General features: G+C 42.8%; 2 protein-coding genes, 1 non-coding gene and 1 pseudogene across 5 annotated transcripts; 2 read left to right on the forward strand and 2 right to left on the reverse strand.

The window, feature by feature from the left end:
• LEPROTL1 (leptin receptor overlapping transcript-like 1) lies at window positions 9,751-21,787 on the reverse strand. Its single transcript, XM_018041951.1, has 4 exons — window positions 21,247-21,787; window positions 15,389-15,464; window positions 13,007-13,193; window positions 9,751-12,019 (listed from the first exon to the last, which is right to left on the reverse strand). The coding sequence occupies exons 1-4, from the start codon at window positions 21,260-21,262 to the stop codon at window positions 11,903-11,905; spliced, it is 396 nt and encodes a 131-aa protein (XP_017897440.1). The 5' UTR covers window positions 21,263-21,787; the 3' UTR covers window positions 9,751-11,902.
• Window positions 27,980-50,749, forward strand: SARAF (store-operated calcium entry associated regulatory factor). 2 transcript variants are annotated; one of them, XM_013975441.2, is made up of 6 exons: window positions 27,980-28,264; window positions 41,181-41,359; window positions 44,973-45,390; window positions 47,427-47,556; window positions 48,586-48,737; window positions 49,948-50,749. In XM_013975441.2, exons 1-6 carry the CDS (start codon window positions 28,162-28,164, stop codon window positions 49,971-49,973), a joined length of 1,008 nt encoding a protein of 335 aa, XP_013830895.2. In that variant the 5' UTR covers window positions 27,980-28,161; the 3' UTR covers window positions 49,974-50,749. The 2 variants fall into 2 exon arrangements, with proteins under 2 accessions (XP_013830895.2, XP_017897439.1); XM_018041950.1 differs by lacking the exon at window positions 27,980-28,264 and adding an exon at window positions 39,182-39,278.
• Window positions 61,656-61,727, forward strand: TRNAQ-CUG. The gene has a single exon. It is a non-coding gene; the product is annotated as a tRNA-Gln (tRNA).
• Window positions 87,772-89,139, reverse strand: LOC102177494 (annotated as a pseudogene). Its single transcript, XR_001297366.2, has 2 exons — window positions 89,045-89,139; window positions 87,772-88,999 (listed from the first exon to the last, which is right to left on the reverse strand). The product of XR_001297366.2 is annotated as a heterogeneous nuclear ribonucleoprotein C pseudogene (transcript).

Here is a 144,179-nt window from a genome sequence, read left to right on the forward strand (position 1 = left end):
TGGCCTCCCACCTTTTGTGTGTGTGTGTGTTAGTCGTTCAGTCATGTCTGACACTTTGTGACCCCATGGACTATAGCTGGATAGGTTCCTCTGTCCATGGGATTCTCCAGGCAAGAATTCTGGAGTGGGTTACCATTCCCTTCTCCAGGGGATGTTCTTGACCCAGCGATCAAACCCAGGTCTCTGCATTGGCAGGTGGATTGTTTACCGTCTGAGCTTTACCAGGGAAGCTTTGGCCTCCTACCTTGGTATCCGCCAAATTACTCTAAAGGGTCTGGGAGGAGCCCTCACAGATCCTCCCCACAGCCCTCCACAGGGGACCTCATCTTGTTTGAAATCCCTAAAAAGGGGATAAGCCATAACTGAAAAGCTCAGAATTCTCGTGTTGACACAATCAATAAACAATCTGTAACAATGAGTAGGAGAGGGTTTTATTTGAACCAGGCTGAGGACTAGCTCAGGAGGGCAGTCTCCAGTAAGGAAGAAAGTGGTCTGGAGAAGCATGGTTTTCCCTATAGTTTTTTTTTTTCCTATAGTTTTATATTGTGTCAAAACGTAGAGTCTATGTCAAACATGACCTTTCTTCAAGGTTTCAACAGATGGTTACAGATTAGCACATACACAGTGAGTCAGCAGGACCCTGGCTCTGGGAAGGCAAGCTTATCTTCAAAGGAGTGGAATGCTGGCATCACAGGAAGGGGAGTTTATAACGGCAAAAACCACAAGGTTACAGTTAGATGGACTTTTTATTAAGAATTACAGTTGGAACTGGCAAAAATTAAGGATACTTGTTGAGTAAGAACTGATTAGGGCCCTAGTGACAAGGGGAAGAACTTGAGACCACAATTTTACAGCCAGCAGGTTTTGTTCTGAAGACAGCTGGTGGAGTCCTTGGGTTGGAACAGTTTAAAGAAAGTTCATGTTCTCAGAGAGGCAGAGAGGTGTCCGAGATCAGATCCTCAGTGGCCACCATTTTTATACACCCAAATTGTGATTACTCAATTATAATTTCAATTTGTCATCACAAAGAATATTTTTAAGAAATACTTTAAGAAAATATTTAACAAAAATAAGCTACAAATTTTGCCTTCCTAAGAGGACCAAGGAACTATAGACGCCATTATTTGTCTGCTGAAATAACACTGCCTTAGTAAATATTCCATGAAAACTTGAGGCCACCTCTCGCCCTATTGTTTTGGATCCTCTAGGCTCACAGGGCAGTCCCATTCCCCTGACGCATGTGGGGCCATGCACTCGTGCTGGCATTCTTTTAATCTGTTGGCAGATGCCATGACCAAAAGGCAGCCAGTGGCTCTAAATGGGCAACCAGGTTTCGTGATCCACCTCAACTGTTCAGTGCCTCCAAAGGTGATGATCCAATCCTGCTCTTCTCTATCCATGTAGTTTTATAAAGCAAACTGTAGGATTCACACATACACGTCCAGCCTGTTGATCTGTCATTTTTGACTCATCAATTCCTTGAGAATTATGGAAAAGGAGGATGGAAAGTGTTGAGGAATATGTCCTGGCAAGAATTTGGAGATCTTGAAAGTCGAGTTCTACCTCTGCCCAAAGGATGCAACTCAGCCCATGTGACCGACATTCTGCAGGCAATGAGTTCTTCTCCTGGTTACCTGAGAGACCCTGGCAGCCAACCTGCCAACCCTGGGTGAAGGGGAGGGGATCAAACAGTGAGGAACAGGTTGATGGTGAAGCAGGTTCAATGGCTGTGAAAGAACAGATTTGACAATCATATTCATGGGAGCATGGTAGAGACCAACAGATTATGGGCATGGGCATTGCAACGACCAATTGCTAGAAAAGAATAAATGGCTATCATGAGTAATTATCCTGAGTAAAATAGCAACTATTAGCCTATCAGATTCAAGTCACTTCCAACAGATTCTTCTTTACATGTTTTTATAAATTAGCAGATGGTACAGACAACTTGGTTTCCTCTACTCTCTGGGTTCAGCACTGATAGGTGAAGGGGCAGTGATTATTTTTGATATGAACTTTCTCAACTGTCCCTATTCCAAAACAATAAAACTATGCAAAAAAATTGAACACGGGCTTCACCAAAGAACAGACACTTCATTTTTGGCTATTAGGTATCATGCTGTTATTCATAATAACACCAGATTCAGAGCACTTAAATCAAACAAGAAATTAAAGTATAGGATAAGAGGGTTAGGGACAGAAGAGAAATAAGGGACAAGTGGTCAAAAGAAGGGTGCTGGTCTGTGTTTCTGAATTTTACTTCCCCACTCTTGAGATTGGGCTTCCCTGGTAGCTCAGATGGTAAAGAATCCGTCTGCAATGTGGGAGACTGGGGTTCAATGCCTGGGTTGGGAAGATCCCCTGGAGGAGGGAATGGCTATTCACTCCATTCTGGTCTGGAGCATTCCATGGACAGAGAAGCCTGGCAGGCTACAGTCCACAGGGTCACAGTCAGACACGACTGAGTGAATTTCACCCACGCTCTTGAGATCAGGCTTGGCCACCCACTCCAGGCTCTGGTCAGTGGGTGGGTGGAGCAAGTGCCCCCAGGAAGAAGTTCTAAGAACCCCCATGTGGGTCTCCATGTTTGGTCTTTTCTGCCAAGAGCTGTCAGCTCAGGCTCCCAAGAGAAGATGCCAGAGGAGAGCCAGCTGTGATGGACATGTGTGTGTGAAAGTCATCCAGGCATATCCAACTCTTTGCAACCCCATGGACTGTAGCCCGCCAGGCTCCTCTGTCCATGGATTCCTCCAGGCAAGAATACCGGAGTAGGTAGCTGTTCCCTTCTCCAGGGGATCTTCCCAACCAAGGGATCAAACCTGGGTCTCTTGATTTGTAGGCAGATTCTTTACCATCTGAGCCACCAAGGAAGCCTGAGAATACTAGAGTGGGTAGCTTATCCCTTCTCCAGGGGATCTTTCTGACCCAGGAATCAAAATGGGGTCTTCATGCATTGCAGGCAGGTTCTTTACCAGCTGAGTTACCGGGAAAGCCTGTTATGGACACACAGTGAGTAAGAAATAAACCTTTGTTGTGTTTCACCCTGAGATTTGGGCAGTTGTTTCTTCTTGGAGCAAGTTGAACCTACCCTGACTGGTACAGGAGGATTTCCCAACACCTCTGGTCCCAGTTCGAAGATCAACTATTAGTTTCCCTAGTGGCTCAGATGGTAAAGAATTTGCCTGCAATGCATGAGACCTGGGTTCAGTCCCTGGCTTGGGAAGATCCCCTGGAGAAAGGAATGGCAACCCACTCCAGTATTCTTCCCTGGAGAATTCCATGGACAGAGGAGCCTGGTGGACTACAGTCCATGGGGTCACAAAGAGTTGGACATGACTGAACAACTAACGTGACCGCATAACATTAATGAATATGCCAATAGGCAAATCAAGGTTTTTCTGATGCAGAATGCATGATATTCTGATGATATCAAATCCTGACATTTTAGTACCTTCATGGACAGAAGTAGAGGAAACTGCTGTTTGACATTATCAATACATTTTAAATTCATTTTAACAGCACTTGTTCAGGGAGATGGAAGAAGCAACATTTTGATGAGCTTCTTGGAGACATGAAACAAAATCTTCCTTCTTGGATTAAAAGGGTTGAAAGGATCATGTGCTTAATTATGAGTAACCCTATCTTCTCTAGGGGCCAAGTTGCATTTGCACTGATTGTTGTGTTTTGGAGGTGGGGTCTGGACCCAGGCAAGGGGACCTTGTCCAAGAATCCCTCCCATCTAAGGGAGGAAAGATGGTGCTGGCAACTTGGGACAGGTCAGCGCCAGGGAGGTAGGACTCGGGGCAGCCTCCAAACAAGCCCATGGCCAATAGACTTTAGAAGCCAGAGTCCAATGCCCAGTTGTATGGTTGGTTTCTTTTTGTGGGGGGCAGGGGTGGGGGGGGGAGGGTATATAGTAATCCTCTCTTCTCTCTTCCTCAGGCCTTCAGTAAAAAATTATGTAAAGTTACAGCCAGGCTTTTGATGTGCTTGCAGGATCCTATCCATGGTTGTGAAAGCGAAAGTGAGTGAAACTTATTGTGTCCAACTCTTTCCAACTCCATGGACTACACAGTCCATGGAACTCTCCAGGCCAGAATACTGGAGTGGGCAGCCGTTCTCTTTTCCAGGGGATCTTCCCAACCGAGGGACAGAACCCAGGTCTTCTGCATTGCAGGCAGATTCTTCACCAGCTGAGCCACAAGAGAAGGGGACAAAAATCCATGGTTGGGGTACAGGATTTTGGGAGAAATTTGCAGCTTGTAAAGCAATTAGAAGATGGTAAAAGGTGGCTGCAGAGAAGTGGAAGCCAGCCCAGGGCTAGAGATCGGCTGAGGTATGAGTGACAACCAAGACTAGTTTATGTAACATAGAAGAATTCCTAGAATTTCCAGGAATACTTTGGAAGAGGAAAAACATAAAAGTAAGAATGTTAACTGTCACATAGGCTGGAGGCTTGAATGGTTACTTATGAACTTGTTTAGGATTCTCCAGCCTGGAAAATCCCATGGATGGAGGAGGCTGGTAGGCTGCAGTCCAGGGGGTCGCTAGGAGTTGGACACGACTGAGCGACTTCACTTTCACTTTTCACTTCCATGCATTGGAGAAGGAAATGGCAACCCACTCCAGTGTTCTTGCCTGGAGAATCCCAGGTATGGAGGGGCCTGGTGGGCTGCCGTCTATGGGGTTGCACAGAGTCAGACACGACTGAAGCGACTTAGCAGCAGCAGCCCGTTTCTGCCTACTTCCTCTATAATCACAGTCATTTTATAGATACAACGTAGTAGAGAACTTCAAGACATTTTCTTCTGTTTGTTGTCACTTCACCTTCCTTTTTTAACGGAGGATATACTTTTTAGGGCTCCCCTGGTTGCTCGGTGGTGAAGAACTCACCTGCCAGTGCAGGAGACCTGCAATCAATCCCTGGGTCAGTAAGATCCACTGGAGAAAGAAATGGCAACCCATTCCACCATTCTTGCCTGGGAAATCCCATGCACAGAGGAGCCTGGCAGGCTACAGTCCATGGGGTTGCAAAAGAGTGATTAACAATTTCTAAAAATTTATTTTTAAAAATTGATGTATGGTTGATTTATGGTGTTGTATTAATTAGTTTCAGGTGTACTGCTATATATATATATACTTTTTCAGATTCTTTTCCCATATAGGTTATTAAAAAATACTGAATATTGTTCCCTGTGCTACACAGTAGGATCATGTTGTTTATTTTATGTACAGTAGCATGTATATAGGAGAAGGCAATGGCATCCCACTCCAGTACTCTTGCCTGGAAACTCCCACGGACAGAGGAGCCTGGTAGGCTGCAGTCCATGGGGTCGCTAAGAGTTGGACACGACTGAGCGACTTCACTTTCACTTTTCACTTCCATGCACTGGAGAAGGAAATGGCAACCCACGCCAGTGTTCTTGCCTGGAGAATCTCAGGAACGAGGAGCCTGGTGGGCTGCCATCTGTGGGGTCGCACAGAGCCGGACACGACTGAAGTGACTTAGCAGCAGCAGCAGCATGTGTATGTTACTTCCAGTTTCCTATTCACCTTCCTTTTCATTTACTTTGTGGTTTTGATGTCTGGTTCCAAACATCTATGGAGTGCATAAGTGCTGATGGTGGCCATGTATTGTTCCAAGTGGAAATCTAAGCATCTCATGAGATGGGGTATGCTTCTCCCCTCCTTTCCATCCATGGAGACAGCAGGTTCTAGGTTCAGTCTCTGGACAGGATGCCATAGGGAGAGAACACATTGCAGAAAAAGGTTTGTCAATAATAAGCTTACTGTATTCATTGTTATCTTTGAGTTAAATCTACTGTTATAGGAAGAAGCGCCTTAATGAAAAACATAGTGTTTTCTCCAGGGTTCAGTCCTGGGGAATCCTAATTGGGTTTTGGTGTGAGAAATGTTCTGTGACTTGACTTCATCAACCCAATTTTGTATGACGCTTCGCAAGACCTTCTGGGCCAATGGATGGGTCCAGTACTCGGAACTGTAAGCACAGAGGTTTTTTTGTTCTGTCAACTGTTCCCCTGGAGGTAAATTCTGTGAATCTGTTTTCTTCCACTGGGCTCTCCTCAACTGCTCTGTTATCTCTGCCTGGGAGCGTCCCTTTGAGACCCCTGGGTGGAGCATCTACCGCTCTAGAGTGAGCATTCTGCCTAAGGATAGGTGTAGTGTATTCGCTGCCAAAACAGACGTGCTGCCAAGCGGGGTCTCTTGGTGGCTGGCCTCCTGGACTTAGACGTTCCCGTTCTCCCTACTGTAGGATACGGTTCTTCCCGCCCTGGAGGGTGTGAGACGGGGATGGGTGTGTGTCTGGTGCAGGTGGGCCTGCTGGCCCGGCTGCTTCTACTGCAGCACCCTGTGTAATCCCCTTGTGACTTTCCTCTCTGCATTGCCCAAGCCTGTCCTGGCCCCAGGTTCCACCACTTGCGGTGGGTCCAGGCCTCCCCAGCAGGACCGCCACCTATTAGGGTGGTGCTCACCCATGCACCTGCCACCAGTATTTCAGGCAGCAGCTTCTCTCTTCAACTCAATCCCCGATAGTTTCATTTTCTCAAGGATTTCTTAGCTTCACATCCACCGTGACTTCCCCTTCTTGCTTTAAAAACGTTTGGCAATGTATTTCTCTATTCTTTTTTTAAAAAATGTGTACCAATCTCAGTTCCAAGACAGGAGCGGAGGGGGCAGTAGGATCACATGTCCTCATCCACCGGAAGCACGTGTCACAGCAGCCGGCAGGTCTATTAGAGTCAACAGATCTCCTGATTTCCCCGAGGTACTGCGACACTGCAGGGAACAAGGAGGTACTATGAGGCTGACAGTGATGTGTCTGCAAATATATTATCTAAAGAGACTGGATTTTCAGTTTGTCTCCTTGTGTGAGAAGAAGGAACCGCTTCTCAGTACAGAGAACTGCTATGAGCAACAGCAAGAACGGCTAACGTTGAACAAGCACAACTGCTGTGAGCCCTCTGCATGTCATCCTTGAACCCCACAAGCACCCTATGAAGTAACTACTATGATTACCCTCCTTTTACGGATATGATGTGAGACCCAGAAAGGAGAAACACCACACTTGTGTGGCATATATCTAGTGTAAGGAAGAGCTTAGAGTCAGGCACTCTGACTCCAGAGCCCACAGTGTAACCTCAAGGACAAGACGTGTGCTACCTTGTCACCCCTCAAGGAACTGACAGAGCAGTTACAAGGTCAAAGGGTCAACAGTGCTGTCTTGCCTGGTAACAGTTTTAAACACGGCAGATGACAGTATCCCCAGGTTACACATGGATGTAATGAGCCAGTGGTTGGGACATGGTGTCCACCTCTGCCGTTTACTTTTCACACCCTCCCTCATTACCTCTCCTTGACCCCAACCCCGACATGCACGACTGACAACTGACTCTTCGTTCCCCCGCACAAATTCATCAGCGGATCTGCCTGATCATTTAAAATACACCTTGAATCTCACCACCTCTCACATCGCCATTGTATCTGGGACCCAGAGATCAGGGTCAGAATTAAGAAGCCCCTGCGATCATTGCTGCTCCTGCGCCTGCCGCCTCCTGTACCCCAGGGAGCCGAGGAACCACAGCCAGGATGCCTCCCTGGAGACCGGCTCCACGCCCCTGCCTGCAGCAGCAGACCGGACAGCGCAGGACAGGAAACTCCCTGCACCTCAGCTTTGCTTCCCTAATTGTTTCTGCCGGTGAAGCCACATACTTCTCATACTCTGGGATGCACAGGATCAGCTTCCTGTGGTCCATTCTTGCGTCTCAGCTCCCTAGACTTCTAGCTCCAAGAGGGAACCAGTGCCCTCATCTTTTTATGTTCCCCAATAGTATCTAGAATGAAGTCCTTTAGTACACAGGTTTCGCTGGGAACAAAGAACTTTTCCAGGCTGGAGCTTTTCTTGGGGGGGGCCACACAAATTGTCTTGTGGGATCTTAGTTCCCTGACCAGGGACTGAACTTGAACTCAGGCCCTGCAGTGAAAGTGCAGAGTACTCACTGCTGGACTGCCAGGGAATTCTCAAACCAAGCTTTTCTTAATCATTAGGAGACTAACATCCTTCTTCACTGCCATACTCATAACTTGGTTTTAGAGCTGATTCTTACCTATGTTTTGGAGCATGATGAAAATAAGGAAAAATCTATCCAACTTTGTTTTATTCCAAGAAATTGTTCAGCTGTGAACAGTTTTAGAAACAATCTTCAAATGTTCAGTGTAAGTATACCTAGCTTTCAGGAAAACATCTGCCCATTTTGGAGGTTCACAAGTCTACACAAGTTCATTGACACTTATTCCACACTATAGTTCAGTTCAGTTCAGTTCAGTCGCTCAGTCGTGTCCGACTTTTTGCTACCTCATGAATCACAGCACGCCAGGCCTCCCTGTCCATCACCAACTCCTGGAGTTCACTCAGACTCATGTCTATCGAGTCAGTGACGCCATCCAGCCATCTCATCCTCTGTCGTCCCCTTCTCCTCCTGTCCCCAATCCCTCCCAGCATCAGAGTCTTTTCCAATGAGTCAACTCTTCGCATGAGGTGGCCAAAGTACTGGAGTTTTGATTTGACAAGAGAAAAAAACACTTCTGATATTAAATGCCAAACCATAAATCTAAATTATAAAATACTGTTGTTTAGTCACTAAGTAGTGTACGACTCTGTGTGACCCCATGGACTGTAGCCCATCACACTCCTCTGTCCATGGGATTTCCAAGGCAAGAATACTAGAGTGGGGTGCCATTTCCTATTCCAGGGGATCTTCCTGACCAAGGCTTCGAACCCATGTCTCCTGCCTTGCAGGTGGATTCTTTACTGATGAGCCACTGGGGAACCTTATAAAGTACTGGACTGGCCCAAAAGTTCATTCATTTCTTTGGTAACATCTTACGGAAAATCCAGAACGAAACTTTTTGGCCAACCTAATATTAATGCTCTTACAAATACATATGGGAATACTTGTTTGTTCTATAAAATGTTATTCTATTTGATGGTTCCTATGGCTATAAACTGTGACAGTTTTTCTTTTATAGTATTAGCCATTCTACTGAAATAAAAAATTCATGAGTTCTCCTTTTAGTATTGCCTCTAAATACACAAAAGAAAACGGAACTATAATTGAAAGAGGAATGTTTTATGGTCTTCATTATTTGATTTCCCCCAAATCATATTAAAGCAGACTCTAAGATCCTATAATTTGAATTTTTTTAAACATATAATGAGATTATAAGTAGAACAAGATTCTAAGATTCATTTTTGATAAAAGAGAACACTACTTTTCTCTGTTCACACTGTACCGCACAGATCAATTTCTTTTTTAACATTTAGCTGTTTGAAATGTTTGCAAAAAGCAAAATGCTCTAATGACAAACAATAATAAATTATAATAAAATGTGAAGTCATAAAAAAGAGTTCTGAAAATTAAGAACAAGTACAACCTTGACATTAGATGGTCAGTAGCCTTGTTATGTCAACAAAACCTTCTATGGCTGTTTTTTTAAAAGGTTAGGTCAAAGTTCTACTCCACCAAATTACCAGTCCTTTGACTACAGCTCAATATCATATGGCTTCACTGTAGTATTTATTACTACAGTTTCACTTTTATTTTGGAAGTGAAACTTCTGCAAGATTAACGACTAATGTCCTCCCTGCTTTATAGCACATTCTTAAAATAGATAATGCATTTCAGCAACTGAAGTGTGTTGTACGTTTTCATTTCAAAAACACCCACAAACTAAAGCGGATATTTAAAATCTTTATTGTTTCATCATCAAAAGTTCTCTTTCCATAGAAGAATGGCAATGCAGGGTCAGTGCATATTCTATGGAAAATTCAGCCCTCAAGTAATTTTAGCCTAGAAATCAGAGACAGCACTATGTCAAGCTAGTGTGCAAGGTCGAAGACACAATGCTGCCGGGGCGATTATTATACAGAAGAAATCCGCAGCTGCCAGAAAAAGAGTCTACGGCCAAGTAAATAAGACAGTAGCAGTGCACCGCACTGACATTCTAGAACAGAAAACAGGGAAGGATCAGAGACTGTACTTTTGGCAAAAAGAAAAACTCGAGTAGATCACAGGCACTGAGCTCCCAACTCTTGCCTCCAGCTGCCTGCTCCACGAGCAGCTGTCCCTTCGTCTTTAGGCCTACCTCGTGACACCACAAGCCGCCTTCGGCTGTGTGCAGATGCGACAGCCACACGCGGGCATCTCGTCCTGCTGCCCATCTCACGGCTCAAAGTAACAACTTGGGTTGGGCAAAGAAGCCTTGAGGCATCTCTAGTAGAAAGTTGAACAAACCCACAATCTGCTCCTATTTTTTTTGAGAAATCAACTTTATAGAATGAGATAGTTGTCGTGATTACTGTTTCATCTGAAGGCAAAACAGATTTTTAAGTAAGTATACTGAATAAACATACAAATGTCCTTAACAAAATACTGTCAGACCTGGACTATTTTCAAAATTCCTGAAACAAACACTTATCATTGCGAGAGAGGCGAGTGACCACAACTTGACCATGCCTGGTTACTGGGAATCTGGGGGTCAGGTTTGCATCTGAAGCTGCCACACAGCTGGATTTGGCTGCTTTGCATGAATTCACACAATCAAGGCCATTTATAAAAGGAAACAGTATATCTCTGAGGGTGAAAGAAAAAAATGTTGAGAAGTACACAGGAAACTCGTCTTAAGTATTTTAAAAACATGTATGTACAACTTTAGGGAATAAGTACTACCACTCCCATGTTCTAGATCTTAAGTTGTTAATTATGACTGGCAAGACTAAGTCACTTGTTAATCACCTCAAGGCCTTCTGTGTGGGGCAGGGAGACTCTGAATGTATGGCAGAGCACTCACCTCTAATTTAAGGTGTTACTAAACTGTATGGGAAAATTTACTGAATATATACAATGTATAAAATAAGTCACAGGAGGAAGCAGGAAGAGGTATTCTAGTATGTAGGGTGCAAACATACACTTTCCAGTGTCAGAAGCAGTTCCACATGTGTCCCTTTACCCATGTAAAACATGAAAGCCTGAAAGAAGATCAAAATTTTCACTTATAAATAGAAACAGGATTTTTTAAAAAATGGAATTTCAACCTCGTTTCTTCCTGCCATGCAACTCACTCTAACTATAATAAACATAAATAAAAACCATGTCTCAAAAATCTGTTTTTACACCCTTACCTTTAACCCTAAGTTCTTCTAGCAACTGAGAATAAAAGCACTCCTTTGCAACAATTCCATAAAATAATTTTCAATTCACAAAACACCTGCTTTCTGGCAAAACCAGCAACTATTATGGAGGGCACGGCATTAACACTTGGCCCCTCTGAGGTATAAATGCAGCTAGATTTGCACTGAGTATATAGTCTATAAGGTATGCTAATGGTCTGCATGTTTGCATAAAATTGGGAGTGATGTCATCCTGACTGAATGAAAAATTTATTTTTATAACTATGTGTAGTAATGGAAGTTAAACAATTTTAAGGGGAAAAAAATGTATTTAGCCCAGTAATAGCCAGCAGAACTCTAATGCCTAACCAATGCAAATGGTTATTACATTTAAAAAATGTTTAACATTGCATATTGATTAAAAAAAAACTGAACAGGAAAAACACATAAATATTTTAAAATCAGCAGGACACCACAAAAAGCATACTAGAGATAAGTGTGAAATCAGTCAAGCTCCTCCAAAAGAGAAAATCCTTTTAATCCTTCAGCAAGTCTCTGTGAAAATAGTATGCTAACAATACAAGTGAGAAGGGAGCACCTGGAACACCCCCGAGAGGCTAGCTCCACTGCTCAGCATCACTGCCCTGTCTCCTATGTGCGTGGACGGCCGAGAAATGACAAGAAGTCCATGTGACAAGAGTTCAGTGATTCCTTTCACCACTGCTGCCAGCTGAAGTCATCATTGCTTCCAAAGACCAAGAAAAAGCCCAGGATAGTTGCAAAGATGACGGTGTTTCCTGTGAGGACGAGTGCACAAGCTCCCCACTGGATCTACGGATGTAAGACAGAAATGCTCAGTTAACAGACATGAAAAACAACAAGGGAACTAAAAGCGATCAAGGCTCCGGTTGTACGCCAACCACGATCCAAAACAAAGACGACGTGTAATGATGACTCTGACACTGCTGAACACGCAACGGCTGTTCCTGTAGACCTGGCTGTTCTTGTAGACCTGTGATTCCTTTAAAGAGACAGAAAGGCATGGAAGATAATCATTTTTGAAAAGCAAGCTTGACTTCTAGGTTATGAAGCGGCAGCACAGAATTCTACGATTTTCTGTTTTCAGAGAAGATTGCTTCAAATCTTCCTTAGTGAATCTAAAAGTTTTACCTAGAGAGCAGACTATATTAGAGCATCGGAGATGCACATGTGCTCGTGTATGGTCTATTAAAGAGGCAGGGGGAGTCACTGCCCTCTCTGTGTGGAAGGGTGGCCCGCCTGTCTTCTTTGCCGTCTCCATCTTCCCAGACACGGAGGAGCGAAACTGACTGGTGAGTCAGGGAGGTCTCTCCTATTCTTTGGTTCCTTCCCACCTGTAGAGATTTCCTCGGGTCGTCAATGTTTTAAGCTGTACAGGGCAGGCCTGGGGTTGTGTGGCACTGGGTGAGTCCATGCCCCCAGTTGTTACCTATCTATTTAAGTTCTTGGCTGCACCATGGGGCATGTGGGATCCTAGTTCCCTGACCAGGCATTGAACCTGGGCTCCTGTATTGGGAGCATGGAGTCTTAACCACTGGACCACCAGGCAAGTCCCTATGTGCCCAATTCTGAGAGTGAAGTACTGGCATGCCAAACGCTGCTGCCAATGCATTCTAGTATTTGTACCAATTAACAACAACAAAAGCAAGATTTTTCTCTCTCATCTTCTAGGTTCCTATGTCTCTCATCTCTTTTTCATGTTATTTAAGACTTTTTTCCCGAGAAAAACTGAACATAAGTCTACTGCAAAATCGTAAGTAGGAGAATGCTGTCACTTACCAAATTTGCTCTGGCAAATACGATAGGGAGGCCAAAAGCTGAGACCACAATGCCTGTTGTAAGAAATATGGCGAGTTCCTTACAGGCGTTACTCATAGCATCCGTATCGTCGACTAGTCTTCTTGCTATGCAGTATGGAATAGGTGAAAGGATATAGAAGAACAGAACGAAGAGGGGCCAGTATTGGCTAGAAAAGGAAAGATAAGTTAATGTAGTTTTTGCTGTCTTTGCAGAATATACTCTTTTTAAAAAATAAGGACCAAAGTATACTGCAAGATACAAATATGATATAGTTTAAATATAAGCTATAAGCTGAACACCCAAAAAGAGAAAACATTTTGAGTCACAGTATTCCTAAAGTCAACTATGATACAATGATTAAATATTTCTTAAATGAAAAGATAATGCTTTATGATTTGTAACAGTTGGAATTAAGGCCCAAAATTAAAAATATTTTTAGGTTATAAATAATAAGGCATATGAAAAATGGGATTGTTAACACAGTAATTTTTAAAATTCAAGATTCATAACCTTGACTTCTAAAATCCTGCTTTGGCATGAAGCTGGAACACCCCCAAACTTTCTTTAGTTCACTAGGAACGCCCAAAATACTGCATACAGAAAATGAACTGAAAGTAATACTGAAGACTTTCAATCAGAATGTCAACTTTATCACAATAAAAATCATCTAGCTATTGTATTGTGCCATGTCCTTCCTGGTTTGGATAATATAAAACACTTATGTAAGATATTACCACTGGGAGAAGATGGGTGAAGGGTGCCGGGAACTTCTCTGTGCTATTTTTGCAGCTTCTTGACAGTCCATCATCATTTCAAAATAAAATGTTAAAATGAAATAGATGACTTTTAAAACTGCCATAAAATACATATCATAATGGAGATTTGCTTGTACTTAGAAGCTCATGATAAGCGAAGATTTATCTATGTGTTTCTCCTAAAAATCTTTTGCTGAATATTTTGAGAACGACAACAAAAACTTACAAATGGGCATAAGTTTAAGGGAAAACACATGCAAAAAATACAAAAGGACAACAAATGAAAAATCAAGGTTACCCGTGTCTTCCCTGTCTTCTCTTTCCCAGTTCTACTGGTGTGGGTCTTTCCAGATTCCCATATGGATAAACTTTAGAGATACGAATGAATCACTGTACTTATAAATTTAACAAGATCGCCTGTTTAACAGATTAGCAATCACGGCTCTTTCTTGTCCCTTGTAAGACGACCTGGTATTTCCATCAGTGGATGTACTAATTTATCATTTTTCTTTTGACAGACCTTTAGGATGCTTCCAGTTTTCTTGTTGTTGGTATTATAGCCAAGGCCGCCATGAACATCCATACTCTCCCCTGACTACACATATCTTTGTAAACATCTGCAAGTAGATTTGAGTGAGTAATTCTAAGTGGAAGGATACATTTTGAGAGCTACAGGCAAACTGGTCACCCAGGAGACTTGCACCTGTTTGAACTTCCACCCAGAGTACATGACAACGCTTGTCTGTCATATCTTTTACCTTTGCCAATTGATTTCGTGTAATTTTAAAAAGTTTTTGTATTATTTATTTATGGCTGTGCTGGGCCTTCCCTGCTGTGCACAGGCTTTCCCCAGCTGTGGCAGTCAGGGACCACTCTCTAGTGCCACAGCTTCTCTTGCTGCGGAGCACAGGCTCAACAGTCGTGGCACGTGGGCTTAGCTGCTCTGCAGCATGTGGGATCTTCCTGGATCAGGGATCGATCTCCTGCATTGGCAGGAGGATTCTTTACCACTGAGCCACTAGGGAAGTCCTAATTTTGAGTGAGGTTGAGTATATTTTCATGTTCTTATTAGCAAACGGCAATCCTTTTTTACATATTTGTTGCTCGTTTTTCTATTGTGCTGTCTGTATTTTTCTAATTTATCCTATTAATTTAAAAAATTCTCTGTCCAGAGAGTAATTGTTTACATAACTTTTTTCTTTGTCAGTTGCTCTTGACTCTGCTTACAGTTTTTTGTGTTGAAAAAGACATTTTACATTTTCTTGTCTATAACTTAATCAATTGGTTCTCCAGATGAAGCAGTAGTGATGGGTTAGCATTTCGCTATCTGGCCATTAAAAACTCAGCAGTAGTCAAGGAACAACAGCCAAAGGCTTTTCTACATGCTGCTGTCCTAAAATATGTTCACACAAATTTTAAGTGAAGACTTAAAAGTTTATCCTTAACAAATGACCATTTCTCAGGTTTACTTCTATTGTAGTTAAAAAAAAAAGTGTTTTAACTTTAAAAGTAGAAAAATTTTACATTTAGGGCTTCCCTGGTGGCTCAGTGGGTAAAAGTAGAAAAATTCTACACTTAAACACAAAAAGACAAAAATGTTACATACTTGTATATTGGAAGGGCACATCCAAGCATTAAAAACATCAGCCCAATTGCTCCTCCAAAGGACAAGCTAATCAAAGCTGCAGAGTAAATAAAAAGTGAAACAGAAACAGCAATTAAATCAACATTTATTTTTATTAACATTACTATTAGCAGTCAGAATATTCCCTAAAATCCCAGAAGCAAAAAGCAAGACAAAACACAACAAAAAAGAAAATGTATTAGTGACTCATCTTCAAAAGCTGGAATTATTTTGTCTTGGAATAAGCTATTTGAGACATCTTCAAAGCAAAATATACTGATACTGATTTTCAAAGCCCTGACAGATGGCAGGCACATTACCACATTCCCAAATTAATGGTCCCATGTCAAAGGAGTCCCATCCCAGTCGCAAGATCAATGATCCTCCAGCCTTTAGTATGGTATTTGTTGTCTAGTCACTAAGTCGTGTCCAACTCTTTGTGACCCCATGGACTGTAGCCCGCCAGGCTCCTCTGTCCGTGGGATTCTCCAGGCAAGAACACTGGAGTGGGTTGCCATTCTCTACTCCAGGGGATCTTTCCCACCAAGGGATTGAACCCGAGTCTCCTGAATTGCAGGCAGACTCTTTACTGCTGAGGCGTGGGGGAAGCCCAGTGTGATGTGACATTTACTCCACACATCTCTACAGTTTCCAAAAGCAGTCTGTGGAGAAACTCTGCAGTCAGCTTTACTGGACTTTAGGGGCCTCATCTATGGGAAAAGCTCTCCTGATCAGCGACTGCTTCTTGCACATATGCCCCTGGTGTGTACAGATGAAAAGTGTTCCAGGGAACCTGTAGTCAATAATCTCAATTAATTTTGCTACAGATCTTTAAATAGCTTGCAAAGCTACAGCCAGATTTCTTTCCCTAAGCCGCTACACATCAGAAAATATTCAGGATCACAGGTACAATCCTTCAGTTGTATCACCATTTTAAGACGTTATCACAAGCCATAGATACATTCTGTAGGCGAAATACAGTTTCTGAGGTCACAAGCAAACAACACCCCCCCCATACAAAGCATATATTTGAGAAAGTGTTTTCACATATATAAGTGAGTAGAAACAATGTTCTTGAAAAAGTATAATCAACTGTCTAGAATTAAGCAAAGAAATAAATGATCAATGTGAGCTCCACATAACTTCTATTTCTGCAACTAATACTGGCTAAAAGAATAACTTTTTTTGTCCAATGATGCAGTCTATTAATATTAACAGAAATATTAAAATTCAAAAGAGCTGTCAAAAGTCTACAAGTTAGCAAGGCAAGAGTCAACATATATAAACCAAATTAACACTTAAGGGGTTAAATGCTGCTCAGAATTAGACATACTTCTCTGAATTAAAATGGTCATAATCAAGGACACCCACAGACATGGGAGCTGAGCAGATTTAGTTTTCATTCCGATCACTGATGTAGGTCATGTCAACCCTGAACACATTTACTTCGTCCTTAATGCCATTAGATTTTCAGTTGCACAAGGCAAATAAAAATAAAAATATCTGCACTTTAATTTGTGGCAAAGGAGGAGCTTTAAGTTTCCAAGGGAATGCGATGTCAACAGTGAGGTAAATACCGAGTTTACCATGTTTTGTTCAGTTCAAGACAGGTCCTCAGAAGCTGGTCTTGCTTGCTTGTGAGGACACGCATTCACCCCAGGCTGCACCCCTTGGCCTCTGCATCTGTACTGGCCTTCCTTCCCCTCCTGGAAGTCAGTGGCTCTCTCAACCACAGGCCCTTTGCATATGCTATCCTTTCTACCTCAGATACTTTTTCATTCACTCATTTCATTCAAGAAATGTCTACAGAGAGCCAAAAACCTAACAGGTGCTGGGTTGGTGTTAACGAATAAGGCAAGGCTGTGAACAACTTAGGAGCTTGCATTCTTATCCCAGCTCTGGCCTCTTTCCGCCACATGAGCTCCTGCTTTTCCTTTAGATCTCAGCCCAGTTACCTCTTCCTCAGTGAAGTTTTCAAAAGTCCCTGACTAGACCCATTCCCCCTATTATGTTTATTTATTCCTTCACTCTGCAAACATCTACTGAGTGCCTCCTGAGCGCTGCACACTGTTCTTGACGCTGCAGACAGAGCAATGAAAAGAAATTAAAACTCTTGCTCTCATGTCTATGTTCTGGTGGGAGAATAAAGTGATTTTTTTAAAAAAGTAAACAAATGTCAAATATTATTTAAAAAACAAAACAAAACAAAACCAAGGGCATAGGAGTGCTATTCTAGATATATCGTCCTGGAAGCCATCTCTGATGAGCAGACATCTGGGCAGAGATCTACGTGAAATGAAGAAGTGAATCAACCTTGCGGCTATGTGGGGGGACATTTCAGGCTGGGGCACACGTGCGGAGGCCCTCTTTGCTCTGGCGTGCCTCCCCTGTGCTCATTTATTTTTTTTTATTTTTATTTTTTTCTACTGGAAACGTTAATGATTTATTTCTTTCCCTGTGCTCATTTATCACAGCGGCCAGGTTTTTTGTTTGTTCTCAGAAAAAATATAATTTTATGTCATCAACTGACAATTTCTTTAAACTGAAGAGTAAAATACATGTTTGGTAAACAAAGATTAGTAGAGTAACTGATTTTGAATACATTTAAGCTACCGAATTACCATGACATTTGGACAACCAGACATGAAAATGGTTCAGTATAAATGTTTATGCAATGCTATACAGATTTGTCTTTCCTTCTAAGCTATTCACACCACGAGAGCAGAGAACAGAGGTTTTCTACGGATTCTCAGGCCTCAGCTCTTAACACTCCATAATAATTATGTGTGGAATGAACGAAAGGAGGCTGAAGGAAAAGAGAGAGGGTGGGGAGATGGAAAAAAGAAGTCATGAGAAGAGAGCCCAGTGCAGCTGAGCAGAAACAGTTGCAAGTGAGAGTCAAGAGGCACTGGGGCCCAGCGCCTATCAGCCACTTACTATCTGACTATGTGAGTCATCTGAGCATCAGTTCTTTCTTCTATAAAATAAGGGTTGGACTAGATCTAAAATGCAAATAATTCTCTGAACACTAAGATACTTGTTACAAAACATGCTGAAGAAGTAAAATAAATAAATAAATAAACAAAACCAACTCCGATTTTTGAAAGTAACTGCCTAACAGCTCAGTTCACCTTATTTATACAAAAGCCATTTATGCTGACTATAGCTTATAAACCTGGAGGAAACAGAGAGACCACACAGATGTCACAAAGCCCACATGTTAAAGCTAACATTCTCTACCCTCTTATTCAGAAGTTATTTATTTGATTTTTGTGACAGTTGTTGTATGTTGGAATGAAACCTTTTATTTTAAAGAATCACCTATGCTCACTTATACATATATATTTCAATAGGCAATTCATGCACCCAGAACAAAGTTAAGTGAAAAGTAACCTTCCTTTCCTGGAAGCAATTACTGTTATCTGTATCATTTGAGCACAAAATTTTGTAAGCTTATTTTGCTTCCCATATTGAAAATGATGAGAAACAGGAGGGAGAGCTGCAGACAAGAACTGCCCTCTGATTGGAGGGAAGAAACTGGAAAAAAAAAATCAGGCATAAAAAATCTCAAAAAGCATACCAGATTTGTGATAGTCTTGGCCAGGAGATTAGTAACCTTAGAACTTGGTTGCTGTGGTTAACACTGTTCTATGACAAGAGAAAAATTACTTATATTCTTATCATCAAAAAAGTCTAAATTCTTTTTAATATGCTCTTAAAAAGTTAATGATGTAGAAAAAACAAACACACAAGGAACTGAAAAGAGATAAGATTCAGGTATCAAAAGATTCCTTTGTGTGACATCTCACCTCCGGGTCATACTGGATAAGATAAATACCAATGCGGTTAGATAAACTGCTCAAAGAGTTCTCAAAAGTGTAAAGTTCCTCCAGTCTTATGAATCAACAACCAGGTTGATGTATATACAAATCTCACCATGTATGTATAAAGGGATGTCCTAGATGACAGATCAACAAGGCAAAATTTTACACTGTAATTAAGTGATGCAACATTCAGAAAGCAAAGCTTAGATGAGTCTGGTTTCTGCTCCCAAAGCCTCCAGGTTAGGGGTGGAACAGGCCAATTATCTAAACTCTCAAGACACTGGGTGTGGTTTCTGTGATTACAAAAAGATTGAAATAGGAAAAGGGACCTAAACTGGGAGTTACCAGAAAAATCCAATATGTAACAAATAGACAAATGACTTGAGAAGTCAGTCCAGGATTCAATTGGTAAAGTATCCATTTGCAATGTGGGAGACCTGGGTTGGGAAGATCCCCGGAGAAGTGGACGGCAAGCAACCCACTCCAGTACTGTGGCCTGGAGAATTCCATGGACTGTATAGTCCACGGGGTCACAAAGAGTTGGACACGAGACTGAGTGACTTTCATTAACATAAAGATAGGTCACCAGGAAGAAAACATCCTGATAACAACGACAACAATCAGAAAACTGTACTGAAACCAAAAGTCTAAGTACAATTCCGTCTGAGATACTTTCTGCTGATTAATACTCACCTACCCATAATTACAGTTAGTTTCTTGAGAGAGAGACTTAATTGACAGTACAGAAATGGGAAAGAACTGGGAAACTGGCAACATCCTAAAAATCACAACATTTCTACCATGACTACCTTTCACACAAGTATTTCAAAAGGTGTGTTATAGTTCAAAAGGAGACAGGAAAGCTATCCTAGCTGCTCAACTGACAAAGTTTTCTACCGGAAATGTTTCCAGACATTATAAATAAACAAGAAACAGTAAACGTGACTCTGGGGAAGCAGCTCAGCAAAAGCTGTCCTTGAAGAAAATAAAACAACAGAAAAAACACTGTTACTGAAGTTCTTCACTTCCTGCTTGCCTGCCCTTCAAACAAAGCCGCAGGTCAGGAAATCAATGTAATCGTTGTCAAGAATTAAGTTGAAAACATTGTTCCTGGTTATTTGCTTCTAACCTAACAAAACTACCAACCAACAGCTGGAGGAAAAAAACTGTAACATTCCTTTCTTTTTTTAAGGAAACAGACAAATAAAACGAGAACTTTTTCATTGAGTTTTAATTAAAAAAACTCTTTTACCTTAAAAAAAAAACACAAAGCTAACTTAATAAAAACAGTGAAATGTGAAAAAGCCTCAAGGTTCAACTGTGGAGAGGGGAGGGAAAAGGAGCCCTTTGGGGTCGCTCACGGGCTTTACCTAGTCGGACCAACACCACAAACCATAACGCATCCGTTTTAGGAGCGTGAAGCTCAGAGTCCGGGTCCTGACGCGGACGTGATCGCCGAGGTTTGGGAAAGAATCATCCCTAAAGCCCTTCCAGCGCATTCCTGGGGGCTCGGTTCGGCTCAGCATCCGAAAAGATCGCACTTGTGCCTTTAAATGGGAAATGACACCGATTTTCCATAACTGGCATCTCTGGCGGCCTCCTCAACCCCCTCAAAACCACACGGTGCCGCCTAGCCCTGGGCTGCAAACTCCTGCAAAACGCGTGTGTGTGGAGCCGAGCGGCTGCGGGACTCCGAACGCCCGGCGGAGCCACTTCAATTCTTCGCACCGGGGGGCGACGGGCGGGAGCTAGGCGGCCGAGCTCAGCACCGGGCGGGGGCTGACGCGGGAGCCGCCGACCCTGCCCAGTCCTTTCCGGAGGCCGCCGCGCCCACCGCGGCCCGGAGGCCGGAGGCGGGGGTCGCGGTCTGGGGGAGCCGGGAGTCAACCGCCAACGCAGGGAGCCCCGCGGCGCGCGCCGGGTCCCGGCAGACGGCGTGTGGGCCCCGCGTGGGCCCCCCGTCCCCTCTCTCGGGGCGGCGGCCCAGCCCGCCCGGGCTCAGCGCCCCAGGCCCACCTTTGATGCCGGCCATGGTGGTGACGTCGCTCCTGCCTCCGGGACCCGAGGCGGCGGCGGCGGCGGCCTGGAGACCGTAGACGCGCGGCGGTGGCGGCCAGACAACACCCGGAAGTGCGCGACGCAGCACTTCCGCCGGCGGCTCGCGCTCGCGCAGGGGCTCGGGGGGCGCGCCGGCCTGGGGGCAGTGGCTCCAGGCCCCTTCCTCCTCAGCTGCGCTGCTGTGGGATCACTGCTCTCCGAGGCTTTCCGCCTCCTGTCCCGGTTCAGGGGTCGGTGGAAACACCAGCTTCATCCTGAAGTCCCCAACGGGCATCCCGCAACCTCCCACATCCTTTGAGGAGAAGGGACGCGGCTGGAAGCCGTCCCCTTGGGACGCGTGGTGTGATGCCTTTGGGGGAATCTTTTAGCGTTCTTCACCCACTTCTCTCTCCGCTCCATCTGGTAATAAAGGAGTGTAAGGCCAGTTGCGTGGCCTGCACTTGGCTCCTCACTTTCTGACACAACCGGAGTTCTGGTGAGACCCACCTCCCGAAGTAGCGGCGGAACCCAGTGACAGGTGGGATTTAATACAATACAAACGGGATTTAATACAATACAAACGGGATTTAATACAAATCCGAGCTTTTGGGAGTCTGTGAGAGTCGGTTGTGTTTTTGTAACAGGGCTAGGAAAAAAGGAGAAAGCAGAGGTACAAATACATTTAGTTAAGTCGTCCTGCAAATCGATTGAACATTTACCATGGATGAAGTGATGAAAAACTAGATACAGTTTCTGTCCTCAAGGAACTTGCAGTTTAGTGACACGGAGACGAAAAGGTGTAAAATTACAAGGACAGTTGTTAGCAAAGTGGATAACTAGTCCAATGACAGTCTGATTTAGATCCATCAGATAACTATTTCCCTGAGGGACAACAGCAGGATGGACAGGTGGGTAAGTAGGAGAGAAAAGGGAAAAGCCATCCTGGGGAGAAGATACTGTTTGCAGGGGTGGGGAAGGGAAAGAGCACATTTGGGAATCCTTTTGGGGCACAAGCCCTGGTGGCTGAGTAAACTGCATCTTCCCTAATTTGCTTGTACAAATTGGGGCAAAAGGGTTGGGCATTGCAGACATTAGTTCTCCGTGACATTAGTGGGCAGCTGGGATTATTCTTCAGATTATCATTATTATTATTATTCAGATTCTTCTATTTCTTTTACATCCGTGGTCATGAAGAAATCCTAAGTGAATATGCTCTGATTTTTCCCAGGAGACCCAGTGTTTCCAGCTTTAAAAAAAAAAAAAAAGCGCCACCCTAAGGACTATTTTTGGAACAACAGATGTTGTTTAGAGTCAGTTGAGACCTTAAAAACAGTATTTCCAAGTGTTGTATTTCAAAGACCACTTACAACAGAATTCTTTGGGATGGTTCTTAAAAATGCACGTTCCTAAACTCCACTCCAGACATTCTGGCTGAGACTTTTTGTGGGTAGAGCCCAGAAATCTGAAATTTTAACCAGCATCCCAAAGGATTCCTATGCAAAGTAAAGCTTGAAAATAATTGTCTGAAGAAGGTGGAATGTCAGTTTTCCTGTCATGAGTTTTCTAAGCAAATCCTAAGCATTAATAGGGCTTCCCTGGTGGCTCAGATGGTAAAGAATCTGCCTGCAATGCGGGAGGCCTGGGTTCATCCCTGGGTGAGAATATCCCCTGGAGGAGGGAACGGCTACCCTCTCCAGTATTCCTGCCTGGAGAATTACATGGACACAGAGGGGCCTGGCATGCTACAGTCCATGGGGTCACAAAGAGTTGGACAGGACTAAGCAACTTTCACACTTCACTTCAAGCATTAATATTACATCCTTTGAATGTTCTCTAAATAGTCTTACATAAATTCCTAGTTCAAAAACTTTTCCTTCAGATAGCTTCCTATCTTCCAAAGTCAACTTGCAAAGATGGGGATGAGAGGAAGAGAGCTATTTTTTATTGAGCAGCTGCTATAAACATTTATCTGTTGCTTTAAACACTGATCTAATTTAATCCTCTCCACACTTTGGTAAACTTGGGATTCTTAACTCTTACAGATCAAGTCAGAGACATCTCAGAAGTTAAAAAATTTTTTTTATTATAGAAAAAATTTAATATATAAAAAGTAATCAGAAGTGTCTAATGAACTCCCATGTACCATCAGCTGCCTTCAACAATTAACACACAGTCAGTGTTGTTTTATCTATATTCACATCCACTTTCCTTTACCTCCTATAGTATTTTTCCCCATGTTATTTTGAAGAAAATTCCAGATATGATTTTAATAGCTCAGTATGTTCTGAAAATGATTCTTAACAAAAACATACAACATTTATCACACCTAAACAATAATTCTTTAATATTTTTATATATCTAGTCAGTGCTTACATTTCCATACCTCATAAGTGTCTCTTATAGTTTATTTGAATCAAGGTCCAAATCGATTTTATATATTGCTATTACTATGATTCAGAGATGTTTTTAAAACTGCTTTTTATCATATAGCTTTCAGCTTGAATGGTAACTCTTCAGAACCTTTCCTAGACATCTTCTTTATTTTAGCATTTCACATCATATTACCCTATTTTCTTCTTGAAGGCACTTATTATTTATCTGAACCATATTATTTGTTGGCTACCAGGGTCCAGCCCTGGTGGATCCAGGGAATTCGTAAGGGTGGACGGCGTTGGCGTGAGAAAAACTTATTTATTGATTAATATAAGATTAGATTAAGAAACAATAGTGTATTAGGAAAATTAAGTGGAGGAAGAGGGCTGAATAACTTGGATTACGCGGAAGACCAATAAAATTCCAGACAAGGAATTTGCACCATCTACGTTGGGCCACCGGCGCTCGCTTGAATATCTAAGGGTGCCTCACCTTAGGCTCCCTTTCACGCGGGTCTTAACAGCCAGGGGCAAGTAAGTGGACTTGGTGAGCCTCCGCGCCCCAGATGGGGAATTCAGCCTGAAATTAGAGTGAAGAGGAGAAGAAAGAGAGAGAGACACGGGGGAAACCAGTCCAGCAACTAGCTCCGTCCTCTATTGTTCAGAAGGCCTTTTATACTTTTGATAAAACATGGAGATCAATGCGTAACACAAAGTTACGCAGCGTTAGAGGTCCAGACTCTTATCAAAACCAGGCTTTTCTCTCTGCATACCTAATTGTATACACAAGTCTTAGGTAATTTACATCATCTTCCAGCCAAAAGGGCCAATTAACATTTTACAGCCTTTTTTCTGATAAGGGTTTGTCAACCAGAAGACTTATTTGTGTTGATCTTCCCAAGGTCTGGTGCCACTCTCAGAAAGCACTAAATAAAGTTACATTCTTACATAGCAAGGATACAAGAGGAGTGCAGTGAGATATAACAAAGAGAAAAGTAATTAACTCAAAAGTCTAGTGTTGCTAACATCAAAACTACTATTTATCCTTTTCCATATCCTATTCACATTGATTAACATCCTCCCAGGTGCCAAAAAGATAAAGAATATGGAGGCCTGGCGGCAGTCATTGGGTCAACAGTGAAAACCCATCACCAATATGATTTTTAACTCTTTAGAAAAGGCTCTGTATCTATAAGATGCTTTCAAGCTTTGTGCCTCTTGTGGTTGGGGGGCTGTAAGCAATTCACAAGCTGTAAGAGGTCTGGGGAACCTGTTAGGCAAGCTAGAGAGCTATCAGAGGGGTTTTAACTAAAACATCCCTTTCAAATGCAGAAGACTAAAGCCCTGATTTGACTTTTTCCAGAGAATATCAGAAGAGTGGAAGAGCAGGCAGATTCTTATTTTTTGGGGGGTGGATGCTCAGGAAATTCCAGGGGGAAAACCTGAGGTCTGATTAGCCTTGCCATCAGAGCTCTTGCTGCATGACCTTGTCACGGGTGGAATTCCTCATGCTGGCTCCCGGCAGTTGGCTGTCTCTCCCACGAGAATGTAAATTAGTACAGTCCTTTATGTTTTGTATACCACTGTCATAAGTGTACGTGGCCATTGATGGGACCTCAAATAACAGAAATTCTCTTAAGGTAATTAGTGGCCTCTACATTGCAAAATCCAAAGGTCACTTTCTGACCCAGCCTTTCAACAACAGTGGACGCTGGTGACCATTCTTTCTCTCAACTACCACACCATTACTCTCCTGTTTGTTTCTTATACCTCACCAGAGATTACTTTTCAGACTCTTTCCAGGATCTTATGCTAGAAGTTCAAATGTTAGTATTTTCTTAATTTGGTCCTGGGCCTGTGCCTTTGTTGGGCTTCCCTGGTGGCTCACACAGTTAATAATCTGCCTGCAATGTAGGAGACCTGGGTTCAATCTCTGGGCCAGGAAGATCCCCTGGACAAGGGAATGGCACTGCACTCCAGGATTCTTGCCTGGAAAATTCCATGGATAGAGGAGCCTGGCAGACTACAGTCCATGGGGTTGCAAAGAGTTGGACAGGACTGAGCGGCCAACACACTTTCACTGTCTTTTCTATATCAAAATGCTCTCCCTATGAATTGTATCCCTTCCTGTCACATTAAATACTGGTTTCATTTTGATAATATAAGTACAAAGTTCACCTTAGCTTGGAAATTTAGACTTGTCTGTCCAAGTGTCTATTTAACATGTCTACCTGGGTTCCTGACAGTCACCTCAAATCTACCATGAGGAGAGACACATGATTCTAAGGGCATGAACTCGCTGTGTCCCCCTTTTCTGACAAAGCAATAAAGCTGTCCTTTTCTACTTCACCCCCATCCCCCTAAAAAAAAGGCCTAATATGCAGAGACCAGAATTCTCTATTATCTTTACTCCAACCCTGCTTGGTCCTACTCCATGCTACCACTGTTATGCCTCCTCTTGTTCCTTTCTTTCCCAAACCTACTTTCCTTCAGTTGCATTTCCTTTGTTTGCCTCTCTGAACCTCCAAGTTTTGTTTTATTCACTGTATATCCCCAGTGCCTAGAACACTGCCTTGCAGGTACTGTTAGATACTCACTTCAGTTCAGTTCAGTTCAGTCACTCAGTCATGTTCGACTCTTTTTAACCCCATGAATCGCAGCACGCCAAGCCTCCATGTCCATCACCATCTCCTGGAGTTCACTGAAACTCATGTCCATCGAGTCAGTGATGCCATCCAGCCATCTCATCCTCTGTCGTCCCTTTCTCCTCCTGCCCCCAATATCTCCCAGCATCAGAGTCTTTTCCAATGAGTCAACTCTTCTCAGGAGGTGGCCAAAGTACTGGAGTTTCAGCTTCAGCATCATTCCTTCCAAAGAACACCCAGGGCTGATCTCCTTTAGAATGGACTGATTGGATTTCCTTGCAGTCCAAGGGACTCTCAGGAGTCTTCTCCAACACCACAGTTCAAAAGCATTAATTCTTCGGTGCTTAGCTTTCTTCACAGTCCAACTCTCACATCCATACATGACCACTGGAAAAACCATAGCCTTGACTAGACAGACCTTAGTCGGCAAAGTAATGTCTCTGCTTTTGAATACGCTATCTAGGTTGGTCATAACTTTTCTTCCAAGGAGTAAGTATTTTTTAATTTCATGGCTGCAGTCACCATCTGCAGTGAATTTGAAGCCCCCCAAAATAAAGTCTGACACTGTTTCCCCATCTATTTGCCATGAAGTGATGGGACCAGATGCCATGATCTTCGTTTTCTGAATGTTGAGCTTTAAGCCAACTTTTTCACTCTCCTCTTTCACTTTCATTAAGAGGCTTTTTAGTTCCTCTTCACTTTCTGCCCTAAGGGTGGTGTCATCTGCATATCTGAGGTTATCGATATTTCTCCCGCAATCTTGATTCCAGCTTGTGCTCCTTCCAGCCCAGCGTTTCTCATGATGTACTCTGCATATAAGTTAAATAAGCAGGGTGACAATATACAGCCTTGACGTACTCCTTTTCCTATTTGGAACCAGTCAGTTGTTCCATGTCCAGTTCTAACTGTTGTTTCCTGACTTGCATATAGGTTTCTCAAGAGGCAGGTCAGGTGGTCTGGCATTCCCATCTCTTTCAGAATTTTCCACAGTTAATGGAACACAAATCTTGTGCCAGATATCATGCTAGGGGCTGACGATATAAAGTTGAGTAAGGCACAGTAACGTTTGTCGAGAAAGTTATTGAGGTTTTATAAATACATAATTGACTACAGTTAGACTTTGCCTGGGGCTTCCCTAGTAGCCCAGCTGGTAAAAGTATCCGCCTGCCAGGCAGGAGACCCGGGTTCCATTCCCGAATAGGGAAGATATCCTGGAGAAGGGATAAGCTACCCACGCCAGTATTCTTGGGCTTCCCTGGTGGCTCAGACGGAAAAGAATCCGTCTCCTGTAATGCGGGATACCTGGGTTTGATCCCTGGGTTGGGAAGATCCCCTGGAGGAGGGCACGGCAACCCACTCCAGTATTCTTGCTTGAAGAATCCCCACGTACAGAGAAACCTAGCAGGCTACAGTCAAAACAGACTCGAAAAGAGTCGGACACGACTGAGCGACTAAGCATAGCAGAACCCAAAGACTTTGCCTAATAATGGTTTCATTTTTCAACCACAGCACCTTTGCGCTAAACCCTCAGGCTGCCGGCCCTCATCCCGGCTCACAGCCTGCGCGCCCCCCCTTGGTTCCGCCCCAACGACGGCGCCCCTCCCACGCCCCGCCCACACTATCTGTGCCCGCCCTTGGCTCCTCCCAACGGCGGCGCCCCGCCCACAGCGGCGGCCATTCGGGTCCCCACTCGCGGCGCAGCGGCAGTGACGTCAGAGTGGCGCACGGACCGTTCTTGCGGTAGCGACTCTGCAGCAGATCGGCGTTTCTCGGCGGCCCGAGCCACCGGCGTCAGTGCGTAGCGGCGCGTGGACACCTGCAGCCCCGGCTCTGGCCTGCTACTGCCCGGCTGCCGCGCGCCATCTTCGTCCAGCGCCATGGCGGCGGCCGGCGGGCCGGCAGCGGCCGGACGCTGCGCTCCGTCCTGCCTCCTTTTGCTCCTGCTGGTCGTGGGCACAGCCCAGTGCTGGGACGAACGCGGTGAGTGCCGCTCACACTCCCCCTTTCCCGCTGCCTTCAGCTAGCGGAGGACCATCTCCGCTCGCCGCCCTTTGAGTCCTCTGCCGTAGTTTCTCGTTTCCGTTCTCCTGCCTGTCCCGCGTGCGCTTCCCCCTCGTCCTCCCGGACGTGTGGACTGTGGGGAGTGGGCGGGACGGGAGGAACCTAGCGTGGTTACTATTCCCTACTCCTCTCCCTGGACTCCCGGAATTGGCCCACCTTCTCCTTTCTCGGCCAGCCCTTGTCCCCCGAGTCTGGCTGGCAAGCTCGACCCTCGCCTGCGCTTCCTGCTTTGTTGTCAAGACTGTCTGACGTCATCGTCGCTGGCTGTTGTCTTGGCTGCCTGTTGCTATACCTGGAGGTTGCCACAGCACGCACAGTGTCTGAGTCACACTTAGTGGACAGGCTGCAGACCTTGGAGGTAGAATGTTGTTGTTGTTCAGTCGCTCAGTAGTGTCTGACTCTTTGCGACCCCATGGACTGAAGCACTCCAGGCTTCCCTGTTCTTCCATCTCCCGGAGTTTGCTCAAGCTCATGTCCATTGAGTCGATGTTGCATTCAACCATCTCACCCTCTGTTGCCCCTTCTCCTCCTGCCTTCAGTCTTTCCCAGCATCAGGGTCTTTTTCATTGAGTCGATTCTTTGCATCAGGTGGCCAGAGTATTGGAGCTTCAGCTTCAGCGTCAGTCCTTCCAGTGAATATTCAGGGTTGATTTCCTTTAGGATGGACTGGTTTGATCTCCTTGCTGTCCAGGGGGCTCTCAAGGTTAGCAGAGACGTAAACTGTACTGTTTATGTGAGCACAACTCATGCTGCTGGTTCTATTACGGTGAAGTCTATTGCATTACATAAGCTTTTCTCATTGGATCAAAAAAAATACATTATATTTTGGTGATGGTACAAAATAAGTGATTTTTAAGAAAAACTTATTTTATATCACTGTGTTATTAGAATTTTCTAACGACATTTGATGGGAACGGTAATATCCCATATAATTAATATGTATGTGTGTATATATACACACAGACAGATTGGAGTGATGTAAAAAATGATTTTCAAACAATGAAAACAGCATTTTTGCTTTGTGGAGTAAAGATGTTAAAGCATGGAAAGTGTACCAGCATTGCAGTAGTGATTTGGTGATGAGAAATGAATGTGTTTTTGAACTTAAGCAACTGATTTTTTTTTTTAGCTTCTTATTTCTATTTTTAAATGCTAAAAAGAAAAGGTGTTATTTATAAGTACTTGACTTTGATTACTCCTTTGATGTTTTACTAAAAAGTCAAGTTGTATTTAAATGTCTGTACATTTTACATATGTATTTCTAGAAAGTTTTATATAGATAGGAGACTTTGATCAGAATTATAATTTATAAACTGGATTAAAACATTAGTTGAACCTTCAATCCTTTCTTGAATAAATAAGTGAGGTTTACAGATGAGTCAAGGGAATAAAAAAAGGAACCGAATTTAAATAAATGGTGAACTGCTTCCTGGTAGCTCTTAGTCTGCCTGCTGTATAAAACTATTGTTCTGGAACAAAAGGCACTAAAATATTTTCAGAGTAAACACAGTCTTAACTACTTGGGCTTAACTTTCTTTTGAGGAACTGTTTGTCTGTTGTTTGACTTTGCATGTACTTACTTTGTCCTTAGCTAACACAAAGCAATAATATGCCCAGAAAAGAAAAATTGTACCAGTTCTAAAGAGAGTACCTAAAAACTTTCAAAATTCTTTATTGAGCTACTTTGTATTTGTTATTCTTTTGGGTGTTGGATACATAGCAGTGAACAAACAGTGTTTTGCCCTGAGGGAGTTTACATCTGTTGAGAAATAGACAATAAACAAATTAGGTAAAAAAAAGTGTTGTATTGTAAATAGTGGTATGTGTTTGTGTACTCAGTTGCTCAGTCTGACTCTGCAGCCCCATGTACTGTAGACCCCCAGGCTCCTCTGTCCGTGGAATTTTCCAGGCAAGAATACTGGAGTGGGTTGCCACTTCCTTCTCCAGGGAACTTCCTGACCCAGGGCATCAAACTTGCATCTCCTGCATTGGCAGGCAGGTTCTTTACCACTAGCACCACCGGGGAAGCCTGAATAGTGGTGTGGATGTTGATAAAAATAGGATAAGGCGGACAGAGTGTGTAGGTAGAAGCAGGGAGTTTGAAAATATACATTTATCAGGGAAGAAGGCACATTTAAGGTGATAGTTGATGAGAAATCTGAATGGATGGGTGTGCTATGACCTGTATTATATTTTATTCTACTCTATCTAGTCGTGTCAGGAGGATCCCTTGGAGAAGGGTTAGGCTACCCACTCCATTATTTATGGGCTTCCTGGTGTCTCAGACGATAAAGAATCTTCCTGCAGTGTGGAAGACCTAGGTTCCATCCCTGGATTGGGAAGATCCCCTGGAGGAGGGCATGGCAATCCACTTCAGTATTCTTACCTGGAGAATCCCCATGAACAGAGGAGCCTGGCAGGCTACAACCATGGGGTCACAAAGAATAGGACACGACTGAGCAACTAAGCACAGGACACACAACACACATATGTGTGTGTGTATTTACATGTCTATCTAACATGACCTGTATGTTAGAGGCTCATTCTGCCTGCTCCTTGGAAAACAGACCATAGCGGGTGAGGGTGTAGGGGAAGCTGGGAGGCCAGTGAAGTTTCAAGAGAGGTGATGGTTTGGGCCATGGAGAAGCAGTAGAGTTGATGAGAGTGGTTGGCTTCTCACTTGTTTTGAATGTAGAAATGACAAGGTGATTCTGCTGGATTAGACATAGGGGTGGAAGGAAGAGAAAAGACAAAGATGACTTCATGGGTTTGGGTCTGAGGCTAGAAGGATGGAATTACCATTTCCTGAGATGGGGGATTGTGGGAGAATCAGGTTTGGGGAGTTTGGTTTTGTTCACCTTAAGCTTGAGACCTCCTATGAGTAAATTTCGATTTGTGAGTCTGGATTTCAGGGAACTCTGTGTGACCCTTGACTGATGTGGAGTAAAGTTGTGAGCATTTTGTTCTTAGACCTTGTGTTAGTTCAAGCTTCTGTAACAAAAAAGCATAGACTGGGAGCAGCATTTATTTCTCGATTTCTGGAGGCTGAGAAGTCCAAGATCAGGTGCCAGCATATTTGGTGTCTGGTGAAGCCCCTCTTCCTGCTCTGCAGATGGCTGTCTTGTTAACATTCTCACATTACAGAGTGAGGGTGGGGAGATAGGAGCCCTGGTCTCTTCCTGTTCTTACAAGGGCACTGATCCCATCATTGGGGCTCAATACTCATGACCTCATATAAAACTAATTGCCCCTCAAAGGCCCTGTCTCCAAATGCCATCTGTTGGGGATTAGGGCTTCACATACAAATTTTGGGGGACACAAAACGTAGCAACATTTAGGATCTCTAGGAGGAAAGATGCTGTGGAGTTATGGTAATGAAAACCCATAGGTATGCATGTGCGTGCTAAGTTGCTTTAGTCATGTCGACTCTGTGCCACCCTATGGACTGCAGCTGGCCAGGCTCCTCTGTTCATGGGGGTTTTCCAGGCATGAATGCTGGAGTGGGTTGCCGTGCCCTCCACCAGGGGATCCTCCCAACCTAGGGAACGAACCTGCTGCATTTCTTACGTCTCCTGCATTGGCAGGAGAGGTGTTTTTTTGTTTTTTGTTTTTTGTTTTTTACCACTAGTGCCACCTGTGGAGAAGGCAGTGGCACCCCACTCCAGTACTCTTGCCTGGAAAATCCCATGGACTGAGGAGCCTGGTAGGCCGCAGTCCATGGGGTCGCACAGAGTCGGACACGACTGAAGTGACTTAGCAGCAGCAGCAGCAGCGCCACTTGGGAAGGCTAATATTTTTCATACTTGATCTCCTATTATGTATCAAGCACTCTGCTAGATAATTTTAGTAAATCATATCTAAGCTTCACAACCAGTTTTTTGGTGAATCACATCTTAACTTTACTAGTAATTTCTTTTTTTTTTTTAATTATATAGACAAGATTTATTTATACCATAAATATTTCAACAAATTCCACTTTCTACGATGAGTTCAATCTTCACAAAAGTAGGATGAACAGCACCTGTTTCCACTAGGATCCATAGCATTGCACAAGGTGACAGTGAGCGTGAAAATCTTAATGATGACCACCAGAAAGAAGGTCAGCACGGTTGATATCACAGATTTTTCAGTGTTCCAATACAAGTTCTACCCAAATCCATAAAGAAAGACATACGCATAGGAAACTACAAATTGAAAGCAAGTCTATTGAGATAAATATTGGACATCAATTGTATGAATCTTTAAGGCATAACTGCAGACATTCTTCAGACATTCTTCAAATTCATAGAATGACAACAAAGTATGGCTACGTACAATCCATTCGGTTTTATAAACCACTCATGAATAACCTCACAAGCCATTGAAAACCAGATGACACTTTCAAATAGCTTTGATCTACAAACAAGGCTGTAAGACAGAAAGTTAAAATCAAAATACATGAACTAAATCCTCAATAGATATGAAAACATCCCATGGTAGTGAAGTCAATTAGCATTAGTTATTAGGGCCTTCATGCACAGACTCATCTCTGATCGATGTGATCCCAATTCATATTTGGCAAAAAATATGAAAGCTGATCTTAACAGTCATATTATTTTTCTTTGTACCCTTAAAAAGAAAAATGAACATGAAAAACTAAATTAAGCTTGGAGGCTCACATTTCCCAATCGGTATACAAAGCAACAGCATGTCAAACTTTCTAATTCACATATGCATTTCAATGAAATTGGATGAAATACCCCTAAATAAACACATACTTCTATGCCCAATGTTTCCCAAGGCAGAAAACACTCAATGAATGAAACTGAGAGGGTAACAGCCAGGAAGGCCAGGGGTCTCCAAAGGGAGGAAATGGGGTGCAAGTGTCAGACAGTTGTTATCTGTCACTTCCGAGGCAGGAGGAAACAAGCTGTTTTCTTTTTTCCCCTTCTTGATACAAATTTAAAAAGAGGTTTTCTCTTACAATTCTGTGTTGCTATAATGACACCTGGTTCCGCCTGAACTTCACTTTTCTCATACTTTGAGCTGACCAAGGCATTTTTCTCATGGAAAGGTTTGCCTTAAGCTATGTGAATGTACTATGTATTTACCCTAGACTGTATCTTCAAGTAGGTTCTGCCTAAAGGCTCAGAACTGACTTGACAAACCAATATGCTTTACTCATACATGGTTCTCCTGATCTATGTGAATGAAGCTATCCATTTGCTCATATCAATCGTTTTATGGCCCAGGATGACTCACCTGGTGCCACGGTCATCTCCATATATCTTGTGGGTGAGGGGTCTGCTGCCATTCCTTTCTCTAATGAGTAGACTGCTAGTAGCTAGATAACATCCAGCCAAAGATGAGTAGGGGGCACTCTTTCTGCCCCCTTCTGATGTCTATGTCAGAAGCTTTCTCTCTTTTATACTTTAATAAAACGTTGGGACACAAAAGCTCTGACTGATCAAGCCTCATCACTGGCCCCGGGTTGAATTCTTCCTCTAAGGAGTCCAAGAATTCAAGCATCTTTCATGGTTAGACAACAACCTTTCCAAACAATGGTCTTTTCAAAAAAAAAATGATGATAAGTGATGAGTATGCATATGTCTACAAATGAAATGGGACCTATATGTCAAACCACATAAAAATATATCTTCCCTCAACATACATATAACACAACCAGGCCTTCATATGCATCGATTCTCCAACTATCAAGTCATACAAACGTGGATGTAAAATATCACAATACATTCCAAAGTTTAAAAGTGATGGATATTGACTTTTGCCCACTGGTGCTTCTTTTTATGTCACCTCCTTTATATTAGCTATGACAATGAATCATGTGCTGTGCGAAGTCACTTACATCATGTCCAACTCTTTGGGATCATATGGACTAGGCCCCACCAGGCTCCTCTCTCCATGAGATTCTCTAGGCAAGGATACTGGAGTGGGTTGCCATGCTCTCCCTCAGGAGATCTTCCTGCCCCAGGGATCGAATCCGTACCTCCCATGTCTCCTGCATGGGTATGTTCTGCATGTTCTTTGCCACTAGAACCACCTGGGAAGCCCCAAGACACATGAACATCAGTGGATTTGGGGATCCACGGGGCATATACAGAACCATTCCTCCAGCAAAACTGAAGAATGACTTAAAAATCTCAAACAAAACATGAGTATACGTGTTCACAAACTTCATGGAGCAAGGGTTTCTTCGATCTGAAAACTGGCGTCGATGAAGGACTGTGAAGAATACTTCAAAGTCTGTTTGGCAAACACAGCCTATGTTGGCTATATTTAGTCCTCAGATGAATGGAATGTCATGAGTACTGGGCGTTTCAAATAAGCAGCCTGTGAAGCTGTTGACACTTATTGGGATGCGTGGTATACCACATTCACACATTTCAGTAGCATTGGTGCAAAAACGATACATTTCTCAGGGGAAGCTTCTACATGGACTCTTGGAATCAGAGCTCTAACTCATACACACATACTTTTCCTTTTAAAATGATCCTGCATGATGAGCAAACAAAACACTGGATGAACACCTAGACGGTGAGCTCTGTACTAAATGATTTTAAAGCCAGTAGATGGAATGAGCTGATGAGGAAGACTACAAACGAGTCATCTTCTTCAACTTGGTCAAACTGCTCATAGTCATACAAGTGAATGAAAAGTTGAGCCTGTTGTCATTCAATCCAGACGAAGTTCAAGGGAAGCTGCGATGCTCACTGCCCTTGAAGGAGTCCACGTGGAATGAAGAAGTACTGTGGGAAGTCTATTAGTAACCACCATGTCTTGGGTCCTCTGGATGACCTACAGAATTCTGGAGAGGTCAGGAGATGGGAGGCTCCAGTTCAGAGGTACTACCAACCTCCCAGGATCCACTTCGCTGGAATCCATCTCGGCTGAGTGATGCGTGTGCCCCCAAGAAGGATCCCAATTCAGAATGCCTGTGGTCCACAGCCCTGCGCTCTGCTCGCTGGATGCCAATCGACGGGGACCCAGGAGCCCACGAAACGAGCATTCCCAGCTGCAATGGCGAGCCCTGAGAGCACAACTGGGGACCCCTGGCCCCGAGGCGCCGCCATGTTCCTTAACTTTACTAGTAATTTCTATACAGGTAAGTAAAGTGACATGGCCAAAGTTATATAGCAAGTTGGTGGTGGGAATTTAGTTCAGTGTTCTTTGCATTATCTCAGTGCTTGTGCAACAAAGTCAAGTTGTTATTATTCCTATTACTTAATTTAGTAATACTTTCTGATTTTTTAAACCATTGAACATTTTCATTCTTACAATTTTTTACTTAGTAGGAGGTAGTATGGCACCCCACTCCAGTACTCTTGCCTGGAAAATCCCATGAACAGAGGAGCCTGGTGGGCTGCAGTCCATGGGGTCGCTGAGGGTCCGACACGACTGAGCGACTTCACTTTCACTTTTCACTTTCCTACATTGGAGAAGGAAATGGCAACCCACTCCAGTGTTCTTGTCTGGAGAATCCCAGGGATGGGGGAGCCTGGTGGACTGCCGTCTATGGGGTCGCATAGAGTCAGACATGACTGAAGCAACTTAGCAGCAGCAGTAGTATAGGTTTAATATACAATATTTTATTTTAGTGTAGTTCTGAGAAATTTAGATCTTTGGCTCAAACGTGGAATTAAGTTTTTATATAGTTTTAGGTGAATTTTATTCTGGGGCTTCCCTGATGGCTCAAATGGTAACGAGTCTGCCTGCAGTGTAGGAGACCTGGGTTCAGTCTCTGGGTAAGGAAGATCCCCTGGAGAAGGGAATGGCAACTCTCTGGTATCCTTGCCTGGAAATTTCCATAGACAAAGCCTGGTGGGCTACAGTCCATGGGATCACAAAGAGTTACACACGACTGAGTGAAAATTTCTGTTTCTCTTTCTGTAGGTGGGTTTTATTCTAATTGTATAGTCAGTTATGACAAAACATTTATTACAGAAGGCATCCTTTGTCTACTAAATTAAAAAGCCCACTTTATCTTGTATTGAATTTCTACATAAATCTGGATTTATTTCTAGACTTTCTTTTGTTTCACACTTCACTAGTCTATTTCTGTTACTATTCATACCATTTTGATTATTTTAATTTTATAGTAAGCTTTATCACCTGGTAAAGCAATGCCTTCTTTTTTTTTTAATTGATGTATTGACTGACAATGTTTGTTTTAGGTGTCAACATGTGTTCGGGTTTTTTTTTAAGATTGTTTTCCATTTAAAGTTATTACGAAATAATGGCTCTATTTCCTTGTGCTGTGTAGTCTATCCTTTTAGCTTATTTTAGCAAAGTATTTTTCAGAAAATTTTTTGGCTACTTATAGATATCAATTTTTCCGAAAGCCTTTAACACAATTTCGTTCTAGTTCCAAGGAAGCCCAGTTGGGTTCCTGATTGTACCTGCCTTAAATTTATTTAGGTTTTATTTATATATATTTTTTTCTTGTATAGATCACATATTGACCTTAAGTTTGTTTCTAGATATTTTATGGATGTATATAGTAAGTATATACACAAATATAGTATATATGTAATTTGTCATATAAAAATATAGTAATTTGTCAGTAATTTGAGATAGGCTTTAAATTTTCTTCTGTAATTAGACGTTACAGTTATAAGAAGAGCTTTGGCTTTTTGGTAAGCTGACAAAATATCCAACCGTCTTGTTAAATTCTCCTAATACAACAGAGTTGTCTTTTGGGAAGTTCTCTTGGATTTTGTAGGTTCAACAGCTCTAAATAAAATGTTATTTCTTCTACTCTGTACCAGACATCACAGACAGTGTTTGATGATTATTCAAAAGCTGTTTTCTTCTTCCATCTCCTTGTCTTTCTCCATGTACATACTGAAAAGTCAAATACTCATTTTACTTGAATCTCTTGACACTAAGTGGTCTTGTCAATCTACTGGAGGAATTCTGGGGAAAGTATCTTTAAGTTTTGTTGGAAAATTAATCTTATTTCTCTGTTTTCTTTCAACCCTCTCTTTTTTAAAATGATGAAATACTTTAATTGCAGGCCATAAGTAAATCCTACAGTATAAACCTTTTTTAAATGAACTTTTCCCTAAATAGTAAAAATAACATTACATCTAACAAAATTAAGCCTAATTTCTTAATATCAACTAATAACTTATTCCATATTCGGATACTACAGTTGTCCCTGAAATGTCTAAGCTAGTTTGTTCAAACCTGGGCCCAGTCTAGGACCATGCATCGCATATGATTGAATTATCCCTTAAGTCTTTTGAAAATGTGGAAGGGTCTCTTTTTTTCCATGCCCCTGCTTTGCTGAAGCGATTGGGCCAGTTGTTCTTCAGAATATCCTACCTTCTAGATTCTGTTTTCTCATGGCACTATTTTAGCTAGTAAACTGAACGCTAGGTTCAAAGGATTGATTAGATTCGTCTTAAATACTTTGGGAGGTTACATCACTGGAGATGGTCTAATACAGTCTGTTCCACGTTTGGCAGTGCTAAAGTGACTAGTGGATTACAGGGGTTCTATTTCTCCCTTGTGAAGTTACATTTCCCCCTCTTGTGACTGCAAAGCACTCGTGTAATGTTACTTGGCACCATACCAATATCCATTCGCTTAATGATTTTAAAACTAGTTAGTCCGAATCTGAGTCTGTTTCTTTAGTGGGTTGTAAAATGATGATTTTTCTATTTCCTCTGCTTTTATTAACTGATATTCTTCAGTAAAGTTGAGATTATCTATTGTTTCAGATTATAGTTTTGGCTAGAGAGTTAGGATAAACATTTAATTTAAAATCTTTAATTACTAGTTTTCAAATTAAGGAGGTGATTGGTTGGTTCTCACTTTAAGTATAGACAAATGAGTTTTTGGCTGTCTCTTTGAGTATTATTATGGATTCTTGGGTTTTTATAGATTGAACATGATTTGCCAAGCACAACCACTGTCTTGCTGGTCCATCTTGCTCTTGGTGTCTTAAGATCTTTCTAATCCCAGGATCATAAACATATTCTGTTGTGCTTTTTTTCCAGTATTTTTAATTGGTTGTATGTTTTATGGTGAGTGTTTAACCTTCAGGGATAAATTTTTATATGTTGTGCACAGGATGATCAGTTTCCCGAATCCTGTGGTAGTGTTACTATAGGCTTAACAGGTTTAATTGGGGCTTCCCTGGTGGCTCAATTGGTAAAGAATCTGCCTGCAATGCAGGAGACCCAGGTTCGCTGTATGGGTGGGGAGATCCCCTGGAGAAGGGAATGGCAACCCACTCCAGTATTCTGGCCTGGAGAATTCCATGGACATAGGAGCCTGGTGGGCTATAGCCATGGGGTCACAAAGAGTGGGACACAACTTAGTGACTAAACCACCATGTAGGTTTGATTACATATATATTTTGTTAGCTTTAGTCCAGTTTTCCGTTCTTTGTTACTGGTTTTCAGCTGTCTTTTTACTATTGTTTTATATGTTATTATTTATATTATTTTTAGTTTTGTTTTATTAACAGAATATGGCCAATGTGTCTCAGCCTAGTCTAATTTATTAAGCTTTTTTTGGTAAATAAGTATAAATAGGATGTGTATTTGCTGATGTCAGGGAATATCTATGATTAGGTGGAAAATCATGGGAAGACTCATGTGCACTGTATGATTCAATTATATAAAAATAAACAAGAATCAAAACAGCCTCTGTATATGTATCTGTTTGTGTGATCAAGAAGCTACTTACCAGGCTGCTAGTTTTGGTTATCATAGAAATATGAAGTTGGAGAAAGAGTGGATCTCTCATTTTAAAGGGAAAACGAGTTACTCTTAGACTTTAAAAAACTATAAAATACATATATATATTTCACAGCTATATATGAGTTGGGGAGACAATCTAGGGATGCAGCTTCGTCTCAAGTTTCCATGGACTGCTATTCAGGAGCTGCCATTTCCTGTTCCTTTTAAGGATTCCATCATGTCAGGTTGGTTCTCCGTTTTCTCACCTGCTGGTGTGGCATTTGGCTTATACTTAGGACTAACTACTAGTCCGGGGCTTCCCTCACAGCTCAGTTGGTAAAGAATCCACCTGCAATGCAGGAGACCCCAGGTCAGTTCCTGGGTCGAGAATATCCCCTGGAGAAGGGAAAGGCTACCCAGTCCAGTATTCTTGGGCTTCCCTTGTGGCTCAGCTGGTAGAGAATCTGCCTGCAATGTGGGAGACTTGGGTTCGATCCCAGGGTTGGGAACATCCCCTGGAGAAGGGAAGGGCTGCCCACTCCAGCACTCTGGCCTGGAGAATTCCATGGACTGCATGTTATAGTCCATGGGTCGCAAAGAGCTGGACATGACTGAGCGACTTCACTAGTCTGCTTCCACCTTCTGGAATTCTGTTGCCGTCTCCTTTTCTGTTTTGCCTCACCTTGTTTATTCACGTCATCAAGACAATTTGTTTATTGTACTTTCCGTGGGATTTGAGAGGCAGCACATGCTGCTCTTTTGACAGGTTGATTGTAGGGAATTGGGTGCTAACAAAATGGTAGAAAGTGATGCCTGCTTCATCTGTAGCAGTGAACAGTAGGTGGCGTCCATCAAGCCCCCTGGCATCCACAGAGCTAATTATGGGGCAGTGGACAGTGTCAGAAAAACCCTGAGCCCTGTACCTGTCTGCTAGCCAGAGCGTGGTCTGAGTTGAAGCTCTGTCCTCCGAGTCTTGCTTGAGTCCCCCCGGTTGACAGAACCGAGATCTCTTTCAGGAACTGTAGCTTTAAGAGGTTTTAGGAGTCTTTTAGCTTTGCAAGACGTTAGTACCAATTTGAGGGAAAAATGGCTGTTGAGTGAACCAGTCCACAGTCTCTTCCATCATAATCCAAGGATGATAAGTAGGAAGATTTTTCATTTTCCAGTAACACTTCAAAACTAATTTATGTACATCAGTGCTGGACTTCATTTCTTTGTTTTGACGTCTTCTTTTTAAACTGCTTTGTCAGTGTGATTTTAAATTTGTAAGATAATGTAACTGTTTCTTTTTAAAATTTTGAAATATTTAAAATATTTAAACGCACAGAAGTATACAAGGAAAATCCCTTATCCTCACCAGCCAGTTTTATTGAATCTTCACATTTTACTGTATTTGCAGCAAGTCTCTTCCCACCTGCAAAGTATAAAACATTAGAGATAGAGAGCTAAAGTCTCTTATCTCCCTCTCTCCTCGGAGATACTCTGCTATTGAGTCATTCCTATGTGGTTTTCGTATATTTTTATATACATGTATAGACTTCAATAGTAAGTAGTGCTGTGTTGCCAGTTTTCAAGGTTCATGTAAAGCTATCCTGCTAAACATTCTACAACGTACATTTTGCTTGAGATATTTTTACTGTTTCTTTTGTGATACATGAATTCGAGTTCACTCATTTTAACTGCCGTAGATTTTGGGACTAGGCCAAAATTGCATTAAATCATTTACATGTTGACAGACGTTCAAGTCATTAAATATGCTCCAGGAGCATTCGTGTATATTTTTTGCTTTTTAAATTAACCATCGATGTTGTCATACAGTAGTACAACATTTCAGGGTAATGTACTTTTGCCTCTGATTTGCAAAAATTATGTAGAACTTAGGATATAGAAGCTGTTTAGGGGGCATCCATCCTGAAATGAAGGGAGGCCTCAGAGGTGTGACTTTCTGAATTTTGTGCGAAAGACCTGAAGGATGTTGTGATGGCTTTGGGATTTGGGAAACTCCTTCGTCTACTCTTCCGTGGTCATCCGCAAACGGCAGGGAAGACTGACTTTTGAAAGTATTTCCTACCACAAGAGTTTGACTAGAACGAATCTTTTATAGGACAATATTTACCGTCTGTTTATCTGTGTTCTTACTGTTTCAGACAGAATATTGTTGCGGGACATAAAAGCTCTCACCCTCTACTATGACCGCTATACCACTTCCCGGAGGTTGGATCCCATCCCACAGTTGAAATGTGTGGGAGGTACAGCTGGATGTGACTCTTACACCCCTAAAGTCATACAGTGTCAGAACAGAGGCTGGGATGGTTACGATGTACAGGTAATATTATTATGTCGATGCCAGTCTAAATTGAATTTTTTTCGGAAAACTGTTTATTGAGATGTTGTTCAGTATTTTGGGAAGCACATATAGAAAAATCTAAGGTTATACTAAAATGTATAAATATAAATCAGTCATCCATTCTCTGGAAGAAAGCGTCTACAAAAGAACTGCTTTTAAAGCCTGGAAATAATCATTGTAATTTTTATGCCATAACTTTTTTCTAAGACATTAGTAAGTTCTTAAAACTTTTCATATACTTGGGGGGGTAGGGGGAAGATTTCTTCTGGTTGTTATCTTTCTGTCATTCCTCAAAGAATACCAACCTACCCTTAAAAAATAACAATGATTATTAAGGCATTGTAGATAGTAAGTAGTGGGATTACATGTGTCGCTATTATGCTTCAAATGTTTAATATTTTAAAAGTTGTTTTTGAACTGAGGGTGGTTACTTCTGAATGAAAACATTTCACTGGGCTTTGTTTATTGTCTTTAAGTCTCAGGTGTTTTGTTCTTAGGCTCGACCATCTCCTTGAAGTTCCAGAATTTACTATCCTTTAGAAATGGAATGGAGAAGGCAGTGGCACCCCACTCCAGTACTCTTGCCTGGAGAATCCCATGGAGGGAGGAGCCTGGTAGGCGGCAGTCCATGGGGTCGCTAGGACATGACTGAGCGACTTCCCTTTCACTTTTCACTTTCCTGCATTGGACAAGGAAATGGCAACCCACTCCAGTGTTCTTGCCTGGAGAATCCCAGGGCTTGGGGAGCCAGGTGGGCTGCCGTCTCTGGGGTCGCATAGTCGGACACGACTGAAGCGACTTAGCAGCAGCAGCAGCAGCAGAAATGGAATAGATTTTATTAACTGAATTCAGTTTAAATCAATACTACTAGATTTCTACTTTGTATCCTACCTGCTTTCAAAAAGGACCTAAGATGGTTGGTCAGCTGGCAAGAAACTTGTGTTGACAGTTTACTGTTCCGTCAGAGTGATAGTCTTATTTGATATAATCTTTAGCCAAGTTTATGCAATTCAGGGAGGGGGTTCTTATTTGCTTGGTGATACTTGCTTCACAATACTTTTTTATAGTCTTGCTCACTGAACCATGGAATCTTCAGGTTAAAGCTGAAATTATTTTTGTATTACTTTTCAGTCTTGATGGAAAAAAAGATACCATCAGTAAAGTCATTGACTAAATGTATATTAAATACTACAATACAAAAATGAATGATGGAGTCACAGCCCCCGAGCGCTCTTCCTAGTAGAAAAGATGAGACAAGCGCTCACATTACATCTAGGTGCCAGCAAAGCATTGTAAAGTCATGTGTCGTTGGGGGGATTGTGAAAGAAGACTTCAAGAGGAAAACAGTGATGTACTGTGTTAGTAAGGAATGATAAGATTTTTAGAGCTGAAGAGATGGAGAAGGGAATAAATGGCAGAGCAAAGAAATCTAGAGACCATCATACATTGACTCAGGTTTAGTAGCAGGAGAGAGCCTTATTTAACTCTGAGAGTTTAAATATAATAATTAAAAGCCACTTTTAGTATATGCTATTAAGGAAACGACAGTTAACATGAAATACCAGTAGAGATCGAGTTTGTCTTATTTACCTAAATCAACAAGCTTTTAAATCTTCCTCCAAATAAAATAATTTAAAAAATGGAATAGTGGTAGCAACAACAGCACAATAGAAAAATTATATATTATATTATCCAAATTAAAAATTTTTAGTCTTCCAGAAAGTGAAAAGGATGTACGCAAAAGAAGAAAGCTTTTGCAGTCATATATCTGATTAGGAACTTGTGTCCAGAGTATGTGAAGAATTGTTACAGCTCAGAAGGCAGATAACCAAATTTAAAAGTGGATAAGGTATTTAAGTAGACATTTCTCTAAAGAAGATATACAGATGGTCAATAAACATGTGAAAAAAACAAATGTTCCACATCATTAGCTGTCAGGGAAATAGAAGTTAAAACCTCAATAAAATACCAGTTCCTACCCAACAGGATGCCTGCCATTAAAAAGGCATAATAACAAATGTCAGTGAGGATGAGAGTCTCATACACTGTTGTTGGGCATGTGAACTGGTATAGCCACTTTGAAACACTGGCAGTTTCTCAAAAGTTTAAAACATAGTTACTGTATGTTTCAGTCATTCCACACCTAGGTGTTCACCCAAGAGAACTGGAAATGCGTGTCCACACAGAAACATACTAAATGTTTGCAGCAGCATTATTCACAAAAGCCAAAAAAGTAGAAACAGCCCAGATGTCCATCGGTGATGAATGAATAAACAAAATGTGGTATTTCCATACGATGGAGTATTTTGAGCCATTCATGCTACGTGTGTGAACCTTAAAAACATTCTGCCAAGTGAAAGCAGCTAGTCACATAGGACCACATATTGTATGTTTCCGTTTATGTGAAATGTTCAGAATAGGGGAATCCTTGCAGACAGATTGGTGGTTGCCTGAAGTTGCAGGGAAATGGGAGTGACTGCTCATGGAGATGAGATTTCTTTTGGGGGTGATGAGAATATTCCAAAATTGGTTGTGGTGATAGCTGCACAGCTCTGTGAATATACTACAACCCAGTGAAATGGGTGAATGTATAGTATGTGAATTATATATGAATAAAGCTGTCACAATGTATCTGAAGTTTGAGAGAGGAAGATATTGTCCTAAAAAAGAGAAAAGCAATAGAACCAGTCAGATCTATTTTAGCTTACCTTTAAAAAAAAGTTGTTAGAGAAGCTTTCAGCTGAAAATAGTTATAAAATTCAAACTAGGCCTGGAATTTTTTTTTTTTAAGCTGGAAAATTTTGAGACTAGCATAGATTCTTTTTGTGTTTTTCTAAGTATCTTTAGAAAAAGCTTTAAGCAGTTGCTTCTTGGATTGGACCTTGGGAATGGTAGTTCATGGTTTTTATAGAATTTGTATGGAAAGTTTTTCTCAGAAGGTTGTATACCATCTCTAATGCTGTATGGAGCCACCATTTACCGTATATGATGCTAATTTTTGAACCTTAATGTTTAAAAAAACCTCTGTTTTTAAAGAAAACTTCTCCAGCAACAGTGATTAAAAAGTCGACATTTAAAAAAATTTGCTTAAAATTTATAAATTAGGGAAGGCTTAATATGTACAAAAGAATTCTTCACATCTGTATGTAAGAAATAAGGAATAGTAGTAAATGAGCACTCCTGTACCCACCACCTTGCTTCAGTATATTGTGAACATCACCAGTATCTTTGAAGCCCCCAGTTTGCCCTCCCCTAGCACAGAAATACTCATTCTGAATTTTATCATTCCCTTGCTTCTTTTTGTTGTTTGGCTTCCCTGATAGCTCAGTTGGTAAAGAATCCGCCTGCAATGTGGGAGATCCCAGTTTGATTCCTGGGTTGGGAAGATCTGCCGGAGAAGGTATAGGATACCCACTCCAGTATTCTTGGGCTTCACTTGTGACTCAGCTGGTAAAGAATCCGCCTGCAATGCAGGAGACCTGAGTCGGACACGACTGTGAGACTTTCAGTCACTCATACAGCCCAAATAATGTATATTGAGTGAAAAAAAATCTTATGATTCTAATAACCTATTTCTACTTTTTCTTCACAGTGGGAATGTAAGACTGATTTAGATGTCGCATACAAATTTGGAAAAACTGTGGTGAGCTGCGAAGGCTATGAATCCTCTGAAGACCAGTATGTACTGAGAGGTTCCTGTGGCTTGGAGTACCAGTTAGATTACACGGAACTCGGCCTGAAGAAGCTGAGAGAGTCTGGAAAAGAGCATGGCTTCAGCTCATTCTCTAACTACTATAACAAGCTGTCCTCCCCAGAGTCTTGTAGCCTCAGTGGAGTGGTTACCATCGTGGTGCTGCTTGCTCTTGCCTTTGGAGTTTATAAATTCTTCCTCAGTGATGGTCACGAGTCACCTCCACCATATTCTGAGGATCCTCCATATTCCCATCATTACCAGAGATTCGGCAGCTCAGCCGGGCCTCCTCCTGCAGGCTTTAAGTCTGAGTTCACAGGTGTGTTCCCCTAGACCATGGCGGGAAGTAAGGTGGGAGTCTGGCAGTGAATCCTGTGTGGTCTGAAGCATGAAAATGCTCACACTGGGAAACTAAAGCAGATTTGCCTTCTTAGTTTTTACTTTTGACTTCTTCTACTGCTTCGGTTTTCTCTTTTAGGTCAATTGTGATTACCATTTTAAGGATTCGTGATTAAATTATAAATTATCTAGTCAGACTTGATTAGGTTTGGTAATAACCTTGAACTCTGTTTCATACCATACATAAAATTTTATTCATTAAATATTACAGTGTTCAACATAAAAGATATGACAGGTTTCCAGGAGGAAACAGGAAAATATTTGTCACGATAGGCAAAAATGTCTGAGTACAAAAAATGCCAGCAAAAAAGAAAAGATGGGTAAACTAGATTAATTTAAGAATGTCTAGTCATCTAAAAACAACTTTGAGAGAGTGAAAAGGCAAGCCGCAGACTGGGAGAAGGTATTTGTAAAACATATTTCCAACAAAGGATGTGCGTCTACAATAAAGAACTCCCATAAATCAGAGAAAAAGACAGACAACTGAATTTTTTTAGTGGACAGATTTGGACAGCTCTTTTTAAAAAAATTATTATAGTAAAAGAAGATGTCCAGATGTCCAGTAAAAATTTGAAAAGGTGCTTAGCATCATTCATCTTCAGGAAAATGCAGATTAAAACCTGAGTTCTTCATTAACCACCATTTAATCATAATGGCTGACATTAAAAGGGCAGACTACCAAGCAATGGCAAGGATGTAGGTAACTGGAACTTGCTGGAAGAGGCTGAGATGATAAAGCACTGTGGAAAACTGTCAGTGTCTATTGAGACTAGACACACGTCACCCAGTGACCCAGCAGTCTCATCCCGAGATCCACACCTGAGAGGAATGCACACGTGTGTGCACAGAAAGATGTGCACAGGGATGCTCAGGGCAGTTTATTCATAGCAGCCAAAAACTAGAAATAGGATGTCTGTTAACATTCAGTTCAGTTCAGTCGCTCAGTCGTGTCCGACTCTTTGCGGCCCCATGAATCGCAGCACGCCAGGCCTCCCTGTCCATCACCAACTCCCCGAGTTCACCCAAACTCACGTCCATCGAGTCGGTGATGCCATCCAGCCATCTCATCCTCTGTCGTCTCCTTCTCCTCCTGCCCCCAATCCCTCTCGGCATTAGGATGAGACAAATTGTGTTTTTTTCTCTCTCTCACAATTTGAATACTATAGAAAATTTTAGAAAAAACCAAAACTGATACATGCAGCAGCGAAGGTCGATGCTCCTGGACATAATGTATAGCAGACACAGAAGAATATCTCTGTATGATTCTGTTTATAAAATGTTCAAGACAGGGTGAAACCAAAGTGTAGTGAGAGAAGTCAGAGTCGGCTTTTCTCTGACATGGGAGTTGTAATGAGGAGTCTGTGGGTGCTGGAAAGGTTTTACTGATGTGGGGAGTGGTTACACGCATGGGTAGTATATGCAAACACATAGGATTAGCTGTAAGAGCTGTACACATAGGATTAGTGCCTTCTTTTATGTATATCATACAGCAGTTTAAGAAAACCTTCCTCTGAACAGAAGATATTTTTTGGGTCTAAGACCTGACTTCCCTGCTAACAAATACGCTCCACTTGGATTCCTCCACTAGACACTCAGGTACAGCTCTCACCTGGCGCTTCTGGAGACGCCCCCAAGGTAGAAGGGAAGTTACTCTGACACGTGTGGTCATCTTCCAGTAACTAATTTGGAGCAGGGCGGATGTGACCTTTCAGGAAGAAAGCACCTTCCACTGTCCTAAAACACATCTCTCCTCCTCCATGTGTGTGGGAAAGGGAGGCACTCCTTAGTGATAAGACTGTTTTATGAGTACATTTTTTTAATATAACTTGTTATAAGTTGAGACCAAACTATTATTGTTAAATCATACAGATGAAGCAATTGAAATGTCATATTTTACCTTTAGTTTGTAGGCAATGGTTTAAGAGAGGATCCATAAGAAATCATTTTTATTTCCAGGACCGCATGGTGCAGCTGCCGGTTTTGGCAGTGCTTTTCCCGGACAGCAAGGGCGTGACCGTTCAGGACCGGGGTTCTGGACTGGCTTGGGAACCGGAGGGATATTAGGATATTTGTTCGGCAGCAACAGGTAGGCTTTGCATTTATCCCATCTGCTCTTTAATTCAGGCTTGCTTTAGAGGCTTCTTTGTCTTGTAAATGTGACTGGATTTGTTAAGGAAGTAAATTCTGAGGACATTACCCTGTTAAATCAGATTCTCTGGGGGCGGGGAAGGAATGCTGTCTGTGCTTAGATCAGTGTTACATGTCTTGTTTTCTTTCCCATGTCATGCTTACAGATTTGAGATAGGAGAAAGATGTTGACATCCGAGAAGGCAGGAAAGAATGCAGCATTTGGGGCACAGTTGGCCTTCTGGTTAGTTGAAGAATGGTAGAAGCGAGGGTCAAAAGAGCTGGGGACCCATTTTTTTAACGTCTTCAGTGTTGACTGTAGTTTAAGTTTATAGTGTATTTGAGTGTGAATTCAGAAAGGAGCCTTTATTTGCTTCATTTTCTTCCTTCACAGCAATGACCATAACAAGGACAGAAATATAAAACAGTATTTATTTCATGTTAATCCTCATATGGTGGGCGTCCCTGGTGGCTCAGTGATAAGGAATCCCCCTTCCAGTGCAGGAGACGTGGGTTCGATCCTGAGTTGGGAAGATCCCCTGGAGAAGGGAATGGCAACCCACTCCAATATTCTTGCCTGGAGAATCCCATGGTCAGAGGGGCCTGGCGGACTACAGTCCATGGGGTCACAAAGTGAAAAAGTGAAAGGTGAAAGTTGCTCAGTCGTGTCCAACTCTTCGAGACCCAGGGACTATATATAGTACATGGAATTCTCCAGGCCAGAATACTGGAGTGGGTAGCCTATCCCTTCTCCGGGGGATCATCCCAACCCAGGAATCGAACCGGACTCTGCTGCATTGCAGGCAGATTCTTTACCAAAGGGTTGAACAGAACTTATTGACTAAATAACAGCAACAAATCCTCATGTACAAGAAACACTATGGAAAAAAATACTTGATAAAAATAGTTTCCTGATAGTTTAGGAACAGGAAGGGATTTAAAAATCATAGTCACAAGGAAAATGCCTGCCCCGCTTTTTTCTTTCTAGAGCGGCAACCCCCTTTTCAGACTCGTGGTACCCATCCTACCCTCCGTCATACACCAGCACGTGGAATAGCCGGGCTTACTCACCACTTCGGGGAGGCTCCGGAAGCTATTCAGCATGTTCAGGCTCAGAGCCAAGAACCAGAACAGCATCAGGTGAGAGCAAAAATCAGTAAGTTCCTGTTCAGTAGAGTACAGAAGTAATTTGGACCTTACTATGATTATGTATTTAGCAGTTATGGTTTACATGGTATACCTGTCAGAAATATTAGTTGCATAATTAATTGAGATAAAAATACAATTCAGATTCATTCTTTTCTTCCACTTCTCTTCTTTAAAACTCAAACAGGAATTTGGTTTAGAGACTCACTTCTACTGCTAGTCATCTTTTAAGTTAAACCTTCCTGAACATTGTATTTGTCTATGTTTAATTCTGTTAAATCTCTAGGGGTCCTTTAAGCGCTAAAGTGGGAATTTTCTAGGTAGAAGGCTGAACATTTCAGTTCAGTAAAGCTCAATAAAAATTTATTGAGCCATTCTTCAATTTACATTATTGTCAAAAATATGTTTATTGCAGTTGCTAAGAGGAAATTTTGTAAAGAAGCAGAGATGAGATATATATATAAAAATTAGTTGAGGTTAAGCATCTAGCTAATTAGCCGAGAATGGGGTTAGTGGATGATGAAACAGTAATACATTGCTATGGGTTGGGTTTTTCTTCTCTTAGCAGAGGGTAGAAGTTACAGAACAGTGAATAATTCTTGAAATTAGGAGAATAGAAAACTCATTCTCTGTGGAAACAAGAATTATCAACTAGATACATCAACTAGAAAGAAATTTTTCTCCTTACATGAAGAAAATCTTAAACATTAGCAAATAACATACAGGAAAGTCTGAAAAAGAATGAGAACAGATGGAAACACTCATGGTCTTGTAACGTGTTAGCACGTGTGCGTGCATGTGCGTGTGCATGTTGACTAACATTTACCATCAAAAGTCCATAACCCTCCCCCAGGTTACTTATGTTTCCCACTGGAGTCATGAGAGGCAGCAGGGCCTGACCTAGGCTTCAGCGGCCTTTCTGCTGTTTGGCTTAGACTTTGAGAATCGCCTTTACTATGTCAGGCCGCCCCCAGAGAATACATCTTTGGTTTCCTGGTTAAAAGTTAACTCCCAGCAACCATGATGCTGATGGGAGGGCTGGAAGGGCTGTTGGGGGGCCAGGGCGGATGCTCTGTGTCCTGCACAGTCCTGGACCACAACCTGATTCTCTTTTTCCCTCATATCTCTTACTCATTTGTTGACAGTATGAGCAGTTTTAGTGCATTGAAGAAAACTAATACGAAATTTCCTCTTCTCCTTCTAGGATATGGTGGAACCAGAAGACGATAAGAGAGTTAAAAGTTGGGGTCAAACACTGGACGCAAATGTTCTGATGTTTCATCACTTTCTCTTATAAAACGTGCTCCCTGCTAACAGCTGGGGAAAGGGAATATGCAGAAGTTCTGTGGTGGTGTCCTGTATGGCTTTCTGTATCCTGTTATTAGAGGCTAAGAGTGACATATGACAGAATGCTTCTGTGACCACTGTACGTTTGTGTAACACGCAGATGTGTATTATATTTGAAAGTGATGACTCCTGTGGAATGCTAGGAATGTATTGTGTAATTTCTAAAACCTGTGATGCTGTAAGAATAAGAATGAAGGCTTTATACCAGTAGACACTGAATCAGAAATTTTCAGTTTTAGGTGGTTTTAGATGTTGATTCATTATTATCATAGAAATGATAATAAGCTATTTGGTATGTATTATTGAGTGTTTGCTGTTCTCCAAACATTTAAACCAAGCTTTGGACTGCTAATTATACTTTCTTGTGTGTTTTGATCACTTCTGAGCTGAGGAGCTTTGAATCTGTCAGCGGTAGGTGGGGTTCTGGTAAATGAGAATTACCTTTTTTTTTAGGAAAAGGTGGAAAATAAGTATCTAGAAGGTTGTCATGAATGACTGTGCTGACAAAAATGCTTGAAACCTCCATATTCATTTTTAAAGAAGGAAAGTTCAAGTGCTTCAAAGTTTTCTAATAGCAGAAGCATGCAGTTTTCTGTGGAATCTCATGTTGTGTAGCAGTCTGTTTCAATCTTACATTAAAATGACAGAAAAAATAAAAACAAAGGGCTTTGTTCTTTCTATCAGCCTCGACACAAGTTGGTGTTACTTTTTCCCAAAGGAAAAGGGATTCATGCCGAAGTTCTCTCTCCCTAAAGAGTAGTTTCCCCGTGGTCGTCTTGCCTTAGCTACCCCGTCATACAGAAAACCTCAGTTCAGGAATTCCCAGTTATACTCATTAAACATCATTATTTTGCTATGGAAGACAAGAACAGAGTTGTGTTGTTATTATCACTATATATGATACTAATTCTTAAAAAAATTTTTTTTCTTTTATTGAGATAATAGTTGATGTACAATATAGTGACTCAACAATTTTTAAAGGTTAAACTCCCCTTCTATTTTGTTGATCAGTTGCTCAGTCGTGTCCGACTCTTTGTGACCCCATGGATGGCAGCATGCCAGGCTTCCCTGTCCATCACCAACTCCCAGAGCTTGCTCAAACTCATGTCCATCAAGTTGGTGATGCCATCCAACCATCTCATCCTCGGTTGTCCCCTTCTCTTCCTGCCTTCAATCTTGCCCAGCATTGGGGTCTTTTCTAATGAGTCGCCTCTTTGCATCAGGCGGCCTACTCTAATTTTTTATCTACAGTAGTCGTTACACCTTAACCAGTGGGTCTCAGGATTCTTGCTTTTTAAAAGTTACTCCAGGCTTCTTGCTTCCTTGAAAATTATGGATTGGATAACTTTGGAAAGCAATGCCAGGTTGTGTTTTTTCTGACATAGAATGGCTCATGGTATCTTCTGATCAAAAACTGTTAAGAAGTCCCCTGTGATGGCACAGAGAATCTGAAACTTCAAGATGTGTATTGGCAGCATCGGTTGCCACTGCCTGGCTTTTCCTAAATTCTTTTTTTCTTTTCATCACTAGAGGGCAGTAATGCTCCAATATACAAAGTTAGTGGGCAGTGACGTCTCTACTTTGAATATTTTGTGGGCTGTAAACCTGCTGTAGACCTATTAGGGAGATAAGCTTCTCCTGGCCTGCTACTAGAATATAAGGGTTGCTTATATTACAGTTTTTCACACAAGATGTTTCTGACCTATTAGAACCTATTAGAGACACTGGCCTCCCATTTTCAGTCACACAGGACTTAATTCTTTTCTATACAAGAAAGTAAATCCAGATTCGGAAGATGTCTCATCTTTTTCATTGTTGCCACGCAGGTTCAAGTCACCATCATCTGTCACTCAGTGAGGTCTACGCTGATGGCTTGCATCCATTAGGATAGACCGGTAACAAAGAATCCCCAAGTCCGACTAGCTTAAATCAAAGTAGGGGTTTCTGCTTATCACAGTTACTCAGGGATTCTGGTTGATTGGAGCCTCCTTCTGGCATGTTCTGCTGTGGCTGTCACAAGGGAAGGGTGTGTGGAGAATCACACACTATTCTTAAATGGCCAGATTTCCTCAAATTAACGAACACCTGTTCAAGAACATCAGAAACATCTATTGACTAAAGTTTTTGAGTTCCAATAGGACAAGCTTTTTAAAAATAAGACACCTCGTTTGGCTTCACTTAAAAATACACGAAAGAAAAGTGAAAGTATCAGTCATTCAGTTGTGTGTGACTCTGCGACCCCATGGACTATAGTTCACCAGGCTCCTCTGTCCATGGAATTCTCCAGGCAAGAATACTGGAATGGGCAGCCATTCCCATCTCCAGAGGATCTTCCCAATCCAGGGATGGAACTCTAGTCTCCCTCATTGTAAGCAGATTCTTTACCTGAACCCTGGTCTGAGTCACTAGGGATGCCCAAAAATATATGAGCATTATCTAAAGTATGAATTCCAACCTCCATTTAAAGAAACTGAAGTATAATTGATACATAATATTGTGTTAGTTTCAGGTATACAACAAATTGATTCAGATACATATATATATATATATACACGTGTGTGTGTGTGTGTGTGTGTGTGTATTTTCCATTGTAGGTTATTACAAAGTATTGAGTATAGTCCCCTGTGTTATGCAGTAAATCCTTGTTGCTATGTAATCTCCATTTGATAAAGTTTTCATCAGTATCTTGAAACAACTGTCCTGGGTATTCTTCCCTATCTACTAGCTTTGTCTGACAATCCCCTACCCTGCGCTGACCCAGCTCTCTGTGCGGCCCCTGGGAAAAGGTCCAGTCGTGGGCCTTCTCTCCTGTCTGCAGTGCCTTCTGTTCTGGGTCCCTCGCTTCTTTCTGCCTGCGGCCACTCCTCTTCCTTTTCATGCTGTGAGAGGGTGGGCCTTGGGGGAGTTTAACGAGACTGTGTTGGTAGGACCGCACAAGATGTAGCCAAGAGGAAGAGGACAGGTGACGGGACCACGCTTCTGGCCGCAGCTTTGCCTTCCCCACTGCCAACTGCCACTGTCAGCCACTGGTCCCAGCGCAGGGGAGTGGCATCCTTTTTCAATCCTTCAGTCTTCTCAGAGTCCCTAATGTGCCCCGCTCCCCTGACTCACATTGGGGTGATGACTGACTCTCTGAACTGCAGCTGTAGGAGGGAACGAGACAGGGAGCAGGCAGGAAGCCCCAGAGGTGGCATCACCAGTGCTCAAAACCCACGCCCCAGGCCAGGAATGTGACTGGTCCTCTGGTCCCATTGGGTTAGAAGGTCAGATATCCAAAGTCAATGCCTTATTTTTTCAAACCTTGGGTCAGGGTTTTGTTCCCTCTGATCAGAGGAAGAGAAAAGTGGACTTCCAGCTGGAAAATCAACAGATTATGATGCTGCTCATGAACCATAGCTAATCTTAACTATTAAACAACATCTGGCTTCCTCTTCTTGAAAGTGTCTCAAATGTGACCTTTCTCAGATATGGTGTAAGGGAAACAGGACTGAGAATCTCTGCCTTGGTATATACTATATCCACCTTCCTTAGTTCCATTTCCTCCCCACCCCAGGCGCTAGGCTGTTTTCTTGCAAGTGATGTCACGGAAATTTTGTGAAGAGAAGTAGTGTGGAACATCTGGATGCCTTGTCCTCTCTCCCATGTCAGGTGTCAGCAGAGATCAAAGCAGCAAATTCAGACTCTATGGTTAGTTTTATATTTTCTCGTGAATAGTTATTCATTTTAAAATGTATTACAGAATATATCAAGCATGAGAAAAGTATGGAGAACAGTTTATCAAGTATCCTTGTATCTACCATGCAAATGACGAAATTTTGTCATTTCTATTTCAAATCTCTCCATCTAATAGATATTATAATCTATTGTATATATGTATTCACTCTATATGTATATGATATTTATTATATACATAACTATTATATAGGATATTATTGGTTTCATTTGCTGTGCCAAAGCTTTTAAGTTTGACGAGGTCCAATTATTTACTTTTGTTTCTTGTTTCCCTTACCTGAGGAGACAGATCCAGAGAAATATTGTTAAGACTGATGTCAAAGAGAGTACAACCTGTATTTTCTTCTAGTTTTTTATGGGTTTAGGTGTTACATTTAGGACTTTATACTGAGTTTCTTTTGTACATGGCATGAGAACATATTCTAATTTCATTCTTTTACATGTAGTCCAGTTTTCCCAATATTATTTATAGAAGAGACTGTCTTCCTCATTGTATATTCTTGCCTCCCTTGTAGATTAATTGACCATATATGCCTGGGTTTATTTCTGGGCTCTCTATTTTATTCCTATGATTATTTATTTTTATGCTTAAAAAACTCAATCCCCTTCAAAAACCCTTCCAAGGACTCATGCATTATGCATTGAACTGTATGAAATTGCCATGATTGTAGGTAAAAAATCATCAAAAATTGATCATTTTGTAAGGGTCCATTTAATACTTGCTTCAGAGTATAAGTTCTATTTTGAAATTATGAGAGGAAGAAACAGTAGAAGGGTGAAATTTTGATAATAGAATACAGATGAGGGCTTTGTCTCTGGGGACAGAAAAGTCCCCAAGTGTTGAATTTGTGCCCCCTTAATCCTTCAATTTCTGGGCATTTCTTCAATTTTATTGTAATTTAGTTACTCAATTTTAACATGGCCTACTTTAAAGTTTTATCAGAAAGTTGCAGGAAGATTATATATTACAGTGTGTTGGATTGGCTTATGTATTCGAAATGTCAAAAATCCCATTTTTGAAGTGATCATTAGGAACAGGAGCTGGCCAGCTTGCTAGCTAGTTGGCCAGGACCTCATTAGTGAGCTCATAAGGTGGCCTGCCGAGTGATGGGGACAAAGAATCGAGAGTGAATTTACATACTTCTCCATCTGATCTTGTTAACACCAGAGAGCTGATTAATAATTGTGGAGAGAATAAAGGTCCTGCCAGGTGGCCCACGGGAAGCAGTACCTAATTAGAACCAACATCCCTTGCCAAACAGAGAGCTAGTGCTGTAGGGCTGATGAATAACCTTCTGACACCGGGTGCTGGAGTCTAGCCAAGCTCCTGTCACTTGCTCTGTAATTTGACTGTGTGATTCACTGACACAAGAGAAGTGGCTCCACGGAGGTAAACCCTCCCACACTCGAGCCCCTCACATGCTCTCAGACTCCTTTTGAATTCCTTCCTCTTGCAGAGACTGGCAATTAGGTAATCTCTCTGACTCAGTTTTTATGATTAAGGTAAATTAGAAGATGGTGTGCGAGCTCAGTCATTCAGCCATGTTAGACTCTTTGTGACCCCATAGATTGTAGCCCATCAGGCTCCTCTGTCCATGGAATTTTCCAGGCAAGAATACTGGAGTGGGTTGCCATTTCCTTCTCCAGGGGATCTTCCTGACCCAGGAATCAAACCTGCATCTCTTGCATTTCCTGCATTGGCAGGTGGATTCTTTACCACTGTGCTACCTGGGAAACCCAATTAGTGACAATTAAATCTGCTATGGAAGAGACTGAGTTAGTATATTCAGTACTGTGGTGTTGGAGAAGACTCTTGAGAGTCCCTTGGACTGCAAGGAGATCCAACCAGTCCATTCTAAAGGAGATTAGTCCTGGGTGTTCTTTGGAAGCAGTGATGCTAAAGCTTAAACTCCAGTACTTTGGCCACCTCATGGAAAGAGTTGACTCATTGGAAAAGACCCTGATGCTGGGAGGGATTGGGGGCAGGAGGAGAAGGGGACGACAGAGGATGAGATGGCTGGATGGCATCACCGACTTGCTGGACGTGAGTCTGAATGAACTCCGGGAGTTGGTGATGGATAGGGAGGCCTGGCATGCTGCAATTCATGGGGTCACAAAGAGTTGGACACGACTGCGTGACTGGACTGAACTGAACTGAACTGAATATGACTTCCAGTAGTTAAGAGACCAGTAACCAGTTAACACACCACATCTCCACTGCAGAGGGGATGGGTTCGATCCCTGGTCAGGGAAATAAGATCCTTCATGTTGTGCAGCAGGGCCAAAAAAATAGAAAAAATAAAATTGCCTCAAGACTTGGGCCCATCTAGCTTTGTGGCTGGCAGGATTTAGTGTCTATTCCTGCCCTCAAATGGAATGGGGGCTGAATGTTGATTCAAATGACAGGGTGGGTATTACCACATCTCCCAGAAGACAATGGCTCGTACCTTTCTCTTAAATTCTTTTAAAAAATTACATAAGTCATCAGCGATAACTTCCATGATAAACAAAAGAAAAAACCAGAGTCAGTTGCCCCATGATCACTCAGACATGGCCTGATGAACACCTTGGGTGGACAGTCTGACCCTGAGCGGAGAGAAGTTTCAGTCCAGAGTACACATGGAGAAAAATGAGTTTCATTAAGGGAAAGGCACTTCCTCCATGTAATAGAGAAAGCAGATAGTAGTTGCGAATAGACGCTTGGTGGCTGAAATACGAGGGATCTGGCACGGAGCGCTCTGTAGTCCTCAGGAATGAGCACCAGCTGACAACAGAGAGAAGGAGGAAGTCAGAGTTTCAGTGGAGGGGAGAGCTAAGAAATCGTAAAACATGGGAGAGGGGCTTAGCAGAGAAGGAAGCAGGAAGGAGCGGGAAGATTTGCTCCACCGTTGAGCGTAAGTTTGGGTTTGGTCACTATGAATTTGACCTGGTAGCATCCTGACTAGTTGGGAGTTTTCTCCAGCAATAACCAGGACTTCAGGCTGAGGCCCAGAGATGGTAGGTGGTCTCGGATCATGCTTAGGGTTTTGCTTTGGAAGGAGAAGATCAAGGAACTGAAAGTGTTTGCAAATGCAGTGTTGGACCCTGCAACTGCAGCTGGATGAGGAGGGACACGACTGATAAAATGCTAGGAAGTGTCGGTGTGTTGGTGACATTGATGAGGTCAAAGAACTCTGGTCTTGGGATGGCAGGAACTTGAGAAAATGATGTGAAGGCAAAGGTTGTGGTATGAGATTAGGCTTTTGAGTTAGTGCCTTTAACTCATCTCCCTCCCCCACTCCCTCCATTCCTTCCCCAGGTCCTTCCTTTTACTGAGAAGCTCAGTGGAAGAGGAGGTATAGTTCTGGAGTGATTGGAAAGGCTCAAAGAGATGAGATTTGAGCTGGCCTTGGAAAGATTGGTGGGGCTTCCCTGGTAGCTCAGTTGGTAAAGAATCCGCTTGTAATGCAGGAGATCCTGGTTCGATTTCTGGGTTGAGAAGATCTTCTGGAGAAGGGATAGGCTACCCTTTCCAGTATTCTTGGTCTTCCCTTGTGGCTCAGCTGGTAAGGAATCCACCCACAATGCAGGAGACCTGGGTTCGATCCCTGGGTTGGGAAGATCCCCTGAAGAACGGAAAGGTTACCGACGCCAGTATTCTGACCTGGAGAATTCCATGCACTGTATGGCATGGGGTCACAAAGAGTTGGACACAACTGAGCAACTCTCACTTTCTGGAAAGACTTGTAGGAGCAAAGAAGCTGCAAGTTACGTGGAGCTGTAATTTTGGTGAATGTATCTCACAGTGAAAATTCACATTTGCTTTCCTTTGCAATGAATAGCTTTCCTCAGTCATTGCTGATTTAGAGGAACATAACTAGTTTGTTATGTCAGACAGGCTCTCAAGGGGGTGTGTGTGTGTGTGTGTGTGTGTGTGTGTACAGGATCTTGGCACTTTAATTCAATGACTTCTGTTTGTCATTTTATCAGGTACTTTGCCTTTAGGGGACTGAGTCATTCTAGGCAAATCTAAAAGAGAATGTGTGATAAATTACAGAATTCCTACTGCTAAAGTTCCAAGACGAGACAGTTCCTGTGGGCTGATCAGCACATTCTTCCCAGTCTACGTCTCTTTCTTTATCTCTCTGTACAGGTATCATTATCTGTGCATTTAGTTATGGTTTGCACTATTTACTGAGGGCTTACTATGTTCTGGGCTTCCCTTGTGGCTGAGCTGGTACAGAATCCACCTGCAATGCAGAAGACCTGGGTTCAGTCTCTGGGTTGGGAAGACCCCCTGGAGAAGGGAAAGGCTACCCACTCCAGTATTCTGGCCTGGAGAATTCCATGGACTGATAGTCCATGGGGTCACAAAGAGTTGGATATGACTGAGTGACTTTCACTTTCACTTCACTACTGTGTTCTAGTCCCATGATATGTACTTTCATTAGCTCATTTAATCCTCAGGACAACTCTGTGAGGCAGGCATTACTATCATCCCCATGTTTTACACAGGAAACTGAGACTTAGAGAGGTTAAGTGTTTTGCTTTCATTCAGCTACCTGGTAGAGCTGAGTGTCAAATGCAGCCTGTAGACTAACCAGAGCTTGAGTAACTTAATTCCGTGCTAGGCGTGTGTGCACATACATGTGTGTGCTATCGGGTTGTGCATGCTTGCTAAGTTGCATGGTGTCCGACTCTGCGATCCTATGGACTGTAGCCATAGCCCACCAGGCTCCTCTGTCCATGGGATTCTCCAGGCAAAAAGACTGGAACTCATTTCTCTTTTGTCTCTAGCATAGGTAGGTGGGTTCTTTACCACTAGCACCACTTGAGTTGTGTGTGCGCACACACACATTTAACAATTGAGATAAAATTCACATACAGACATTCACCATTTTAACCATTTTAATGTGTACTATTCAGTGGCTTTTAGTCTCTTCACAAGGCTTTGTGACCATCACCACTGTCTAACTCTGACCACTTCATCCTTGCAAAAACAAACTCCATGCCCATTAGAGTCACTTCCTGTCTTCCCTTCCCGCCAGCTCTCTGCAACCATTCATTGTCCTTCTGTTTCTGTGAATTTCTCTGTTCTAGATGTTTCATATGGGCTTCCCTGGTGGCTCAGATGGTAAAGGATCTGCCTGCAGTGCGGGAGACCTGGATTTGATCGTGAGTTGGGACGATCCCCTGGAGGAGGGCACGGCAACCCACTCCAGGATTTTTGCCTGGAGAATCCCATGGACAGAGGAGCCTGGTGGGCTACAGTCCCAGGGGTGGCAACGAGTCAGACACAACTGAGTGAATAAGCACACGCAGATGTTTCATAAAGATAGAATCATACAATATGTGGTCTTTTGGGCTTGGCTTCTTTCATTTGTTTTTAAGGCTTATCATGTATCACGATCAGCACTTCATGCCTTTTAAGGCAGAATAATATTCCGTGGGATGGATAGGCCACATTTTGCTTATCCATTCATTAGTTAATGATATTTGATTTGCCTTTTGGTGGAAAATTTCGGCTATTCTAATAACTTCTCTAAATAATACTGCTCTAAACACTGTACAGTTTTTATTTCAACGTACATTTTTTTTCAACTCTCAGGTGGCGTCTGGGCTTCCCTGGTGGCTCAGATGGCAGGTAATACCTAGGAGTAGATATGCCGGTGGTATGGTGATGCCAACTTTTTGAAGAGCCACCAAACTGTTTTCCATAGTGGCTGTTTTCCATTTTACATTTCTACCTACATTGTATGAGGGTTCCAGTTGTTTAAAATTACAGCAGTCCTACTGGGTGTGAAGTGGCATCTCAGTGTGGTTTTGAGTTGCATTTACTTAATGACTGATGATACCAAATTTTTTACTTCATTATTGCAGTCAGGCTTCTGTTGACTAAAAAAAGATGTACACCTTGAGAGTTGTGAGTTAAGTTTTATTTGGGGCAAAATGAGGACTGCAGCCTGGGAGGCAGCATCTCAGATAGCTCTGAGAGACTGCTCCAAAGTGGCAGTGGGGGAGAGTCAATATATAAGGTTTCGGTGAAGGCGGAGTTCAATACCATGAAGCACTCATTTTACAAAAGGTTTTTTTGTTAGTCTTGAGGATCTGATATCACCATGAAGGGATTTAGCGCTTCTCTAGATATGAGGAGATACAAGGATTGAGATCATAAAATCGGTCCCTAAAAACATCCAACTATCTAAAGAGCTGTCCCACCAGATTCCCTGGAGCATGCCTCTCTCCACCCTGAACTCCCTCAGAGGTTGCTGAAGGTCATCAGCTATAGCAGCATGGGGTTCAGTCTCTGTAGAGGCAGATGGCAAACGCCTTTGTGGTTCAGTTGTTGGCATTGCTCTTGGTAAGTGCCAATTTGTAGTTGACACTTTCATTGCTGATTCATGCAAGAAAGACTTCAACACTGACGTTTTTTGAAAAAGCTTGGCAGAGATTGCTAGTGCTAAGTGATCTCCAGTTTTCTAACCCCTTCTGGACAAGTGGAAGGAATACTCTTTTCTCTTTCATGTGACTAGTTCTGGCCAATGAGATGTGAATAAAAGCAATACTGGTCACTTCTGGGCTGCACCATTTATCCATTTGCATGAGACACTCCATTGCTAATATCTCGAAGCAGACTTGCTGGGTTGTGTTGTCACATACAATTTCAACCGTATTATATAATGTCTACTTTTGCTCTTTGTACCAGTTGCAATAATTTACATTATGACCAAGGTGATAAGAAAGGGCCATTTCTCCACATCATCACCCAATTTCTGAAAAATTTAAAGTATTTTGCCAGAATTTTCTGGTGGCCTAGCAATTAGGACTCTGAGTTTTCACTGTCAAGGGCCTGAATTTGATATCTGATCAACGAACTAAAATTCTACAAACCATGTGGCCAAAAAAAAAAAAAAAAAAAAAGCAGCAATCTATTGTCTATAAAACCATTTTTGTTATAAATTTGCATTTCCATGATGACTAGTGAAACTGACAATCCTTTCACATATTTACTGGCTGTTATTTCATTTTCTGTTTGGTCTTTTCTGTAGGGATCTTGCTTCATTTATCACTGCTCTAAGTATTCTCTCTATATCTTAATAACTGTCCACATGCAGAATCCTTCTTGCACAAGGATGGTGTCAGAAAACAAAATTATGTCAGGCTCTCTTGTAACGAGAGTGCGGTGTCGAACCTAGATTCGTCCCATAGAAGACTTTTTTAGAAGTGAATGATTTGAGTGATTTCCTTAGGGTAAAACAGTAGCTGCTGTTAAAAAACCTCATCCTCAGCACTGAAACCCAATATACACTTACTTCTCATAACAAAGTCTGATGCTGGAGTTCTTGGTGGAGCAGACTTCCACACTGGTTCTCAGAAACTCGTGCACTGGAAGAAGCAACAGAGAACCATTTGCAGGAAGATTTTACGGGCTCTTCTCGGAAGTTGTATGCTTCTTTTCCTGATACATCCTATTGGCCAGGACTCAGGCACGTACCTCACGTAACAGCAACAGAAATATAATCTGGTCATGGGTTTTGGTGAGTGCATAGGAGTTCAGCTACGTGGTGAAATTACTCTTTTGACTAGCATGGTGACAGATGGCTGGTTTTTGGGGGAAGCAATGGTGGAGCTTTAGAACGTTTAGCCTCGAGAGCCATAGAACGAGCAAGACGGCAAAGGTGGTTCGCTAGAAATTTCTGCAGTGTGGTTGGGTGTTGTTCCTGCTCGCCTAGCTTCAGTGGCTGGCTTTCTACCCCTCCCAGGAATTCTCATGGCTGTCTAAATATCTTTCAGCAAGTTCCTTTTCCGCTGAAGTACCTTCAGTTGATTTCATTTCTTTTTCTTGGTTGGGCTTCCCTGGTGGCTCAGAGGTTAAAGCATCTGCCTCTGATGCAGGAGACCCGGGTTCGATCCCTGGGTTGGGAAGATCCCCTGGAGAAGGAAATGGTAACCCACTCCAGTATTCTTGCCTAGAGAATCCCATGGACAGAGAAGCCTGGTAGGCTACATAGGTCCACGGGGTCACAAAGAGTCGGACACGACTGAGCGACTTCACTTTCACTTTCTATATTTTCCACCAGGTGGCTCTAGTCTCTCAATGTAAACCCTGCCTACAGCCAGCTTTTGAGCCAGGCTTACTTTTGTGGGTTACTCCCCTCTGCACAATCAATTTCGACTCTCCTCCAAGGCTTTAGACAAAACCATTTCATAGGCTTGAAAGCATCTTCTTCCTATCTTCCATGGTACATTACTCTCCTTGTTTAAACTACTGGAGAAGGAAATGGCAACCCACTCCAGTATTCTTGCTTGGGAAATTCCATGGACAGGAGGGCCTGGTAGGCTACATACAGGCCATGGTGCTGCAGAGTCAGGCATGACTTAGCGACTAAACAAGAAGACTCAGCCCAATAATTTATTATTATTTTTTGATGACACTAAGCTATCTTCTACCACAATTTCTATGGTGGGTGGTGACCAAGCCTAGTTCTCCGCACCTGATGGCCCACTGGTGCTGTCAGAGGCAGCAGACAGTATGCCCCTCTCTGCAGCCAGGAGTTGCTCATATGGCTTAAGAAGTTCCAATGAAAGTGGACAACCTGAGATTCTGGGCTCTTCCATTTTGGTGGATTCCTTACTCTGCTTGATCTGATGAAACCACTCAATTCTGGGAGCCTCTCCATGCAAAATTAGGAGCAATCAGGAAGTAGTCACAATCCTAGACAGCATATTAAAAAAGCAGAGACATTACTTTGCCAACAAAGAGTCATCTAGTCAAGGCTATGGGTTTTCCAGTAGTCATGTCCACACATGTGAGAGTTAGATTATAAAGAAAGCTGAGTGCCGAAGAATTGATGCTTTTGAACTGTGGTGTTGGAGAAGACTCTTGAGAGTCCCTTGGACTGTGAGGAGATCCAACCAGTCCATCCTAAAGGAAATCAGTCCTGAATATTCATCGGAAGGACTGATGTTGAAGCTGAAACTCCAATGCTTTGGCCACCTGATGTGAAGAACTGACTCACTAGAAAAGACCCTGGTGCTGGGGAAGATTGAAGGTGGGAGGAGAAGGGAATGACAGAGGATGCGATGGTTGGATGGCATCACCAACTCAACAGACATGAGTTTGAATAAACTTCGGGAGTTGATGATGGACAGGGAGGACTGGCGTGCTGCGGTTCATGGGGTTGCAAAGAGTTGGACACGACTGAGCAACTGAACTGAACTGAGGAAGTAGTCTGCTTGTCTATAGCTTTCTTCTTGTGTATATTCACTTCACTGCTCATTGGGTGGTTAAGTACCAAGCAAAGGCAGAAAAAACCTTAAACTAAGTCCAAATCATCATTCTGAAAAATCACTGAATTCAGATCAGTTTTGTGATGTGATCCAGCTCAGACCCCTAATCAACTATTTCCTTAAAATAATCCTTATATTAAAGATACATCTGTGTATACATGTGTGTGATAGTAATTGGAAAATTAATAACTTGTTTCCTTCTGCTGTGGACTGAGCTAGAAAGAATGAAAAACACTTTTCCATTTTCCACTCCTGAGTTATGTTGTTTTGGAAGACCTAGGTCCATTAGGGAGGGGAGGGGTCTGTTGGCAGAAGAATGTTGGATGGACAGTATAAGGAAAGGAGGAGACTGGAAACTTGGCATATTCCATTATTCATTCAACAGATATGTGTCACTGACATATGCCAGGCACTTTTCTAGGCACTGGATTGTTGTTGTTTTAGTTGCTAAGTTGTGTCCAACTCTTTTGTGACCCTATGGACTTCAGCCCGCCAGGCTCCTCTATCCATGAGATTCTCCTGGCAAGAATACTGGAGTGGGTTGCCATTTCCTGTTCCAGGGGATTTTCCCCACCCAGGGATCAAACTCATGTCTCCTGCATTGGCTGATGGGTCCTTTACCGCTGAACCACCTGGAAAGCCCAGGCATTGGATACATACCAGAAAGTAGGATTTGGCTCTCAGGGGATTTATGTTCTTCCAAAGAACACAGAAAATCAACACAAAGTCCATAAATCAAATGGTTTCAGATACTGATCTGTGCTATGAAGAAGCTGTGACCAGGCTGTGGGGTGTAGAATGCCAGGAACAGCTGTTGAACTGAGGCCTGGAAGGATGGGGAGGCAGTAGCTAAGTCCCCCAGGGCTGGAAAGAGGCTTGTGAGTTTCATAAAGTGGGAAGAGCTGAGCTCACTTGAATGCAACAGCTCAGAGGTGGAAAGACATACAAAGGCTGTGGCTGCTGGGCTGAGTGAGGACTCTCCCTCATGGTTGAACTTGGCACAAAGGAGGGGTTAAAAGTGCATGCCACTGAACACACCTAGCATATAGCCTGGGCAAGGAACAAGGCAGCGTCTATGTCCTGGTGTGATAAGCAGAAGCTGCCTCTTTTTTTTTTTTTTTAAATCATAAGCTCCATGATTTCTTATGCTCATGGGAGATGGAAAGAACCTTCGGAAATGACAGATACTAGACTCTCCATCACTTTTGGAAAGGACAGTCTTAATAGATGTAATTTGACTAAAATATAGAAACTGGCACTTTTAATGTCTTTCTTGTCATGGAGCTGTACAAACCAGCTACACATTACCTACAGGGGCTCACCTGAATTCTCTTGTGAGAACACAGGTGCCTTGAGGTCAGGGACTTGACTTTGAAAGATAGAATATTTTCTGTCATATCAGGAAATAAAGGATGTCACAGTCATCAGCAGTTGGCAGCCCCCAGGGAAGGTGAGCTGGTGAGCCCTGAGGGAACTCAGGAAAGAAAGAATACCTGCCATCTAGCAGCCACGGAAAAGAAATGCAAAAAAGCAAAATGGCTGTCTGAGGAGGCCTTACAAATAGCTGTGAAAAGAAGAGAAGCAGAAAGCAAAGGAGAAAGGAAAGATATTCCCATTTGAATGCAGAGTTCCAAAGAATAGCAAGGAGAGATAAGAAAGCCTTCCGCAGCGATCAATGTAAAGAAATAGAGGAAAACAATAGAATGGGAAAGACTAGAGATCTCTTCAAGAAAATTAGAGATACCAAGGGAATATTTCATGCAAAGATGGGCTCGATAAAGGACAGAAATGGTATGGACCTAACAGAAGCAGAAGATACACAGAAGAACTGTACAAAAAAGATCTTCACGACCCAGATAATCACGGTGTGATCACTCACCTAGAGCCAGACATCCTGGAATGTGAAGTCAAGTGGGCCTCAGAAAGCATCACTACGAACAAAGCTAGTGGAGGTAATGGAATTCCAGTTGAGCTATTTCAAATCCTGAAAGATGATGCTGTGAAAGTGCTGCACTCAATATGCCAGCAAATTCGGAAAACTCAGCAGTGGCCACAGGAGTGGAAAAGGTCAGTTTTCATTCCAATCCCAAAGAAAGGCAATGCCAAAGAATGCTCAAACGACTACACAACTGCACTCATCTCACACACTAGTAAAGTGATGCTCAAAATTCTCCAAGCCAGGCTTCAGCAATACGTGAACCATGAACTTCCAGATGTTTAGGCTGGTTTTAGAACAGGCAGAAGAACCAGAGATCAAATTGCCAACATCCACTGGATCATGGAAAAAAGCAAGAGAGTTCCAGAAAAACATCTATTTCTGCTTTATTGACTATGCCAAAGCCTTTGACTGTGTGGATCACAATAAACTGTGGAAAATTCTTCAAGAGATGAGAATACCAGACCACCTGACCTATGTCTTAAGAAACTTATATGCAGGTCAGGAAGCAACAGTTAGAACTGGACATGGAACAACAGACTGGTTCCAAATAGGAAAAAAGTACCTCAAGGCTGTATTTTGTTGCTGCTGCTGCTGCTAAGTCGCTTCAGTCGTGTCCAACTCTGTGCGACCCCATAGACAGCAGCCCACCAGGCTCCCCCATCCCTGGGATTCTCCAGGCAAGAACACTGGAGTGGGTTGCCATTTCCTTCTCCAATGCATAAAAGTGAAAAGTGAAAGTGAAGTCACTCAGTTGTGTCTGACCCTCAGCGACCCCATGGACTGCAGCCTACAAGGCTCCTCCGTCCATGGGATTTTCCAGGCAAGAGTACTGGAGTGGGTTACCATTGCCTTCTCCGTTGTTATTTGTTGAGGATAATGTAATTAGGGGCAAAATCTTGAGCTCCATACTTATTCACATCGTAACCAAAAGATCTTTTCCAAGCTGGAAATTATATATGTAGTCTGAGAATGTCTTATTTATATATTTTATAATATATAAGCTCAGTAGAATTAGTATGTTTCATGAAATTGCCAACCTTCATACCCCTTTACTTAGAAAACAAAAGCTACAAATTATCTGAAGTAAATTCTGTATGAGGTGCAACCACTATGGGAAACAGTATGGCCTTTCCTCAAAAAATTAAAAATAGAACTACCTTGCTGCTGCTGCTGTTGCTAAGGCGCTTTAGTCGTCTCTGACTCTGTGCGACCCCATAGACGGCAGCCCACCAGGCTCCCCTGTCCCTGGGATTCTCCAGGCAAGAACACTGGAGTGGGTTGCCATTTCCTTCTCCAATGCATGAAAGTGAAAAGTGAAAGTGAAGTCGCTCAGTCGTGTCTGACCCTCAGCGACCCCATGGATTGCAGCCTACGAGGCTCCTCCGTCCATGGGATTTGCCAGCCAAGAGTACTGGAGTGGGGTGCCATTGCCTTATTTAACTTCTATGCAGAGTACATCATGAGAAATGCTGGACTGGAAGAAGCACAAGCTGGAATCAAGATTGCCAGGAGAAATACCAATAACCTCAGATATGCAGATGACACCACCCTTATGGCAGAAAGTTAAGAGGAACTAAAAAGCCTCTTGAAAGTGAAAGAGGAGAGCGGAAAAGTTGGCTTAAAGCTCAACATTCAGAAAACGAAGATCATGGCATCTGGTCCCATCACTTCATGGCAAATAGATGGGGAAACAGTTTCAGACCTTATTTTTTGGGGGCTCCAAAATTACTGCAGATGGTGACTGCAGCCATGAAATTAAACGATGCTTACTCCTTGGAAGGAAAGTTATGACCAACCTAGATAACATACTAAAAAGCAGAGACATTACTTTGCCAACAAAGGTCCATCTAGTCAAGGCTATGGTTTTTCCAGTGGTCATGTATGGATGTGAGAGTTGGACCATAAAGAAAGCTGAGCATTGAAGAATTGATGCTTTTCAACTGTGGTGTTGGAGAAGACTCTTGAGAGTCCCTTGGACTGCAAGGAGATCCAACCAGTCCATCCTAAAGAAGATCAGTCCTGATTGTTCATTGGAAGGACTGATGCTAAAGCTGAAACTCCAATACTTTGGCCACCTCATATGAAGAGTTGACTCATTGGAAAAGACTCTGATGCTGGGAGGGATTAGGGGCAGGAGGAGAAGGGGACAACAGAGGATGAGATGGCTGGATGGCATCACCGACTCGATGGACATGAGTTTGAGTGAACTCCAGGAGATGGGGATGGACAGGGAGGCCTGGCGTGCTGCGATTCATGGGGTCACAAAGAGTCAGACACAACTGAGCAACTGAACTATCTGACTGACTGGGCAGCCATCAAACTGCAGCCACTCCCTACAGTGAGGAAGTTCAGGATGTGAAAAACACAAGAAATTGGCCCCAGATAACTGAAGTGCATATCAAAGGAAGGATTTCAGTGAGCTAAGACTCTTGTATTTTTCCACACATAGAAAAGCCCGAACTCTTGCATTTTTTTCACACATAGAAAAGCCCTAAATTCCTTAACTTGGGATATTTGGTGTATTTTAATTTACAACAAAACTTTTGATGTTCAGAGTACCTGCCCTTCATTGCAAAACTTCTATATAACCTGGCTCTCCAACAACCACCCCTGTGGCCCCCCCTTTCCCTGCCCCAGAGTAGTTCTCGCAGGGTTACATGAGATGCTGCCTCCTACACTAAAAATTTCCACCAAATAAAACATATTAATGGCTCTCAACTTTTAGGCTATGTGTATTTTTGTATTTTTTCGGTCAACAACTTCATGCTCAGAAAGTTCCAGTGATTTGAAATTTGAAATCTAACATTCAGTAGCCATTTCAACACAACAACAACAACAAAAAAGTTTTTAAGTCAAACTGTTCTAGGTTTAAGGAGACCTTTGTGAAAATAGGGCATCATTTGACTAGTCCAGGGTGGGACCAGTAAGAGGTTAGACCTGGAGACCTGTGTTCCAGAGTGTTCCAGAATATTCCATTTGCTGCTCAGTGGCCAGGGATGATGATTTTCCTCCTGGAGGCCTCCATGATCTGGGTCTCTCCTAGACCTGGTGTCTCTGTGACCTGGCAGGAGCTGTGGGCAGGGAGGTGTAGGCAGAGGCTTTCATGACCTTCAAAACGCAGCGCCCAGTTCCTGTGGGGGTGAGTGGCGGATCCTGGATGGTTGTACAGAAGGGGCTGCATCTCGCCCCAGGAAGCCAGCTCCTGTGAGCCTCTGGCTCAGGAAGGGCTGGAAGGTGCCAAGAAACCTTCCAGGAGGGGGTCGCTGCATCTGCGGTGGGCGTTCAGTGCATCCGCCGGGGGCCGCGCACGCATACCACCTGTTTTCTGTGTGCTCTGCGGCCTGGATCCGGGGTTGGGGGTCCGAAGAAGCCGATGCAAATATTAGCTTCTGGGGCGGCCACGTGGCCAGGGGCCAGTGCTCCGAGCCGTGTCCTCTCTCTCTCCAGCTTCTTGGCTTCGCTGGAAGGGGTGGTGTCAAACTAGGAGATTATGTGCTGGTCCCTTGATGGTGCGCCAGGTTTTTGAGTGAGCAGGTGTTGTTAGCTGCCGGAGTTAGTTGCTAAGGTTTGAACCCAAACCAGGAAAAGGGTGGGTGTGCAGGACGGCAGAGTTGGGAGGGAGAGCACCTGTGAAGGGTTGGGGGGGTAGGAGGTGAGTCAGCTGGAAATGGCCGCCTCCTTCCTCGTCTGTCCACCCAGCTGGCACTGGAATCCGGAGTCGAGGCAGCCCAGCAACGGTTCCTGGCTCTGCCAGCACCACACTGACCAGGCTGGCTCTAGGCTACTGGGCGCTGAACATCTTCCTGACCTCAGGAGAACACAGGCCTGCCAGACCTTTAGGTGTAAATGGAGCCTTCCCTAATCCCCTCCTTTTTTGCAGATTCCTACCAACATGACGCAGAAGGCAATGGCAACCCACTCCAGTACTGTTGCCTGGAAAATCCCATGGACGGAGGAGCCTGGTAGGCTGCAATCCATGGAGTCACTAGGAGTCGGACATGACTGAGCAACTTCACTTTCACTTTTCACTTTCATGCATTGGAGAAGGAAATGGCAACCCACTCCAGTGTTCTTGCCTGGAGAATCCCAGGGATTGGGGAGCCTGGTGGGCTGCCGTCTATGTGGTCACACAGAGTTGGACATGACTGAAGCGACTTAGCAGCAGCACCACCAACATGACAGAGAAAGCCTGCAACCAAAGCTCGATCTACTCTTGCTTGGGCAGGTGCCTCTCCTGAGTCCTTTCTTTAGCTCCAGGTCCTGTGCAGGGAGATGGTGACCCCATGACTGCAGGTTTCCTTCCTGACATCCTCTGTCTCTCTGGGGAGTCATGCCATTCACTGCAAGTCATTTAGCCCCATCCCCACTAGTGACGAAGTGTTACTGGACCACCAGCAGGGCTAAATGTATTGTCATTGCAAGGCTGCCAAGTGGATTAATGGATGATTTCAAAACACAAAAGGCTAGGTGGCAAGAGGAACCCACTCTCATTTCTATAGCCCTCTTTCCAAAAGAGGGAACCCTGGAGCAACCAAGTTTGGGCTGCCAGGTGATTGAGGGCCCCTCCCACTTCCAGGAGAGGTGGCCTTGGCTCTGCAACCCTGAATCTCTGGGCCTCTGTTTCTTTACCTGTAAAATAGAGGCTGGTAAAAGGTGAAAGGATGGATGACCATAATCTCTTCCATCTTTGAACTACACAGTTCTATCCTAGCAGCTGGGATTGGTAAGAGCTTGAAGGAGAGTTTGCTGGGTGGTGTGGGCAGCAGTTTGCCCTCCTTTCTGGCCCTAAGGTTGATGGCTCTGAAGGCAGAGTAGATTGATCAAGACTGCAAGAAACGAGAAATCTCCTCTACCTCTGGATCAATGGAAAAATTCATCCGAATCTCCCTAAAAGAACTCATTTTTTCCTTTTCACATGTCTTTCGGTTATAGGAAAAATAATTTGGGCAACTGACAGTAAAGTTTTTGTTACTCCTGTAGTAAAGAACATTTATTAAGATCCTGTTTGACCTGGAAATACAGATGGAATCAAATTATGGTTTTGTTTTATCAGAATGCTTTCCCCTTCTAGTGATTCTGAGCTGGATCCTGCTGGTAAAGTGTTGAAGTCACAGGAAGACATGGGAGGGGTGGGGCTGGTACTGATGCTTTCAGGTTCCAAGGCCTGAATAAGCGAACAATATTCGAGTTTTACAGCAGCTGCCCCAGAAACCTGATTCAACCCACAGCAACAAAATTTAGTAATTCCTCCAAAGAAAAGGTGAATATATATATATATATTTTTTTTCCTGATGCTCAGAGATATAAAATGAACTTTTTTATTTCTTTCGATTGCTTTTGTAAGTCAAGGAATGTGTTTGAGATTTTCCACATAGTACGGCACTTCTGTAGTTTTTGATTTTCCTTTTTGAAATGGAATAATTGGTTTTGCTTAGAGTGGTGACTGGTACAGTAACGGAACTGGCTAATAGAGAAAACATAGTTTTCAATATTAATAGTTTTAGTAGTAAACCGCTAACTAATCTATGGTACCTATTGTGCTATATCACTGGACTGTGTCTTTGGCCTCTTAGCATCAAAATCACCTGGGATTTTTTAAAATAAAGACCACAAGCCTGTTCCAGACCTACTAACAAAGTTGTTGTTGTTTTTTTTTTTTTGGTTTAATGGTTTGGATTTGCTCTTTATTTTTTTTCTAAATAAACGTTTTAATAAGTTTTTAGTAAGTTTTTCCGGTGCTCTGTTGTGTGCTGAAGAAACAGACTTACATGCCATTCTGCCCTGTCGTAGCCCTTATGCTGTTCATTCTGGCTCTGTTTTATTTGGCTCACTCTCGCCTCTCTAACCGGATTGTAAGCTTCTGCAGGGCAACACACCACCAGCTTCTCTAGTGTTTAGGATGCACCGGTGCTATTCACTTTGAGGTTTCCATAAGAATCTGTAATTTGTAACCAGAAGGTCTGGCACACTTGGGGATTCTGCGGGGTAGCTGGTGGTCCTAGGAAGGAGGATGCAGTGAGGGAAGGTGGAGGGGGTCAGGCTTGATGCTTCCAGATGCAGGCACATGTTTTCCTCCCTTCTTGGAAAGCCTCTGCTCTAGGGGTCCTTCCTTTGCCGGAAGTGTGGGTCCTGCGGTTCTGACACCAGAGAAGGGCCTTGTAGCATCGAGTTTGGGGAGTATGTGAGGCTGGAGGAAAGCGAAGGGAGAAATAATGACTCCAGGGCACTGCAGTCCTGTTGCTTGAAAATCTCAGAGTTCCCGGTGGGATCTGAAACTGGACCTGAATATAGAGAGCAAGGAGAGACCAAGAAAGAGGCAGATTGGTAGGTGGTGGGTTTGATAAACTTTCCCAGAGGCTTAGCTTGGGCAGCTGCGAGAGGAGTGGATCCCAGCATTCACCCGCCTCGCTTGCCCACCGGCTCAGGGGTCAGCGCCGTCTCGTGCTCTTCGTGACCTCCTCCACCGCGTCCCTGGCTCAGTGGCCAGCGTCTGCTGGCTTTGGCTCTGACTCAGGTGGTTAAAGGCGAGCTGGAGACCCCGAGGAGGTCCCAAGGAGAGGGCGGCAGGAGAAGGCGGAGGCGCGAGGACCCTCGGCTCCCGGGAGAAGGGATCCAGCGGCTGCTGAATGCAGTCTTGCGTTAAGACCGGCACGTGAAAGCCCGGCCTCGCAGCTCTTCCGGCGGCCAAGCCGTGTTCACGGCGAGGAGTGAGTGACCGTCTCAGTGAGTGGGGTCAGCCCAGCGGGACCAGGTGAGGGAGCACCAACGCGGGGCCGTGGGGGAGAGGTGGCCAGCGCAGGGCGGGTGCAGACGCCTGGGGCGGACGGGGCGAGGGGGCAAGCAGAGGGGCACCGGGTCTCCTGGAGGCCGTGGCCGTGGCCGTGGCCGGCTCGGGGGGACTGGATCGCTCAGCACAGTCGTGGACCCAGATGCTGAAGGAGAGGAACCAGGGGGGAGGACGGGTGGGCTGGGGAGGAGCCGGGGCCACGGGCCTTCAGCCAGAGCGACACCTGCCCGGTGGTTTCTTCCACTGCTGGTCTCCCTCTACAAAGCGCCCTGTACGAGTCATAACCTTTCGCGGGAAGCTTATTTCAGTGGCTTAGGGCTTTTTTCAGAAAGCATGCGCGTGCAGGGGTGAGCTAAGGAGAGCCCGCCTTGGGGCCGGAGCTCGTGAATGGTGAAGGAGGCCACGAAAGCCGCCTGCCGGCGGCTGGAGGGTGCATGGGTGGTCCAGGCTCAGCGAGCGGCTCCCCCAAGCTTGCTTTTCCACCTCCAGGTTTTCCATTACACCTCTAGTTCATAGTTGAAACTGTGTAAATTGTACGAGACTATTTTATATTATGCTGCTGCTGCTGCTGCGTCGCTTCAGTCGTGTCCGACTCTGTGCGACCCCATAGACGGCAGCCCACCAGGCTCCCCCATCCCTGGGATTCTCCAGGCAAGAACACTGGAGTGGATTGCTATTTCCTTCTCCAATGCATGAAAGTGAAAAGTGAAAGTGAAGCTGCTCAGTCGTGTCCGACTCTTAGCGACCCCATGGACTGCAGCCTATCATGCTCCTCCATCCATGGGATTTGCCAGGCAAGAGTACTGGAGTGGGGTGCCATTGCCTTCTCCGTTTTATATTATATATATATCTAAATCTATATTATAAATAGTAATATAGATTTCCTAAACTTTCCTATTTTTAAATAGAAATAATGTTATATACAATATACTATATATTGTATAGTTATATAGTCATATAAGTATATACTTTTATTATAAATATATTATGAAATTATATTATGTATTATGTAATTATCTTAAAGTATACATTATATTATGTCATAATGTTATTGTATTATGTGACAATACTTACCATAATATGACTATGATAATTATATTGTGTGATTATATAATTAGTATATACTATTTTATACTATATACTATATATTATATAATACTATATACTATATGTTGTATAATGTAATTAATCACACATACACATATTTATATTATATATGATATGATATAATTGATATATAAATGTATTATTTAATGTATAACTATAGATATTATTATAGATTATCTATTGCATATTATAATTATATAATAGACAAATTGTCTTTTTCCAAGGCACTTAAAATTCTTTATGTTTTCCATGACTCTAAGAGACGGCCAGAGGGCAGAAATATTATTCCTGCTGCTGCTGCTGCTAAGTTGCTTCAGTCGTGTCCGACTGTGCGACTTCACAGGAAAATGTAGTTTAGAGATTCCAGGAGAGTTGCTGGACGATTACAGCACGTTATTGGTTGAGACAGGAACAAAAGCTAGTGCAGTGTGTGATCCGTGGCTGTTTGAGGCCATAGGAACAACCACCTTAGACTCCTGCCGTGGTGGCCTCCTTCAAGCTGGGCTTGCTCTTCTGTTTTCAGATTGATATCCTTGTTGGTGTTTCTCAAAGATGAGGCCTGGTTTCTGGGAGGTAAGAATGCCTGAAGGGAAGCTTGAAATTAACCAGGTATCAGACACTCCAAGTGTGGTACTGTCGTGCAGACGATGGCTGCTTTTGACATCTGTGTGCCTTCCCTCCTCCGTCTCAGTTCCTCTCTTCTACTGGGAGCCCAGGGCCTGTCTTCTCAGGTTCCCGCACCTTCCACCATCCTCTCGTTTAATCTCCTACTCCTGTCCAGTGGCTGTGGCAGGGGCCATCCAGGAGACACCTTTCTTCTCAAAGGTCAGTTCTTGGTCTGCATTAAGTCATTAAAATTAATATATACATTAGACCACTCCAACCGTCTGGGAACTGTTTCTATTAATATTAAAATGTACCTTAGACCAGAACTCAAATGGCCTGGGCACTGATGTTTCTAAAATCAGTACCTGTGCTGCTGTACGTTTATTCCCTGTTCTCCCTTCCCCGTTCCATCTGGATGCGGTTAAGGTCAGGGACAGGAAGGCAACGATCACGAATTTTCTCCTAATATTTGTGCTCCCCTTCTTCTGTCATAACAGAATTCTCAATTTTTAGCTCAGCATCTAGCTGACTAGAATAAACACTACGTTTTGCAACTTCCTTCACAGTTGGGTATGACCTGTGACTAGACTGTATGTAGCCCAGTGGGTGCAGGTGGAAATATTGTGCAGCCCATTTTGAGAACCGTTGTTCATCTTGCTGTTTGGAAAGGAGATGCTGTCATCTTGGATCATGAGATCAAGGCTCCACGTGGTGAGAGCCACAAGATAGAGGGAACCTAGGTTTCTGTCACAGTGGAGCAAACTTTGCAATTTGGGTTGTTTATTTGGATTTGTAGAAGCCAGTGTTAACTTTTTTTTTTTTCATTTATTTCTTTGCTGATCGCTCCAAGCTAATTTCTAATGAATAGAGTGCAATCTAGAGTGCAGCCTGTATGGATTGCTTCTGACCCAAGCCAATTATCCAGGACCCTGGAAGAATGATCATTCACCATTTCCAGACGATGGTGCCTTCCAGGTTGATGCTAATGTGTAGAACTGGGACGGGATATGGATGTGTAATTACACGGTTTATTCCCTGGTTGATTATCAGGAGGAGCAACAAGTCAATAACCTCCAGAAGTCCAACTTCTCCTTTCCATACACAAATCAGAGTCTTTCTGTTCATTCTTTGCCCAAAGCACAAACTCTTGCAGACTCCTCTCTTGAACAACTCCCTCCCTATCCAAGATGGAGCCCATTAGCCTGCACAGAGTCTAGACCTATATTACTGTTTTCTTCTTTGAAATATGTTTTATTCTTACCAGAGAACCACTGCCAAATGAAGGGGGATGGGCACCAGGGCCAATGGCAGTGGGCATGTGTGGATCGAACCGGGACCCCCTGCATTGGGAGAGCAGAGTCTTAGCCACCAGGGAGGTCCCTCCTCTGACTTTTGAAGTCAGAGATGCAAAGCATTCCACCTGCTTTTTACCTTTTCCTTTCTCCACCTCTTGCCTCTCACTACAGGGTCTGGCTGTTCTGCTCAGTTTCTTCTACACTTACTAATTTAACCGGATTTATTTCTGCTAGGTACACTGATGCCTTTTTCTCTTCCTTCATAAAAGATCCCCTCCTGAATGGAGATGTGGACAGAGTGGGGGAGGGAGAGTGTGGGATGAATGGATAAAGTAGCATCAACGTATATACACTATCAAGTGTTAAGATGAATTGCTGGTGAGAAGTTGCTGTGTAGCAGAGGGAGCCCAGCCTAGCGCTCTATGATGACCTGGAGGGATGGCATTCGGGAGGGGAGGGAGGCTCTGGAGGGATGGGATCAGTTCAGTTCAGTTCAGTTGCTTAGTCGTGTCCGACTCCTTGCGACCCCATGAACTGCAGCACGCCAGGCCTCCCTGTCCATCACCAACTCCCGGAGCCTACTCAAACTCATGTCCATCTAGGCGGTGATGCCATCCAACCATTTCACCCTCTGTCGTCCCCTTCTCCTCCCGCCCTCAATCTTTCCCAGCATTAGGGTCTTTTCAAATGAGTCAGCTCTTTGCATCAGGTGGCCAAAGTATTGGAGTTTCAGCTTTAACATCAGTCCTTCCAATGAATATTCAGGACTGATTTCCTTTAGGATGGGCTAGTGGGATCTTGCAGTCCAAGGGACTCTCAAGAGTCTTCTCCAACACCACAGTTCAAAAGCATCAATTCTTAGGTGCTCAGCTCTCTTTGTGTATAATTACGGCTGATTTCCATTATTGTCTGGCAGAAACCAACAGAACGTTTTAAAAATTAAATAAAAAGCATTTACTCTTGGAACAAAAAAAGTCAGCTGGAGAAAACTCTCTCCAGTCTGCTGCTAGAAGGTGTGTGTAGTGTAATGTGAGCAAGGGAGTGCTGTTTCACTGGCTTTGTCAGGCAGTGGAACCTAAGCAAGGGAAAGCCAATCCTATCATATTAACAGGTCTCCCCACACTGAAGGGAGAGGGGTTTTATGGACTGTGAACACCAGGGAGCAGGGATCTTGGGGCCAACTTAGAATTCTGATTCTGCAGTTAATGTGCAGTTAGGTCTCCATCTGTGGCTTTGAGGACTATTCAGGAGATCAAACAGTCAATCCTAAATATTCATTGGAAGGACTGATGCTGAAGATGAAGCTCCAGTACTCTGGCCACCTGATGCGAAGAGCTGACTCATTGGAAAAGACCCTGATGCTGGAAAATATTGAAGGCGGGAGGAGAAAGGGATGACAGAGGAGAAGATGGTTGGATGGCATCACCGACTCACTGGACATGAGTCTGAGCAAGCTCTGGGAGACAGTGAAGGACAGGGAAGCCTGGCGTGCTGCAGTCCATGGGGTCACAAAGAGCTGGACACGACTGAGCGACTGAACAAGAGGAGTTTAATGAGTTCCCACCATCTTGTTTGTAGGGTGCTATCTTGGAATGTGATTAAAACCCTAAACTTGAAAAAAAAAACAAAACCCTGATCCCCTGCTAAACTTCCTCTCTGGCTTGGAGCCACCCACTTCCCACTGTGTCCCCCTCTCACCCATTGCTATTGGCTTTCCACGTAAGCGGTTTAAAGTGAGCTTTCGGATCCCAGTGAGCTTTCAGTGGTTTTGAAGGGCAGTGAAAACAGCTCTGAAAAGATCCAGGCCCTTGCCTATGCCTGGAGTCTGCCCCAAACACTTTCATCTGGGAGTCCCTACTTTCATAGGTTGAGATGTCAGAGGAAGGAAAAAGGGTGAGGAGAGGAGGCTGGAAGAAATAAGCTGCAGCCCAGAACTCTGAAAGGTGGTTCTCAGGTAGAAGGGTGAAATTCATCCCAGCAAGAGAAAAGAAAGCTCTGTTTTCCCCCTTGGATATAGCCCGCATGGAATTTTACACTGTGAAGCTAAAAGGAACCCACTTCGCAGTGATATTTGCACGTTACTTTTGCTACGACTGTCATGTTTTCATGTCTTTGGCAAGTGGAATACATATTCTTGGGTTGCCATTTCCTTCTCCAGGGGATCTTCCCAACCCAGGGGTCGAGCCCAGGTTTACTGCATTGCAGGCAGATTCTTTACCTACTGAGCTATGAGGCAAGCCCTCTTACACAAGAAATCATTCACATTTCCTCAGGGGTTTATTTCTTATTATAATTTGTTCATCTTTGTGAAGGCTTTTTATTTACTTTGATTGTGAATAATCTCCATTTCCTCCTTTAACTTTCCACTGTTAAATTGATTTGCATAAATATTTCAGCCAGGAAAACATCTATGAGAGCATTAATGTTATTTGCCAAATTGACTTATTTGTCCTTGAACCACAGTCTGGCCTGCTTTGAGGACATGCTTTACATATTTTTGTTCTGCGTTTGGATGGTCTGGCTGTTTCTGAAACATTCCCTGGGCTGGGTCTCTGTCCCCACATCACTAATCTAGAACTATTTGGATGGAGTCTCAGTTTTAGATTGTTTGGGTATGAGCATGATATGTGATTTGCAATCTGTCTGATGACCACTATGTATACTGTCGCTTCAATTGTGTCGGACTCTTTGTGACCCCATGGACTGTAGCCCGCCAGGCTCCTCTCTCCATGGGATTTTCCAGACAAGAATACTGGAGTGGGTTGCCACGCCCTCCTCCACGGGATCTTCCCAACCCAGGGAAGATACCCGTGTCTCTTATGTCTCCTGCATTGGCAGGTGGGTTTTTTTTTTTTTTTTAACCGCTAGTGCCACCCCGGGCAGCCCCTTATGACCACTCCAGGGGCTTAAATCAGACCTGTAGGAAGAGAACAAAACCCTAACCCTACCTGAAATTTTTACTTTGTCCCAAATCCTGACTTGATGTTACTGATGCTCTCTCAAAGGCCCTTTTAATGCTGCCTCTTAGACTATCACCTTGTTTTGGCTACTGCTTCCTTGCTTTTGAAAACATCTGGATCTCTCGAGAAATTGCTGGGACTACAGGATCTTCTCCTGAGCAGGGAGCAGAACAATCATTCCTGATGGCTGTGCAGTTCATATGATGTGATTTTACTGATAAGCTCTTTTGTTTTTATTAATTCTTTTATTTTACTGTGTATTTATTGTGTTTTCTTTCCAATTAGGAAAGGGTTCTTGACCTTTAGAAATATAACCCTTGAAATGGTCTTTTGGCCTCAAGCTGTAAGCTGAGTGTTAACCACTTAGTCTTGACTGGGGAAGGGTACTGTAGATTTAAAAATTTTATCCTTAACTAAATATCTGTGACTAAGTACTAAGTTAAAGTACACTTAAAAAATGAAAAACAAAAGACTTTTAATCATTTAACACAACTGTTCTCATTATTTTATATTCCATATTCATAAAATATACACATTTTATAATTATACTGTAATGCAGTTTATTACCTGCTCTTTTTATTTCACATCAAACCACATACAAGAGGTTTTAAAGTCATAATTTTAAGTGGATGAGTAATATAATAGTGAAAAACCATTGCAGGTAAAGTTGTGGTCCACATTCCTGTCTATATAATTTAAAAAATTCTGTTTTATTATTTCTTGGAATCAGGATCAAAAGGTGTTATAGTTCATGATACTTAAACGTATTGTCATGTTGCTTTCCCAATATACAATGATGCCAGCAAAATATGAATTTGTTAGTTTTTCTACAATTTTGACAGTACTGGATGTCACGATGAAAACATTTTCTGGCATCAGCTTACTAGATATAGAATGCTCACTGGTCGGGGTTTAAGCTTAGTAACTGCATCTAATGGCTACTGAATTAAATGACCCAAAGTATGCTGGTGGCTCTGATGGTAAAGAATCTGTCTGCTGTGCAGGAGACCCGGCTTCAATTAGTGGGTTGGAAAGACCCCCCTGGGGGAGGAAGTGGCAACCACTCCAGTATTCTTGCCTGGGAAATCTCATGGACAGAGAAGCCTGGAGGACTACAGTCCATGGGGTTGCAAAGAACTGGACATGACTGAGTGACTAACACTTTTACTTTTACTCTTAAGAGAACCCAAGGCACTCTTTTATTCACTGTGAATAATCTGTCAGAAGAGCAGACAGCTCTTCTGTGTGTGGCCTAGATTGGAAATGGTAATGCAATAAGAAATTAAGATGCTCGGAGAGAATATCCATTGTGCATCCACATATTGTTTTATTCATCTTGTCAGGCTGTGGGGGAGTTAAGGCCTCTGAACACTAGAGAGCGCCCGTGGCTACAGAATAGCTCTGCTCTGCCTTCCCATTCAAGCTTCCTCAGCATTGTCTGGCTGTGGCACCAAGGCAGGTGGCCTAATAAATGCTGCTTCATTTACTCCCTGACATGACAATCTCAGACAATCAGAAATGCGAAGGGATGTTTACCCCTTGGAGAGTTGTGTCTTTTCTGGCAATGCACTGTTTGGGTGCTTTCAAGAACAAAGATACTGAGAGTTTGCTGTGGAGCATACGGAGAGGCTGCAACAAAACCTCTGTGGAGGGATCTGGGCTGCAGACACAAAGAGGAAGGGTGGCTCAAGTGCTTGGAAACTGAACCCAGACAGTGGCCCTTGGAGATCTTAATTGTTCCTTTGGGTTGAGTTGGGGATGGGACTGGGAGGGGACCAGAGGAAGGTGGAGAGGCGTGGAAGGAAGAGACCCGTGGGCTCCTGGCAGGGGATGGAAAATGAGGGAAAGAGAAGTAGCCTTGAGCCCCTGGAGCCTGGCTTGATCATCCTGCAGGAAACAAGGAAACTGCGTGGCCCATGATTGTTTTGCTCCCATCGAAATAATTAGCACAATAGTTGGCCCTGAGTCTGGGTAGCCTCTTTCTCTGAGGGGCTCAGAGGACTTAATCTCATTAGCCCCAAGGGCAGTTGAGAGAGGATGACTCCCCAATGCCACTCAGGTTCCTGAGCTGGAAATCCAGTCCCCCAAAGGGGAGGGCAGTGAGGCCGGACAGAAGTGGAGCCACGTTTCTGTCTTACGTGGTAGCTGACCATGATCGTGTGGAGTCTTCCTGGGGCTGCTGTCTCTAGGCTAAGGGGAGAGGCTCAAAGAATCACCTTCCTGCAAACTCACACCTTCTCCAGAGCCTTTCTCTTTCAGCGCTCTGCCTCAGTTTCTCTTGGTTCTGTCTTCAGACAAACTCAGGTTTCTTTTGCATTAAAAACAAAACCCTTCAAAAATCACTCTTCCCCCTCAACCTGCCATACCTTGGAGCAAACTTGTCTTTATCTTTCTTTCCAACATCTAGAAAGGTGGATTTGTATAATAGAAAGAGATTTGAAACAACAATCCTAGCTGTTGACATACATTTTGATTTAGGCAAAAGGTGAACTATTGCTCAAAGTATTAAAAACAGTGTTTGAAAACTATTTAGTTACGCAGGAAAATTCTCCAGATAGAATTTAAATGAAGCAATCAGGAATAAACGTGCATTAAGGTATGATTCCAAAAAAAAAAAAAAAAAAACTACAAACTTCCCTAAAATATACATTAAAAAATGTCTGGAGGGAACTATCTGAGGATATTCTTAGTGTTTCTCTCTGGGGTAGAAGTATGGGAAATTAAAAATTTCTTCCTTATATGTCCTCAAAATTTTAAAAATTGGTATTAATTTTAAAATGATAAGAGGCCTTATTATTATCTGTCTTGTTCTTTTGCACTTCCTCTAACTAACTGCCTTTTTTACCAACCCTTGCCTCTCACTTTTCATCTCCCAATCTCTCCTGAAGTTGTTTTTTCTGGGTTACAAAGATCAGAGACCATCTGCTTTTTTAAATTAATTAATTAAAATTTTTTCCTGCACTGGGCCTCTGTTGTGGTTCCTGGGCTCCTATAGTTGCAGCTCATGGATTTAGTTGCCTTGAGGCATAACGCATCTAGTTCCTTGACCAGGGATTGAACCCAAGACCCCTGCATTGAATGGTGGATTCTTTTTTTTTTTTTTTAATTAGTTTTTTTTAAAATTGAAGAATAATTGCTTTACAGAATTTTGTTTTCTGTCAAACCTCATCATGAATCAGCCATAGGGATACATGTATCCCCTTCCTCTTGAACCTCCCTCCCATCTCCCTCCCCATCTCACCCCTCTAGGTTGATACAGAGCCCCTGTTTGAGTTTCCTGAGTCATACAGCAAATTCCTGTTGGCTATCTATTTTAATTATGGTAATGTAAGTTTCCATGTTACTCTCTGCATACATCTCACCCTCCCCTCCCCTCTCCCCATGTCCATTAGTCTGTTCTCTATGTCTGTTTCTCCATTGCTGCCCTGCAAATCAGCTCTTTGGTACCATCTTTCTGGATTCTGTATATATGCATTAGTATATGATATTTAACTTTCTCTTCCTGACTTACTTCACTCTGTATAATAGGCTCTAGATTTATCCACCTCATTAGAACTGACTCAAATGCATTCTTTTTTATGGCCAAGTAATATTCCATTGTGTATATGTACCACAACTTCTTTATCCATTCATCTGTTGATGGACATCTAGGTTGCTTTCATGTTCTAGCTATTGTAAACAGTGCTGCAATGAACAATAGGATACATGTGTCTTTTTCAGTTTTGGTTTCCTCAGGGTATATGCCTAGGAGTGGGATTGCTTCATGTGGTTGTTTTATGGCTAGTTTTTTAAGGAATCTCTTCCATAGTGGCTGTATCAATTTATTCCCACCAACAGTGCAAGAGGGTGGAAGGTGGATGCTTAACCACTGGACTACCAGGGTGGTGCTTCACCGGCTTATTTAATTTAGTATTTTTTCCATCAACTTCAGCCTACTCCAATGGAGGTATTTCTACCTTTTCACTGTCTTCTTGACATTTCTATCTGGGTGCCTCCCAGGATCTCAATCTCAAAGTGTCCAAAATGGAATAAATATTCTTTACTTATAGGCCTCAGTCCCTCCCCACCCTCTTCCCTCAAGCAACATCGTGTAACATGTTTAAGTTATTTGATCCCATAGACTTGGACTTGAAATAGTGCTGACTCCTTCCTCTTCCTGGTTCCTTTCCCCTATCCGGAGGCTGAGTCCTCCGAATTCTACTTCCATAATATCTTTTCTCAAATCCTCTTTTTTTTTGGAGTTCTCATCACACCTTGTCTAGTTTAGAAGCTCCCTGTCTGATACCCAGGGCATTTTGATGGTATCCTAACCATTTGCTTTGTGTCTAGTACCTGCCCGGCACCGATGAACCAGTCCACTGGCAGAAGACCACAGCCCAGCTCTGAGTAGGTCTGGCCTCTGCGCACAAGTCTTCATGAAGTCTGGCTCCTTGCCAAGTAGTGAAGAGAAATTGGGAGTGAATTAGGGACAGTGATAAACCCTCTTCGACTGTTGGAAATATCTAGAGTGAGGAATCCTAGGGAGAGGTTAGACTTCTCCTCTAAACATATGGAGATGAGCATCATCAGGATCTGGAGTAATGTTGGGAGATTTATCCTCATGTGCACCCACAGGCTGGCGAAGCCCCAGTTACACAGGTGTGGCCTTTCCCCATTAGACTGTAAGCTCTGTGAGCACAGGGCTGGGGTCTGTCTTTGAATTGTAACCCTGGTGCCTGACTCTTCACAGGCACTTGATTAACATTTTAGCAATGAATGAAAGAATAAATTAAAAAGTTTGATCTACATACAAGAAAATACAGTCACCTTTAGAGTCTATATTTCTGTTAACGTAACCCAAGACCACACTGATGCTTGTGGAGGCCCCACTGTGTTTGTGACTGACCCTTACCCTGCCGTTGTCAGGTGGTCCTCAAGGTGGGGTGTACTTCTGAATCACTGGTGACGTTTAAAAAGCATACCGAGGACTTCTCTGGTGGTCCAGTGGTTAAGACTCCATACTTCCAAAGCAGGGGGCAGAGGTTTCATCCCTGGTCAGGAAACTAGATCCCACATGTCGTGTGGCATGGCCAAAAAATTAAAATTCAAAACAAAATTAGAAAGCATATAGATATCTGGGCCTATTAGACCAGAATCTCCTGAATCAGGGGTCGGGGCCCAGACTTGTGTACTCCGTTGGGTTCCTCTGATTAAACCTCTGTGGTTGCCTGAAGCGCCTCTGTTTTTCATAGGCATTCCGTATCCCATTGCCTTCTTCCTTCTTACATTTATATAGTTAAATTTTGAGACTCTACCTAAATTGTGTCTTGTCAGTTTTGGCTCATTGCTTTTGCTCATTGTCTTTTTTGATCCTGGTCCCGTCATTCACTCTATTAGCTGTTTTCTCCCAGATTTGTGCCACCTGCAGATGAGAAAAGCTTGCCTTCTTTCTCTTCATGCAACTTGATGTAAAAAGTGTTGAACATAAAAGGGTTAGGGTTGAAGTGGGTTCATCAGTTCATACCCAGGACTAAAATAAGCTTAATTTTTTTTTTTAGAGTGATTTAACTGTTTTATTTGGCTGCACTGGACTAGGGATACAACCCACATCCCCTGCATTGAGAACTCAGTCTTAACCACTGGACTGGCAGGGAGAACCCTGACAAATTTTTTTTTTTGGAATAATTTTTTTTTTCTTTCGCAAATGCACTTTGGAGGGAAATAACGCCAGGACACAATGAGGAGTTTGATTTGCATTCCCAACTGTGTGACCTTGGATGAATCACTTACTCTTTCTGGGTTTAACTTTATGAGGAAAACCACAGGGAGAAGTGATTGGTGTTCTGAGCTATCCTGAGTCCTCTCCTTCTCCTCTGGACCTGCCTCCCATTCCATTCATTCCTTCTAGGACCTCAGCCTGGCGTGGCCCCTGCTATCCCTAGGCCTGGCCTCTCAGGGAATAATTTCTCTGCTTTCAAGCCCCCTGTGGACAGATTATCTGTTCCATTAGGCCAGTCCTGGACAAGGCAGAAATTTTTCAAAAGGGCTTTCTGATGGATAAAAACATATCATACTAAGGAAATAGAGAGGAAACTGTATGGAAAGAGCGAACAGGAATATTCACTCATCAAGAATATGTTGGGTTTCTATGATGTGTCCTTCTTTGTTCCAGGTCCTGGGAATGTGGTTGTGAAACAAAGAACTTGTGCTGACGAAGCTTACATCCTATAGTGGGGGAGAGAGATAAGAAACAGTTAGATACACGTGCTGGGGAAATGCTTTGGAGAAAAGTCAAGTCTGGTAAAGGGGAATGGGTGGGTGATGACTGTTTTATGTAGGGTGTTGCAGGAAGGTCTCTCTAATAAGCAGAGATCTGGAGGGTGTGAGAGAAGAAGCTTGCCTGGAAGGTCTAGGAACAGCCAGGAGCCATGGGAAGGGAAGATGCACTCAGTGAGGGAGGAGATGGAAGGGCCAGCAGAAGGGCCAGAGTGCCTGGCCCTCACAGGACCTGGGACAGGCTTTGGGTTTTACTCTCAGTGACATGAGAAGCCCTGGGAGAATTTTTAGATAGAGAGATAACACAATTTGACTCAAGTTTTTAAAGGATCATTCTGGCCACTGTTCAGTGAATAGACTCTACTGGGGTGAGAGTGGAGGGAGACCAGTTGATCCCAGGGTGGGAGCTGGTGAAAGTGTTGGGAATGTCAGGGAACTTGGAACATCAACCAGCAGGAGGTGCTGGTGAGTTGGACGTAGGGTGTGTGTGTGTGTGTGTGTGTGTGTGTGTGTGTGTGTGTGTGTATGAGAGAGAGAGACAGATTCAGAGGTCAGGGAGAGACTACAGGATTTTTCAGTTGAACAGCTGAAATGACAAGGTTGCCACTTGTTGAGATGGGGGTGGTGAACTTGAACTTGATTTTGGACATATTAAGTCTTTGGACATGTCAACTTTGAGATGACTTTTCAACATCTGAAGGACTCAGGGGTTGGTTTGGAAAACAGAAACCGTTATGGCTACATCAAGAAGAATGAGTATCTCTAAGAAGTGCTTTGATACTAAACTTACTTTTCTTCATATCCCCACGGCATAAAATCTGTATCTTCAGCCCATCTCATTCATTTTGCATAAATATCCATATTTGCTGCTTCCTAAGGGTGGTCTTTGCCTTTGGAGAAGCCTGACTCCTTTCAGCTGTGATTTTCATGAACGAGTCTCCATCGTGAGTACTCCCGGCATAGTCTGGGCCAATCTGATGGCTGAGAGAGGTTTCTGAGCTTTCTCTTAATTCAAAACTGGAGTCTTTGCTTGCTTGCTAAATTCTTGCTTCCTCCCAGAGAGTTACCACTGTCAATACCTAATTTGCAGAGATGACTAAGAGATCATGGCACTGGCTATCTTTCTAGAAGTAACCACTTCCCCAGGCTCTCTGGTGACTCCAGAAAGTGTCCCCTTCAATCTCTTTACCCCCTTCCATTGCCCACAAGAATCGGAAAACTGCAGGAAAACTACTGTAAATAGAGACAAAGTCTCGGTAAGAGAAGATTCATCCCATTCATACTCCTTTCTGTAAATTAGAAGATGGGTTATTATTAAGATATTAATAGATAGTATCCCAAGATTCCGAGTTTTGAGGATCGGATAACACGACCATTTAAGAAAAAAAGAGAAAGAAATAAAAAGAAAAAAGGATGAAACAATCCTTCTTACCTTGATTTGAAGGACGATTGGAGAGTTAGATGTAGAAGATTGTTATTTTAGGTGACACGTAAGACATCCGTCTGCTAAACCATTTCTCTGACTCAGGTCACGTTCAGTTCAGTTCAGTTCAGTTGCTCAGTCGTGTCCGACTCTCTGCAACCCCATGAATCGCAGCACGCCAGGCCTCCCTGTCCATCACCAACTCCCGGAGTTCACTCAGACTCTCAGCCATCGTTGGGACCCCGCATTTTACCCCCACCCCATTCAGTTTCCATGCTGCTCTTTTTTGTGAAGGTGCTAATGAGCAGTTAATGGCTTGAGGAAGGACTTGCCAGCAAAGAAGAGAGAATAAAGGCAGGAAGCCAACACAACAGAGAATTTCAAAACCTGTTCAATAGCAAATTAGCCATGTATTCTGTTGACCCTCAGATTAAACAGGTTAGAGGAGAACTGCCCTGTCTCTGGCTCCCGTGAAGATGCCCACCTTGCCCTACCCCATTTCCTCTCTGGGGTTTTTGCAATTGCATTGGCAGTGTCCTTAAACACCTCCAGAGAAGACAGCCTGGTGTTCTTTAGTAGTCGGTGATAAGGGCAAAGAGACTTCTGATGGTCTTAGGGATGTGTTTCTTCATCTGAAAGGGTTTGGTTCACGGTTAGAGCCTATACTTGAGAAATTGAGAGCCAGGTAGAAGATCACCTGGGCTAACTCTAGACGTTGGTGTAACATTTGTGGACCCCCAAACCATATGCATTACTTGCACCAATTTGAGAGTGAGCGTGTGAGGTTCATTCACCTTGTGACTGAGAAGGAGGGTCAGGGCTTGGGAGCAACAAAAGAAGCAGAGTATGTGTTCATATTCTTGACCTTTGCAGAATGCCTTGATCTTTCCTCCCCCGATTCCCCAGAGTTCCCCTATTTTCATGCCCTCCCTCCCTCCAGACTCATTATTGCAGTTATTTTTGCTATGAGAGCACACACTCTCCTCCCCGGCAGGGCTTGGAGCTGGGGATCACGCAGTGATCTGACGGAGCAGCTTCTGTCCTGCGTGCATGTGACTCACACCCCGAGTTTCTATTTTTGGCGCCTGCTGGTCAGCCTGTCCATTACTTGTGATTTGTCCGTCCTTCCGAAGCCTGTTAGCTCATCTGTGTCTGCCAGGCTGACTCTGGGTTTTCTTCCTTCGTTTGAGCCCCTGGGACTTGTCTGCAGCCTCACCTTCTCATGGGCTCAGTGTCCAGCTGCCACGTGCAGCTGCCATTAACATGCCATTTCCACTCTCCCGGATCCCTGATAAAAATGTCAAGTGAGTCAGAACCTGACATGGCCATCTGCGGGGTACTGACATTTGTCATTACCACCAGTGTATGGCCTTTTAAGGCAGAAATCAGGCCCTACACTCCTAGGAGTCCAAACTACACCCATTTGAACTTAACTTTCAGCACGTGCAGTGATAAACACTCCCATTAACAGTAATCAACAGCTGCCATCCAGAGGGCTGGCTTAGGTAGCACTCAAGGAGCTGACCTGGGTGGGGGTAGGGGACCATGGGGGTGAGGAGATCTGAGCCCATGTCGTCAGAACTGCAGTCCAGTGGACTGTGTTCGCTGGATTCTTGAAGTCTTCAAAGCACATACCAGTGGCATCTTGTCACCAGATCAGGTGGAAAAGGCAGTGCTCATCCACAGCTCTGCTGTGTCATTTGGAATACAGATTCTTTTTGATTCAAGTTATTTGGGTGCCCTGTCCGCTGTGATGAAATTGACACTTCAGCATACACACAATCCAGAGATTTCTACAATACTAGTTATCTTATTTCCTTGGCTGAATTATTAAATATTAATTAGTATTATCTTCCAATTTTGTGGTTTGACTTCTCTTTTTCTGGAAGTTATCCTGGTTACTTAAAATTTTAATTTTTGTATCTTTTTTTTTCTCTCCAAATTCCTGGTTTAATAAGGTCTTATTTATTTTGAGAAAAAAAGGTCCCAAACATCAGGCTGGTCACAAAAATAACCCACAGTATCAACTCTAGAAAACAAATCTTAAGACTATTACATTAGTTATTTTTCTAGAAGATGCATTTAACATGCCAACTCTCATTCACAAAAATACATTGTTACATTTGTGTTGAACAGCCCCACACAGCACTCTTATGTGGGGTATAACACACATACCTCTAACTCAAAGCCGCTCTCAGGTTCTTCTCAACTAATGAGACTGCCTTTGTAGTCAGGGAAGCAACTATTGGTATGAATGGAAAGAACTGTACTCCCTGTATAACTAGAGATTATTTTGGAGACAGTTGATAAAAACCATACATCCTTTTTATTGTTAAGTCATAAAGAGGTATCAAAATTAGCAAAAATTACAGGGTAAGACAATATAACTACTAGGAGGGTCAAAGGAAGTGAAAATGGGACTAGGCACAGGGCAATATGAATTAATGAACATGGGAAAGACAAGGATGGGGAGAAGAGTGAGCATGTGCTGAAGATACTAGGGGAGAGGATCTGGTGAAAATTTTGATCTTAGACAAGCGCCTAGGTAAAGAAATAATGGGACAAAATTTCTAAACCCCGCTATGTGCTTAAGAGTCATCCTCAACATTGGCGCTGTCTCTGTCATCCTCTCCTTTTTCAGCCTCTTTTTCATCATCCTTGATCAACTCCAGCTGGTCATCCCCCCGATCTTCATTATCATCATCATCCAGTAGGTCCCCCTCCTCAGCAGAGTCATCTGCACCCCCCTCAGACTCCGTCTTCACATTGGTCTCATCTTTCTTCAGGGAGCTGCTGCTCTGCTCCTCTTCTGACTTATCATTCTTCATCTCTACTCCTTGTTTGCTCTGTTCTTTTTCAATTTTTTCCAGGCTTTCCAGTAAAGAATCCACTTTTTGTTTTACCTGGGTTAACTCCTTCTTAATGGTCTGAAGGTCATCTCCTTTCAACTTTCCAGACTTAGAAGAAGATCCCCGCTGTCCACTCTTAGAATTGAAGCCACTTCTGCCCCTTTGTGAGGTGTTTCCTGATACACGCTGGCGTTTTGAGGGCACTACAGCCCGAGCAATAGGAGGAGGAGGAGGAACACGTGCTGGGCAACTGTACATCCTGTCGTAATAATCCCGTTGAAAGTCATAGTCCGAGTCAAAAGGTGAGCCGTACATCTCCGCTGCAGATCGTTTCACACCTGCTTTTCCTCAGTTCACTTTTGGCTCTGCAGCCAGATTAATATCTAAAACCTGGCCAGCAATCATTCTGCCATCCTCTCCTGCCACAGCAGCCCGGGCATTTCTCTCATTAACGTACTGAACGAAGGCAAAGCCCTTATGAACAGAGCAACCCACAATTTTGCCATATTTTGAGAAGATTGCCTCCACGTCAGATTTCTTGACCACAAGGGTATTGAGAGTCCCAATGAATAACGAGAGTTCATGGAGCGAGGATCCGTCTTGTTGGTAACATTGCTGGCCATCGTCTTTGATGATACGGTGCCTCACAAAGCTGAAAAATGTAGCTGAAGATCAAAAAAATCTCACTCAAGCAAGTTCCACTAACTTATATATTTCAAGTGATTTGTAACCAGGAGGGGGAAGGGAGAAGAGATTTGATTCTGAATCTCCTACCCCTGGGTTCTACCTGAAGAAGCCGATTGCTGCTCGAGGTCGGCAATGCGGTTGCAATCGCTCAGTCTTCGCCTGTTCACCTTAATTTTTGTATCTTATTAATTCATGTTTTCTTCATTTATTGGCTTGATTTTCTTGAAATTTTTTTTCTTTGAAAATGGAAGGTATTGTGCGTGTGTGTGTGTAACTCTGGACTATAGACATGGGTAGAACACAGTCTTACAAGTTTTCATGTATTTTATGTCTTGAGTGTGGGTTATTCTTTTTTTCTGTAGAGGCTTGAGTGATCCTTCAAAAGTCCATGCTGCGGTTGCTCTTTCTCAAGAGATTGAAATTTCACTTTGAACTTTCCTAGTTTGATTTTGGCACTTTTAATAGCCTCTATGATGGACTGTGATTCTTCTGCCATTTTTGACCAGAGAAGGAATGAGACATAGATGTAAGTGACATAAACACAAGGGACAAAGTGATAATCGGCATCATGCTAGTACCAGTGGCTGAGGTAGTGATCCAATCTCTGCTGCAGAGGGCACGGACAAACCAGTGTTGTCACAGAGCATGCTTTGGGGAAGAAACCAGACAAGTTCTGTAATCAAGGGTCTGTTTATGTGAAGCCTTAGAACTTGGAATGCCTGGGTTGGGAATCTGGAAACAGGAAAAGAGAGTTTTAGAATTAGCAGTTGTACATATCATTTCTCAAAACAGTTTCCTGGCAAAGACAGTCACAGAGGCAAGAAGAGGGTGAAAAATCACCCTTTGTGAACCTTGAACCATTTATTTAGCTGTGATGGACGGTGCTAGGCATTGAATCACATGCTGAACTTGCATTAATAGTAATTATGATTATCTCAATAATTAGGGAGAATAATATTTCTCAAGAATCCTCCCATCAACTAAGTCAGCTCAGAGAGAGGAAGTGAAAAAAGCTTTTCAAGGTCACACATCTCATAAGGGGAAGGGATAGAACACCATCCTATCTGATCTCCAAGCCTGAGCCCCATTGCTCTAAATGTTAAAGGTGTAGACACAGGGATCAATGGTGCCTTCCCTTAAGGGTGTTATAATAGAATGGGAAGGAGGTGGGATTCATGAAAGCAAATTAGAAAAGTAGTGTGGTGGTTGCCATGGTAGAAGCGCCCACAGGAGTCAAGGTAGCAAGGGGCTGGGTCTTGAAAGATGAGTTGGCCAGGAACTTCTTTCACCAATTTTCTACACTTTTTTTTGGCTTCTGAGTTACCAGCAATCCTGGATTCAATCTGTATTCCCATATTCACTGCAGTATTATTCATACTAGCCTTCAAGATATGGAAACAGCCTTAGTGTTTGTCTAAAATTGACAGACGAATGGGTAAAGAAGATATGATAGAAATAAACTGAATCTTATTCAGTCACAAAAAATGAAATTGTGTCATGTGCAGCAACATGGGTAAACCTGGAGGGCATCATGCTAAGTGAAACAAGCCAGAGAAAGGCAAATACTGCATGATATCACTTATATGAGAAATCTGGGGGGAAAAAAAGTCAAAACTCACAGAAATAATATAATAGTGTTGCCATTGTGGGAGACATAGGGAGAGAGTGGTGAAAGGGTACAAACTTTGATTTATAAGATGAATAAGGTCTGTGCAACTTATGTATTATATGATGATTACAGTTGATCATACTATATTGTATAATTGAAATTTTTTGAGAGATTAGAACTTGGGTTCTCACCAAAAAAAAAAAAAAAGTAAATTTGTGAGGTGACGTGTTGATTAATTCTATAGGGGGAACTCTCATAATTTCTATATATATTATTATGTTGTACACTTTAATATATTAGTTATTTGTCAATAATTTTAATATAGGTGAAAAAAGTTAATATTGTTGGGAACAAAAGAACCTGAGGATGAATTGGGACTCATTATGTTGGAACACCGAGTAGAAAAATGGTTTCAGGCAATGGATTGTCTGAAAGATAAGGGAGATAGTATGATGGGGAATGGAGAAGGCAATGGCACCCCACTCCAGTACTCTTGCCTGGAAAATCCCATGGACAGAGGAGCCTGGTGGGCTGCAGTCCATGGGGTCGCACAGAGTCGGACACAACCGAGCGACTTCCCTTTCACTTTTCACTTTCATGCATTGGAGAAGGAAATGGCAACCCACTCCAGTGTTCTTGCCTGGAGAATCCCAGGGACGGGGGAGCCTGGTGGGAAGCTGTCTCTGGGGTCGCACAGAGTCGGACACGACTGAAGCGACTTAGCAGCAGCAGCAGCATGGTGGGGAAAGAATACTTCTCCAAAATGTTGGAGCAGGTTTTGCATGTTGGCTTGTATACTAGACTATGTGAGCTCTTTATTACAAATTCCAAAGTGTATAGTGACTCCAACACAGTAGAAGTTAATTTCTGCCTCTCTGTGATCCTAAAGGGGTGTTTTTGGTCAGCGGGGTTTTCCTCCAGGCAGTAAGGAGGAAGCAGGGGCTCCTCCATCAGAGCTCAACTAGCTCTAACGTGTAGCTCCCAAGGTCTCCGTGCCGAGCTGCGTCAAGTCAGCAGAAGGGAAAGAGAGGGGAGGAGAAGGGACTCTAGCTTTAATGACCTCAGCACATGCCAGGCCTGCTCATGCCTCACGTTACCGGAGGTTGGACACTCAACTGCACGCCCCGCGAAGGAGCCGGAAGTGTAGTTTTGGCTGAAGAGACGGAAGTGTGTTGGAATAACAAGCGGAGACTCTCACTCTAAGGCTTCTCCTGAGCCCTGCGTTTCCATCCTTTGGTTTGGCAGTCCAGCTAGTCTTGTTCCGGGTCCAGCATTCTCAGGTACCGGGTACCATCTTCCTGTGGCGTCTTCGGTACGTGGGCTTGAGGAGGCTCGTGGGCGTCATGTTCCCTTCCGCTCCTCAGCCCCTCAACCCAACCCTTCCCCCAGTGTCCTCAGAGGGGCTGGGTAAGGGAAGACGCGCTGTGTTACCTAGCAAGGTGGTTTTTTTTCCGGCGGTAGGACATCAACCAACCACAGGAGAGCAGAGCAGTAAAGCTAAGGTGAGCCACCAGGCATAAGCATCGGTTGAGGACAAGCTAACTCTGAGTGTTATTAAAAACACTTTCAGTGAGTCTTGACTGATGTTGAAAATGGTCTTAGGTTCTGGAAAAAAGTTATTTTTGCATTTACTGGGTGCTTTTTTTTTTATTAGAGAAGTAATATATGGATAACAGTTTAATGCTGCTCCCTGCAGTGTTAATTTGTTATAACACTATTTCCCTCTGAAACATTTTTCTGAAATAGACGTGTGTGTTTATGTAAAACAATCAGTTACAGAAAACAGTATATCATATACATTATCTATATTAAAAAATTCCATTTTCTGAACCATGGAAGTAACAGTATATGCTTTAAAAGAAACCAAAAAACCCACTAGAACTTTGAATCCACCTTTCATAAAATTACAAGTAATTATGGGTACCAACTCTAATTTATGGAAGACTTGATAGGATACGTCTTGTTGAGAGAAGTCCTCTGAAAATTTCAGTGCAGGTTGCTCTACTGTGTGGCTCAGCGAGGTAAACTAGAGAAGGTTGTAACCTCTTACATTTTGTTAACCACAGGGTAAAGGGAGCAAAGACCCCCGTTAGTTACTAACCTGGGGGCAAAGATCCTGTTTGAACTTAAAACTTTCTGTGCTTTGTTTCTTGTCCTCATATAAAGAAACAGTTCAGTTCAGTTCAGTTCAGTTGCTCAGTCGTGTCCGACTCTTTGCGACCCCATGAATCGCAGCACAGCAGGCCTCCCTGTCCATCACCATCTCCCAGAGTTCACTCAGACTCAGGTCCATCGAGTCAGTGATGCCATCCGGCCATCTTGTCCTCTGTCGTCCCCTTCTCCTCCTGCCTCCAATACCTCCCAGCATCAGGGTCTTTTCCAATGAGTCAACTCTTTGTATGAGGTGGCAAAAGTACTGGAGTTTCAGCCTTAGCATCATTCCTTCCAAAGAAATCCCAGGGCTGATCTCCTTCAGAATGGACTGGTTAGATCTCCTTAGGCTTGCTTTCTGTTTTTTAATTATATACTTTTAATTCCTGGGAAAGAAACATTTTAACTGGAAAGTTGATAACCAAAAGTGTTGAAAAAGGTGTTTATTGTAGAAAACTGTAGTTGTTTACATAAGCCATTAATTGTAGAGGATATTGAATTTGCTTACTTAAGCTATATATGACCTTGCCAGCCCTATGTTAATTAACTCACCGCTCTTGTAAGTGAATGTGCCAACTGTGTTAATTGACTTTCCACTAGATATACTATGTCTATTCTCTTGTTAATCAGAAAGCAACCGTTTCTAAACTATTTTTTCCCCTTTAGGCCTGTTTGAAATAATGGATGCTTGATGCAAATTTTGCCCCATAGTGCAGAATTTCATTCTTCCACAGTATGCTTTCTTTACACACGTTAGCTATTCTACGTAAACTTGGCATTAATTTACCACACTGCAAATATTTTCAGCCAGTGACTGCTCTATCACTCTATCATGAGTTGACTGCATTTTGCAATGTGTTGTTTATTATGGTCTCTGTTTCTGCCAATTACTTTGTATTCTGGTGAATCATCTTGACCCATAACGGTTGTCAAAAGTGTATTAGTGATGGTGCTGGCCTGCCGTGAACCAAATGAAAACATCATGGTGGATATTGAAGTTTGAATTCTATGGTATCTGGAGTTTTTTCAAGCACATCAGTGCAGAAACAGGGGGTAAAATTTAGTAAGCAGTTAGGAACTGGTGGGTATCCTTTTACATTAAGAATAAAACGATCAGGACTTTCCTGGTGGTCCAGTGCCTAAGACTATGCTTCCAGTACAGGGGGCCTGGAGTTTGATCCCTGATCAGGGATCCCACATGCCACAACTAAAGCTCCCATGTGCTGCAGCCACGACCCAGTGCAGTCAAATAAATAAATAAAAAGATCTACTCTCTCTCTAAAAAAAGAATAAAATCATAAGACCAATTGCAACCTGGGAATGACTTGCAAACTGGGAATGAAGGTGGGTAGGAATTGTTTGAGCTGAAAAAGGCTTGTTTGACTTCAGAGGATGTGAAGGGAACAGTCTGTAATTGGCAGTGGAAGATTCTGCGGTCACATGTCGGCCTAGGTGATGCCACAACAACCCTGTGAGCTTCAATGGAGTCAGTATTCCATATCCAGGAACGTATTCTCCCCACTATCTCCGCTGAGTGAAAGGGGCATTTATGTTATTGCTCTTGGTAGAAAAACTAGCCATGTGAAATGAAAAAGACAAATATCTATCCTCTTCTCCAGTTCCATTCTGTCGGGGTAACTACTGTTAGCCATTTCAGAACTTTTTTCTACATATACCTGCATATAGATGAGGAAAAGCAGAGGCAAACTTCAGACCATACCAGGTGGCAAGAATGTGGTTAATATATATTTTTTCTGTAGTAGAAATGAATCCTGTTTTTAAGTTTCTTTCTTTTTCTTATTGAAGTATAATTGATTTACAGTGTTGTGTTAGTTTCTGATGTACGACAAAGTGACTCAGTTTATATGTATATATATTCATTTTCAAATTCTTTTTCATTATAGGTTATTACAGGATATTGAAATTAGTTCTCTGTGCTATACAATAGAACCTTGTTGTTTATCTACTTTGTGTATAGTAGTGTGTATCCATTAATCCCAAATTCTTAGTTTAACTCCACCCATAGCATCCGGTCCCATCACTTCATGGCAAGTGGATGGGGAAACAGTGGAAACAGTGGCTGACTTTATTTTTTTTGGCTCCAAAATCACTGCAGATGGTGACTGCAGCCATGAAATTAAAAGACGCTTACTCTTTGGAAGGAAAGTTATGACCAACCTAGACAGCATATTAAAAAGCAGAGACATTACTTTGTCAGCAAAGATCCGTCTAGTCAAGGCTATGGTGGTTTTTCCAGTAGTCATGTATGGATGTGAGAGCTGGACTATAAAGAAAGCTGAGTACCGAAGAATTGATGCTTTTGAACTATGGTGTTGGAGAAGACTCTTGAGAGTCCCTTGCACTGCAAGGAGATCCAATCAGTCCACCCTAAAGGAGGTCAGTCCTGGGTGTTCATTGGAAGGACTGATCTTGACGCTAAAACTTCAATACTTTGGCCACCTGATGCAAAGAGCTGACTCTTTTGAAAAAACCCTGATTCTGGGAAAGATTGAGGGCTGGAAGAGAAGGGGACAGCAGAAGATAAGATGGTTGGATGGCATCACCGACTCAATGGACATGAGTTTGGGTGGATTCTGGGAGTTGATGATGGACAGGGAGGCCTGGTGTGCTACAATTCATGGGGTTGCAAAGAGTCGGACACGACTGAGCGACTGAACTGAACTGGACTGACTCCCCACTTTTCCCCTTTGGTAACTAAAATTTGTTTTCTATGTCTGCAAGTCTGTTTCTGTTTTGTGTGCGTGTGAAGTCGCTCAGTCATGTCCGACTCTTTGCAACCCCGTGGACTGTAGCCCGCTGGGCTCCTCTATCCATGGGATTCTCCAGGCAAGAATACTGGAGTGGGCTGCCATTTCCTCCTCCAGGGGATCTTCCCAACCCAGCGATCGAACCCAGGTCCCCTGCATTGCAGGCAGATGCTTTATCCTCTGAGCCATCAGGGAAGCCATCATTTGTAACATATTTTAAGATTCTATATAGAAGTGATATCCTATGATACTTGTCATTCTCTGTCTGACTTACTTCACTTAGTTATGAAAATCTCTAGGTCCATCCATGTTGCTGAAATAGTTTTTTAAGTTTCCATTATGATGTATGAACTTGATCTTAGACATTTCAACATTTACCACTTCTGTTTTCTGGACCTGTGATTAAGTTTTGAGGGATTTTTGAATGGAGGATGGTAGAGAGTCAAGGTGTGGGGTTGACAAAGGATGCGTTCCTCCATGTCACCTGCCACCCAGGTACCTTAGAGCTCTTGTCCCTGATCAGAGTCCCGTCACTGGTCCATGCAGGTGCTAATGGCAGCTTTTCTCATTCTGGCTTCCAGGCCTCTGAGCTCTGGCCTCGCAGCTACTTCTGGGCTCCTTTGGGGTCTTCAGGAAGCATCTGAATCTTCCCATCCATGGTGGGTGTTACTCAAGGGGAGATTGGCTGTGTCTCAGGGTTACCCCACTTGTCTATCTTGGCTCTTCTGCCTCCAGGTCATGGGAGGACTCTGGCATGCCTGCCTCCTTCCTGGGGGCTCTTTCCCTGCAGCCAGGCCCAGGTCTCCTCTGCTCTCAGATCTTCCAGCTCCTCTGGGATTTCTTTCCCGTCCTCCTAGGGCACCTGGTGGGGAAGGTTGGTAGCAGGGCACAGGGCTGTTTCTTAGGGATCTGAGAGCATTTCACTCACTGCCTTCAGCTAGTCCAAGTTCATTTAGACTGAGAGTGAGCAGAAGTTTTCTAAGACTATGGCTTGAGGCATAAAATGATAGGCATCTCAAAAGCCCAGCTTCTTAAAACTCAAAGGCCTTGAGTTTTGAACCCCTCATGCCTGTTATTTCTGCCAGGATTATCAAGACCTATTTAAAAACACAGAAGCCAGGAGTTGACCTCTTCCTTCCGTGTAGTGCTTCTCCGAGTCAGCCCACCTAGCATATTCTAACTGCTGCCTGACTGGGGGAAAGGTCACAGAGTAATGGGAAATACAGAAATAAAGATCACAGCACTATCAAAATAGTGCCCTCTTGTAAATATCTGTTCTTTGCTAAAGTACTCCTGGGGTCAGTATTCACCTTTTTGCACATCAGTTGTTTTTTCCTGCTTGTTTATTTAATAGTGTATTTTGGAGACACTTCCATATCACTGCATAGAGACCCAACTCACCCTTCTGAACATTTGCTTACAATTATTTTGTGGGGCTGCATCACAAATTTGTTCAAATGGAATATTCTTGTTTCTTTTTTTGGTTGATGTGTTATTACAGAGAATGCTCCAGTGGGGCATTGCCACCCAGCTGCCCCTGGCACTGGGTCCTGCCCTCTTCAGCACTGTTGAGTCGGCTGGTTCCTAAGGGTTTTCCCAGCATAGAGGAGAATGCTGTCCTGCTAGGAACAGCAACACCCTCTAAAAAACAGTTTTCTATAAACAGTAAATTTTTACTTAGCAGTTTTGGGTGTGGGTATTTCTAGGAGATGAACAGAGAGCTGTCTGGCCACCCAGGATGAATTTGGCTACTTGTTATCGAGGCCCCTTGAGAAGCTCATGCTTCTGGCTGAGTGCAAATCTGGGACCTGAGCCATGGAGAAGGCTTGTCTAAGTGGCAGCACCTCCATGCCTGCCACCGACCCCTGAGTTTTGCTGACCTGGCAGTGAAACCCGGCAGTGAAACGGGGTGACTGCCTTCTGATAGTCTTCTCTGAGACACCTCTACTTTTAGTCAGGAGTTAAGAGAACAACGCCATAAGCCTAATCCTCAGGATCTTTGAATCATTTCAGGGGGTCCTCTGGGGGAAAAATAATTGGCCAGTTTAACCTCAGGATGGAGTGGATGCTCTTAGGACCAGACATAAGTCACTATAATAAACTTTTTCAGATTCCAACTGTTTAAAGCTGGCTTCAGTGGCAGGAAGAATGCCATTGAACTCTGCAACACTTATCAGGGTTAAAGAATTAAAAAGCTCTTCAATAAAAAAAAAATGGTTTTTAGGCTACAGCGCTGAAATTTTGGGTTCTAGTGGTCTGACTACCGGAGAAGGCAATGGTACCCCACTCCAGTACTCTTGCCTGGAAAATCCCATGGACGGAGGGGCCTGGTAGGCTGCTGTCCATGGGGTCACTAAGAGTTGGACACGACTGAGCGACTTCACTTTCACGCATTGGAGAAGGAAATGGCAACCCACTCCAGTGTTCTTGCCTGGAGAATCCCAGGGATGGGGGAGCCTGGTGGGTTTCCGTCTATGGGGTTGCACAGAGTTGGACACGACTGAAGTGACTTAGCAGCAGCAGCAGCAGGTCTGACTATAGCAAGTGGGAGAGATTACCTTATGTCGGACTTAAAATAAAATCTTTAACATTTTTATTTATTTATTTGTGTTTTGGCCACACCTCGTGGCTTGTGGGATCTTAGTTCTCCAACCAGGGATTGAACCCTCACCCCCTGCAGTGGAAGGGTAGAGTCTTTCAGGGAAGCTGAAAGTGAAAGTGAGTCACTCAGTTGTGTCCGACTCTTTGCGACCCCATGAATCGAAGCACGCCAGGCCTCCCTGTCCATCACCATCTCCTGGAGTTCACTCAGACTCATGTCCATCGAGTCCGTGATGCCATCCAGCCATCCCATCCTTGGTCGTCCCCTTCTCCTACTGCCCCCAATCCCTCCCAGCATCAGAGTCTTTTCCAATGAGTCAACTCTTCGCATGAGGTGGCCAAAGTACTGGAGTTTCAGCTTCAGCATCATTCCCTCCAAAGAAATCCCAGGTTTGATCTCCTTCAGAATGGACTGGTTGGATCTCCTTGCAGTCCAAGGGACTCTCAAGAGTCTTCTCCAACACCACAGTTCAAAAGCATCAATACCTAAATTAAAATTAAAGTATTAAAATTAAAAATACTTCTTTATTCTTAATTTCTTCTTAAATTAAAAGACAGTTATTGGGTATAAATATTTACTGATATGCACTGCGTGATAGCCCCTATGTTAGGTCTACATTGTCATTCATCTCATCTACTCCTGCCAGAAAATACTGAGACAGCACCCCCTTTCTCCTTAGCACTTCCTCTCCCATCCCACTCTCTCCCAGGCTGCTTTTACAATGTCTGACACTGTTAGGTCAGGAAAGGACAAAGCCTGAAACGGGTTTTCCGATCTTCATTCCATGCCCATCTCTTGCTCATATCAGGGCCATTTCCTTGGAAACGGGCTGGGGTAGGGGAACAAGACAGGAAGGGCGATTTGCTGTCAGGGATGGGGAGGACTTTCACTAAGACCACAGAGATTGATGTGTATAAAATTCTTAGCACAGAACCTGGTCTGTGATACGCACTCAGCAGGCGTTGCTGTTTGATTATCGGTCTTGCCTCTGGGTGTCCATAAATCCGATGAGTGGGGAAGACTTGCCTCCTGCCGGCCTGTTGACGACTCTCTTAATGTGTGAAAACTCCCCTGAGGATCTTTTTCAGAAGAGGAACTGTGGCAGAGCGGCTCAGGATTAAATTTAATGCAGCTGTTTATCAAACTGATGAGGCTGAAGGGAAGAAGGATGGTTTGATAGGAAAGGAGAGAAGGTCAGGGACATGGCATATCTCCTCTCCTTCTCCCTGACTTTTCTGGCTCAGAGAAAAACAGTTAACTGTAATTACCTAAAGTAGCTGAACTTTAATTCACTTAGGACCCCACTGTGTAAAAGAAATGCAAACAGTTCAACCTCAAATCTAGACCCTCTCCCCACCCCCCACCAAAGTTGCTGACAAAGAGATTTTTGTCTCCAGACTCGCACACAGAAAACCTGCTTGACCCTGGGACTAGCCAATAAATTCACTTTGCCTTCCCATCAACTGCTGGTAGAAGACTATCTTGCCTGCTTTTATTAGCCAGTTCTCCCAGGTTTCATCCAGTCTCCCAGCATGACCTGAGTTGGTCCCTGTTCCTACATATTAAAAGTCTGGTAGATTTTGGAAGCTCTCAGAAGAAAAACGCCAGCTTCTTAATCTCAGAGGTGGGGAACTACTATTATGGTAGCAGTTAATGTACCCTCTGTTTCCAGCCTACCAGTATTAGTCTGTTCTGCCATTGCAAAATGCCACAGACTGGGTGGCTTCAATGATGGACACTGATTTTTCTCATAGCCCTGGAGGCTGGACATCCAAGTTCAAGGTGCTGGCAGGGCTGGTTTCTGGAGAAGGCTCTCTTTCTGGATTGCAGATGGGTGTCTTCTTGCTGTGTCCTCACGTGGCCCTTCTGTGAGTAATGCTCAGAAATGGGGGAAGGCAGGTAAAGGGAGGCAGAGGTCCCTGCAAGTAACAATACCAGCTTTTCTTGGCTTACTGCCCTCCAAATGCTGTGCTCCTTTGCGCGCGCGCACACACGCACACACACACACTCACACACACACATTCACATATAATTTCATTAAAACCTTACAATATACTTCCGAGGTATTAAGGTTCAGAGAAAGCTAAATAACTTTTCTAAGGTCACAACCAGACCTTACAGACACCCAGATCAAACTCATGTCTGTCTAACTCCAGAGTCTGTCTGTGATCATATAAGTAAGGGAGGAAATCACATCCAGCCCTACCTTCTAAGCATGAGCAAACATTTTGGTGTATCTTTTCCAGTTTTCTCTTTCTCATTTAATTATAGACTTCTATTGGAGGTCCTTTCAATTGTGAGGCCTTAGTACTAGACTGAACTGGACACTCAAAATGAGATTCTTCCTTAATATATTATATGTAACAATATTTCTGTTAATTCAAAGAATTTCTTTCCTTTTTGTCAGGGCTTCCCTCCTCCTCCCTTTTTAAAAATTTCTGTCTTTCTAATAAACTCCCTTTTGATGAGATAAGCTGTCTTTCTCTTTGCTCATACCACAGTGTTTCTCTGTTATTAATATTTTTTTTGACATAGAAGTGTTTATTTATGCTGCACTGCCTGGCATGTGGGATCTTAGTTTTCCGACCTGGGATCAAACCCACACCTGCCTGCAGCGGAAGCGTGGAGTCCTAACCACTGGACCACCAGGGAAGTCCCCTTGTTAACCATTCACTCCTTCTGCTCTCCTGCCTTCCATCCTGCTGCCTAGAATGCGGCAACTGCTTAGGGTGTGATGGTGAGACCACACTCTGGAGTGGGAGGAGTTAAGTCCCTGAGGACTTTGCTCAGCCAGGCCTCCATGCCAGCTTCGGACTATAAATCTCTGAGCTCCTACCTATCCTAGAGAGAAATTTCTATCCTGTTTAGGCACTGCTGTTTATTTTATTCTCCACCTCCAAAGTCTCCCATCAAACCTAACCCTAACTATATATTGAGACTCGGAAAGATTTTGTGACTTGCCCAAGGTAATAGACTGTTAAGAAAAGGTAAAGGGTGGAACCTGGTACTTTAAGTAACAATGACTGAATAAGTGAGTATCTGGTATAAGGGAACCATTGCATCAGATATTCTAAGTCAAGTTCCTTGGTTTGTTTGAGAGCTCTTTCATTCCACCCTCCTGACTTTGCCCAGCTTTCCCCCACAATCTGTAACACACAAGTCTCCCTTTGTGCTGCCTTTCCTGTGTCCCTTCGTTTGTACCGGTCTGATTTATGCTTCTGGGCTCACTCCGGAGCACTAGGATTTCAAACATAAAACAATCAGTGAAAGACTGAGGAATATTTCAAGCAAGAGAGAGAGAGAGAGCTAGAGCTAGAGCTTGAATCGAAAGATAAACAGGATTTGGATGGATGAGCGGGGGCAATGGGAGGAAAGACATGAAGGTCCTATCAATTTTCTATGCAAGGTGGGTCCCCAGGCAATCTTTTATGTCTCTCAGTAATTAAATTTTACGTTCTAGGGAAACCACATTAACATTATGAAAGAGAACTGGCAAATGGACCACGCCTTTAATCGCAGTGAAACCTTTCAAGACTTAACTTTGCCTTCATTAAGCCATTTTAAAGGTTATAAAGACAGCATAGATTATTGCTGTAGGATATACTGGAGTTTGCCCTTACAATCAATTTCTTGCTAAAATGGACAACAGAGCAGTGCTAATATGAATTGCTGATTTAAAAGTCTTTTTTTTTTTCATACCTTGCTTCATTTGTATCTATCATTCTTATTTTGGACTTTAAATATTACCACTTACATTAATAACTGAGGCTTTTGGTTACATTCCGCCCCTCCACCCCCGCCCCGCCCCAGCCACATTGCACAGCATGCAGGAGCTTAGTTCCCCAACCAGGGATTGAACCCATACCCCTGCAGTGGGAGTGTGGAATCTTAACCGCTGAACCACCAGAGAAGTCCCTTTGGCTATTGTTTTTTTAAGTAAGGATTTTAGAAAGAATATTTCAAAATGTCTACTATTTCTCTTCTTTCAATACAGCTATTAAGTGACTGATTTTAGAGGTCTATAACCTGAGAATAACCCATAATTTGAGAATATCTGGATGTCAGCACTGTATTCTGAGGTCTGACTCTAGTGTATGCACGTGGTTGAAATGATAAGTTGGTTAGATGCCCCCTCCATCCAGAATTGTGGGTGATGGATGAGATGATTTGAAACATCTTACTTTCTTTGCTAACATGTGTCCAGAGCACAAGTGTGTGGCTGTCTGATGGCTACTATTCTTTGCTGATGCTGCTTTGAGGCTCCCAAAGAAGAAAGGAATGCTCAGTGGGGTCTAAAAGAAGTAATTATCCTTAATCCAAGTCACTGTTTGACATAGTAGGGCTGCTGACAGATATTTAGTGCAGACATTTATGGTAAACTTAAAGATACTCACCTGAGCAAGTGTACTGGCGTCTTGGTTGTGGGATTTTTCAGGGTCCTTAATGTGGTGGGCATTCATGCCCCATGGAAAATCCTTTGGTAACCCTGAGTTAGGTGATATAGAAGTTTCAGGCTGTGTTCTAGTAAGGATTCAGAGGCTAACTGAATGACTGTGCTTTCAGTAATCTAATCTGTGGGACTGGGTCATGACTGGGCACAGAATCCTTTCTGTTTTCAGTTCAGATACTCTGTAGAGATCTCAGTCCCAACTCTTTACTTGATAACTCAAGGAACTGAGGCCCAGAGAGATTAAGGAACTTGTTCAAGGTTGTACCAAGTTAGTGGAGGAGCTGATGTAAGTACCACAGTCCTCTGATGCTCAGACCCAGCTCCATGCCCATACTGGGCTTGACGGGCCACAGGGCACAGCTGTGAGTTCAGCTAGTGGAGCAGACATTGGTTGCCGCATGAGCAGTGGGGATGGGCTGAATCAGTGTTTAGATTATCTGCATTCCTTCAGTCATGCCTTGGGTGGCATAATCCAGAGGCCTCACAAACTACTCACTCAGACCCAGAGAGCTCTAGTTTGTCGGTTTCCTCTTAACACATGGAGCCCAGACCTCAGCCCAGTTCTCCAGCTGTGCTTTGGCCAGTTCTTCTCGGATCGCTGTTGATATACTGTTCTTGAATTAATGAAGATCAAGAGCAAGATAATTATTCTTCTAGGATCCATGTAGCACTTTTGGCTCGCATTAAGCTTGTGGTTAACCCTAGCTTTGTTTTATGAGAGTTACTGTCTAGTCAAGTTTTCGCCTAAGCTTACATTAATCCAGAAAGGTTAATTTTTCAAACCTAAACGTAGGTCTTTACATTAACCCTGTTTCATTTCATTTCATTTTGGCCCAGTACTCTTGACTGTCAGGATTAATTTTGAATCTTGACTCACTTATCCTTTCAGGTCTTTTTTTTTTTTCTGGTAGTACTGTAATACTTGCAGATGTAGTATGCAAGTTGCTGATGTCTTTGTTTCCCAGCCTGATTATGTTTCTCTGTAAGGAGAAAGAAGCGATGCTGAAGAATTCTTACTCCCTGCTGTTTGCCAGGTACTGAGCCAGGTGCTTGATACATATTTTGTTATTTAATCCTAATAGCCATATATGATCTTGACTTCCTCTTCTGTAAAAGGAGAATGACAGTTATCATCTCAAAGCATTTTGGAGAGTAAACAAGATAATTTATGTACTTATTATAGTGCCTCATAGTAAGCACCTGATGAGTATTAGTTGCCTTTATCTCTGTCCCTCTTCTTTCATCTTCTCTTTGGACAGGTAGGGATAAGGGCAGAAAACTAGGACATTCCATTAAAGAGTTCATCCCTTGGTGCCACAGAACCATCAGCTCCAACTCTAATTTTCACACCATGTAACTGTTGTTTATTTCTGTGTTACACATTATCCCAACTCTTAGCAGAGAACCCAGGTAACCAAGGCTCGAATTCCTGACCCACAGAAAAATAGATGTGTGTTGTTTCAAGCTGCTGAGTTTATTGAACTTCACAAAATTGTTCACTGCTGTACCCCCAGTACCTATAATAGAGAGGCTTTTCTTTGTTGAGAGGCTTTGACTATTGATTCTTTCTCCTTACTTGTTATGGGTTTGTTTAGACTTTGTTTCTTCATGATTCATTCTTGGTAGACTGTTTCTACATGGATTCCTGTACAGTACAGGAATAATAAATAGAATATGTCCATTTCCTCTAGATTGTCCAATTTATTGGTGTGTAATTGCTCATAGTGGTCTCTCCTGACTCTTTGTATTTCTTCAATATCTATTGCAGTTCCTCCTCTTACGTTTGTATTTCTTTTTTTTTTTTTTGCTTAGTTCTGCTAAAGGTTTGTCAATTTGTTTATTCTTCAAAGAACGAACTCTTAGTTTTATTTTTCTTATTTATTTCTGTTCTGATCTTTATTATGTAATTTCTTATGCTACCTTTGGGCTTAGTCTATTCTTTTTCTGGTTCCTTGAGATGCATGTTAGGCTGTTTATGTGGATCTTTCTTACTCTATGCATTTATAGCTATTAACTTTCCTCTTAGAATTGCTTTTGCCACATCTCATAAGTTTTAGTATGTTGCATTTCTGTTTTCATTTATCTCATTCAGCTCAGCCTGTGGGTACTGGAGAGGTTGGTTAGTAGCACCTGTTGGCAGGTGGGCTTGCTGTCAGGATCTTTAGTTGGGCGAGGTCACTGCCTGAGCTCTGCATTTTAGTGAGGAGCGTGCTGCTGGCTGGGCTCCATGGTTGGTAGCACTTTGGCTGAGCTTCTTGTTCAAGCGGAGACCCTGGGGTGGGCTCCCTAGTTGGGTGGGGCTGCTATCGGTTTTGCATTCAGATGGGGCCACTAGCTGGGCTCTGCAGTCACTTCTGATCAGGCAGGGTGGGAGGCTCTATTCAGTATCAGGGTGGTGCTGCTGGCTGGACTCCGCCGAAGGGCAGGGCCCTGGGCTGTGCTCCACCACTGCTCCTGGACCTGTGGGGTCTAGGGGGTCTGGCTTCATGGGGGGGTCACAGGCTGTACCCAGAAGTTGGGCAGGGCCCCTACTGGGCTTTGCACTCAGGTAGCTGTCCCTCAGGTGGACGGGGCTGGAGAGTGTGCTTCGGGGGTGGACGTGGCCTCTCTTCAGAGCTCCCTGGTCGGGTGGGGCTGCCGACTCTGACGCATCATTGCACAGGGTCACTGGCTGGGCTCCCTGCCCGGACCAGACCACAAGGCTGTTGTTCAGCAGGAGGGCAGGGCTGTAGGCTCAGCGCCGCTGGCGTGGGCTGTAGGCTCTGAGGCTGCTCAGTCTCCCTGGTTGTGCGGGGCCTTAGCCAGTGTTCACCAGTTGTGCCGGGCTGCTGGCATGACTCTCTGCCTGGATGGATTGTAAGCTGTGCTCCACACTGTCCAGGCATCAGTAGCCAGGCTTCCTGGAGGGGTGAGATCGGGGGCTGTGCTTAGCAGTTGGGCAGAGCTATGAATTTGCTTCCCTGCCCAAGCAGGGCCATAGAATGGGGTCCACACTGGTACTGCCCATTGTCTTGATATTCAAACTGGGCAGAGCTGACGACCAAGCTTCCTGGCCAGGTGGGGCTATTGGTTCAGCTCCGCAGAGAGGCAGACCTCTGGCAGGTATGTCTATTGGGGGCTGCTGCAAGGAAGATCTTAGTCCACTACCATCTGGATGCTGCTTGCTGTAAGCCTCACGCCCTCTTCCATCTGTGGTCAAACTGCACATTCCCCAGCGAGCCCCGTGAGGTGAGACCCGAGTGGGCCTTCTGGGATGCATCCTGCAATGTGAGGGTGCTGGGTGTCCACCTTGGGCTCTCTTTTTCCTCTGGAGGAACCGTAGGCCCATGGGGCCCCTCTCAGTGGGGCTCTGTGCTGGCCTTGGGGAAGGTTCCATGCGTTCCAAGTGAAGGCACTCCTCCTCCCCTTCTAGTGAGATCCTTCTTGGTCTCTGTGCCTCTCCACCAGGCACTGAGATTTTCCTAGTGGAGTCTTGTCTCTGGAGAGCTGTAAGTTGGTCTTCTGGCGATGGAGACCAAAGCAAGAAATGACCTATGTCACCATCTTGATTCAGGATGATGAAATGTCTACAGAAAGGAGACTGGTTTACCTTGTTTAACCCAGAGTTTCTCAAGCACATCTTACCAGGAAACTCTCTTTTCACAGAAGCCCTTTTAATATCCATACAATCCACTCTGAGAAATGTTGCTAAGATGATTCCCTAATGTAAGACAGAGCTAGAACCTCATAAAGCCCACTCACTTATGTTTTCCCTATAAAAATTTAATGAATAGTTATAAATGATTCATAGAAAATTTATATTAAAAGGAATAGAGCCTTTATAGAAATATTGTGATAATTTCTCATTACATTAAGACTATTTATTTTCATTACCTTAATTTTGTATTATGTCTTTTAATAATGCATTTGAAATTGTATTTCCCTCTAAGGAGAAATATTTAACTGTCACTCACTTATTCAAGGTGTGAAAAGGCCCTGAGCCTTATTCACAGCTCCTGCCTTCTTTTTTTTTTTTTTTCTTTAAGCTCCTGCCTTATTCTTGCAACTACCCTCTGCTGCTGGAGTTAAATGTCTTTGCTGAAAATTCTAATGGCAAGAGCAAAAGTTTCTAATCTTATGCTCTGATAATCTTAGGCTGCGGCTGCCAAAGTTTCTGAATATGTTTCGGATGTCTGAGCCTGAGTTTTCTGTTCACACAGCTGCTGTCTGCTTCTTTTAACTTGGCATTCTTTTGTGAGACAGAGATTATTGAGTGCATGGTGTTTAAATTGGTAGTGGGCTGGGTCCCTCATGATGGGCTCTTTCAGATAGAAGATGCTTGGGCACCCGATCCCTTGTCATACCTGCAGCGATGTTACTCCTTAATTTAATTTAATACTCACATCACACAATGGGATACTTCCGGTCCACCTGTTCTCTAGGCTAATGTCATCTTGGTTTCTAACCTGACCAATGCTTTGTGCAGACTACTCTTTTTTTTTCTTTCAATCTTTAGACAGATTATAGACAGATCGGGGGGGGGGGGGGAGAAAAGAATGTAGAGGTTACTTGGTTGTTTTGAATAAATTCCCAGGAATATGACATTGTGGGCATGGGTCAGTTCTCCACGGGATCTGACCTACTTCCTGCAGATGTCTCTGGCCTGTTACTCCCATCTCTAGTCGCACCCCGGGGATCCTCTGTTGTTGTTGCAGCAGGGGGTGCCGTGGAAACCCACTGGGCGTCCACACATTAACAACTTGGAAATGTTGGGGCATTAATACTGATGGGGTGAACTTTGATCATGGACTTTGGGAACTGGTAGATAACATTTCTTCTCTCCACTCACAGTTCTAAAACATTTACAAAATGTTGTTTATTTATTATTTATTCTGCTGTGTTGGGTCTTAGTGGTGGCACAGGGGATCTCCATTGTGTCATGAGAACCTTTCATGACAGGCACATACTCTTTCTAGTTGTAGCACGTGGGCTCAGTGGTTGCTGCGTGCATGCTTAGTTGCTCCATGGAATGTGGGAATCTCAGTTCCCCATCCAGGAATAGAACCTGCGTCCCCTGCATTACAAGGCAGATTCTTAACCACTGGACCACCAGGGAATTGCTTCTGAAACATATTTTATATGGCATATCAGACCGTCCTATAAGACCGAGAAGCCAGTTGTCGATAGTGGAGACCAACTTGATAAAGAATATTTATAATGGCTTCTCCTTCTAGCCTGCTTTGCTGACACTGTCATTCATACCTTTTCCTTGGGATCCTGTATCTCAGTAAAGGACTCACTGGAGTCTTTCTTCCAAACTCTGCTTTCTGGAACAATCCATGTTAAGACAAGTGACTAAGTTATAACTCTATCTGCTGTATTTCATGAAAATATGGGTTAAAAGAATCATCATTTTATGATTCTGAATTTATTTCTGAAATGTTTAAAGAGGTATAAACATAGGATCAAATTTAATTATACATTTAAAGAAGTGGAACAGCCTTAAAACTGTATCCATCAATTCTTCCTTCCTTGTCTCCTTTTTATGACCATTATGAGGAAACGTTTTTAAGACATTTGGTAAAACACACATTCAGAGAGTGACCGCAGCCTGTGGATCCTGGCATTAGAATCGTTGGTACCATCACAGACATTCTGTCCCAGAACTCTTCTTTTCCTGCCCCACAGCCTATGGTGATGCCGTTTACTAACCTGCATAAATTATAGACAGATATCAACTTGTGGGTTTCCCAGGTGGCTCAGTGGTAAAGAATCCACCTGCCAATGCAGGAAGCATGGGTTTGATTTCTGGGTCAGGAAGATTCCCTGGAGAAGGAAATGGTGATCCACTCCAGTATTCTTGCCTGGAGCATCCCATGGACAGAGGAGCACAGAGGGCTACAGTCCATGGGGTTGCAAAGAGTCAGACACAGTTGAGTGACTAAACAACAACATATAATGTGTATTCACCTGTCTGGGAATTTACTTTTTATATCCTACAGAAATAAGAACATTAAAAAAAATAATAAAATAAGGGTGAAGGAAAAAATGAGGGAAAAAATAATAATGCCCCAGAGCTTATGTAATAACCACAGAGGCATGTCCATTGTGTGTGTGCGTTATAACTGTATGTGTTTCCTAGTTGCCAACGAAAAAAGATATATATATAAAATGAGCAATGATAGTTACTATGCCTATAAAATAAAAATTTACCTTCTTTCCAGGAGATGCAGAACCTGTATTGTATCAAGATCTAAGGAAAATTTCTCTGGTGTTTCCGCAGAAGAGGTGAGTTTTATATGGCTGATTAATATGCTCCATGACATACCTGCCACACAGATAAGAAGGACTTCATAGGACTGTTTCTTTTAGTCTCCTTTGGTGTTGTCTAGGCGGCGCTCTGACAGCCTCATTGACTGGGCAGGCCAAGAGCAGCTCATCTCTGGGACCAACTTCAAATAGGATTTCTTGCACGTGAACATTTGATGAGAATTGAGTCAGCCTGGAGTTTGCTGGGAGTACAGTTGAAGTCTTATTGGATGCCACATCATTTAAATATGTATACCCTAATATGGTAAGCACTGAAACCCTCTAGTACTGCTTCAGGTGTTTGGGTGAAAAATGACTGGTTTGGTCTCTGGTGAAAGGGGACCACATTGTCTGGACAGCAGAGAGTCCTTTGACGTCTCTCACATTCCCTCTTGGGAATCTCCCCGCTGCTAACATGCTGATTAACTGGGATTTGAATTTTGTTGCATATTACACATCTCAGTCTTTGTGATGCATCTCTGGGGGTCTGATGTCAAGCAGGTTCACCGCTTGAAGTATTTTCTGCCTTTTTTCAGGAGTTGGTAGGTTCCCGCGATGACGTGGAGGTGGTCAGAGGAGGGGAGCTGCCTGGTGCAAGTCTGTGTTCTATGCAGCCTCCAGGAATGGGTGTCATACAGAGAGTATGGACACATATTTTGCACACCTGCTTTGGAAATTATTTCTATTTTATCAGGAGTGTCACAGGCATTTTTCACAGTGTCTGTTTGAAGGGAGGTGATGTCAGCACCATTTTACAGATAAGGACCTGACAGATACTCATATTGGAGAAGAATTCTGAAGTCAAAACTTCTCATCTGAGGAACATACATTAAAAAAATTTTTTTTTCCAAGATAGTCTTTTTCCTGAGTGTGGTTGGAAACCGTTTAAAACTAACTCGAATTTTCTGTAAAGGTTTTCTTGACCTTTATTTTTAAAAAATTAAAATTGTTGGCCATACTGTGTCTCACTGCTGCTCAGGCTGCTCTCTAGCTGCGCTGCTAGGGCTTCGCATCGCACTGGCTTCTCGTATTTCGAAGCACAGGTTCACGGGTGTGTGGGCTTCAGTGGTTGCGGCTCCCAGGCTCTAGAGCACAGGCTCAGTAGCTGTGATGCGGGGCCTTAGTTGCTCCGCAGCATATGGGATCTCCTGGATCAAGGATTGAACCCGTGTCTCCTGCATTGGCAGGTGGGTTCTTTACCACTGAGCCACCAGGGAAGCCCTCCTGACCTCTTCTGATTGAGTAAAAATTTTTATTCCTTCTGGCTTCAGAGGAGCTCTATATAAACGTTTGTTTTGGCATGTTTTATTTTATAGTTAATTGCTGTTGTGATTCTTAAGGTTGGGGTCAGTCCTTTATCATCTCTGAGCCTGTTGCATTGCATGATATTTGAACATAGACCCTAAAGAGTTCTTTAATATGACCTGCCTCTACTGATCAGTTCCTGGTGAGATATCATTATATGCATAAGATCCCATTGTAGAGACCGATAGTTATTTTTATGATAGGCAATGGAAACCGTTTTGACCTTCTTAACCTTCTAGGAAAGTAAGAAATTTCACTGCTCACATGAGAATGCTAATGAAGTCATATGTTTGCAATGGGAAAGATAGGCAGTTCTATATTGCCATTCCCGCTCCTCACTGATACCTTAAAAGCAGACACTCAGTTCAGTTCAGTTCAGTTCAGTTGCTCAGTCGTGTCCGACTCTTTGCGACCCCATGAATCGCAGCACACCAGGCCTCCCTGTCCATCACCATCTCCCAGAGTTCATTCAAACTCACGTCCATCTGGTGGGTGATGCCATCCAGCCATCTCATCCTCTGTCGTCCTCTCTTCCTCCTGCCCCTAATCCCTCCCAGCATCAGAGTCTTTTCCAATGAATCAACTCTTCGCATGAGGTGGCCAAAGTACTGGAGCAGATACTAATTAAATGCAAACACCATTTTAAATATAATTGAATTATTGTGTTGTGACCCAATTGCCTGTGTGTTGACAGTGGAAACTCATAAGGAGCTATAGTGTCTGCAAAGTAGCCCTGTGCAGACAAGCAGTATTCCAGCTATCAGCTGGCCTTTGTCAAACGGTAAAGGTGACTTCTATTGAAGACTAAAGCCATTTATCCTGTCTTTGATCTGGAGGAGCTAGTCCATCTCCTGGCTACCCTACCTACTGAATAGGATAATATAGGGCTCTAAGTACCTGAGAGTTAATGGTAGGCTTAGTAGAGAAGAATGGTTGTGATCTTTCAGGTTGAGAAATTTGGGTGGATTGAGTGGCTAGCCATTGTTAGAAAAGGTAAGATTGAAGGGAGAAAAGCAGTTTCAGTAAAGGAAGATGGAAAAAGGCGACTGAACCTTGACTGAACCAAATCTTAGCCTGTCAGCTTGAGGGCTGAAAACGGCTGGAAAAAATCTAAGAGATTCTCAAAAACAGGGGCATGTGTTACTCCTCTTTGTATCCCTGAGATTAAACAGAGATTATCAAGCAGATGGTAGACACTGTGAAAGGCATAGGAAATGGCACAGTGGAAAGCCATGGGCTTTGGGATCAAACAGATTCATGTGCAGATTTTGATTCTACCACTTTTCACCTGTGTGTCCTTGGGAAAACTACTTATCCTATCTGGTCTTCAGTTACTTTGTATTATAGAAACGGAGATAGTACATGTTGCATAGATTTTTGTGAAGATTAAGTGAGGTCTTGTCAGAATGTGCCAACATAGAGAAATTGCCCAAGAAATGATAGTGTATTTGATGAGTAAATTTTTGATGACTACATAGAGATCAATGTCTCTTTTTCCTTATATGAAATACATTCTTTTATAATTTTTTTTTTTGTGAAGGATAAAATGATAATAAAGATTTCTACACAGGATCTGGGATAGCTGAAGCAAAACTAAAAAAAATACTGTGGGAGGAATCACTCTATCTGATTTTAACACATATTAAATATCTACTGTAGAATCCAGAGTTAGACCCATACAAATATGCCCAACTAATTTTTAATTGTTTTTTGAATGTTTAAATTGTGGTAAAAAACATAAAATTTATCATCTTAACCATTTTTAAGTGAACAGTTCAGTAATGTTAAGTATATTCATATTGTGCAAAGATCTTCAAAACGTTTCCTTCCCAACTGATTTTTGACAAAATTGCAAAAACAATTCAATAGAGGAAGGTTAATTGTTTCAGTGAATTATATTGGAGCAGTTGGACATTCATAGGCAGAAAACCAAACTCAACCTTACACTTTATACAAATACTAATTTACAATGGATCATGGGCTTAAATGTAAAATGTTAAATTATAAAAGTTTCAGTTAAAAAAAAAAGACTGGGTGAGGATTTCATAGATTTGGCTCCAAAAGCATAATCCATAGAAGGAAAAATGGATAAATTGACTTCATAAGAATTAAAGACTTTGCAAAGGACCTCATGATGAGGACAAAGAGCTAGAGGCTGGGAGAAAATATCTGCAAATCAGATATGTCACATAAGACTAGTGTCGAAGATATGTAAAGACTGTTAAAGGTCAATAGTGAAAAAACACAATCCAATAGAAATGGGCAAAAGACATGAATAGACATCTCACTGAAGAGTCTATACACACAGCAAATAAACACGAGGAATATGTTTGGCATCAGCAGCCATTAGGAAATGCAAATTAAAACCACAAAAAGATATTTCTACACACTTATCAGGATGACAAAATAAAGCAACTTAGCATGCACACATTTTGGCAGGGGCTTAAAAATAAAAAAGCAAATGAGTTTCAGAGATGCAGTGTTTGAGAAGACTAAGGAATTTGCAGTCGAGCTGGGAAGAAATCTGCAGCTTCCAGGGCAGCATTGGCCAATAGTTTTCCCTGAAGCTGAATATGTTCTGTATCTGTGCTGCCCAGTCTTGTGGTCACAGTTCACCTGCAGGTAGTGAACACTTGATATGCAGATCATGTGACTGAATTTTACATTTTATCTAATTTTGAGGAATTAAAAAAAATCATTTGACTGCACCCCACAGCATGTGGGATCTTAGTCCCCCACCTCAGGATCCAGTTCACACCCTTTTCACTGGAAGCATGGAGTCTGACCACTGGATCACCAGGGAAGCCGCTGAGTAATTAGAATTTAATTTACATAGTGCATGTGGCTAGTGCTGCTGTACTGGACAGTGTGGAGAAGTGGTGCGTTCAGGAAGTAGGAGGAAGCATTTCGAGCATAGGCAGCTCAAGGAGGTCAACCCGAACCATGTTTTCTTACTGAAACATGGCAAGTTTAGATCAGATGAAAGTTTTTGGTTAGAATCTTGGAAGTCACTAAGTTCGATGGTTTCAAAGAAAAACTTGGAATTGTTATGGAGAGGTAGACTCAAAAGACATTACTTTCCCCACTACTTAGGGCAGTGACTTTACACTGGGGTTGTGCATAATGGTGACCCATGGAGGAGAACTGAAAGACCTAATGTGAATACAGAATTATATGTAGCAGTATTGACCAGAATGGAATATCATGTAACTTTGCATCCCCCAGTTGATACATCACACATGCCTTGAGATCCTTTAGTCCTACAGGGGTAAACAGTAATGCATGGAAGGATATCTGCTCTGCTGGTAACCTGAATCTGAATGTCCAGTGTCTCTTGCCCTAACCATGGGATGCTGAACCCTTTCTGGGTCTTGATAAGAGGGTCAGACTAGTGATTTTAAGATTCTTTCTAATTCTCAGGTTTTACTTATTTTTTATTTTTGTTTATTTAGCAGGCACACTTTAATCCATCAAATGTGAGAATAATCTATGTTTTTTAGATGCAAAGACTCTCTTCCCCAGCCCTCATGTGTGTGCTAAGTTGCTTCAGTCGTGTCCGACTCTTTGCAACCCCATGGTTGCGTGTCCATGAGCTTCTCCAGGCAAGAATACTGGAGTGGGTTCCCATGCCCTCCTCCAGGGGATCTTCCCCACCTAGGGATTGAACCTCTGTCTCTTACATCTCCTGCATTGGCAGGTGGGTTCTTTACTGCTGCCTGGGAAGCCCCCTCCCCAGCATACCCCATCTCAAAATGGTGCAAGTAGAGTGCTGAACTGCTATTCAGAAAGTCATAAGGGAAATCCCATTTGCGGTCTGATCTGAATTGTGATACCATGAATGCAATATTTGAATCTTTTTTTTGGGGGGTGGGGGCATGCAGTTTATCTTGCATGATCTCAGTTCCCTGACCCAGGGATTGAACCCAGTCCACAGCAGTGAAAGTGCTGAATCTTAACCACTAGACCACTGCTGCTGCTAAGTCGCTTCAGTTGTGTCCGACTCTGTGCAACCCCATAGATGGCAGCCCACTAGGCTCTTCTGTCCCTGGGATTCTCCAGGCAAGAACACTGGAGTGGGTTGCCATTTCCTTCTCCAATGCATGAAAGTGAAAAGTGAAAGTAAAGTCGCTCAGTTGTGCCCAACTCTTGGCGACCCCATGGACTGCAGCCTACCAGGCTCCTCTGTCCATGGGATTTTCCAGGCAAGAGTACTGGAGTGGGGTGCCATTGCCTTCTCCAACTAGACCACTAGGGAGCTCCCAATATTTGGTATTTAAAAGACTAAGAAAAACCAGACTTTATCCAAGAATGATCTATTGCAGAAGATGAATTTTTCCTTGAGTGCCTTTGAGGGTCATGGCTTCACCAAGATGTGTTAAGCTTAATAAATAGTTGGCATCTATGGGGGCACTTTCAGGTTTCTTAGGGTAAGAAACTGCTCCTGCTGGTAACCTGAATCTGAATGTCAAGTGACTCACCCTAACCATGGCATGCCTTCACAGTAGCTCCAAAAGTGCTCTCAGTGTCCCTGTGACTCAACCAGGAGACAATTTCTGCTGGCTTCTGGGGTGACACTTTGGGGATTCGGTTTGCAAAGGAGAATGCTTTCAAAAGAGATTGTGTACGTTAAGCCTCTTTTTCCCAGGGACCCAGAGCACTTAATTGTCAGTTTCCTGTGAAGGGCACATGGGGGAACTGAGGCTTTTCTTCTCATGGTGCACTGAGGTCCCTAACTCGCAGACGGACTGGTGCAACCTCCCTCTGTTCTCTCTGCTAATTAGACTTCCTCCTTTGGGTTATCAGTCTGGGCATTTAACGGATGAAATGGTGAGCAGCTGGAGAAGGCTGAACTCTTTGATGGAATTAAGTCCCAGAGATCCCCAAGGAGAGGTTTGGTGAGGGAGCCCTTGGTTGTTAGTCAGGAGGTAGGCAGACTGTAGTTGGAAAGTTTCACGGCTAAAAATCTTTACTCAATGGGAAGCTGTAAGCACAACCCGTCCTAGATAAACACAGAGCAGGGGACAAGCTGATCTCCCCTGCATTGCTTGGTCTGTGTGTTCACCTTGAGCTGGCTGGGTGAGTTTGGCTTGTCCAAGAGCTGAGTGTATGGGCAATTGAGGGTCTCGGAACAGTTGACTTTGTGTGCATTTAATATCATGTATAATTTCATTTAGAATTTGGGATTTTATTTTAGATTCTCAAGACAATTCATAGAGTCAATATAACATGGTAGATCAAACTTTTTACTCAGTTTAAATGTTCCCCTCACGAAAATGGGTACTTTCAGTAAAGGGAGTTGACTACGCAGATTAGCAAAGGACACCTGGGACTTGATTTTATGTTTCTAGCTTTTTTTTTTTTTTTCCTTCTTTTTCTCTGAATTAAAGGGAACCTAAACTGATGTCCTGGTCAGCTGAGACAGCTGCTGCGTTGTCATTTTCTGTCTTGGACTTTGATATTCTCTTTCTTTTGGCTCTTAGTGTGTGTGTGTTTGTGTGTGTGTGAATGTTTTTGTGGGAGACAGAACCTGAGAGGAAGTCTCTCTGAGTTTTTCTCCCTTTGAGTTCACCGGTTTGTATCTTTTGATCTATTAATTTCTTTGGGCTAGTTTCTTTCTTGGCCAGTGTATTACCCCTGTTCAGTACTTAATCATTACACCATGCGGGGACTAAAGCAATGTAATGAAGGGGTCCAATGGAGAAGGCAATGGCACCCCACTCCAGTCCTCTTGCCTGGAAAATCCCATGGACGGAGGAGCCTGGTGGGCTGCAGTCCATGGGGTCGCTAGGAGTTGGACACAACTGAGCGACTTCATTTTCACTTTTCACTTTCATGCATTGGAGGAGGAAATGGCAACCCACTCCAGTGTTCTTGCCTGGAGAATCCCAGGGATGGGAGAGCCTGGTGAGCTGCCCTTTATGGGGTCACACAGAGTCGGACATGACTGAAGTGACTTAGCATTAGCTGATATAATGGTGTAGAAACCTTTTTGATTTGACTTGCTTCCTTGGTGGCTCAGACGATAAAGAATCTGCCTGTAGTGCAGGAGACCTGAGTTTGATCCCTGGGTCAGGAATATCCCCTGGAGAAGGGCATGACAACCCACTCCAGTATTCTTGCCTGGAGAATCCCATGGACAGAGGAGACTGGCGGCTACAGTCCATGGGGTTTCCAAGAGTCGGACACGACTGAACAACCAAAACTTTCATGAAGCCACTTTAGAGATTATGAACAAAATGTAGATTATTGCTTTGAGATACCCTCTACTTGGGTCCTAACAATGAATTTTTATGCTAAAAACATCACCAATGAGGAACCATTATGAATTGCAAGGAGATCCAACCAGTCCATTCTAAAGGACATCAGCCCTGGGTGTTCTTTGGAAGGAATGATGCTAAAGCTGAAACTCCAGTACTTTGGCCACCTCATGCAAAGAGTTGACTCATTGGAAAAGACTCTGATGCTGGGAGGGATTGGGGGCAGGAGGAAGAGGGGACGACAGAGGATGAGATGGCTGGATGGCATCACCGACTCAATGGATGTGAGTTTGAGTGAACTCCGGGAGATGGTGATGGACAGGGAGGCCTGGTGTGCTGCGATTCATGGGGTCACAAAGAGTCGGACACGACTGAGCGACTGAAGTGAACTGAACTGAACACGTTTTCCACTGATTATTTTTTTATGTTATGATCATGCATTCTTCACTGTGTGATTGGAATAAATCTTTGTGAATGTAGGGACCCCTTATCCAGCTCAAGTCATTAATTCTTATTATTGTGGACCTTCTTCATTAATTACCTATTTAAAAGTGAATTTTCTCATGTCCATTTATAATCTTACAGAGAACTGTAGAAGAAGTTTTAGGAAAATTTGTTCAGTTGTTTGGGAGCTTTCCAAATGCAAAAGCAGAAAAGTATTTGTCAGCCATTCAAAAAATTATTCAAATCATCTGTTGTACTCAGAAACCTTGAAAATAGATCAATTTACATATGACATTTATTATAGCTATTTATAGTTTGATTTACAAAATATGCTCAGCATGCAAACTTGCTAGATGCATACTAAAAGAATGAATGCTTGAAGGAATTTTTAGCTAAAATTTAACTGAACGCCTGCTCAGCTAGGCTTGATGGAAATGTGTGTTCTTGACTTGCATATGTTTTGTCTCAAAAAAAGATAATGAATATGCCTTTACTAAAAGAAAGTATTGTATATTGTAGCATTTAAATGGGGGTTTTTACCTTGCATTCTATTACTTCTCTCATTAAATTCTAGAGTAAGTAATGCCATGTACTGCAGAAAATACAAAGGAAAGGTAAGACATGATCTCTTCTTCTGGAATCCTGCAGTTCAGTTAGGGAGATATGGCTAGCGTGTATGACACTATCATCACCGTCAGCAAGACAGTGTATAATAAGATGGAACATTGTGAGGTATGGATTGAAATTACCAGAGAACTTCAGACAAGGGGGAGAAGAATGTAGGTTGAAATGATCAGAGAAAAAGAATTAGTGTACCAGTTGGGCCAACTTGGACAACTTAACATTCAAGCTTCCTAGATTCATCTGAGTCTTCGAAAAATAAAATCCATTCCATTTTCTCTTGGTTGAGTGAATCCCTTCCTGGAACTCTTTCAAGGTGTGTGTTAGTCCTTCTTTATTGAATCCTCTGTCTCTTAACCTTGCCTAGTATTTTCATCTCTTTCTGTCTCTTTGAGATTCGTGTTGAGCAATTTCCTCAGATCTATCTTGGCACTAGTCTTCTTTTCCTGTGTTGACTCTGCTCTTTAATGCATTTGCTGAATTTTATAATTTCAGTCTCTCTTTCTATATATATACATATAAGTATATATATATATAAAGTTCCTAGAAATATTGCTTTCTTATTTTGATGCCTTCTCTCTGAGCTTTTTCTTTGCTGATTTTAATTTTTGAACAATATTCTGCTCTTACACTTTTCCCATATCTTCTTTTATGTTCTTAATCATTTGAAACATAGTAATTTTTTAGCTTATTCAGATTATCTGTATTTATAGATCGAGGATCTAATCCTGCATTTTATTGTGATAGTGCATAGATTCGTTTGAGCAATATTTCATAAATCCACTACGAATCTAAATATTGCTCATGTGTTTAGAGAAGGCAATGGCACCCCACTCCTGTACTCTTGTCTGGAAAATCCCATGGACAGAGGAGCCTGGTAGGCTGCAGTCCATGGGGTCGCTAAGAGTTGGACATGACTGAGTGACTTCACTTTCACTTTTCATTTTCATGCGTTGGAGAAGGAAATGGCAACCCACTCCAGTGTTCTTGCCTGGAAAATCCCAGGGACAGCAGAGCCTGGTGGGCTGCCGTCTATGGGGTCGCACAGAGTTGGACACAACTGAAGCGACTTAGCAGCAGCAGCAGCTCATGTGTTTATAATTATTGAGCTTGAAGTTAATCTTCACTGGTACTTTATCTGTGGGCTATGTGGCCAGGATTGAGAACATAGCCTTTCAGAGTTGGTTTGCATTAGCATTCCAGGGGCTTAACAACCTGAGACAAATTTTTATGTTGATATCTTGGATTGAGGGTTAGCACGTCATGTACTAGTATAAACTCAAACCAAAAAATTTGGGTGTTGCCCGGACTCAGATGTATGCATTCTTAGGAGAGAATATTTTTTCCACTGAAGATTAGGCTTGAAATAGACCACTTTTTTTTTTTGATCTACATGCCTCTGGTTAGTTTGTTTTTTCCTTAATCCGCTTTTCATGAAAGTGAGTCTTTAAAAGGTCCCAGCTTAAATCAGAAGCCTGAATTCTAATTCCAACACAGACAAAAAAATTAACACCCTTAGAGTACCCCCCAAACAGTAATGTTTTTTAGCTGCTTCTTATTTCTGGCATTTGAGAATTTTAATTTCTTGCAAATTCACCTATACTTTTAAAGAGTGCTTGCTGTATTTTATCCAGCATCTTTAGGTTATACTATAGAAGAAGAATTTTCAGGACTCTTTTCCCCGCTTTTGTCAGAACCAGAGGTCCTTTTAGTCGTTCAGTCATGTCCAGCTCTTTGTGACCCCATGGACTGTTGTTTGCTGAGCTTCTCTGGCTATGGAATTCTCCAGGCAAGAATACTAGAGAGGGTAGCCATTTCCTTCTCCAGGAGATCTTCCTGACCCAGGGATTGAACCTGGGTCTCCTGCATTGCAAGCAGGTTCTTTACCGTCTGAGTCACCTATTCCAAACCTTATTCTCGTGAGCTTCATGACTGCAGTTACCCTTTTGCTTGCCAAACTTACCAATCAGTCTCTCTTTCGGGGGCAGCTTCTTGTCTGCCTAAAATAAGCATAGATTTCCATTTTGAAAAGGTTTCCACTTGATGGATATTTCTGTCTTTCTTGAGCTTTGTTCTAAGATGCAGTTAAAATACTCAGAAACAGTTTGATCCTTTCCAATATTGGCTTTATTCCTCATGCTGTGGGCTTCCTTGATGATTCAGCTGGTAAAGAATCTGCCTGCAATGCAGGAGACCTGGGTTTGATCCCTGGGTTGGGAAGATCCTCTGGAGAAGGGAAAGGCTGCCCACTCTAGGATTTTTACCTGGAGAATCCCATGGACAGAGGAGCCTGGAGGGCTACAGTCCATGGAGTTGCAAAGAGTCAGAGACGACTGAGCACCTAACACTGTCCCTTTTCACTTCCCGATGTCGTACAATATATCCAGGATTTGTAGAGTATTCATATAGGTTGTAAAGTGCTGGGTCCAAAATCTCAAATCTGAGACAAAATAGTGGAAAAAAAAGCATGCGGTTTTGAGAATTTAATGACTCCGGAAGTCTAGATGTACTTTTTCTTAAGTTCTGAATGTTCAGTATCTCTGAGCATTTGGATAGAATTGCATTGCCTCCCTCATTGGAATGAGGTCTCTTTATTATCTGAGTTCCTATCCTGTTTATTCAGACTGATTTTCTACAAGGGAGACATGGCCACACATGTTTTTGTTATGGCTACTGTCATTGCTTCCTTAGGACAGTGGCCAAAGAGATGAAGTAACTGAGTTGACTGAGCTGGAGCCAGTGACATGTCCATTCAACCCATGTTCTTCTGTTCATTCTGCCTGTCAGTGACTCAACAAAGAGCTACTGAACCCCTGCCATGGGCCAGGAATTGTATTAGCAGTGGGAACGTAAAGATGAATGAGATATGAACCATGGGACACCTGAAGGGTAGCTGGGACTCTGCACAATGGAGTCCCAGAATGAGGTCATTGGCCAACCCAGCACTCAGACTCTGTTGAAGAGCGGTGTTCTGTGCTGGAATTCGGGTCAGAGAGAATCTTCACCAAGTAGACTGCGTTCTCAGGGAAACTGTGGAAGCCAGAAGCAATTGCAGGACGTCCCTGGCGGTCCAATGACTATGACTGCATGCTTCCAGTACAGGAAGCCTGGGTTCAGTGTCTACTGAACTAGTTACTGGGGAACTAGGTATGTGGGGACTAGGATCCCATATGTAACATGGTTTTGGTTTTAATCAGGGCAGTATGATGCATGGATCTGTTTTGAAACTCAGAAATTGAGTGCAAGCCCTGAGTTTTTATTTAGAAACTTCATGGCTGCAGGGAAGTTACTGAACCTTTATCCCTTCATCCACAAAATGGAAGTACTAATACATGGGTAAGGATTACTATAAGAATTAAATGAGTGTTCTTATAAAGTATTTAGCATGGTATGTAATATATAGTGTAAATTCAATAGATGTTTGGTCCATTTCTCTCTATACATCCAAAAACAAGACAAAACCAAACAAACCAAGCATTGAGGCATGAAAAACAGCCATGAATCCTCCATACCATCTCACAGTATCCACACAAGTAATTATATGGATGAAATCAACTCTTTCTTGGCTAGGATTGCTGCCCAGTCATGTGGCTATTAGCAGAAATAAGGTACCTGCCATTGTTTCCACTGTAAAAGACATCTTGATTGTGGTGCCCTGTGAGTTTTCTGATTAAATAAGTCCAAATTATCATGTTCATTAAAATGCTCCTCTATTATCATGGGTAGAAGATTATCATGGGAAGTAGATTTGAATCAAATATGACATAGCAGAGGTTTTCTAATTATGACTGTTTTCTGAAAGTACGACACAATGAACTTAAGTTCAGAGTCCTGGTTGTGTTCAAGAAGTTGGGATCCCATTTGTCCAAAATGGAACAGAGAGTTCATCCAAATTATGTTCCAACTGTGATGTTTCTTAGATGGATGATTTGGCATTTATTAGATCCAAAGGAGGGAAGTCTAGCTATCTTTCGAAAAGGTCTTTCTGTTAAGTGAAAAGTATTCGAGGGAGCCAATTTTTAGCCAGTGGGTAATGCTTTTGGAATGCTTATGAAGACTCTAGGCTGTCGTCTTTGACATGTGTGAACTTGGTGAGAAAAAACATTTCTTCAAGTGTTTTATAAAATTTCTGATGTTTCAATAACTTAACCATGGCTAAACATTTTTTATTTTGCCCCTGATTTATTTCACTTCTGGGTTCACCCAGAAGGCAGGGAATGAGATGCTTTGGTTCTCCAGAAAGTATCTACAGTATAAAGAATCAGGAGAGAATAGTGGAAAGAGAATTGTACTTGGAATTGGGAGCTTTAAAATTATGTCCTGGCTCAATCTTTGGCAAGTCACTTAATATGATACCTCACCTGTAAGTATTATGTTGTTTAGGCGCTAAGTTGTGTCTGGCTCTTTCGTGATCCCAGGGACTGTAGCCCACCAGGCTCCTCTGTCCAAGGGATTCTCCAGACAAGAATAGTGGAGTGGGTTGTCATTTCCTTCTCCAGGGATCTTCCCAACCCAGGGGTCGAAACCGAGTCTCCTGCATTGGCCGGTGGGTTCTTTACCACTGAGCCACCAGGGAAGCCCCTATATTACCTACTTGGAAATAACAATGAAAATTGCCCTTCTGTCTTACCCAACAGGATCATTGTGGGATCAGGGTTCTGAGAATCAGGGTTTCCTGCGCAGCATTAGTGTTTCCAGAAGAGTCTGGAAAATGGGTGAGACCTTGTGCTTGTACCACTGCAGCCACAGATATTCACGATGAGACATTGGCACCCCCAAGGGGACTCACTCAAGTTTCCTGTCCTGCCTCCAGTATTTCTCAAGAGTAGCTGGTAAAGCCTCTTGAGAAGGAACTGGTGAGGGGGCCAGATTCTGCTTGTGCATGGGGTTCCCAGGGATTCCACACTGCTTCATTAACCCTCATTTGACCTTTACAAATTTGTTAAAATTTTAGCCATTTTCTTTTTATCCACATGCAGCTGCCACTTCCTTTCGGGCTCTGCCAAGAGGGAAGTAGTTTGTATCTTCCATCCCTCCTTGGAGGGGTTCAGTACTCACTGGAATTGAGTTCACTTGAATGCTTTGTGCTCTCAGCTCTCTGATGGGCTCAAGAGTAGTTATAATTTTGTAGATTATTTTGCATTTTCTCATTGTTAGGGTGGCATCAATAGTCCCTTGTGGCTTTCTATATCCTAAGTGGACATGGAAGAGTTTAGTAAACTTTAGTGAAGGAACTGTTTATAGGAACGCGCATAGCATCCAGGCATACCTCAGAGATATTGTGGGTTTGGTTCCAGACCACCGCAATAGAACAAGTATAGCAATAAAATGAGTTGTGTGAATGTTTTGGTTTCCTAGTGCATATAAAAGTTACCTTTGTATTATATTGTGGTCTACTCAGTGGGCAGTAGTAGCATTACATCTAAAAAAGTATACATACCTTGATTTAAAAATACAAAACAAGGTAAACAAAAAGTATTTATTGTATAGCAGGGAAATATATTCAGTATCTTGTAATAACCTATAATGGAAAAGAATCTGAAAAAAACTATTAATTGAATCACTATGCTGTACACTTCCCTGGTGGCTCAGACAGTAAAGTGTCTGTCTACAATGCGGGAGACCTGGGTTTGAGCCCTGGGTTGGGAAGATCCCCTGGAGAAGGAAATGGCAATCCACTCCAGTACTATTGCCTGGAAAATCCCATGGACAGAGGAGCCTGGTAGGCTACAGTCTGTGGGGTCGCAGAGAGTCGGACACGATGACTGAGTGACTTCACTTTCACACCTAAAATTAAACCAGTGTTGTTAATCAACTATGTGTCCGTGCTAAGTCGCTTCAGTTGTGTCTGAGTCTTTGTGACCCCATGGACTGTAGCCCACCAGGCTCCTCTGTCCATGGGGGTCTCTAGGCAAAAATACTGGAGGAGTTTGCCATGTCCTCCTCCAGGGGATCTTCCTGACCCAGGGATTGAGCCTGAGTTTCCTGTGTCTCCTGCATTACAGGCGGATTCTTTACCACTGAGCCACCAGGGTAGCCCATACTTCAATAAAAAACAAAACTATGATATTAAAAAGATCACCAACCACAGATCACCATAACAAATTTAATAATAAAGTAAATAAAGTTTGAAATATTGTGAGAATTACCAAAATGTAACACAGAGACAGAATGTGAGCAAACACTGCTGAAAAATAGCAGCAATGGACGTCTCAATGCAGGGTTGCCACAAACTTTCAATCTATAAAATCCACTCAATAAAGGGAAATGCAGTACAACAAGGTCTGCCTGTATACGAAAAAAAAGTGATAATACAGCACCTATATGCGAAAACACCAGTGATAATATAGCACCTACACACGAAAACACAAGATTATAACATAGCACCTATACACAGCGACACTAGTGATAATACCAACCCCGGGGCTGGTAATTGCCAAGCACTGTTGCCACTTTGTTATGGGTTAATTGTGTCCCTCAAAAAGATCTGTTGAGGTTTTAATCTTCGATTCCTAGGGATGTGGTAGTATTTGGAAAGAGACTCTGTGAGTGTAACCAAGTCAAGATGAGGTTACAAAGGCAAACCGTGGTCCAGTATGACTGGCATTCTTTTTTTTTTTTTTTTTTTAATTTTTTTTTTTTTTAGCATTTAGTTTTTTATTTTTTTAATTTTAAAATCTTTAATTCTTACATGCGTTCCCAAACATGAACCCCCCTCCCACCTCCCTCCCCATAACATCTCTCTGGGTCATCCCCATGCACCAGCCCCAAGCATGCTGTATCCTGCATCAGACATAGACTGGCGATTCCATTCTTACATGATAGTATACATGTTAGAATGCCATTCTCCCAAATCATCCCACCCTCTCCCTCTCCCTCTGAGTCCAAAAGTCCGTTATACACATCTGTGTCTTTTTTCCTGTCTTGCATACAGGGTCGTCATTGCCATCTTCCTAAATTCCATATATATGTGTTAGTATATATTTTTCTTTCTGGCTTACTTCACTCTGTATAATCGGCTCCAGTTTCATCCATCTCATCAGAACTGATTCAAATGAATTCTTTTTAACGGCTAAGTAATACTCCATTGTGTATATGTACCACAGCTTTCTTATCCATTCATCTGCTGATGGACATCTAGGTTGTTTCCATGTCCTGGCTATTATAAACAGTGCTGCGATGAACATTGGGGTACATGTGTCTCTTTCAATTCTGGTTTCCTCGGTGTGTATGCCCAGCAGTGGAATTGCTGGGTCATAAGGTAGTTCTATTTGCAATTTTTTAAGGAATCTCCACACTGTTCTCCATAGTGGCCGTACTAGTTTGCATTCCCACCAACAGTGTAGGAGGGTTCCCTTTTCTCCACACCCTCTCCAGCATTTATTGCTTGCAGATTTTTGGATTGCAGCCATTCTGACTGGTGTGAAGTGGTACCTCATTGTGGTTTTGATTTGCATTTCTCTAATAATGAGTGATGTTGAGCATCTTTTCATGTGTTTGTTAGCCATCCGTATGTCTTCTTTGGAGAAATGTCTATTTAGTTCTTTGGCCCATTTTTTGATTGGGTCGTTTATTTTTCTGGAATTGAGCTGCATAAGTTGCTTGTATATTTTTGAGATTAGTTGTTTGTCAGTTGCTTCATTTGCTATTATTTTCTCCCATTCAGAAGGCTGTCTTTTCACCTTGCTTATATTTTCCTTTGTTGTGCAGAAGCTTTTAATTTTAATTAGATCCCATTTGTTTATTTTTGCTTTTATTTCCAGAATTCTGGGAGGTGGATCATAGAGGATCCTGCTATGATTTATGTCAGAGAGTGTTTTGCCTATGTTCTCCTCTAGGAGTTTTATAGTTTCTGATCTTACATTTAGATCTTTAATCCATTTTGAGTTTATTTTTGTGTATGGTGTTAGAAAGTGATCTAGTTTCATTCTTTTACAAGTGGTTGACCAGTTTTCCCAGCACCACTTGTTAAAGAGATTGTCTTTACTCCATTGTATATTCTTGCCTCCTTTGTCAAAGATAAGGTGTCCATATGTGTGTGGATTTATCTCTGGGCTTTCTATTTTGTTCCATTGATCTATATGTCTGTCTTTGTGCCAGTACCATACTGTCTTGATGACTGTGGCTTTGTAGTAGAGCCTGAAGTAGGGCAAGTTGATTCCTCCAGTTCCATTCTTCTTTCTCAAGATTGCTTTGGCTATTCAAGGTTTTTTGTATTTCCATACAAATCTTGAAATTATTTGTTCTAGTTCTGTGAAAAATGTGGCTGGTAGCTTGATAGGGATTGCATTGAATTTGTAAATTGCTTTGGGTAGTATACTCATTTTCACTATATTGATTCTTCCAATCCATGAACATGGTATATTTCTCCATCTATTAGTGTCCTCTTTGATTTCTTTCATCAGTGTTTTATAGTTTTATATATATAGGTCTTTAGTTTCTTTAGGTAGATATATTCCTAAGTATTTTATTCTTTTCGTTGCAATGGTGAATGGAATTATTTCCTTAATTTCTCTTTCTACCTTCTCATTATTCGTGTATAGGAATGCAAGGGATTTCTGTGTGTTGATTTTATATCCTGCAACTTTACTATATTCATTGATTAGCTCTAGTAATTTTCTGGTGGAGTCTTTAGGGTTTTCCATGTAGAGGATCATGTCATCTGCAAACAGTGAGAGTTTTACTTCTTCTTTTCCAATTTGGATTCCTTTTATTTCTTTTTCTGCTCTGATTGCTGTGGCCAAAACTTCCAGAACTATGTTGAATAGTAGCGGTGAAAGTGGACACCCTTGTCTTGTTCCTGACTTTAGGGGAAATGCTTTCAATTTTTCACCATTGAGGATAATGTTTGCTGTGGGTTTGTCATATATAGCTTTTATTATGTTAAGGTATGTTCCTTCTATTCCTGCTTTCTGGAGAGTTTTTATCATAAATGGATGTTGAATTTTGTCAAAGGCCTTCTCTGCATCTATTGAGATAATCATATGGTTTTTATTTTTCAATTTGTTAATGTGGTGAATTACATTGATTGATTTGCAGATATTGAAGAATCCTTGCATCCCTGGGATAAAGCCCACTTGGTCATGGTGTATGATCTTTTTAATGTGTTGTTGGATTCTGATTGCTAGAATTTTGTTGAGGATTTTTGCATCTATGTTCATCAGTGATATTGGCATTCTTATAAGAAAAGAGAAGAAACGCAGACAAACACCTGGAGAACACCACGTGATGGCAGGCAGAGAGAACACAGCGATAGCTCTACAGACCAAGGCACACCAAGGGCGGCCAGCAAACCCCGGAAGCCGGGCAGGGGCCAGGAAGGGCCATTCCTTTGGCACTGAGATCATGGGCCTGCCAACACCTTCATTTCAAACGTACAGTCCCTGGACAAATTTCTGTTATTTTATACCACTCAATGTATGGTAATGATTTTAATGTTTATTTGTACTTATTTATTTTTATCTTGGCTCCACTGGGTCTTAGTTGCGGCACGTGGGATCTGTTAATAGTTCCCTGACCAGGGATCGAACCCAGGCCCCCTACATTGGGAGGGTGGAGTCTTAGCCACTGGACTCTCAGGGAAGTCCCAGCGTATGATAATTTGTCATGGCAGCCTTAGGAAATGAAAACACACCCTCAGGCATGAAGGGGCAGGGGAATGGAGGCAGAAAGACCCAGGGGGAGCTGTAATCTCAGAGCAGCGCCCACACAGAGGAGAACGGACGTCTTCTGTTCCGTCCTTCTCCTGCTGGGAAGCTTTTTGCCTAAACTCAGCTGGAAGCGGAGGGCAAGGTTGCTGGTTGAGGGAGTTGGTACCTATTATCCTCCTGGGGCAGAGAGCAGACTGACTCCAAAACGTGGGGAGGATGAGCAGCCTGGTCAGTCCAGCCAGGCTTTGTATCACAGTGTAACTTTATGAATCTGTTTCTCCTAGGTGGAAGTGGGTCACCAAAAAGACCACAGAGTTAGTAAATCTGCAGTTTTGTCCCAGCTATGAGCTGACTCACTGTGACCTCCAACACTTCCCTTAACCTTTCTGACCCGCTTCTTTCCTCATCTGTAGTCAGTGGTGAGACTGGATGACCTCCATGGTTTCTTCCTGGCCTCGTGTTGTGTGTACAGGGATGAGTAATCTTACATCAGGCAAAAGAGGTCTAAAATAAATTTTCTGAGGTCTGTAACTTGAAGCTTTTATGATTTTGAGTCATGTTCAGAGAAGACAACTATCAGTGTTGTTGATGATCACTGTACCTTTTCTGGACTTGTCTTTTACAAGTTAAAAAATATATTTTCATGTCTACAATCTCTTTCTAAATGTGTCTTTCTTTTTTATCGTTTTTATTTGATGTGCATCATTTTAAAGTCTTTATTGAATTTTTTACAATGTTGCTTCTGTTTTGTGATTTTTGGCTGCAAGCCATGTGGGGTCTTAGTTCCCTGACCAGGGATTGAACCAGCACCACCTGCATCAGAAGGCAAAGTCTTATCCACTGGACTTGCCAGAGAAGTCCCTACAATCTCTTTTTAATGTAGCAGTTCTGTGAAAATTTTGTCACTTAGGGGTTAAAATTGTTTGTGTGTGTGTTTTTTCTTACAGTCCAAGTGGTCCATCTAAGAAAATTTGAGTTTCTGATTAATGCCATTTGCTTTTGTCAAGGAACTTGCCACTTTATCACTTTTTAGATCATCTTTTCAGTTACTCTTTCAGCATAGAGTGGACAAGAAAGAAGGAGTATGAGTGTTTAGGAGCCAAAGGTTATCTTATTGGTTTTTGTTTGTTTGTTTGTTTTTGAGGAGGGTTCCTCTAAGTCAATGGTGAATATACTGTAAAGTGTTCTTCCACATGGGCTGTAGAATACCTAATGTGGTGATGCCCTTGGGGGCTCTGTTATCGTTGATCCAGGTGCTAGAGTTGGCTTTGAGCAAAGGCAAAGGCTAATGATCCAGTAATGTTACACATCACAGACAAAGCCAATGGAATCAGTTGTATTTGTCTGCAAGGTGAGCCTTTCCCCTTTGCGTGCTGCCTCACTCAATTCATAGCTCATTCCCCAAATTTTCTCATCACATGGATCCACTGTTACCATTTTTCTTCTGCTTTCAAAATACTCTTGGGTAACAGTTCTTCAGAAGTGACCTTCTGATGTCAACCTGTTTCTCACAGCAGAAATCAGGAGGACTTACAATATGGTGACATGGGGAAGGATATACCTATTTAGGGACCAGAAAACCCAACCGAAGTTAGTATAGACACATACTCATGAGAATATATGACTGTGTTCCTTTTCTCTTTTGTTTTGCATGTATATAACAGGACAGTAATATGTGGATGTAAATCAGGGGTCCACAACCCCCTGTTAGAAACGGGGGGCGCACAGCAGGAGGTGAACTGTGGGTGAGAGAGTGAAGCTCCAGCTGTATTTACAGCCACTCCCCGTTGCTCGCATCCCCCTGGTCCATAGAAAAATTGGCTTCCATGAAACTGTTCCTGGTGCCAAAAAGGTTGGGGACCACTGAATAAACTTGGCAGTGGCTCATCTGATATGGAAGAGCCAGTTGCAGACTAGCTAAGTGTGAGTCAGTGACTGTACAGGAGGCATTGAGGTAGAGGGAAGCTCGCGATGTAGAGACCCCAGCTGGCAGCAGGAGGGAGAGAGTCAGCCCATTGGACAGATTTCTGTGTCTGCCTCTATGAAGTGTGTTTGCAAAGTTAGGAGAAGGAAGGAATCCTAAGTAACCCCAGGGGTCTTTGGGTAGAACTGCATTCTCATGTATTATTCTTGTTTCTTTTGTAATACTGTGTGTTTTAAGAACACTGTTCTGCCAAAGGGGCTTCCCTGGTAGCACAGATGGTAAAGAATCCACCTGCAGTGCGGGAGACCTGGGTTTGATCCCTGGGTCGGAAAGATCCCCTGGAGGAGGGCATGGCAACCCACTCCAGTATTCTCGCCTGAAGAATCCCCATGGACCAAGGAGCCGGGCGGCTACAGACCATGGGGTCGCAAAGAGTCGGATGTGACTGAGTGACTAAGCATACATTCTGCCAAAGAGGTAGAAAAGAGTTCTTGGATTAGGAAAATAAGTTAATCAAGAGATACCCAAGTGACTGATGTCAGTACAATTACCAGGTCCCCTGCCAGTAGATAAACTGAGGCCCGGATCAGTAAGCTGCACACGATTCAAGGTCATCACTTAGGCAAAATGAAGAGCTTGTCACGGTTGAAATGGCCCTGGCACACTCAATATGTGGTATGTATGCAACATAAATTTTTTTTTGTTACATGAACTAAGCATGGTTTCCTGGTAAGAGAAACTGTTCCACCTGGTAAAGTTTGATACTGACTTCCTTTCTTATACCAAAATAAATTCCAGAAAGATCGAATGTTTAAACATTAAAATATGGATCTATAAAAACACTAGACTAAAACTTTTATGAATTTTAAAAATGATCTTGGAATGGGTATGGCTCTTTTAAGCATGATATAAAGCTTAGAACCGTAAAGCAAGGGATAAACAGATTTGCCTATATAAAAATAAAAAATTCTACTTGAATAAATAGTGTAAAGAAAGTCCAAAGACAGACTGGGAAACAAAATAACAGCCACACTTGTAACAAAAGGACTCATGTTCCATAATATCTTAAGAACTAAAAATAGAACAGACTAAGACCCAAAATTCAGAGACAAATGAGCATAAGACATAAAGAGGGAGGTTGTATAAAAAGAATGAGAAGAGATGCATGCTCACTGATAATGAAATACAAAATAAATGGGCAGATGAGTGTTTTGCCCCCACCGAACTGGCAAAGATTTAAAAGTTTGATAATCTCAGTTGGCTAAAATAGATGCCAACAGATATTCTTGTATACTGTTGTTTGTAGAAGAACGCACTGGTGCAAGTGTTTGAAGATAAATTTGGCAATAATCTATGAAAACCTAAAATGTTCAATTCCTTTGACTCATCATCTCTACTTTTATGAATTTATTTCATATATGAACTCACATAAATTTGCAAAATTATGTATACAGGATGTTCTTGGCTGCTTTCTAATAATGACATAAACAAACACTAGACACTAAGAAATAGCCTAAGTGCCTGTAGCTCAGTGGCCGTGTACATTCATTATGGTCCACACACACCATGGTTCATAGCTACTAAAATCACGTAGATACATATGTGTTAATAGGAAGAGCTCACATGTATTAAAAGAGCTCACATGTATTAAATTAAAAAAAGAAAACAAATTGCGGAATAACATGTATAGAATGATCCTATTTGTATCTAAAAATATTCAGAATACTCACAACACATGGAGCTCTTGGCAGAGGTTACCCCAGTAGTATACAATGGTAGGTTAAGATGTAGAGTTGGTGGATTTACCTGGTGGTCCAGTGGCTAAGACTCTGAGCTGCCAGTGTGGAGGGCTCAGATTTGACCCCTGGTCAGGGAACTAGATCCCACATGCCACAGCTAAAAGATCCCACGTGCTGCACCTAAGACCCAGTGCAGCCAAATAAATAAAATAAATAAATATTAGAAAAAAGATGGAGAGTGGGAGAAAGGTGAGGGATGACTGGAAAATTGCAGAATCTCCCCACCCACTCCCACCTGGAGCCTTCTCTACTGTTTGATTTTTAATATTAAAGCTATATTTTATAAAAACATTCAAAAAAGTTTTACTGGAAAGTGATTACTTACAAAATGAACGCATGAGTACCTCCCTCATATATCAGATATCCCCACTTGTGTGATGCTGAGAGCTGGAGAGACACTTATTAAAGCAAGGTTGGTGGACCTCTCCTCTTGCATTTTTGGAGAAAGAGTAGTTGTTCAAGAGATCAGGCTCTTGATATCACTGAGGTTTTGCTTGACTCTCAGCTCTTCTGTTTGTTAGCTGTGTCACCTGGAGGAGTCACTTTGCCTTTCAGGTAGAAAAACAGTGGGGGCTGCCTGCCTGATGCATGCAAGACAGCAAAGTAAATCTGCATTGTTTGGGTTAATTCAGTGGAAAACTGTAAAGAATTCGTTGTATATTTTATAATTTTCCAGGCAACTTTAGTAGCACTATCTTATTTGATTCCCAAACAATCAAATAGGTGAAGAAAGCATTTATCCTTCTTATTTTATAGGGTAAACTATCAGTTTGGCTAGAAGGTTCATTTGGGCCATTACCAGTGTCCCCTCAGACAGATGAACACCTTGCCCAGGAAACAGGTAGACATTCCGCATCTCATCTGGGTTTGCCACTCTGTGACTTTCTTGGGTGGAGGTTCTTCTCTTCTGGATCCAGGGCGTTTGACTTGATTGTATCTGTGTTGAGCGAAAGCTGCCGTGTTCCCCAACGCTAACATCTGCTCTAGACTCAGAAGCATGTTTCTCTCTGGCTTAGGCCTATAGACCGGCTTGGGAATAAGGGCGGCACTATGGGCTGCACATTTGCGTTCCCTTTACAGTCACATGTTGAAAACTTACTCCCAGTGCGACGGTATTAGGAGGTGGGCCCTTTAGGAGTGGATTCCCAGGTGGCACTAGAGGTGAAGAACCTGCCTGCCAAGGCAAGAGACATGAGCGACGTGGGTTTGATATCTGGGTTGGGAAGATCCCCTGGAGAAGGGAATGGCTACCCACTCCAGTATTCATGCCTGGAGAATCCTATAGACAGAGGAGCCTGGTGGGCTACGGTCTATAGGGTTGCAAAGAAGCAGACACCACTAAAGCGACTTAGCATGCATGCATGAGGGTGGAACCTCATGAATGGATTAGTATCCTTATAAAACAGACCTCAGAGTTCCCTTGCCGCTCCCACCACATGCGGTTGTAGTAAGAAGATGACCATCTGTGAACCGGGAATCAGGTCCTCACCAGACGCTGAGTCTGCTGGCCCCTTGCTCTTAGACTTCCCAATGGTCAGAACTGTGAAAAATAAGTGTATTTTTGAAAAATAAGTTTATAGTTAAGTTTATACTTAACTATAATTTAAGTTCTTTGTAAACCACTCAGTCTTTGATATCTTTGTTAGAGCTGCCAGAACTAAGACAGAAAGCATAAGAAAACTTTAGAATTAATTTTCTGGAGGTAGAATTGTAGCCAAAGGAAAATGTGTTGAAGTGGGAAAATGTCAGTGGCTTTTATGGTGGCGGTCATATTTGCGTTACCTAGGGAAAAAAAAGAGTAAGAATTTGGGGGTGTATCATGCTTTAACTGGAGCCTTTGAGACAGACCTACCTGAATTTTCCTAAGCAGAGAGGGGAAAAAAAAAAAAAAAAAACAACAACAAAAAACCACCCTCTGTTTTCAGAGTGAAGGGAAAGGAGAAAAGGCTGAATTAGCATCTCATTCCATCTAACATCCTTTAAGTGTTTTTTTGTCGAGCATCTGCAAGTTGACATAACGTTGATCTGTTCAATCTGGTTCTAAATTGTTCTGTTAAATGCTAGACAACTTTTGTCGCAGAAGCTGTCCCCCCTCCTTCAGAATGATTGTCTATAATTAAGGAGGAAACTGGGAAATAATGATAGGGTTCTCTTTGCCTTTCTAATGGCTTTCTTATTAAGTATGTCTGAAAAAGCTACGGAGATGTTGATTCCCCACGTAACTAGAAGAAGTCAGCCATTATATAATTACCTCTTTTTAAAGACTACAGAAAGATGTATGAGAAATGCTTTCAATGGACTAAAGACACCATGGAGCACAAAGGAAAAGCATTTCTCTCCAACAATGAAAAGCAGTGAATCAATTCGTCGTTAAGAAAATGTCTTTCCCAGCAACTTCGTGGTGTCAATGGCATGGCCGTGGGAGGTATGATTGGGGATGGAAAATGAGGTCAGCAAGGAGAGGGCGTGGAAGAGGGCAGTGGGGCTGGGAGTGGTATAATAGCACTTGTGCCTTTTAATTAAGTCCTAACTTACAAAAAGAGTCCTTATGTGTCTTTTCTCTTTTGGAGAACACTAAGATATTCACAGGCTGAAACTTGCTTCAGATTCCTGGTGATGTCATTGCTGTTAGTCAAGTCACATGTATTGGGAAGGGGTGAGGTCCGAATTTTCAGCTACCAACTGATTACTATTCTGGGTGCCTGAAGGACTGAGATAAATACATGGCAGGTTGGGCTTCCTGCTGCCTTCATTGCCTTTTTTCCTTTTCTCCTTCCCTCCTCCCCAGGAGAATAAGAAGAGAGACTCTGTTAGTATAATTATCCACTGAAGTTACTCAGTACAAGGTGACCAATATGAGCAAGACCAAAATTTGCTTGCCTCGTTGATGTTTTATTCTGAAAAATCTGAGGGGTGGAAATGCCTCCATAAGCCAGAGGTTACTTGGGGCCAAGGCCACAGGCTATGAATGGCTGGGGATTGATTTCTGAATTCTGCTATTATTTCCTCTCTGGTGATCTGGGTCCCTCCTCTTCAGATCTCCTTTCCCCTGGACCCCATTATGGTCCTTTCTGGTTGGGTGTGAGTTCCTGCTGAGAAAAGGAGAGTTGACCCAGGAGAACTTTTGGGCTACCCCAGGAAAACTTTACTCCCCTCTTTGGCAGCCCCAGTTTGTTCTTGGAGTCCATCTTATGCTTTAGTTATCTAAGAGTTGCTTTTCCTTGAAGGTGGGTTGATGAGGAGGATGCAGAAAGACTTGAAGTGACCTGAAGAAGTGATGTATATGGCCAGTGATTGCCTTGAAACATCCCATTAGCATTTCAGATCACGCGGTGGGTCTGGAAAGAGCCTGGACTGAAAGACCTGGATGGTAGTACTGGGATGAGCCATTTAACCTCCTCAAATCTCAGTTTTTTGGTCCATAAAATTTCTTATAGTTAAAAGTAGTTTGCATGAAAAAAATAGTTTGCATGAACTAACTGTATTAGTCTCACAATAATGAGATATTAGAATCAAAAGCCACTATCAATTTGAACGTTCCTGGGATCAGAAGTATACTGCCTCACAAGTGAGACATTTTTTTTTTTCCCCACAACTCCAACTGATGGCAAAATGTGCATGCTTGTAACATCTACTTGGTCTAATTCCTGTTGCGATGGTTAATTTTATGTGTCAACTTGACTGGCTCACAGTACCTTGATATTTCATCCAGCACCAGTCTAGATGTTGCTGTCAATGCATCTTTTAGGTGAAATTAACATTTAAACTGGTAGACTGCAAGTAATGCAGATTACCCTCCATCTGGGTGGGCCTCATCCAATCAGTTGAAGGCTTAAAGAAAATACAGACTGAGATCCCTGGAGGAAGAGGGAATTCTGCCTTCAGATTGTCTCAAGACTGAAGCTGCAACACTAACTCTTCCCTAGGTCTCCAACCTGCTGGCCTACCCTGCAGATTCTGGACTCACCAGCCTTTACAATTGCATAAGCCAGTTCCTTAAAATCTCTCTCTTTCTCTCTCTCATGTCAGGCCTTCAAATATTTGAAGAGTCTTTATATCACCCTGTGTTACTTTGGATCCCGAGAATGGGTTGATGGTTGGAGAGTTCTTTCGGGGGCAGAGACAAAATGGGATGAGATGGAAGCAAAAATAAAGAATACCAAGTACTGAAGGGGTTAGCCCAGAGTTGTGCACCTACCAGATCCTGCTTCAATAAGAGTTGTTAGGATGAATAGAGACACCAGACCAGGAAAGACACTCATCCCCACCAGTGTCCTCTACCATTTGTAGAACTTGTTGGGCTATCACAATATTTGCTTTCACGCTTGGGAGATAATTGGCAGTTAGCTCTTGCAGCAGCAGCAGTAGGGGAATAAAAAGCCAGGAGGAAGAGGGTAGGTCTGGTTCATCTGTGAGATCCGGCGCATGCTTATGTGAATGACAAACAACAGCTCCGGGATGGCTCAGCGCCTGGACATCTGTTGTCACCCTGTCTGCTAGCTGAGCTTTCTTCCTTAAGCATGAATGAGGTGACTGAGGGGGAACTGGGAAATCTTAGCAGTGTGGGAGCCAAGGACAGCGCCCCTGAAATCTGCCTGCAGTCTCATTCTTTGTCTGGGAGCTTACTGTGAACGTTTGTACCAGGGATGGGAAATGTGGCTAATTTTTGCTCGAGCTTCCCTGGTGGGCTCCCCCTGCCCCAACTGTGTGTGTGTGGTACCAACACTTTGAGAACATCACAGAAAAGCAATTAAATAAAAAGTCTTACAAGTCCACAGCCCAAGCACAACCGCTTTTGTTTTTTTAAGTTTTTAGCCCACCTGCAGATATACTTTAGTGTAATTATAATCAGTGAATGAATAGAGTTTTGTATTGTATATTTTTTTCATGTAACACTTTATGATAAACATGTTCTTTTATTGTTTCTGTTCATCAGTGCTGTTTTATAGCTGTGGTATTATGGTATTTCAGAGCTGATGTGCCATCCTTCATTGTTAAACATGTCTGATACTTGTTACAAAAACACCCTGCAGTAAGTATCTTTTTGTGTATAGCTTTTTCCTTCTGAAGGAAGTTTTTAATAACTTCCTTCAGCATTTTCAGAGAAGGAATCTTAAGAGATGTGAGTATTTTTGTTTTGCTACATATTGCTGTATTATGTTGCATTATACTAAGACAAATTGTATATATACTGTTTGTATTGGTATAAATAACAAAAACAATGTGCAAATGTGTGTCATATTTGCCAGAGTGTTGCCAGATAGGAAGTTAATTATAATGAATATAAAGTGACATCATAGTGTTTTCATTTTATTAACAAAAGTAACCATTTTCCGTACATTACTTACCAATTACATTTCTTCTTGTGTGTATTGCCTGCTTGTGTCCATGGAGGTATTGATTTTTACAAATTCACTTACAATTCATTTAATCTAATTTAAATGAGCTCTTTACATACTAGTCATATTAATAGAAGTATCTCTCTAATGTGTTCTCCTTATCTTTATTATTTCTTTTTGCATAATGATTGAAATTTTTCTTATTCTTAATAGGCTTTCCAGTGCTTTATTGTTTTATAAGAAAAACCCTTTAATCAATCCGGTGTTGCCTTGTTCTTATTTTTTGTTTTCGTCTGCCATTTGAACTTGGTGAAATATTACCTAACTTGTGAGAATATTTTAATATTCAAGCTTAGTTCTGATTCAAAATGGTTCTGGTTACCCTCAACTCAATCAACCAACAGAGTTCAAAAATAAACTTTGGCTCATTTTATTATTCAGAATATGAGATTAATAGTTCAGTTTCTAGACTCTTAAAGTATGATTCATTCTCTCTCTCTCTTTTTTTTATCGTTACACAGAGTGCTTAAAACTTTTGAATGATTTTAGTAGCTTTCATGTATGCTCCACCTTTATCCTCTACCAGGATGGGGGAAGTAGCTTTTGAAGGCAGGGTCTGTGCATTCCATTTAGATGATGTTAAGTCCTCCCCACCCAGCCTGGGTAATTTCCAGCTGTGTTGCCTGGACTGCCCTTTGCTCTAGATACTGTCTGTGTCAAGGTCTCTCACTAGCCACTGAGCAACTGTGCTTTAGGGTTAGGGTTGGTGTGTGGCCTCCCTCCCACATGGCAGCTGTGAGTTCGGACAGGAACTCAGCCCCAATATGGAAGGCTTGTATTTCGCCCTCCTCTGCTCTGCTTGGTTAAGGCCAAGGCTCTGCTATTCACAGCAAAGACTGTGGTTCATAGGCAACATGGGCTCCAGAATGGAAGGTTGGAAAGCATTGCTGTATAGAGTGCTTGGCTTACAGTGGCTTTTTAGTAAGTGATGTTCACTCATTTGTCAACAGTCTGGAGAGTCTTTCTTGTCTCAGCCTACAGACCTTCTTAGAACCCAGTGCCGAGGGGACAGAGTAAGACAGCAGAGGCGACCTCAACTGAGAGCAGGGGTTCTGTAGTTCAAGTTAAAATGTGCAGAGACGGTAGTCAGCAGTGTACAGCTGGGGCCTGAGTTAGTGCCTAATATCTGGGGCACTAACAGACAGAGCCTCGGGATTCTCGGGGGTAAAATGAGTCATGGATGGTATGTTGCTGAGTCACTGATTGAGTGGGAAACGGAGAAGAGGAAGATCTAGAAGCAGGATTCTAGGCACTGCAGGGAAGAAGGCTCTACCAGCAGGGGCGGAGCTGTAAACTGGTACCCATATAAACAGTCTGTGTTCAGAAATAATCTGACCTCCAGCAGGGAGGGGTCAGGAAATCGGGAGGAGTCCAGGAACTTGACAGAAGTAGAGTCAGTTGAGCTGGAAGACCCTGGAGAGGGTGGGAGGGCAAACTGGTGCTCCTGGCAGCTCCCCCAGGAATTCTGGAGAGCTGGGCCAGAATCACCTGCGTGGGGTCTTGCCGTGCTTCTCTGCCAGGCTGCCTTGCTGATCTGTTCCACTGGATTTGAGGGCAAAGACTCAGATGCAGACTCCTGGGGGAGTGTTTCAGCTCTGGGCTTTATAGAAGAAACTTCAAGACCTGCCCTTCTTCCCAGACTGGGTTATATGTCCCTTCCGTGTACTCTGTGTAGGTTTCTAACATGGCTTTTACATTTTTAAATCATCATCATCATGATTCGGTTCTCAAAACAATGTTTATCTATGTACTAATTCTAACCCCCAAAAGAAAACCCCAGAAAAGTGATACAGCAAATACCATGTATTTGCCTGCTGTCCAGATTTAGTAAATGTTAACATTCTTCCTAGTAAGTTTTTTTTTTATTGTTGAAGTGTAATTGCTTTACAATGTTGTATTAGTTTCTGCTGTACACTTGTTAAGTCTTATAAAGAGATAAAATTTTAGAGATACAGCAAAAGTCCCACCTCTCTATCACATCCCCTTTCCGTGTTCTTTGGACAGAGGTAAGCACATAAAGATTCACCATTTTTAGGACATGTGCCTCTGGAGTGTGTGTTCTTGGAGGGTAGCACCATATCTCATTCATCTTGAATCTTTAACTTATAGAAGTGCCTGACCGGTGACACAAGCTGCTGCTGCTAAGTCGCTTCAGTCGTGTCCGACTCTGCGCAACCCCATAGGCGGCAGCCCACCAGGCTCCCCCGTCCCTGGGATTCTCCAGGCAAGAACACTGGAGTGGGTTGCCATTTCCTTCTCCAGGTGACACAAGCTACAGATAACTAAGTATTGAAGGAATGAATGAATGGCAGAAATTGTTCATTATTGTTATTATTAATCCTTCACTGTACCTAATGTGTGTGTGCTCAAGTTGTGTCCAACTCTTTGTGACCCCAAGGAATGTAGCCTGCCAGGCTCTTCTGTCCATGGGATTTCCCAGGCAAGAATACTGGAGTGGGGAACACGTGTATACCTGTGGCGGATTCATGTTGATGTATGGCAAAACCAATACAATATTGTAAAGTAATTAACCTCCAATTAAAATAAATAAATTTATATTTTAAAAAAAAGAATACTGGAGTGGGTTGCTATTTCCTTCTCTAGGGGATCTTCCCGACCCAAGGATCAAACCTGTGTCTCCTGCATTGGCAGGCAGGTTCTACACTGCTGAACCATTGGGGCTCTGTAAATATGTGATGAGTTGGGAAATTAAAAAAATCTTGATCTCTTACTGAGAATAATTTTCTCAGTTTTGTTATGTTCCTTTCTCCTTTGTGTTGGCTCATGGAGCCTATTTGCCTCTAAGTCTTACAAAAAGATAATGTTTGGGCATCTTTAGGGTTTGTAAATAGGTGACCAGAAGCATGAGCTGCCTTGAGCTCATGCTGCCTTGAGCTTTATATACAGTGTATATAAAGACCAGCTTGATTTCCTCAGAATTAATTTCAGATGCAGAAGAGAAAAGAGGGAAAAGGAGAGTATGTGTGAAAGCATTGATGCATCAAGGAAGAAACCAACTAAATTAATGTCATCAGAAATTGCATTTAATTTGAGTGGAAAATATTCTAGGCCATCATATAATCTCTTGTCTGGAAATGCTAGTCCTGATAAATTGATACATACGGATGTGGAAACACACACACACACACACACACACACACACTCTCTCTCTCTCTCTCTGTTTACTTGTGTGTTTCCTTTAGTTTGTGGCTCCATGAATTTCCCTGGGGACTTTTAATGTCCAGAATACATATTGTAGACAAACTACAATTCTAGCTTTTTTTTTTTTTTTATTGTATAAGAAGTTTCTCATGGTAAGTTAATTCAACTAACCACGCAACAACACACATTCTTCTGTGGGACGCTGGCAGTCCCTCCCATCCTCCGATGTCTTAACCACCTGTTTTCCTGGTTGAAGGATATTGATGTTTCCATACAGATTTGGAGCAAAGAGGCTTGGTTTTATTCATTTTCCCCCTCTGAAAGAGTGATGCTTTTCAAAATGAACACACTGAACAGCAAATTATCATCCCATTAAATGCATAAAATTATAGACAGCTGAGCCAAACCTGTTACCATCCTCTTTCCTTGGATACAGTCTAACAAGCCAGCTACAAATTCCACATGATCAATTTGCTTAACTCTGATGGTAATTTACAAAATGCAGTGTTTTGCTTCCAAGCCATTGAGAAGCAGTCTTGAAGGATAGGCTATGCTTTAGGCACTCTTAAGTATGAAGCCTTCTGCTCAGGCTCTTGTGCTTTTCATGGCTTTGGTGTCTATCCCCAGCAGTTTTTGGTATCAAAAAGAAGTCATTCACTGTTGGCTCCACTACCTATACTGTTTTCACACTTACTATTTATGCAACCTCTCTCCTTGTGAAATGCAACTGTTGTCTGGTATCTTTTTGCACAATACAAGTGACCGTGAGTAGTGGGGGTGCATAGTAGTATCCATTACCTCATTTATTAATTAATTCATCCACATTTACTGGGGACCATTCTAGGAATTCTGTGGAGTACTAGTTCCAGAGAACTAGAATGGCTCACTCTTCTAGGAACTGTGCCAAGTACTAAGGGTTAAAAGGTGAACAAGAAACAACTCCTGCTCTCAAGGAACTCACAGTCTAGCAGAACAGGAAGATGCATATATATAATAAAAAAGGAGAAAGAAACTAGTGTAATGGCCTGTAACAGAAACAGAGAAAAGGTGTCACCAGTGGGTCTCTGGTGATCTAATAACTTCTGAAGAACATAAGAAGCCCTTCCAATAACCTTGTTTCCTCCATCCTCACAGTCAACAGTGTTGTGTATTTATTGTCTGTAAAGGTTAAATGAATGTCCATTCGTGATGGAAATTATTTCCAGGAATTCCAGTTTCCCGGTATTCCTTCCATGCTACTGTTACTGAGTCCAAGCTTGCACTGCTCACTGCACAACAGGCCAATAAATCAAGAGATGAGGTCATAGGGGAAGGAATAGTAACTTTATTCAGAAAGTCAGTAGGCTGAGAAGATAGTGGACTAGCGTCCCAAAGAACCATCTTACCCAGGTTAGCATTCAGATTTCTTTTATACTAAAAGGTGTGTCTGGTTGTTGCAAACTTCTTGGTGCAGGCACCATTTATTCTTGCAGCTGTCCAGGTAGGTGTGATCACAGTGTTCCTGTAAACCTTTAAGGAGACAATTATTATTTTCTGTTTTGCAACTTTTTTTTCTGTGTATCAGTGGAAAAGTGTTATACTTTACAGGTCAGAGCCTTGAGAGTAGACCATCATGTATACTTCAGGGCTACTGGCAACATTCTTTATAAAGGCGTGGAGCCAGCATGACTCAGCACAGGCAACAGAGCATGAAGGTGAGAGCTGAAGGAATAGACCCAATATATGGAGTCAGGCTTGTTCTTTTCTGTTACATTGCCCCAGGCATAATACACTCCAGTAAACTGGATTTCCTCATGATTTCCAAGTACACGTTACTTCTGCTCATGCACTTTCCTCTTCTCGGAATTCCTCCTCCCTGTTGCTTTGTTTAGAAGTCTTACAGGGACATCAAGGCTAGCCCACTTTGCACTAAGCTCCTGGAGCATTTGATACTATTCTTATGACCTTGCTTGAGTGTTTTAGGTCCATCGAAGTCTGTATAGCAGACTGTGAGCTTCCCAGGGGCTCACAGTCCCTTGAAGAGCATGAAGTGCCCTATGCAATTTTCAATAACTTCTTGGTTACTGTAGTTGGTCAAAGCTGTGGTTTTTCCAGTAGTCATGTACAGATGTGAGAGCTGGAACATAAAGAAGACTGAATGCCAAAATATTGATGCTTTTGAACTGTGGTGCTGGAGAAGACTCTTGAGAGTCCTTTTGACAGCAATGAGATCTAACCAGTCAATTCTAAAGGAAATCAACCCTGAATATCATAGGAAGGACTGATACTGAAGCTGAAGCACCAATACTTTGGTCACCTGGTGTGAAGAGCCAACTCACTGGAAAAGATCCTGATGCTGGGAAAGACGGCAGGAGGAGAAGGGGTGACAAAGGATGAGATGGTTGGATGGCATCACCGACTCAGTGGACATGGATTTGAGCAAGCTCCCGGAGACAGGGAAGGACAGGGAAGCCTGATGTGCTGCAGTCCATGGGGTTGGAGTTGGACGTGACTTGGTGACTGAACAACAGCAACAACTTAGTTACTGACTAGGGACATTTTGATACCAAGGAAAGAAAATTCAGTTTAGATTTTCTTAGCTGAGCTGTTATCAAGAAATCCCCCAAACTCAGTTTGAATCTCATCACCTTTAAAGTGAGGAATATTTACAAACCTAATAACAAAATTTCACTGTCTGGAGACATGACTTGAAGGGAAATAAAAAAGCTTGCTATCTGTGTGTGTGTGTTTTAGTACAGAAACATTCCAGTTAATTTTATGCCAAGCCAAAAATAAAAAGCCTCTTCTGAGAAAAGGGGTCCCTGCCTCCAACCAGAGGTGTTGACTCATGGATCTAAAGTCACATGCATTGCCTTGGAATTTGCTTGTCATTTGCTTAGGTTGTGTAGCTGTGACAAGAGGGTCATTCTATCAGCCAAGGAGGGATTCTGTTCCTGCAGCTAGGCCTGAGAAACTGGTTGATGGAGGCAGGATCCTTCATCGTATAGATCCTGGATGTAATCTTGACTGTGATCTTGTTGGGGGTCCTGACCCCCAAATCCTGATACCACACAAGGATTTGGTGACCTTCCTCTAAGTTGGGTCTTTTCATAGTTAGTGTAGTAGCGATGTTTGATAAATTAAAACAAGGAACTGAAAGGGAACACACATTATGCACATCATTTTAGTTTCACTCTTACGATTTAACAGAAGAAAAGACAAGGAAAATGCATCTCGCAAAGGCATGAAAGTCAAGAATAGACATTCATAATTCTGTATGGCTTTGATGCCTTACACTTTGCTCCTGGCTCAGCCAGATGGTCACTTAAGTCTGTGAGGGCTGGGTGCCTGTGACATCAGCCAGGGACCATCTGCATCTGATCCTAGGGTGATGTTAGAATCCATAGGTAGTCCCAGATCCAAGGAAACCAGAGGAATCACAGCACAGAAATGGGTTCAAGGGCTTGCAGAAATCCTTGGTTGACTTTATTGGCATTTCTAGGGCATATCTAAGAGTTGGGGTAGATGAGGTGAGACCAATATCTGGGTGTCAGCAGCTATAGTAGGTGGTAATACTGACAATGTCAGGCTTGAATTATCTGATAACCAGATTGTAGGATGATGATCCTGGTCCTAGTTGGGGACATCTGCAAGGTTAGAACAAAAGTCCATTGATGTAAGGGCCAAAGCATGGGGTCCAGGATTCCTGGCAAGGAGGTTAAGAGATAGAGTCCAGGTCGACACCTAGAAAGAGCCTTCCAAGGTTTCACTGAAGTGGTGAAGTTTAGCATAGTTTTGGGAGAGAGAAGGAATATATCTTTATCAAGAGGGTGGGTGTATATGAAGGAAAATGGCAGATGATTCCCATATTCTGAGTGAGAAGACTAGTCCAGGATGTGTCTGGTGCTTCTGCAGTAAACATCTTTGCCACAACCAGTTTCCTGGCACAACTGATTTTGCCATAAAGGATAAAATAACTGGTTGACATTTACGTTACATTACAGTAGAAAATGATAGCATATCAGTTTGCAAATCTTTCTGTGAGGTAATTTAAGTCAGGCTCTGTTAATTTTTCTTTTTTTTTAACCATTTTTGAAAAACTTAGGAATCATGCAATTTTTTTCTCTTGGGGAGGGATAGGAGGAGCTTGATACTTCTTTTGCCTCCAACTTCCAATATTTTGTGAGAAATCGGGTAAAGATGGCAGAAGATAACAAGCTGTCATATCTAAATTAGCTAAAGAATCAGTCATTAATGCTCTCCAAGATTGTTGTGAATTGGTAGCTGCCAATTTTTTTATTTGCGATAACTTGGTCAGCTTTTAGTTTTGATGATTGGAAGCAATGACTTGTGTTCCCTAAAGAATTTGCAAAAACTGATATGTTACTTTCTGGCACGATGTGACTATCAACCAGTTATTTTACATTTTATGGCAAGAAGGCCATATGGCCAACTAGTTGTGCAGTGAAACTGCTTGAGATGAATAAACAAAGATGTTTATTCAAAAATACCTAGAATTGGTCCAGGATGCTGGTCTCTCTTTCCAGGAGATTGGAGCGTTAGCCCCTGACTACCTGGAAGCCAATAGATGAGAGTGGCATTGTCATACTAATAACTGGGCATTCGTTTCTCATTTCAGGACCACTGTTGGAACTATTTATTTGTCTTCCTTGGCAGTCAGCAAGAGTTGGCAACCCCCTTGTCAAGGTTATAAGGGAGTCTTGGAAATCTGTTACCTTTTAAAAATTGTATTTTAAATTTGGGGATATTT

This window comes from Capra hircus, chromosome 27 (assembly GCF_001704415.2).
Source record: "Capra hircus breed San Clemente chromosome 27, ASM170441v1, whole genome shotgun sequence".
Classification (NCBI taxonomy): Eukaryota; Metazoa; Chordata; class Mammalia; order Artiodactyla; family Bovidae; genus Capra; species Capra hircus.

What these genes read in the sequence shown, in the direction of transcription:
- LEPROTL1 (XM_018041951.1), bottom strand. An exon ending in TGTGCCCTTCCAATATACAA is followed by an intron (nt 13,194 to 15,388) that starts GTATGTAACATT and finishes TTCCTTTTCTAG; the next exon opens with CCAATACTGGCCCCTCTTCG. An exon ending in TATTTGCCAGAGCAAATTTG is followed by an intron (nt 12,020 to 13,006) that starts GTAAGTGACAGC and finishes TTACATCCGTAG; the next exon opens with ATCCAGTGGGGAGCTTGTGC.
- SARAF (XM_013975441.2), top strand. Translation starts at nt 28,162, where the DNA reads ATGGCGGCGGCCGGCGGGCCGGCAGCGGCCGGACGCTGCGCTCCGTCC. An exon ending in CCAGTGCTGGGACGAACGCG is followed by an intron (nt 28,265 to 41,180) that starts GTGAGTGCCGCT and finishes TTACTGTTTCAG; the next exon opens with ACAGAATATTGTTGCGGGAC. An exon ending in GGGATGGTTACGATGTACAG is followed by an intron (nt 41,360 to 44,972) that starts GTAATATTATTA and finishes TTTTCTTCACAG; the next exon opens with TGGGAATGTAAGACTGATTT.